General features: G+C 38.2%; 6 protein-coding genes, 1 long non-coding RNA gene and 3 pseudogenes across 9 annotated transcripts in view; all 10 read left to right on the top strand.

Annotated features, from left to right (window-relative positions):
- The window catches only part of fgfrl1b (fibroblast growth factor receptor like 1b), a 42001-nt gene extending 39038 nt beyond the window's left edge, over positions 1–2963 (top strand). The window contains exons 6-7 of the mRNA XM_053631899.1: positions 1–353; positions 1948–2963. The exon at positions 1–353 is cut by the window's left edge and continues 1 nt beyond it. Coding sequence (XP_053487874.1) covers positions 1–353; positions 1948–2339 — 745 coding nt within the window. The 3' untranslated portion in view covers positions 2340–2963. The remainder of the gene's footprint in view (positions 354–1947) is intronic.
- Positions 2964–13581: 10618 nt separating this feature from the next.
- Positions 13582–16805, top strand: LOC128612056 (uncharacterized; annotated as a pseudogene).
- Positions 16806–20455: 3650 nt separating this feature from the next.
- On the top strand, positions 20456–23605 carry LOC128612000 (uncharacterized). 2 transcript variants are annotated; one of them, XR_008386656.1, is made up of 4 exons: positions 20730–20768; positions 21021–21134; positions 21826–21866; positions 22243–23605. It is a non-coding gene; the product is annotated as an uncharacterized LOC128612000 (long non-coding RNA). The 2 variants fall into 2 exon arrangements; XR_008386655.1 differs by having other exon boundaries at positions 20456–21134.
- A 1741-nt stretch (positions 23606–25346) lies between these two features.
- On the top strand, positions 25347–28217 carry LOC128611997 (uncharacterized; annotated as a pseudogene).
- A 2822-nt stretch (positions 28218–31039) lies between these two features.
- On the top strand, positions 31040–34676 carry LOC128611996 (uncharacterized; annotated as a pseudogene).
- An 8487-nt stretch (positions 34677–43163) lies between these two features.
- LOC128611998 (uncharacterized) lies at positions 43164–60477 on the top strand. The gene is made up of 6 exons (XM_053631896.1): positions 43164–43311; positions 43515–43856; positions 44942–45277; positions 45531–45644; positions 55077–55120; positions 59218–60477. The coding sequence occupies exons 1-6, from the start codon at positions 43239–43241 to the stop codon at positions 59347–59349; spliced, it is 1041 nt and encodes a 346-aa protein (XP_053487871.1). The 5' UTR covers positions 43164–43238; the 3' UTR covers positions 59350–60477.
- On the top strand, positions 56870–72235 carry LOC128611994 (uncharacterized). The gene is made up of 6 exons (XM_053631895.1): positions 56870–57060; positions 57173–57517; positions 58268–58633; positions 58755–58856; positions 59092–59126; positions 71532–72235. The coding sequence occupies exons 1-6, from the start codon at positions 56931–56933 to the stop codon at positions 71661–71663; spliced, it is 1110 nt and encodes a 369-aa protein (XP_053487870.1). The 5' UTR covers positions 56870–56930; the 3' UTR covers positions 71664–72235.
- Positions 69082–70736, top strand: LOC128611999 (uncharacterized). The gene is made up of 3 exons (XM_053631898.1): positions 69082–69231; positions 69341–69688; positions 70201–70736. The coding sequence occupies exons 1-3, from the start codon at positions 69174–69176 to the stop codon at positions 70617–70619; spliced, it is 825 nt and encodes a 274-aa protein (XP_053487873.1). The 5' UTR covers positions 69082–69173; the 3' UTR covers positions 70620–70736.
- Positions 72236–91821: 19586 nt separating the features above from the next.
- Positions 91822–94513, top strand: LOC128611413 (uncharacterized). Its single transcript, XM_053630897.1, has 6 exons — positions 91822–91874; positions 92102–92458; positions 92579–92677; positions 92789–92878; positions 92961–92998; positions 93358–94513. The coding sequence occupies exons 1-6, from the start codon at positions 91832–91834 to the stop codon at positions 93502–93504; spliced, it is 774 nt and encodes a 257-aa protein (XP_053486872.1). The 5' UTR covers positions 91822–91831; the 3' UTR covers positions 93505–94513.
- A 17677-nt stretch (positions 94514–112190) lies between these two features.
- LOC128611992 (uncharacterized) lies at positions 112191–114462 on the top strand. Of its 2 annotated transcripts, none has more exons than XM_053631893.1 (6): positions 112191–112292; positions 112507–112848; positions 113257–113592; positions 113745–113867; positions 114036–114079; positions 114191–114462. In XM_053631893.1, exons 1-6 carry the CDS (start codon positions 112247–112249, stop codon positions 114323–114325), a joined length of 1026 nt encoding a protein of 341 aa, XP_053487868.1. In that variant the 5' UTR covers positions 112191–112246; the 3' UTR covers positions 114326–114462. The 2 variants fall into 2 exon arrangements, with proteins under 2 accessions (XP_053487868.1, XP_053487867.1); XM_053631892.1 differs by having other exon boundaries at positions 113257–113622.
- Positions 114463–129171: the final 14709 nt, after the last annotated feature.

The following is a 129171-nucleotide window of genomic DNA, read 5'->3' as shown; positions in this document are numbered from 1 at the left end:
GCGTACGAACTCCAAACCCATGCTGACGGGAAGCCATCCTCTGAACACCACAGTGGAGCTTGGTGGCACAGCCTTATTCCAGTGTAAAGTCCACAGCGATGTGAAGCCCGTGATCCAGTGGTTGAAGCGGCTCGAGCCGGGCACGGAGCGGCGCTACAACACCACGCTGGAGGTTGGAGGTCAGCACTTCATGGTGTTGCGCACCAAAGATGCGTGGCCTCGGCCTGACGGCTCATACCTCAACAAACTGGCCATCGTCAAAGCCCGAGACGAGGACGCTGGCATGTACATTTGCCTCGGAGCAAACTCGATGGGCTACAGTTTCCGCAGTGCCTACCTCACTGTTCTCTCAGGTATGTGTACATGACTTTATCAGAGATGGTTTATAGTGTTGGTAGCCAGGGACGGGAAGGACGACATGGGAGGTAAGCTTCAGAGAGAGCGATGGTTTTCATTTATTTTTATTTTTGAATGCGTTTCATTGCTTTGCTCAGAAAAAACACGGGAACATAATGTAGTGGAATTTGTCTCACACCACAAAGAAAACACCTACACCACTGTCTTTGGTGGACCATGTCTGCAGTTTATTAAAGTTTATGGGAAGTGGTAGCTCGTTCGACGTCTGATCAGAAGGTCGTGAGGTCAAATCCCAGCACTGCCAGGCTGCCCCTTGAGCCCTTGAGCAAGGCCCGTAACCCTCAATTGCCCAGTTGTATAAAAAATGAGGTAATTGTAAGTCGCTCTGATGCCGTCAATGTAAAATTAAAGACAGGTCAGGAATTACACATACACTCACCCTCAGTTTTTCAATCTGCAATGACGGATCTCCTTGATCTGGTTCATGGTGTAGTGGAATTCGTCTTATAGGTGGACCACTTGGACAAACGCATGCATTCCAGAAAGACATTATTCAAGAAGACAATCTCAATATAATGAAATGTTCAATATAAAATAATATAAAATATAATTTACTCAAAATACAAAAAAATTACATTCTGATTCGGATTGTTTATATCATGTGATCGTACAGCGGTAACATCTTGTTTGCTGTACGTTACGTGCCTGTAGTTTATTAAAGACATGACAATTACACATACACACACAATCAGAGTGTGAGAGAAGAGAAAAATGACGTGACTCGACATTTCAGATACGTATACGGATACAAATACATTCATTTGGCACAAAAACAAAAGATACCCATACAAAAGTCAACTGCAGGATGTTTTCGAACGTTATCCACCATTTTATGCTATATCTTGAAACCTATTAACAAAGAAACCCGCATATAAAATGGCGTGCGGGCGGGAATATATACCAAACTCATTAAGAGCTCATTAACACATTACTTGGAATATAACTAAAGCTACTGACGATCAAATACTTTCAGTGACTCGATCCACTCTTACATCACTTCAAGTATTAACAAGAAAACTAGCCCAATCTCTTATATTTTAACATGGAGCTCAATTACAACACACCTGTCTCATTCAAGTCCATAGGTGTTCTGAACTAGAGCAAGCTTTTTTGCTTATTTTTTCATATATACAAAATATATATCAAATAAAATATCATTTTAGAACAACTGCATCTGCATAGTCTTCCCATTCTCTTATAAAGATAATTGATACAGAACGACAGAAATACACGCGAAATCATTTTCACTTAAATCCACTTAACGTTTGTCGGAATGGTCACGAAACTCAGTACACTACAATAAAGCAAACCCAGTCATTCTATTTCGTAGTCAAGATCCCTGTCAGCTCTCCCAGTGTCAGCACAGGTAAAAGCTACTCTTAACCACCCACAAGTGGAACCACTCACTCATCACTTGCTCGTTCTCTGCAACTCCTCCTCCACTTTACCATGCCCTCACTGCCACATGGGTGCTGGATGAAAATTTGTCATCATTTGTGTAAACAAAACACGTATATTTTATGTATGCAGATCCCCAGGTGGAGAAGCCGATTCCCCCAGCCCACCTGAGTTCTGGTCTCCCATGGCCTCTGATCATCGGCATCCCAGCGGCAGCTCTGCTCATGGTTGGCACGATCGTGTTGTGGTTGTGCCATAGCCGCCTCCGTCACAGCCCCTTACCCCCACGCTCTGCACCCTACCGAGAGCGCCATGGCCCCGATAAAGATCTCAGCATCCCCAGCAGTGGCAGCCCTGACTTCCCCACCCACAGACTTATGGGAATAGGATCCCCGGGCTTTGGTGGGCCTGCAAAAACTTTCTCCAAGGTCTACACGGACATGCACACCCACACCCATACGCACACACACTCGCATGCTCATGTGGAGGGGAAAGTGCACCAGCATTTCCACTACCAGCGCTAACAGGCTAAGCTGTGCCTCAAACGTTAAGCTACAAAAAGCTAATGCTGCTATCCTGCTTTTACATGGACAGTGGGTCTTCTGTTTAGGTCAAGAAGCTGGATCTGAACTGCGTTACCCTTGAGCACTGATGGGAATGTTAATGGAAATAAAAAAACCAGCCAACCATGGAACAGTGTTCATGCCATAGATGTTCTGGTGGACCGCGTTCACCTTGAAAACTCCTCAGGGCAGGAAGAATCGTGTGTGTGTGTGTGTGTGTGTTTTAATGGACCCAAATCAGATTGTTTTTTTTTTATTATTAAAAGGGACAGAGCTATAATTCATTGCACACCTGAAACTGAACAAGGTCCTGAAGACAACATGCAAAACCAACACACTGACTGTACTGACTGTAGACCACCTCCGCCATCTGCTAGAACCCTCCTCTACCCTGCTCACCAATGGAAAGGGACCACAAGCTCATTGCTGACCAGACATTATTTGGGCGGTGGTTTATTCTCAGCAGTGACACTCACATGGTAGTCTGGGTGGTTATGTTATGGGTATATCAGATATCGCAGTATTTCTATAATTAAAAAAAAAAAAACTCACAACTGGAGGTGAGAACCAGTCCACCAACCAAAACTCTGCAGCCAACATCAGCATGCGGTCATTAACTGATGAAGCACTGATAAAGGGTACCCCCTAAAACGTTTAGCGTTCTCCAGTGGTTCCTCTGGTGGAACCAGGGTTCATGTCGAACCCTACAACAGTGTGTTTCCCCATAAGGAAGATTTTTAAGGAATGTTTTTTTTAAGCCTAGAATCCTATAAGAACTCAGTCTTTGTACTTGGTACACTCAGAAAAAAATGGTTCTTGAAGGGTTGTTTAGGGGTTCTTAACCTACAGAAACGGTTGTACTTGAAACCCTTTCTGATAGGGAGACACGGTGTTGTAGAACTCTACATAGAACTCCAAAAAGTTCTCCTAGAGGGACAAACAAAGAACCCTTACAGATACAACACACTTCCGGTAGAAAAATATGAGTTCAAGTCTCAAACAGTAAACCTACAAGGTGACCAAAGGTAGAACCTGACACACACACACACACACACACACACACAGTGTCACAGCTATACTGAGAATGAACCCATGATCAGAGATACTGGATCAGTGGTGGCTTCATGGTGGTTCCTTTCCCCTGATAGACGGTGTAGAGGGGAGCAAACCAATGCATAGCAAACAGATGGACTACATTCAGTATACAATAAGAATACACAGCACGGTACTGGAATATGTTAGTGTCTATGAAAAGCTGATGAGGATGAGCAGTTCTGTTTACAGTGTGTACTTTTATTCGAATGGGAGCATATCAGAAACCCAAACTGTGGATTTTTTTTTAAAAAAATTTTATTTGCGATTTCCTGATGTTTTGCTTTTTAAATGTGATTTCTTTTGTGATATCTGAATAGCTGTGTAAAGAAACACAAAACAAAACGGGAGATTTATTTTTTAAAGTGGCTTCTTCTTGTGTTTGTTTTTCTGTTCTGATCTATTTTTTTTTTCCAGTATGTATTCGTCTGATTATATGCAGTATGCAGTATTAATATTTTTTATCTTGTCTAGAATATGCAAAAAAAAATCAGAGAATAACCTTAAAGCCATACGATGCATTTACTTGCAATATTTGCAAAATTTCTTTTGTATCTAAGACAGTTTTTTTTTTGTTTTTTTTAAATAAATAAAATCACTCTGTTTGACAGTCTCGTGGTGAGATAATCGTGTATATGTATTACGATTCAGAGATAAATGAAATCTCCGGCCTTCTTTTCTCTATAAAATTCCCTTTAAAGAACGTAAATATTGCAAATTCTGCTGCATGGATGCTGCGACTTCACTGTGGTGCTGATGTAAGCATATTTTCATCGTATTTTTGTAATAAACAGATGATGTTGGTTTGTGTATTGCGTTCATTTGCTTTTTGTTGTTTTAAAACGAAAAAAAAAAATTCATATGATTTTTTTTTTTTTTTGGTTTTAAAACAATAAATATTACAAAAATGTCTCCTGTAGCTGCTTTTCTTCTTTGTTTTTCATCATTTCAGATTTATTTTGCAGCTCAATTGAATGACCGTATCGGCGATTACTGCGTACACTATTCCTTGATGTACCGTTAATAAGGATCGCTACGTTCTTTCTAAAAATCGCAAGATGGTGAATGTAAAAGAGGACAAAATGGTGGCTGAAAAAGAAATCTGCAGGACGTCATGTACGTACGTCATGTGCGTCCCATTTGTCTTTAGGTCTTCGCTAATATTTTTGTAATAAACAAATGATGTTCTAGTTCTCTTGGCTGTACCATATGACACGTTCGTGTATTTGTAGTGAGAAGTAGAATTTTGGCCACTGCTGGGGTATGTGTTGACTTTGTGCTCGGGGCTGTATCAGTTTAACAGAGGAATGCAGAAAATTAATATCTACAGTCCCAGACGTATCTGCTGGTTATTAATACTGAGTGGGATGTGATACACACTGGTTGGGATTCCAGTCCATTGCAGAACACACACTCACACACTTAGCAATTTAGAGTAAAAGCTGATAGCATTATGAAATAAAATGGTATTTTTATCCAAAAAAAAAACCCTTGTTGCCTCTGCCAGGAGGATAAACAAAAGCATAAATCCATGATTTTAGAGGCTTCACCAAATATTATTTTAGAGGTGTCAATAGTGTTTTGAAATGTTGTTGCAGAACCATAAGGCTATGCTGGAAGCATTGGGAATGAGCTGGATTTAAACACTCTACGAGACACCATTCCATCACAGGACACCATGAAGACACTCATCCACACCTACAGAAAGGTTTTTGGGAGGTGAGAGGAAACCGGTGAACCCGGAAGGAATCCGCATCTATTGCTTGCTGTAAGACAGTGGTCATCAACCCTGTTCCTGGAGATCTGCCTTCCTGAAGACTTTAGCTTCAACCATAATGGTGCCCACCTGACCATCTAATCCCAGCCTTAATAAGCTCTTGAGCAACTAAATCAGGTTGTAGGTGTAAGGTAGATCTCAGGGAAGAGATTGGGTTGGTGACCAGGACTTTCACTAAACGTGACCCTCTGAACATGGTCGGCTTTCTTTATTTGTAATGTAACGTGCAGTGAAACAGTTTTAGGAAATCTCACTAAACTGTCCTTTCTGAGCAAACTACACTGCCATCTACTGGTCATGTATAGTCTTAGAAATCGAAAATAAAATTAGATGTTTAGGTGAAAATTATGATTGGTCTTATTTATCTTAATTTAGAGATTTTTCTCGGCTTATGTTCTTTATTTTTTTCATATTTAATATTTCTTTAATGAATAGCATTAATATTAAATAATCGGGTTTCACAAAAGTTTCGTTCAAGTTGTGTGAACAAACAAATTTGTAAATGAGCAAAATGAGTAAAATGTGTGTGCGAGTAGATTAAATTTGTCCATGAGCAAAATATATATATATATATATATATATATATATATATATATATATATATATATATATTGTATGAGAATATATGATTGCTATTGGGATCTCAATATTTGGCAGGAAGTAATGTGATAGTAGCCACTAGATGGAGCCAGTGCTGTGTGACGTGATGTGACAGTGATGCTGAGTAAAACTCTGACATGCAAAGGGTTAATGAGTGTCAGAACTTCAGAGTAATGTTAGTGTGAATGGGTCTGGCTTGTGGTTGAGAGATGGTACTGTTCCTTTACGTTGTGTATATTTATATTTACAGTATTTTCAGACTATCAAAAAAAAAATCCTCATGTTCTCCCCATGCTTCGGGGTTTCCTCCAGGTACTCTGGTTTCCTCCCCCAGTCCAAAGATGTGTGTTGTAGGTTGATGTAGTGTGTGAGCACTTGTGCCCTGTGATGGGTTGGCACCCTATCCAGGGTGTCCCCTGCCACTGTCAAGGCAGGGTCACATGTTCTATGTATGTGTGTGTGTGTGTGTGTGTGTGTGTGTGTGTGTGTGTGTGTGTTTAACCACCTGACCTCAGATATTGCACCTGCAGATGTTTGATGAGATCAGGACAAATGACGAATGATCTCTGTGCCCTGCAGCGACTCGGCAACTGATAAGAGAAAAAAGTGAAAAGCTTTTGATCTGGTGGATTATAAGAAGCTCCGCCCACAAGCCTCTAATGAGGAAGTTCAACGCAGGTTGTTGAGCTGCTGCTGGATCTCGGCCTGACACTTGGAGGGGTGAGGACTTTTGGTGCATGTTTTTCATTTACACGTGAACAGACATGTTGGACATCAGTAATGTGTTTAATATCAACAAACCTTTCGGCACTACAGCTGATTAATATGAAAGATAGTGTAAGAGTGTACATCACACACACACACACACACACACACACACACACACACACACACACACACATTGTGTATCCAGTGCATATATATTTACTACAAGATTTTTTTATTTCTTTTCTCTGATCATGATTCATTAAAAATTATTTCCAGAAAATATTTGAAATCTGCGTTGCATAACAAATCACTTTAAAGGGGAAGAGCGGATAGAGAGAAAGTGAGAGAAAGACAGCAAGAGAGAGAGGGATGGAGACATAGAGAAAGAGAGAGTGAGAGCAGAGAGAGAGAAAGAGAGAGAGAGAGAGAGAGAGAGAAAGATGGGGACATACAGAAAGAGAGAGAGAGAGCAGAGAGAGAGGGAGAGGAGAGAGAGCGAGAGAGAGAGAGAGAGAGAGAGAGAGAGAGAGAGAAAGATGGGGACATACAGAAAGAGAGAGAGAGAGAGAGAGAGAGAGAGAGAGAAGAGAGAGAGAGAGGGAGGGAGATTGCCAGACATTGAGTGGGGAAGAGAGACAAAGAGAGAGACAGACAGACAGACAGATAGAGAGAGAGAGAGAGAGAGAGAGAGAGAGAGAGAGAGTGACAGCCTGAGAGTGACACACATAAATAGCACAACTGTTAAAGGATGTTTGTCAAAGCATATTCACACACACACACACACACACACACACACACACACACACACACATCACTCTTGGACATCTGAAATATTTATTAAAAGGTACATAATGAGTTTGAAGAAGCTGAGCTGGACTTCACAGTAGCGTGGTCTAAACCCAGTGCAGATGTTCTCCAGAGACCTGCAGCAGAGGGTGAAGGAGCCGAGACGTTCTCATCACGAGGAACTGAATTAACACGGGTGGAAATAACGTGTCTGACTCATGAAGCTGGCTGAGAGAATGTAAAGAGTTAAAAGAGTGTGTAAAGCTGCTCTAAAGGCAGAGTTCGGTTACTATAAAAAAGAGGAATGATAACAGAGTGATCGAGTATTCAATCATTTACTGCATATTTTACACTATTTTCCATATTTCATTAAAAAAATTTAAAAAAAAGTTTGCTCCAAGTATATAAAGTAGTCTATTTACACGGTAAAATTAATTTCTACACATTATTCCTCAGAGTGTTGTAATATTGTTTTTACTAACTGAGCCTGTGTCTTTTATTGACTTTGATTTTATTCAAGCCGTCCGTGTGAATTTACTATCACCTCACTGCAGCTTTTCACAGCTCGTGCTCTCATAAGAAGCTTGTTAACCATCACGGCTCCTCAGCAGACGCAGAATGCACACACAGGTCTGGCCTGGAAAGTTAAAGCTGAGAGTGGTGTGGAACATTCAGTGTGGTTTTCACTCGCTGTACCTTCCTGTTTACCCGAGCAGAGCGCTTTATACTAAATCATATTTTAAATATGAGTGGAAAATAAGCATCCACTGTGTCTGATCTATACGTTTTTTGCCCGTTCTCTTGGACTGTATGTAATTTTATCGGACAGTGAGCTGATGATAAGTTCATAAAACCATTGAATGTGATAAACAATGCAAAGTTACGACCCCGAAGTTGATTATTTTTGCTCTATGTGTTTTATTCCTCTTAAACCTCAGCAATTTGTGAACAACTGCAATTTAGATTTTTCTTCCTTTAATCGATGTGTATATAAATCGGGGACGTCTTTCCCCAGGTCAGAAAACTCCATTATCGTGAGCATCATCAGGAGGATCTACAGCTGAGTAACTGATTGTGTACATAACATTATATCTGACGGGTTACACAATAAGCGAACACGCTGTTGTGTGTATAGACCAGATTAAAGTGCAGGGTGAAATCTGGGGCTTTAAATGAGAGGTGTTATAATATTACACAACTATATGAAGTCTAGAGATGTTTCTAATTTTACAACGTGTTTGAAAAAGAAAGGGAAAAAAAAACAAACAAACTAAAAAACAACAACAATGTTGCCTGAGAGAAAGAAAAATAGCCACACATCCTGTGGAAAGTTTGAGAGGTGAGAAACTGATGGTGCTTCTGAGAAAAGCGGCTCGGCGGTCAGAGCGGCCTGCAGAGATGAAACTCTCAGAGCTGCAGCGTGTGAAGGGGCAAAGAGACAAACAGAGCTACAAAACCACACACACCTCACCTTAAAACCTTCCTCACACACACACACACACACACACACACACACACCGGAATGTAGACGGTATATAACTATGATTCATGCAAAGAAATGTAATCTTATCGCACTACGTTTTCTCTGTGTACGATTTAGAGTGGGCGGAATTCTAGATCTAATGACCCGTAAATAAATAACTAGCAAAAATTAACCGCTATTTTGATCTATTCAGTCAAATTTTGCACTGTGAACATCAATGACAGCTTTAACTTGTCAATGCTGGCAGGTGAACGTGGTGTAAACGGGAGTACAAAGAACAGTACAAACTTACACATTAAATGATTTGTTACAAGTGTGCTGCAAACGTTTTCTTGATTTCAGCTGTATACAGTCATGACCTTGACCAAGATCATTAACCATAACATAAACCATAACATAACATAACATAACAAAACGTGTAACATATGATTGTTTTTCCTACTCAGTATTATAAGTTGAATGAAATTATGGGATGTGTTTAAAGTATCATCTAATATATAGAGTATATACATTATATACAGTGTGTGTGTGTGTGTGTGTGTGTGTGTGTGTGTGTGTGTGTAAAGGATAATCCACGGTTAGCTGTGCGTTACACGATTTTAATGCACTCACGTCGGCTGGTTCTTTACCTCCACGTCATGCATTAAAATCGTATAACGCACATGTAGCAGTGGATTATCCTTTACACACACACACACACACAAACACACACACACTCACACACACACACACACACACACACACACACTGTATATAATGTATATACTGTATATACTTTATATATTAGATGAAACTTTACACACATCCCATAATTTCATTCAACTTATAATACTGAGTAGGAAAAACAATCATATGTTATATTATGTTATGTTATGGTTTATGTTATGGTTTATGGTATGGTTTATGATCTTGGTCAAGGTCAAGACTGTATACAACTGAAATAAAAAAAAAAACGTTTGAAGCACACTTGTGACAAATCATTTAATATGTACGTTTGTACTCTTCTTAGTCTGCAGTATCATAGTGTAGCTTTTTGCATGTGTGTGCGTGTGTGTGTGCGTGCGTGTGTGTGTGTGTGTGTGTGTGTGTGTGAGTGATGGGGTATCAGAGAGAGAGAGAGAGAGAGAGAGAGAGAGAGAGAGAGAGAGAAAGTAAGAGAGAGAGAGAGAGAGAGAGAGAGAGAGAGAGAGAGAGAGAGAGAGAAAGTAAGAGAGAGAGAGAGAGAGAATGTGATTGGTTAGCGTCACACAGTGGTGAAGGAGGAGCCACATTAAGGCCTGAATAAAACTCCTCCCATATCGACACAAACATCTTGTTCATGATGAAAAAACATTCATATTCAAGATATGATTCATTGCTTTTCTTTTTCTTTTTATTGAATCATTTTTAATAGATTTTCAGTGTGATCTCAGACTTTTGGACTCCGCTGTATGTAATGAAAAGTAATATATATATATATATATATATATATATATATATATATATATAAACCTAAGAGTAACTAATTGAAATCGGTGTTTACAAATCCGGTAATATAATATAATAATGAGAAGGCATAAATGTTAAATGTTGTGAGGTTACATGAATGAAACAAACATGAGATATACTGAATATTTTAAAATTGGACTGTTATAGAATCTAAAGAGTTGGCATGAGTGAGAAGGTTTTTCTTTCAATGTGTAATCAATGTGGAGATGAAGTTCCAGAAAGAAAATGAAAAACAGCATCAGCTTACATGTAAGCCTCTGTCTCTTATTGACTGTCATATCCGAATCCACGGTCAGTCCAGGAGACACCATGAATCCACAATCTGAATCCAGTGCGGATATTACCTCTCTCTCACCCACCTGCTTAATAAACCGCGTAATAAATCTGTTTCCTGTTAACCCTCATTCACTCCTGTGTATTTATCCAGTTTTCTACAAGACCGTCATTCCGCTGTGTGTTCCTGCAGTGATTTCTGTTTATTTGTGATGGATTGGCACTGTTCTTCATTTTGATTTCCATTAACTGCTCTGTTTCAGTAATAATTACAGCACATTTAGGCTATTTTGCCTTACATTGCTTTTGCAAAGCCATATTAGTGTTTACATTGTCCTGATAAAATAAATCTTAGAGAAACTTAATCTATATTGAAGATATATATATATATATATATATATATATATATATATATATATATATATATATATATATATATATATAGATATATCTCCAGCAGAGGACTGCAACACTAATCTTTTATCTTTCCGTACTGGGTTTATTCCTAACCTAATATCGCCGAGTTTTAACTTTACGAGAGAGTGCTCAGCACAGAGAATTTCACAATACAGCACAGCTTTGGCTCTCAGAAGCTTTTCAGACATCATCAGTGCCTCAGTGAAGAAACCAAGTGTAATATAGTGTGAGGAAAGATTCCATACGGAAGAAACATTAGGAGGAACCAGGCGTTAGGATGTAAATAGAGGTGGATCTATATTAAGTGAAATCCTGGGTAAGTCCAGGAATACTAATTAATATGAAGTTTATGGTTAGTGATAAAAATGTTAACGCATCACTGGAATATTTATACTGTTAGTGTAGGAGATGTCGGCTAGATGGAATCAGAAAGACGAGTGAGATTGTAGTGGTTTATAATCTCTAGGACAGAAGCAGGAGTTTACAGTGTGCTGGAGTGGAAGCGTGTAGGCCTCAGGATGACGTCGATGTCATAATTATGTGAAAGTGTATATTAATATACATATATTAATATGTGACATGTCCCATGTGACAAGAATCTTCATCTCCATTCACTGGCTTCCTGTAGCCGCCCGTGTCAAATTCAAGGCCTTGATGCTCACGTACAAGACCTTTTCTGGAACAGCACCCTCCTACCTCAACACTCTCCTCGAGGCTTACGTTCCCTCACGCAATCTGCGATCGGTTAACGATCGACGCTTAGTAGCGCCTACTCAGCGTGGCTTTACTCAAGGTCCCTTTCCAGAACTTTCACACTAACTGTTCCTCAGTGGTGGAATGAACTTCCAACCTCAATCCGGACCACAGAATCTCTCACTCTTCAAAAAACAGCTAAAGACCCACCTCTTCCGTGAACACCTAACTAACCCCTAAAATGCCAACCCCCACATGATCCATCCATCTTCTACCGCTTACTCCTTTTCAGCGTCACGGGGAACCTGGAGCCTATCCCAGGGAGCATCGGACAGGGTGCCAATCCATCACAGGGCACAATCACATACACACTCACACACCCATTCATACACTACGGACACTTTAGACACGCCAATCAGCCTACCATGCATGTCTTTGGACTGGGCGAGGAAACCGGAGTACCCGGAGGAAACCCCCGCAGCTCGGGGAGAACATGCAAACTCCACACACACAGGGCCCCGGCAGGACTCGGACCCCAGACCCTGGAGGTGTGAGGCGAACGTGCTAACCACTAAGCCACCGTGCACCCCCTCACAGGTTTTGTTCTCAGCTTGATATATCACTTTGCTTGTGTTTACTCATTTGGATAAAAGCATCTGCTAAGTGAATAAATGTAAATGTGATATGGAATAATATCAGCTTCTGGAAAAAGTCTGAAAAAAGAAGTAGCTCTTTAAAACGTTTTTTGTTGTTGTTGTTTTTTTTTTTTTTTTTTTTTTTTTTTTTTTTTTTACAGTTTAACAATTTGTGGTTGTGTTTAACTAAGTTGGGACTTAAGTACTGATCTAAAGCTCCATGGTGAGGACTTCAGCTACGAATACTCTTAAAATCCCTGGCCTAGTTCAAATGAAATGTTTAAAAAAAAAAAAAAAAGTATTGTTTCAGATTGCATTATTTCATTTGGGAGATGGAGCCCTAACTCATTTTATTCCTCAAAGAAATGATTGGTCTGAGAAGAATAAGATTGTTCAATATTAGTCATTAGATGGATAAACAGTACCGATACACTGCAATACGTGTAAGTAAACTGCAGCTGGCAGCTTATTTGGTGGACCAGTACAGGAAGTGATAAAAGGTAAACAAGTGTAATGTGTTAGGGGAGATTTCATCACTGCAAGATGAAGATGAAACACACACTCACACTAACACAGATAAAGACACACACCCACTCTCACACACACACACACACACACAGAAAGAGCCATAATACACACCCGCTCTCACACAGAGACACAGCTGGAGTGTGTTAGTACTTTACACTTCCACACACACTCTGTAACCATGTGACCCATTAAAGGGTTGTGGAGACATTAACCGGAACATTAACTTGAACATTTATGGAACATTTATTAACAAAACATTCCTATTAAAAATAACAATTCATCCTATGGACCAAAATGCACTTCTGCTTTACATTCTTACACACTTCACTGCTGGTTTATTAGGTCTGGTAAGTAATAAACTAGAAATTTGGTGCCTTTTATTTCTAGAAAATTACAGCTTTTTTTTTTTTTTAAAAAAAGGTGTTTAATGCAATTCCAGATAAATATTGGTAAATACAGCAAAAGCATAATTCATTTGTAAGTTTCCAGTCCTATTTCAAGAAACTGCCAGGGGTAAAAATAAATAAATAGTTTATTTAATTAATCAATAATTCAATTCAATTGTTAAAAATGTCTAGTGGTGCTACACGAAACTGGCAGGAACAGCATTAAGGTCCACAGTCAGTCAGCTCAGTCTGTGATGTCAGAGCTTCACACCATAAATCCTAGGCACAAAGTGCCATGTGCTCAGTTTGACCATCTGACAGTGTGGCAAGAGGAGACATGTTATACACAGACCTCAGACTGAAGATGATGATGCTGATGTGGATTACAGCGATGCTTTTTAATAAAATTGGTAAGTGTGGATGGTTATGTTTATCGTACACAGGATAAGGATTATTTATTGCAGTCTACGGATTGAAATACCAGGTTTTACTACATTTTATTAAAATGTGTTTTATTATTACACCAGTGATAATCTCCGTGAATTATCACTAGTATACAGTTTTGGTAAATTTGTTCATGTGGCATTCTTTAACTCTTGATAACAGATGCTGCACAGACAAACGATGTCAGTCAGGCGAACCCAATGATCACTGCTGGTGTGGGTGATAACGTGACTCTGCACTGCTTTAGACTGGGAGAAGATAAGTCTGGAGCCATCATTTGGTACAAACAAAAAGTCGGACACGAGCCTTGTGTAATGGTCACAGTTCAACATGAAACTAATTATGAGGATGAGTTCAAGTCACCAAGATTCAGCATCGAGAAAGAAAAAAACAAGCTGCCATTTGATGATTTCTAACGTGGAACCATCAGATGAAGCCGTGTATTACTGTGCGTATAGACAATTTTTAACAAGGTTTGGAAATGGAACATTTTTATCAGTGAAAGGTAAGAACTGTAAATGTACACGGCTAGTGTAATACATTTTAATAACAGGTTTTATTTTTTCCCCTTTCATTAAACACCTTATTTATTAACTGAATCGTTTCAGTAATATTTTATTAGTGTTGAAGTACTGTTTATTTATATGTGTCATGGTTGCGTTGAATATCTACGATTCCCATCAGCCACTGCATCTCACCTGATCGTGATACTAGTGTCACATGACTGTTTGCACCTGAATCACATTTTAGTTTAATGAGCACGGGTATTTAAGTTACGTTTGTGTAGCACTCTTTGTCTAGCATCTGTTTTACAACTGAAATAATGTCAGGTGTCATGGCCTTCATGGACTGTATGTATTAAACAAGGATAAAAAGAAACAAATCAAGTACTTATTCTGTGTATATTCCACTGAACAGGTGATGGAGATGTAAAAGTGTCAGTGTTCCAGAGCGGCGTGTCGGACTCGGTTCCTGCAGGAGCGTCAGTGACTCTGCAGTGCTCGGTTCTCTCTGAGAGCAGATCAGCAGAACTCCAAGTGCTCTGGTTCAGAGCTGCTCCACCACAATCCCATCCTCAAATCATTTACACTCATCACAACAGCAGCCGTCAGTGTGAGAGCGGCTCTTCTACACACACCTGTGTGTACAACTTCTCCAAGAACATCCTCAGCCTCAGTGATACTGGAACTTACTACTGCGCTGTGGCCGTGTGTGGGAAGATCATTTTTGGGAATGGGACACGAGTACAACTGGGTAAGAACACATTCATTGACTCAAAGTATGCATAATATATTAAAATTTAAAATTGGTTTATTTATTTATTTTTTTAATGTAGACATGTAGATTGCTAACATGATCATCAATATAATCACAGGGAGTTCTAGATATTATTTGCTATTCACATGAAATTATATGTGATAAAGTACATGTTCATTGTTATGACTTGTGTGTGTGTGTGTGTGTGTGTGTGTGTGTGTGTGTGTGTGTGTGTGTGTGCTACAGAAGAATCTGTGGATCCTGTAGTGATCTTTCTCGCTGTCTCTTTGGGAGTGTGTGTGGTTGTGATCTTTACTCATGCTGTAACGTGTAAAGGGAGAAACTGTGAATGTTGCACTGGTGAGTCTTCATTACGTATAGATGCATTATATACAATACAAATGATTTTTATATGTGTGGTGGCCTGAGAAAACTAATAACCATTCCTGAACTGAAAGATATTTCTATTTTGTATGTTTCTCAACCACAAGTAAAGTTCTAACATTTTAAATTCTCTTTACTGCCAAAAAAGATTTCCACTGAAATGCACATTGACTGTCTAAAATAAATAAATAAATAAATGTACATGTAATTTACATCTAATGTATAAAATATAAAAGTAATAAACATTATATATATATATATATATATATATATATATATATATATATATATATATATACACACACATATATGTCTAATCAAGTTCAGAAAGGTGATCAAACATCTCTGCATCATTTAATGTAGAATGCATAATGTACTGTATGCTAGGTTTTCTGAATTGTGTGGTGTCAAAGTACGCTATAGGCAGAAAAAAAAATCCTATCAACCTGATTTTTCTTAGTTTTCCAGAATTCAGCCACAGAAACATCTCATTGTTTTTTTTTGTTTTTGTTTTTTTTTGTTTCCCCCCCCCCCCCCCCCCAGACCTCCACACATTTACTCTCACAATGATTCCTCATTTAAACAAGAACATACAGTATATATTAAATCTGGATCTGAACATGAAAATATTTGTTCTCTTTACAGGGAAAACTCAAGATTCTACGGTAAAGAAAACACCAAATCAGGTAATTAACGCTGAGACTAATTATTATTATTATTATTATTATTATTATTATTATTATTATTATTATTATTATTAGGCCTTTGGTTTCACAATAATAAAAGCCGTATTTGAGTCGTACTTTACTTGGGTACTGAAATTCAAGTGATTATCAATAAGCTCCCTGAAAATGTCTGTAGTTATATCCTTCTGAAGTCAGTAATAGTAATCCTAGATTCAGATGAAAGCTGTGTCTTGATTTTATCCTGTCTGAATTATATTACTGTAAAAATTAATCCAGCTCAAATAAGGCTAAACGTTATAATATGCTGATATTCCTATAATTTACCTACATTGTGTATATATCATTTGAAACGAATCGTTCATATCCATTCCCACAGAGCCGTGATGCAGTGGAGCTGAATTTTGCTGCCTTACACGTCAATAAAAGAAGAGGAAAGAGAGAACGAGCTTGTGATAATGTGTATACTGAAGTGATTTACTCTTCTGTTTCTTAGATATTAGATGTCATTGATTTTCTCATGTTAATTACTCTCATGGTCATAATGTTCATTAACTGGTGATGAATGAATGAATGAATGAATGAATGAATGAATAAATAAATAAATAAATAAATGCATTTGTGGTCGAGTTCACCCAAGCGTTATGAGAATAAAAATGTGGGTTTTTAAAAATTATTTTTCCCCTTTTCTTTTCTTCTTTTCTGACACGCTGAAGCTGCTCCTACTGTACTGCAAACTGTATGTATTGCTTTGAGCTTCTTTGTGAGTGGTACATATTTGAATGCGGTGACATTATTCCTCTCCAAATATGTTTTCACAAATTGATATTTACATGCATAACCCAGACGTTCCCTTTCAAAGGGAACTCCACGTTACGTTTAGCATAACACTATGGGAACGAGAATACCCACTCCGTCATACTGAGGGTACGGCCTGTTCAAAAAGACCCAAACCCAAGGGTTACTGCAAGACACTCGAGCCCGGGGTGGAATGAATATCCAGGCTATAATATCAAATGAATGTGTGTGGTGTAGACCACCCTGCAGCAGCACACACATCCTGTAAGGATACCCCTTTGGACAAAGTCTTCGAGGAGGCGACCGTCCTAGTGAGCCCTTATGCCCAGAGGTGTAGTGAGACCGTGCGCCTCAAAAGCAATAGAGATTGCATCCACTATCCAATTAGAGATGTGCTGCTTTGACACAGCATCACCTCTACTGATGCAGACCAGCAGCTGCTCTGACTTACGCCACTGGCCGGAGCGGTGGACGTAAGTACAGAGAGTCCTTACTGGACACAGCAGGTGCATTCTCTCTTGTTCCGGTGTGGGGAACAGAGGAGGGCAGAAAGCCTGCAACACCACAGGGTGGGCAGCCGATGTAGGCACTTTAGGAATATAATCCGGACTAGGATACAGTAAGGCCTTGGTTAATCCAGGGGCAAAGTCAAGGCAGGAAGGGGCAACAGAGAGAGCTTGTAGATCTCCTACTCGCTTGAAAGATGTCAGGGCCAGCAGAAGAGCTACCTTTAGAGTCAGAAGCTACTCAGAGGCTGACTCTAAGGGCTCAGATGGGGCCCCTGACAGACCTTCCAGGACCACAGAAAGGTCCCAGGAAGGTATGCGCGGCCTGCAGCTGGGCCTCAGCCACACGACACCACGCATGAACCTCGAAGTTAGAGGATGTTGCCCCACAGAGGCTCCATCAACAGGGGCGTGGCTGGCCGAAATGGCGACTACGTAAACCCTGATTGTAGAAGGAGCTCACCCCGCTGAGAAACGTTCTTGTAAGAACTCCAGGACTGTAGCTATCGCGCAGTTCACTGGGTCTGGCTGACGTTCCTCATACCACAAGACAAAAAGCCGCCACTTGAGTGCATACAATTTCCTCATGGATGGTGCTCTAGCGTTTAACATAGTCTCTACAACCTCAGTTGTGAGACCAGAATCTACGAGCCGGTACCTCTCAGGGGCCATACCCCTTACACTGTTATTGTAGGAGATGTTGGCTAGAAGGAATCAGAAGGAAGAGAGAGTGTGTAGTGGTTTATAGTCTCTAGGACAGAAGCAGGAGTTTACAGCATGCAGGATTGCTGGAGTGGAAGCGTGTAGGCCTCAGGATGACCTTAATCTCATAAATATGTAAAAGTGTATGATTTAATATGAAACATTATCAGCTACTGGAAAAAGTCTGCAGAGAGAAAAAAAAAAAAGTTTAACAAATTTGTAGTTGCTATTACTGAAAGTGGGATTTAAGCTCTTATCAAATGAAAACAAAAAACAACATGTTTTAGATTGCAGTATTTCTGTAGAGAGACAGAGCCGCAACTCATTTTATTCCTCTGACTAATGACACAGTTAGTTTGAGAAGAATAAGAGTGTATAATGAGTTATTAGTCATTAGATGGATAAACAGTACCAATACATTATAATTTGAATAAATAAACTGTACTGTGGACCAGTACAGGAAGTGATAAAAGGTAAGCAAGTGTAATGTGTTAGGGGAGATTTCATGACTGCAAGATGAAGCTTCCTCCAATGGACATGACACAAGTGTGAAACACACACTCGCACTAACACACACAGAGACACACACACACTCACACACACACACACATAGAATGAACCACAACACACACCTACACTCACACAGAGATACAGCTACTAGAGTGTGTCTTTATACTCTACACTGCCACACACACACACACACACACAGGAAGAGCCACAACACACACACACACACTCTCTCACACAGAGTCACAAATCAGTCAAGCAATATTTATTATTATTCCCTCTTATATATATATATTGCTTGTATTTTCTCATTTGTAAGTCGCTTTGGATAAAAGCGTCTGCTAAATGAATAAATGTAAATGTAAATATATATATATATATATATATATATATATATATATATATATATATACAGCCGAACATCTATGCAACTGTTTTTATTGGAAAGTTATTAACAAAACATTCCTATTAAAAATGATAATTCATCCTATGGACCATGATGGTGGTTGTATTATAGCAAAATGTACTTCTGCTTCACATTCTACTTAATCACTGGTTTATGTGGTCTAGTAAATAATACACTATGAATTTGGGATGTATTCTTTTCTAGAATTTATTTCTTTTAATTAAATTGGTGTTTAATGTTATTCCAGGTAAATATTGGTACTGTTAACAGTTGCCAAAAAAAAACAAACAAAAAAACAAACAAACAAACAAACAAAAAAAAACAATAAAAGGTAAATAAATTGCTCATTTAATTCAAAAATTCATTTTATTTTGAAAAAAATGTCTAGTGGTACTCCACGAAAGTGGCAGGAACAGCGCTATGGGTCACAGTCAGTCAGCTCAGTCTGTGATGTCAGAGCTTCACACCATAAATCCTAGGCACAAAGTGACATGTGCTCAGTTTGACCATTTGACAGTGTGGCAAGAGGAGACATGTTATACACAGACCTCAGACTGAAGATGATGATGCTGATGTGGATTACAGCGATGCTTTTTAATAAAATTGGTAAGTGTGGACCATTTTGTAGTTTTCTGATAACATGCATGTTGCTGTAATAAGGATCATTGTGCAGGCTGAACGATTAAGTGTTCGAAAAGTTCAGCTATGATTATATAGCATTATACACTGAATGGCCAGTTTATTAGGTTGTTATTTCTTGCTAGGAAAAAAAAAAACAGATTTGCTTGAAACCTACTTTCAAACACTGTTGTATATCTCCATAAATACTGGTAGCAGGAATTTATTTAAAGACAAACAACATTTTATTTTTACACCAAAGGAAATCTATGTGTATTATAGGTGGAATAAATTTTGGGTGCATTTGTTGATGTTTTCTGCGTAAACTCCAAACAGCAGATTCTACACAGAGCGAGGGCGTCAATCAACCGAACACAATGATCACTGCTGATGTGGGTGAGAACGTGACTCTGCACTGCTTTCGACCGGGAGAGGAAAATACCGATTCCATCGTCTGGTACAAACAAAAAGTCGGACACGAACCTCGTGTAATGGTCTCAGTTCACCGTGAACCCAAATATGAGAAAGAATTCAATCCACCAAAATTCAGTATTGAGAAAGAAATAAAAGAAAAAGGCTTCCATTTGAAAATTGCCAACGTGGAACCATCAGATGAAGCCGTGTATTACTGTGGATATAGAAAATTTTTAATAAGGTTTGGAAAGGGAACATTTTTAGCAGTGAAAGGTGAGAACTTTTATATGCATAGATTCATTTTAATTAGTTTTATATGTCCTTTTCTTAAACATGGAATTTATTTTTAGGTGTTTGATGGTGTGTATATTCCACACATTATAATGCTGTAGGCATAATAAATAAATAAATAAATAAATAAATAAATAAATAAATAACTAGGACCTTACTAAGCTATTACACTGAACAGGTGATGGAGATGTAAAAGTGTCAGTGTTCCAGAGCGGCGTGTCGGACTCGGTTCCTGCAGGAGCGTCAGTGACTCTGCAGTGCTCGGTTCTCTCTGAGAGCAGATCAGCAGAACTCCAAGTGCTCTGGTTCAGAGCTGCTCCACCACAATCCCGTCCTCAAATCATTTACACTCATCACAACAGCAGCCGTCAGTGTGAGAGCGGCTCTTCTACACACACCTGTGTGTACAACTTCTCCAAGAACATCCTCAGCCTCAATGATACTGGAACTTACTACTGCGCTGTGGCCGTGTGTGGGAAGATCATTTTTGGGAACGGGACACGAGTACAGTTGGGTAAGAACACATTCATTGACTCAAAGTATGCATAATATATTAAAATTTAAAATTGGTTTAATTTTTTTTTTTTTTAAATGTAGACATGTAGATTGCTAACATGATCATCAATATAATCACAGGGAGTTCTAGATATTATTTGCTATTCACATGAAATTATATGTGATAAAGTACATGTTCATTGTTATGACTTGTGTGTGTGTGTGTGTGTGTGTGTGTGTGTGTGTGTGTGTGTGTGTGTGTGTGCTACAGAAGAATCTGTGGATCCTGTAGTGATCTTTCTCGCTGTCTCTTTGGGAGTGTGTGTGGTTGTGATCTTTACTCATGCTGTAACGTGTAAAGGGAGAAACTGTGAATGTTGCACTGGTTAGTCTTCATTACGTATAGATGCATTATATACAATACAAATGATTTTTATATGTGTGGTGGCCTGAGAAAACTAATAACCATTCCTGAACTGAAAGATATTTCTCTTCTGCATGTTTCTCAATCACAAGTAAAGTTCTAACATTTTAAATTCTCTTTACTGCCAAAAAAGATTTCCACTGAAATGCACATTGACTGTCTAAAATAAATAAATAAATAAATAAATAAATAAATAAATAAATCTACATGTAATTTACATCTAATGTATAAAATATAAAAATAATAAACACACACACACACACACACATATATATATATATATATATATATATATATATATATATATATATATATATATATATATACACATATATGTCTAATCAAGTTCAGAAAGGTGATCAAACATCTCTGCATCATTTAATGTAGAATGCATAATGTACTGTATGCTAGGTTTTCTGAATTGTGTGGTGTCAAAGTACGCTATAGGCAGAAAAAAAAAATCCTATCAACCTGATTTTTCTTAGTTTTCCAGAATTCAGCCACAGAAACATCTCATTGGTGTTGTTTTTTTGTCCCTCCCCCCCCCCAGACCTCCACACATTTACTCTCACAATGATTCCTCATTTAAACAAGAACATACAGTATATATTAAATCTGGATCTGAACATGAAAATATTTGTTCTCTTTACAGGGAAAACTCAAGATTCTACGGTAAAGAAAACACCAAATCAGGTAATTAACGCTGAGACTAATTATTATTATTATTATTATTATTATTATTATTATTATTATTATTATTATTATTAGGCCTTTGGTTTCACAATAATAAAAGCCGTATTTGAGTCGTACTTTACTTGGGTATTGAAATTCAAGTGATTATCAATAAGCTCCCTGAAAATGTCTGTAGTTATATCCTTCTGAAGTCAGTAATAGTAATCCTAGATTCAGATGAAAGCTGTGTCTTGATTTTATCCTGTCTGAATTATATTACTGTAAAAATTAATCCAGCTCAAATAAGGCTAAACGTTATAATATGCTGATATTCCTATAATTTACCTACATTGTGTATATATCATTTGAAACGAATCGTTCATATCCATTCCCACAGAGCCGTGATGCAGTGGAGCTGAATTTTGCTGCCTTACACGTCAATAAAAGAAGAGGAAAGAGAGAACGAGCTTGTGATAATGTGTATACTGAAGTCATTTACTCTTCTGTTTCTTAGATATTAGATGTCATTGATTTTCTCATGTTAATTACTCTCATGGTCATAATGTTCATTAACTGGTGATGAATGAATGAATGAATGAATAAATAAATAAATAAATAAATAAAGTAATTAATACATGCATTTGTGGTCGAGTTCACCCAAGCGTTATGAGAATAAAAATGTGGGTTTTTTAAAAATTATTTTTCCCCTTTTCTTTTCTTCTTTTCTGACACGCTGAAGCTGCTCCTACTGTACTGCAAACTGTATGTATTGCTTTGAGCTTCTTTGTGAGTGGTACATATTTGAATGCGGTGACATTATTCCTCTCCAAATATGTTTTCACAAATTGATATTTACATGCATAACCCAGACGTTCCCTTTCAAAGGGAACTCCACGTTGCGTTTAGCATAACACTATGGGAACGAGAATACCCACTCCGTCATACTGAGGGTACGGCCTGTTCAAAAAGACCCAAACCCAAGGGTTACTGCAAGACACTCGAGCCCGGGGTGGAATGAATATCCAGGCTGTAATATCAAATGAATGTGTGTGGTGTAGACCACCCTGCAGCAGCACACACATCCTGTAAGGATACCCCTTTGGACAAAGTCTTCGAGGAGGCGACCGTCCTAGTGAGCCCTTATGCCCAGAGGTGTAGTGAGACCGTGCGCCTCAAAAGCAATAGAGATTGCATCCACTATCCAATTAGAGATGTGCTGCTTTGACACAGCATCACCTCTACTGATGCAGACCAGCAGCTGCTCTGACTTACGCCACTGGCCGGAGCGGTGGACGTAAGTACAGAGAGTCCTTACTGGACACAGCAGGTGCATTCTCTCTTGTTCCGGTGTGGGGAACAGAGGAGGGCAGAAAGCCTGCAACACCACAGGGTGGGCAGCCGATGTAGGCACTTTAGGAATATAATCCGGACTAGGATACAGGAAGATGTTGGTTAATCCAGGGGCAAAGTCAAAGCAGGAATGGGCAACAGAGAGCTTGTAGATCTCCTACTCGCTTGAAAGATGTCAGGGCCAGCAGAAGAGCTACCTTTAGAGTCAGAAGCTTCTCAGAGGCTGACTCTAAGGGCTCAGATGGGGCCCCTGACAGACCTTCCAGGACCACAGAAAGGTCCCAGGAAGGTATGCGCGGCCTGCAGATGGGCCTCAGCCACACGACACCACGCATGAACCTCGAAGTTAGAGGATGTTGCCCCACAGAGGCTGCATCAACAGGGGCGTGGCTGGCCGAAATGGCGACTATGTAAACCCTGATTGTAGAAGGAGCTCACCCCGCTGAGAAACGTTCTTGTAAGAACTCCAGGACTGTAGCTATCGCGCAGTTCACTGGGTCTGGCTGACGTTCCTCATACCACAAGACAAAAAGCCGCCACTTGAGTGCATACAATTTCCTCATGGATGGTGCTCTAGCGTTTAACATAGTCTCTACAACCTCAGTTGTGAGACCAGAATCTACGAGCCAGTACCTCTCAAGGGCCATACCCCTTACACTGTTATTGTAGGAGATGTTGGCTAGAAGGAATCAGAAGGAAGAGAGAGTGTGTAGTGGTTTATAGTCTCTAGGACAGAAGCAGGAGTTTACAGCATGCAGGATTGCTGGAGTGGAAGCGTGTAGGCCTCAGGATGACCTTAATCTCATAAATATGTAAAAGTGTATGATTTCATATGAAACATTATCAGCTACTGGAAAAAGTCTGAAGAGAGAAAAAAAAAAAAGTTTGACAAATTTGTAGTTGCTATTACTGAAAGTGGGATTTAAGCTCTTATCAAATGAAAACAAAAAACAACATGTTTTAGATTGCAGTATTTCTGTAGAGAGACAGAGCCGCAACTCATTTTATTCCTCTGACTAATGACACAGTTAGTTTGAGAAGAATAAGAGTGTATAATGAGTTATTAGTCATTAGATGGATAAACAGTACCAATACATTATAATTTGAATAAATAAACTGTACTGTGGACCAGTACAGGAAGTGATAAAAGGTAAGCAAGTGTAATGTGTTAGGGGAGATTTCATGACTGCAAGATGAAGCTTCCTCCAATGGACATGACACAAGTGTGAAACACACACTCGCACTAACACACACAGAGACACACACACACTCACACACACACACATAGAATGAACCACAACACACACCCACACTCACACAGAGATACAGCTACTAGAGTGTGTCTTGGTACTCTACACTGCCACACACACACACACACACACACAGGAAGAGCCACAACACACACACACACACTCTCTCACACAGAGTCACAAATCAGTCAAGCAATATTTATTATTATTCCCTCTTATATATATATATATATATATATATATATATATATTGCTTGTATTTTCTCATTTGTAAGTCGCTTTGGATAAAAGCGTCTGCTAAATGAATAAATGTAAATGTAAAATGTAAAATATATATATATATATATATATATATATATATATATATATATATATATATATATATATATATATATATATACAGCCGAACATCTATGCAACTGTTTTTATTTGAAAGTTATTAACAAAACATTCCTATTAAAAATGATAATTCATCCTATGGACCATGATGGTGGTTGTATTATAGCAAAATGTACTTCTGCTTCACATTCTACTTAATCACTGGTTTATGGGGTCTAGTAAATAATACACTATGAATTTGGGATGTATTCTTTTCTAGAATTTATTTCTTTTAATTAATTGGTGTTTAATGCTATTCCAGGTAAATATTGGTATTGTTAACAGTTGCAAAAAAACCCCAAAACAACACACAATAAAAGGTAAATAAATTGCTTATTAAATTCAAAAATTCATTTTATTTTGAAAAAAATGTCTAATGGGACTCCACGAAAGTGGCAGGAACAGCGCTATGGGTCACAGTCAGTCAGCTCAGTCTGTGATGTCAGAGCTTCACACCATAAATATTTGGCACAAAGTGCCATGTGCTCAGTTTGACCATCTGACAGTGTGGCAAGAGGAGACATGTTATACACAGACCTCAGACTGAAGATGATGACGCTGATGTGGATTACAGCGATGCTTTTTAATAAAATTGGTAAGTGTGGACCATTTTGTAGTTTTCTGATAACATGCATGTTGCTGTAATAAGGATCATTGTGCAGGCTGAACGATTAAGTGTTCGAAAAGTTCAGCTATGATTATATAGCATTATACACTGAATGGCCAGTTTATTAGGCTGTTATTTCTTGCTAGGAAAAAAAAAAAAACAGATTTGCTTGAAACCTACTTTCAAACACTGTTGTATATCTCCATAAATACTGGTAGCAGGAATTTATTTAAAGACAAACAACATTTTATTTTTACACCAAAGGAAATCTATGTGTATTATAGGTGGAATAAATTTTGGGTGCATTTGTTGATGTTTTCTGCGTAAACTCCAAACAGCAGATTCTACACAGAGCGAGGGCGTCAATCAACCGAACACAATGATCACTGCTGATGTGGGTGAGAACGTGACTCTGCACTGCTTTCGACTGGGAGAGGAAAATACCCATTCCATCGTCTGGTACAAACACAAAGTCGGACACGAACCTCATGTAATGGTCTCAGTTCAGCATGAACCCAGTTATGAGAAAGAATTCAATCCACCAAAATTCAGTATTGAGAAAGAAATAAAAGAAAAAGGCTTCCATTTGAAAATTGCCAACGTGGAACCATCAGATGAAGCCGTGTATTACTGTGGATATAGAAAATTTTTTATAAGGTTTGGAAAGGGAACATTTTTTAGCAGTGAAAGGTGAGAATTTTTATATGCATAGATTCATTTTAATTAGTTTTATATGTCCTTTTCTTAAACATGGAATTTATTTTTAGGTGTATGATGGTGTGTATATTCCACACATTATAATGCTGTAGGCATAATAAATAAATAAATAAATAAATAAATAATAAATAAATAAATAAATAGGACCTTACTAAGCTATTACACTGAACAGGTGATGGAGATGTAAAAGTGTCAGTGTCCCAGAGCGGCGTGTCGGACTCGGTTCCTGCAGGAGCGTCGGTGACTCTGCAGTGCTCGGTTCTCTCTGAGAGCAGATCAGCAGAACTCCAAGTGCTCTGGTTCAGAGCTGCTCCACCACAATCCCATCCTCAAACCATTTACACTCATCACAACAGCAGCCATCAGTGTGAGAGCGGCTCTTCTACACACACCTGTGTGTACAACTTCTCCAAGAACATCCTCAGCCTCAATGATACTGGAACTTACTACTGCGCTGTGGCCGTGTGTGGGAAGATCATTTTTGGGAACGGGACACGAGTACAGTTGGGTAAGAACACATTCACCTACTCAAAGTGTGCATAGTATATTTTAATATTATTATTATTTTATTTTGAAATGTAGAAATGTAGATTGCTAACATGATCATCAATATAATCACAGGGAGTTCTAGATATTATTTGCTATTCACATGAAATTATATGTGATAAAGTACATGTTCATTGTTATGACTTGTGTGTGTGTGTGTGTGTGTGTGTGTGTGTGTGTGTGTGTGTGTGTGTGTGCTACAGAAGAATCTGTGGATCCTGTAGTGATCTTTCTCGCTGTCTCTTTGGGAGTGTGTGTGGTTGTGATCTTTACTCATGTTGTAACGTGTAAAGGGAGAAACTGTGAATGTTGCACTGGTGAGTCTTCATTACGTATAGATGCATTATATACAATACAAATGATTTTTATATGTGTGGTGGCCTGAGAAAACTAATAACCATTCCTGAACTGAAAGATATTTCTCTTCTGCATGTTTCTCAATCACAAGTAAAGTTCTAACATTTTAAATTCTCTTTACTGCCAAAAAAGATTTCCACTGAAATGCACATTGACTGTCTAAAATAAATAAATAAATAAATAAATAAATAAATAAATAAATCTACATGTAATTTACATCTAATGTATAAATATAAAAATAATAAACACACACACACACACACATATATATTATATATATATATATATATATATATATATATATATATATATACACATATATGTCTAATCAAGTTCAGAAAGGTGATCAAACATCTCTGCATCATTTAATGTAGAATGCATAATGTACTGTATGCTAGGTTTTCTGAATTGTGTGTGTCAAAGTACGCTATAGGCAGAAAAAAAAATCCCTATCAACCTGATTTTTCTTAGTTTTCCAGAATTCAGCCACAGAAACATCTCATTGGTGTTGTTTTTTGTCCCTCCCCCCCCCCAGACCTCCACACATTTACTCTCACAATGATTCCTCATTTAAACAAGAACATACAGTATATATTAAATCTGGATCTGAACATGAAAATATTTGTTCTCTTTACAGGGAAAACTCAAGATTCTACGGTAAAGAAAACACCAAATCAGGTAATTAACGCTGAGACTAATTATTATTATTATTATTATTATTATTATTATTATTATTATTATTATTATTAGGCCTTTGTTTCACAATAATAAAAGCCGTATTTGAGTCGTACTTTACTTGGGTACTGAAATTCAAGTGATTATCAATAAGCTCCCTGAAAATGTCTGTAGTTATATCCTTCTGAAGTCAGTAATAGTAATCCTAGATTCAGATGAAAGCTGTGTCTTGATTTTATCCTGTCTGAATTATATTACTGTAAAAATTAATCCAGCTCAAATAAGGCTAAACGTTATAATATGCTGATATTCCTATAATTTACCTACATTGTGTATATATCATTTGAAACGAATCGTTCATATCCATTCCCACAGAGCCGTGATGCAGTGGAGCTGAATTTTGCTGCCTTACACGTCAATAAAAGAAGAGGAAAGAGAGAACGAGCTTGTGATAATGTGTATACTGAAGTCATTTACTCTTCTGTTTCTTAGATATTAGATGTCATTGATTTCTCATGTTAATTACTCTCATGGTCATAATGTTCATTAACTGGTGATGAATGAATGAATGAATGAATGAATGAATGAATGAATAAATAAATAAATAAATAAATGCATTTGTGGTCGAGTTCACCCAAGTGTTATGAGAATAAAAATGTGGGTTTTTAAAAATTATTTTTCCCCTTTTCTTTTCTTCTTTTCTGACACGCTGAAGCCGCTCCTACTGTACTGCAAACTGTATGTATTGCTTTGAGCTTCTTTGTGAGTGGTACATATTTGAATGCGGTGACATTATTCCTGTCCAAATATGTTTTCACAAATTGATATTTACATGCATAACCCAGACGTTCCCTTTCAAAGGGAACTCCACGTTGCGTTTAGCATAACACTATGGGAACAAGAATACCCACTCCGTCATACTGAGGGTACGGCCTGTTCAAAAAGACCCAAACCCAAGGGTTACTGCAAGACACTCGAGCCCGGGGTGGAATGAATATCCAGGCTGTAATATCAAATGAATGTGTGTGGTGTAGACCACCTGCAGCAGCACACACATCCTGTAAGGATACCCCTTTGGACAAAGTCTTCGAGGAGGCGACCGTCCTAGTGAGCCCTTATGCCCAGAGGTGTAGTGAGACCGTGCGCCTCAAAAGCAATAGAGATTGCTTCCACTATCCAATTAGAGATGTGCTGCTTTGACACAGCATCACCTCTACTGATGCAGACCAGCAGCTGCTCTGACTTACGCCACTGGCCGGAGCAGTGGACGTAAGTACAGAGAACCCTTACTGGACACAGCAGGTGCATTCTCTCTTGTTCCGGTGTGGGGAACAGAGGAGGGCAGAAAGCCTGCAACACCACAGGGTGGGCAGCCGATGTAGGCACTTTAGGAATATAATCCGGACTAGGATACAGTAAGGCCTTGGTTAATCCAGGGGCAAAGTCAAGGCAGGAAGGGGCAACAGAGAGAGCTTGTAGATCTCCTACTCGGTGAAAGATGTCAGGGCCAGCAGAAGAGCTACCTTTAGAGTCAGAAGCTTCTCAGAGCCTGACTCTAAGGGCTCAGATGGGGCCCCTGACAGACCTTCCAGGACCACAGAAAGGTCCCAGGAAGGTATGCGCGGCCTGCAGCTGGGCCTCAGCCACACGACACCACGCATGAACCCTCGAAGTTAGAGGATGTTGCCCCACAGAGGCTGCATCAACAGGGGCGTGGCTGGCCGAAATGGCGACTATGTAAACCCTGATTGTAGAAGGAGCTCACCCCGCTGAGAAACGTTCTTGTAAGAACTCCAGGACTGTAGCTATCGCGCCGTTCACTGGGTCTGGCTGACGTTCCTCATACCACAAGACAAAAAGCCGCCACTTGAGTGCATACAATTTCCTCATGGATGTGCTCTAGCGTTTAACATAGTCTCTACAACCTCAGTTGTGAGACCAGAATCTACGAGCCGGTACCTCTCAGGGGCCATACCCCTTACACTGTTATTGTAGGAGATGTTGGCTAGAAGGAATCAGAAGGAAGAGAGAGTGTGTAGTGGTTTATAGTCTCTAGGACAGAAGCAGGAGTTTACAGCATGCAGGATTGCTGGAGTGGAAGCGTGTAGGCCTCAGGATGACCTTAATCTCATAAATATGTAAAAGTGTATGATTTAATATGAAACATTATCAGCTACTGGAAAAAGTCTGCAGAGAGAAAAAAAAAAAAGTTTAACAAATTTGTAGTTGCTATTACTGAAAGTGGGATTTAAGCTCTTATCAAATGAAAACAAAAAACAACATGTTTTAGATTGCAGTATTTCTGTAGAGAGACAGAGCCGCAACTCATTTTATTCCTCTGACTAATGACACAGTTAGTTTGAGAAGAATAAGAGTGTATAATGAGTTATTAGTCATTAGATGGATAAACAGTACCAATACATTATAATTTGAATAAATAAACTGTACTGTGGACCAGTACAGGAAGTGATAAAAGGTAAGCAAGTGTAATGTGTTAGGGAGATTTCATGACTGCAAGATGAAGCTTCCTCCAATGGACATGACACAAGTGTGAAACACACACTCGCAACTAACACACACAGAGACACACACACACTCACACACACACACATAGAATGAACCACAACACACACCCACACTCACACAGAGATACAGCTACTAGAGTGTGTCTTGGTACTCTACACTGCCACACACACACACACACACAACAGGAAGAGCCACAACACACACACACACACTCTCTCACACAGAGTCACAAATCAGTCAAGCAATATTTATTATTATTCCCTCTTATATATATATATATATATATATATATATATATATATATATTGCTTGTATTTTCTCATTTGTAAGTCGCTTTGGATAAAAGCATCTGCTAAATGAATAAATGTAAATGTATATATATATATATACAGCCGAACATCTATGCAACTGTTTTTATTTGAAAGTTATTAACAAAACATTCCTATTAAAAATAATAATTCATCCTATGGACCATGATGGTGGTTGTATTATAGCAAAATGTACTTCTGCTTCACATTCTACTTAATCACTGGTTTATGGGGTCTAGTAAATAATACACTATGAATTTGGGATGTATTCTTTTCTAGAATTTATTTCTTTTAATTAAATTGGTGTTTAATGCTATTCAGGTAAATATTGGTATTGTTAACAGTTGCAAAAAAAAAAATAAATAAAAAAATAAAAAACAATAAAAGGTAAATAAATTGCTTATTAAATTCAAAAATTCATTTTATTTTGAAAAAAAAAATGTCTAGTGGTACTCACGAAAGTGGCAGGAACAGCGCTATGGGTCACAGTCAGTCAGCTCAGTCTGTGATGTCAGAGCTTCACACCATAAATCCTAGGCACAAAGTGACATGTGCTCAGTTTGACCATTTGACAGTGTGGCAAGAGGAGACATGTTATACACAGACCTCAGACTGAAGATGATGACGCTGATGTGGATTACAGCGATGCTTTTTAATAAAATTGGTAAGTGTGGACCATTTTGTAGTTTTCTGATAACATGCATGTTGCTGTAATAAGGATCATTGTGCAGGCTGAACGATTAAGTGTTCGAAAAGTTCAGCTATGATTATATAGCATTATACACTGAATGGCCAGTTATTAGGTTGTTATTTCTTGCTAGGAAAAAAAAAAACAGATTTGCTTGAAACCTACTTTCAAACACTGTTGTATATCTCCATAAATACTGGTAGCAGGAATTTATTTAAAGACAAACAACATTTTATTTCTACACCAAAGGAAATCTATGTGTATTATAGGTGGAATAAATTTTGGGTGCATTTGTTGATGTTTTCTGCGTAAACTCCAAACAGCAGATTCTACACAGAGCGAGGGCGTCAATCAACCGAACACAATGATCACTGCTGATGTGGGTGAGAACGTGACTCTGCACTGCTTTCGACCGGGAGAGGAAAATACCTATTCCATCGTCTGGTACAAACAAAAAGTCGGACACGAACCTCGTGTAATGGTCTCAGTTCACCATGAACCCAAATATGAGAAAGAATTCAATCCACCAAAATTCAGTATTGAGAAAGAAATAAAAGAAAAAGGCTTCCATTTGAAAATTGCCAACGTGGAACCATCAGATGAAGCCGTGTATTACTGTGGATATAGAGACTTTTTAATAAGGTTGGAAAGGGAACATTTTTAGCAGTGAAAGGTGAGAATTTTTATATGCATAGATTCATTTTAATTAGTTTTATATGTCCTTTTCTTAAACATGGAATTTATTTTTAGGTGTTTGATGGTGTGTATATTCCACACATTATAATGCTGTAGCATAATAAATAAATAAATAAATAAATAAATAAATAAACAAATAAATAAATAACTAGGACCTTACTAAGCTATTACACTGAACAGGTGATGGAGATGTAAAAGTGTCAGTGTCCCAGAGCGGCGTGTCGGACTCGGTTCCTGCAGGAGCGTCAGTGACTCTGCAGTGCTCGGTTCTCTCTGAGAGCAGATCAGCAGAACTCCAAGTGCTCTGGTTCAGAGCTGCTCCGCCACAATCCCATCCTCAAATCATTTACACTCATCACAACAGCAGCCGTCAGTGTGAGAGCGGCTCTTCTACACACACCCGTGTGTACAACTTCTCCAAGAACATCCTCAGCCTCAATGATACTGGAACTTACTACTGCGCTGTGGCCGTGTGTGGGAAGATCATTTTTGGGAACGGGACACGAGTACAGTTGGGTAAGAACACATTCACCTACTCAAAGTGTGCATAGTATATTTTAATATTATTATTATTTTATTTTTTAATGTAGAAATGTAGATTGCTAACATGATCATCAATATAATCACAGGGAGTTCTAGATATTATTTGCTATTCACATGAAATTATATGTGATAAAGTACATGTTCATTGTTATGACTTGTGTGTGTGTGTGTGTGTGTGTGTGTGTGTGTGTGTGTGTGTGCGTGTGTGTGTGTGTGTGTGTGTGTGTGCTACAGAAGAATCTGTGGATCCTGTAGTGATCTTTCTCGCTGTCTCTTTGGGAGTGTGTGTGGTTGTGATCTTTACTCATGTTGTAACGTGTAAAGGGAGAAACTGTGAATGTTGCACTGGTGAGTCTTCATTACGTATAGATGCATTATATACAATACAAATCATTTTTATATGTGTGGTGGCCTGAGAAAACTAATAACCATTCCTGAACTGAAAGATATTTCTATTTTGTATGTTTCTCAACCACAAGTAAAGTTCTAACATTTTAAATTCTCTTTACTGCCAAAAAAGATTTCCACTGAAATGCACATTGACTGTCTAAAATAAATAAATAAATAAATCTACATGTAATTTACATCTAATGTATAAAATATAAAAGTAATAAACATTATATATATATATATATATATATATATATATATATATATATATATATATATACACACACATATATGTCTAATCAAGTTCAGAAAGGTGATCAAACATCTCTGCATCATTTAATGTAGAATGCATAATGTACTGTATGCTAGGTTTTCTGAATTGTGTGGTGTCAAAGTACGCTATAGGCAGAAAAAAAAATCCTATCAACCTGATTTTTCTTAGTTTTCCAGAATTCAGCCACAGAAACATCTCATTGGTTTTTTTTGTTTTTGTTTTTTTTTTGTTCCCCCCCCCCCCCAGACCCCAACACATTTACTCTCACAATGATTCCTCATTTAAACAAGAACATACAGTATATATTAAATCTGGATCTGAACATGAAAATATTTGTTCTCTTTACAGGGAAAACTCAAGATTCTACGGTAAAGAAAACACCAAATCAGGTAATTAACGCTGAGACTAATTATTATTATTATTATTATTATTATTATTATTATTATTATTATTATTAAGCCTTTGGTTTCACAATAATAAAAGCCGTATTTGAGTCGTACTTTACGTGGGTACTGAAATTCAAGTGATTATCAATAAGCTCCCTGAAAATGTCTGTAGTTATATCCTTCTGAAGTCAGTAATAGTAATCCTAGATTCAGATGAAAGCTGTGTCTTGATTTTATCCTGTCTGAATTATATTACTGTAAAAATTAATCCAGCTCAAATGAGGCTAAACGTTATAATATGCTGATATTCCTATAATTTACCTACATTGTGTATATATCATTTGAAACGAATCGTTCATATCCATTCCCACAGAGCCGTGATGCAGTGGAGCTGAATTTTGCTGCCTTACACGTCAATAAAAGAAGAGGAAAGAGAGAACGAGCTTGTGATAATGTGTATACTGAAGTCATTTACTCTTCTGTTTCTTAGATATTAGATGTCATTGATTTTCTCATGTTAATTACTCTCATGGTCATAATGTTCATTAACTGGTGATGAATGAATGAATGAATGAATAAATAAATAAATAAATTAATAAAGTAATTAATAAATGCATTTGTGGTCGAGTTCACCCAAGCGTTATGAGAATAAAAATGTGGGTTTTTTAAAAATTATTTTTCCCCTTTTCTTTTCTTCTTTTCTGACACGCTGAAGCCGCTCCTACTGTACTGCAAACTGTATGTATTGCTTTGAGCTTCTTTGTGAGTGGTACATATTTGAATGCGGTGACATTATTCCTGTCCAAATATGTTTTCACAAATTGATATTTACATGCATAACCCAGACGTTCCCTTTCAAAGGGAACTCCACGTTGTGTTTAGCATAACACTATGGGAACGAGAATACCCACTCCGTCATACTGAGGGTACGGCCTGTTCAAAAAGACCCAAACCCAAGGGTTACTGCAAGACACTCGAGCCCGGGGTGGAATGAATATCCAGGCTGTAATATCAAATGAATGTGTGTGGTGTAGACCACCCTGCAGCAGCACACACATCCTGTAAGGATACCCCTTTGGACAAAGTCTTCGAGGAGGCGACCGTCCTAGTGAGCCCTTATGCCCAGAGGTGTAGTGAGACCGTGCGCCTCAAAAGCAATAGAGATTGCATCCACTATCCAATTAGAGATGTGCTGCTTTGACAGAGCATCACCTCTACTGATGCAGACCAGCAGCTGCTCTGACTTACGCCACTGGCCGGAGCGGTGGACGTAAGTACAGTGAACCCTTACTGGACACAGCAGGTGCATTCTCTCTTGTTCCGGTGTGGGGAACAGAGGAGGGCAGAAAGCCTGCAACACCACAGGGTGGGCAGCCGATGTAGGCACTTTAGGAATATAATCCGGACTAGGATACAGTAAGGCCTTGGTTAATCCAGGGGCAAAGTCAAAGCAGGAATGGGCAACACAGAGAGCTTGTAGATCTCCTACTCGCTTGAAAGATGTCAGGGCCAGCAGAAGAGCTACCTTTAGAGTCAGAAGCTTCTCAGAGGCTGACTCTAAGGGCTCAGATTGGGCCCCTGACAGACCTTCCAGGACCACAGAAAGGTCCCAGGAAGGTATGCGCGGCCTGCAGCTGGGCCTCAGCCACACGACACCACGCATGAACCTCGAAGTTAGAGGATGTTGCCCCACAGAGGCTCCATCAACAGGGGCGTGGCTGGCCGAAATGGCGACTACGTAAACCCTGATTGTAGAAGGAGCTCACCCCGCTGAGAAACGTTCTTGTAAGAACTCCAGGACTGTAGCTATCGCGCAGTTCACTGGGTCTAGCTGACGTTCCTCATACCACAAGACAAAAAGCCGCCACTTGAGTGCATACAATTTCCTCATGGATGGTGCTCTAGCGTTTAACATAGTCTCTACAACCTCAGTTGTGAGACCAGAATCTACGAGCCGGTACCTCTCAGGGGCCATACCCCTTACACTGTTATTGTAGGAGATGTTGGCTAGAAGAATCAGAAGGAAGAGAGAGTGTGTAGTGGTTTATAGTCTCTAGGACAGAAGCAGGAGTTTACAGCGTGCAGGATTGCTGGAGTGGAAGCGTGTAGGCCTCAGGATGACCTTAATCTCATAAATATGTAAAAGTGTATGATTTAATATGAAACATTATCAGCTACTGGAAAAAGTCTGAAGAGAGAAAAAAAAAAGTTTAACAAATTTGTAGTTGCTATTACTGAAAGTGGGATTTAAGCTCTTATCAAATGAAAACAAAAAACAACATGTTTTAGATTGCAGTATTTCTGTAGAGAGACAGAGCCGCAACTCATTTTATTCCTCTGACTAATGACACAGTTAGTTTGAGAAGAATAAGAGTGTATAATGAGTTATTAGTCATTAGATGGATAAACATACCAACACATTATAATTTGAATAAATAAACTGTACTGTGGACCAGTACAGGAAGTGATAAAAGGTAAGCAAGTGTAATGTGTTAGGGGAGATTTCATGACTGCAAGATGAAGCTTCCTCCAATGGACATGACACAAGTGTGAAACACACACTCGCACTAACACACACAGAGACACACACACACTCACACACACACACATAGAATGAACCACAACACACACCCACACTCACACAGAGATACAGCTACTAGAGTGTGTCTTGGTACTCTACACTGCCACACACACACACACACACACAGGAAGAGCCACAACACACACACACACACACTCTCTCACACAGAGTCACAAATCAGTCAAGCAATATTTATTATTATTCCCTCTTATATATATATATATATATATATATATATATATATATATATATATATATATATATATATATATATATATATATATAAGAGGGAATAATAATAAAATAATTAAAAAAATATATTTTTTTCTCTTTACAGAGAAAACTCAAGATTCTACGGTAAAGAAAACACCAAATCAGGTAATTAACACTGAGACTAATTATTATTATTATTATTATTATTATTATTATTATTATTATTAGGCCGTTGGTTTCACAATAATAAAAGCCGTATTTGAGTCGTACTTTACTTGGGTACTGAAATTCAAGTGATTATCAATAAGCTCCCTGAAAATGTCTGTAGTTATATCCTTCTGAAGTCAGTAATAGTAATCCTAGATTCAGATGAAAGCTGTGTCTTGATTTTATCCTGTCTGAATTATATTACTGTAAAAATTAATCCAGCTCAAATGAGGCTAAACGTTATAATATGCTGATATTCCTATAATTTACCTACATTGTGTATATATCATTTGAAACGAATCGTTCATATCCATTCCCACAGAGCCGTGATGCAGTGGAGCTGAATTTTGCTGCCTTACACGTCAATAAAAGAAGAGGAAAGAGAGAACGAGCTTGTGATAATGTGTATACTGAAGTGATTTACTCTTCTGTTTCTTAGATATTAGATGCCATTGATTTTCTCATGTTAATTACTCTCATGGTCATAATGTTCAGCCTGATAGGAAAACATTAACTGGTGATAAATAAATAAATAAATAAATAAATAAATAAATGCATTTGTGGTTGAGTTCACCCAAGTTTTGAGAATGAAAATGTGGGTTTTTAAAAGTCTTTTTCTTCTTCTTTTATTCTCATTATTGGCTTTATCTGTCACATTTGCAGAGTACCAGGTGAAAGACCAAAACTGATTGTCTTTTGGATAGCGAGTTAATATTCGCCATTTAGTATACAGTAGGGGTGTAACACCATGTTATTATTTGTATTTTTATTTGTGTAGACTTCCTGTTAGACTTCACTATTTACTGTAGAGATTTGTTTTGTATTGTTTAGACCATATTCATTTCAAGTCAGTACTGTCTGACTACAAGCATGGCCGCCACAGGCTAAAACTCCCAACGCATACTCACTGTCATGCTCAAGCGTACCTGATTAATGCTCTAGCATGCCCGAGGCCTGTGGCACATAGCCGGCTTTGGTGACTACCCGGGTATGTTTGAATTTAGTTTAGTTTTTTAGCGGTTTTCATCACCATGCTAACTTGCAATACATGGATAACCTGCTCCAGAGCAGGATTTATTCTAGGTAAAAAAATCACAAACCCAAATTGGACCAATTAGCTGTTAGCAAAGTGAGATAAATCAGACGCACCAAAGTTAACACGTTAGTGTTTGTAGCAATGGCTTCACTGTATGTGGAGAATACTGTGGAGCTCAGACCGCAAATAATAATAAAGGCACTTTGAAGGGAAAGAACTTTTGAGGTACAGACACAACCCCCTGTCTTTTCCTGATGACCCTCTGTTTTCGATTTTCAGCAGATGGTATAGTTTATTAAAAAGCTGACACGCTGAAGCCACTCTTCCTGTACTGCAAACTGTATGTATTGCTTTGAGCTCCTTTGCGAGTGGTACATAATTGCATATGGTGACATTATACCTGTTCAAATATATTTTCACCAATTGATATTTATTTTATTAATATTTACATATTAAAAGAATTTATGTTTACATACAATTACATGAAATATTTTGGGTTTATAAGTTTTCAATCTCATTCACTCCTGTGTATTTATCCAGTTTTCTTCAAGACCGTCATTCCACTGTGTGTTCCTGCAGTGATTTCTGTTTATTTGTGATGGATTGGCACTGTTCTTCATTTTGATTTCCATTAAGTGCTCTGTTTCAGTAATAATTACAGCACATTTACAGTGAGGGAAAAAACTATTTGATCCCCTGCTGATTTTGGATGTTTGCCCACTGACAAAGAAATGATCATTCTATAATTTTAATGGTAGATTTATTTGAACAGTGAGAGACAGAATAACAACAAGAAAATCCAGAAAAACGCATGTCAAAAATGTTATAAATTGATTTGCATTTTAATGAGGGAAATAAGTATTTGACTCCTCTGCAAAACATGACTTAGTACTTGGTGGCAAAACCTTTGTTGGCAATCACAGAGGTCAGACGTTTCTTGTAGTTGGCCACCAGGTTTGCACACATCTCAGGAGGGATTTTGTCCCACTCCTCTTTGCAGATCTTCTCCAAGTCATTAAGGTTTCGAGGCTGACGTTTGGCAACTCGAACCTTCAGCTCCCTCCACAGATTTTGTATGGGATTAAGGTCTGGAGACTGGCTAGGCCACTCCAGGACCTTAATGTGCTTCTTCTTGAGCCACTCCTTTGTTGCCTTGGCAGTGTGTTTTGGGTCATTGTCGTGCTGGAATAACCATCCACGACCCACGCACCGTCAGCCTCTATTATCTGAAGTGAAGACAAAATTCACAGGCCTGCGCTGGTATGACAAAGCTACGCAACGTTTCGTTCCCTTCTCCGGGTACAGGGTTACATGCATAACCCAGATGTTCCCTTTCAAAGGGAACTTCGATATTGCGTTTAGCATAACACTATGGGAACGAGAATACCCACTCCGTCATACCGAGGGTACGGCCTGTTCAAAAAGACCCAAGAGCCCGGGGTGGAATGAATATCCAGGGAGGTGTCTGTCATTACCATCTTGCACTAAGGAGACACCCCTCGAGTGTGACCCAAGGCTGGAAACTGTGGACACTCAAATTCTCAGAGCACGTAGGCATTGCCGTGTGACCCTGATTACTCTCAGAGATTTAGTCCTTGTACGAAACCCCCAACTTCTCAGCCACCACTGAAATGGTCTCCTGTGCAATAGGCCCAATGGTATGAAGTTGGCTGCTGCTGCCATAAGCTCCAATAGTCTCCCATAGAGACTGGAGGGGATGCCAATATCCAGCTTTATCTTGCTCAATGTTAATAGGATTGACCCTAGGCATGTTGGGATGAGAAATGCCCTCATTGTAGTAGAATCCTTATAACCCCTAGAAAAGTTGTCCACTGCACCGGGGAAAGCATACTTTTCTGAGGTTCAACCTGAGCCCCAAGCTCTTCATGTGTGCGAGAACAACATCTTGATGTTGAACCACCAGTTCCCTTGATCATGCTAGAATTAATCAGTCATCCAGGTAGTTTAGTACACGGATGCCCTGGAGTCACAATGGAGCCAGAATGACATCCGTGCACTTTGTGAAGGTGCGAGGGGATAAAGCTAGCAATATTTCTATGTGGAAATATGCACCTTTTAGATCTATCGTCACAAACCAGTCCTCAAACTGAATCTGTGGAATGATAAGTTTGGGCGTCAGCATCTTGAACCTGTATATCTGAAGAGTACAGTTCAGATGACGCATATATAAAATTGGCCTCATACTCCTCTATTTTTTGCGGACCAGGAAATAACAGCTGTAAAAACCTCCCTCCCTCAGGGAACGGGGTACATGTTCTATGGCCCCTTTGTCCAATAGGCATCTTACTTCCTGCGCTAACGTCGGTCTCTGGTCTGTGCTGACTACTGTGTTGAGCATACCTCTGAACCGGGGGGGGTCAAGCTCTAAACTGGACCTGGTAACCCTTTTCTACGGTAGACAGAATCCATAGAGACACATGGCAGTAGTTTCCACGTTGCCAGACGGTCTTTTAGTGATGTTAACTATTCCACATTCTATTGGAGGGAAAGCATCAGATTTTCGTTGCCCTATGACAGCTCACTGACCAGAGAACACTGAAAACATGGGACAGCCTTGGTTAGGGGAGGCCCTACAACTGCACTGGGGGCTAACTGCCCTAACAACCTCATGTCCCCTGATACGTCCCTCCACGGCCCCTCAGGACTGCTCCGCTTTGTCTGCTTGGCCTTTATGACCATTCTCAGATCAGGCCTAGTAGCAGGCCGCGACTGTGGCTGCCCGGTTACCCTGGCTGTCTGCGGGGGTTTGCGGGCTGCCATACTCGCCTTCTGTGTCTCCCTCGCACTAGCGCTGGCTTGACACAACAGGGAAGGAACTGGCTAAATGCCGCCATATGTCGAGCTCACTCAGCAGGTCTGCTTGGTAGGCCTGCAACACTGTCATTCTCTGCAGTGACCCACAAGCAAAACTACTACTGCATAGGCCTTGCCCACCAATGCCAGGTTGGCCTTACACGGTGACTTGGATGGCAAAGCTGGCCCCCCAAAATTGCTTGCCGTCGATGGAGAGAGGTAGCTCGCAAGCGCCTCCTCCACCTTCAGCATAGCTAAATAGCCATGCCGTTCATTCCCCACAATGGCCGAATAATCCAACATCGTGGGGTTATAAATACAGCTTATGCATGGTTTTCCCCCAGAAGCCTGATAGTTTGTCATGCACTTGTGGAAAAAAGGGGAGTTTTCTGCAGTGTGAGGGATTTACTTTCACTGGGGAGAAAAAGGCTCATCCAGCCTTAGTAATCACTTCAAGCAGCTCTTTATATGCTGCTCTCAGTTTCTAGCACATCCTTCTGGCTCCTCGGAGTCAGAGAGGAATTATTACTATTATTTGTGTGTGTGTGTTTTTTTTTCTTTTTTTTTTGGCTTTTCATAGCAGAAGGAGGAATCGCGACACAAGCTCCAAAATCCAGCGGAGAGCCGAACCCGGAAGACAGAGCAAGAGATAGAGCAGCGCTCGTCTCCGGCTCCTCTTCCGGATCCATAAGAGATCCCCCTGACCTGAGACGGCTAGCTGCCTTTGCAGTGGCCGGCCCAAATCCGCGAGGCTCCGAAACCCAACTCGCTTCGGCTTCCGAGAAGAGAGCGAGTCGCGAGCAGAGCTGCTTCATGTAGGCATTACCATGTGCAGCCTCTCAGGGTTGCCGTGGCATGCTCCATCCCTACACACTTCACACAGAAAGTGTGCACTATTCCCCATGATGATACGGGAGCAAGGCGTAACACACTTCCTGAATTCTCTCACTCATATTTTTCTCTCTCGCTCATTCTTGTTTGTTCTTCTCTTTTTTTAAAGGGATAGAAAAGTACAGACATTTTGAGAAAAGATAGAGAGGAAATGAGCGCGCAAGGGCGCTCCCCATAGTGTTATGCTAAACGCAACATGGAGTTCCCTTTGAAAGGGAACTAATGTTTTATCTTTCTGTATTAGGTTTATTCCTAACGTAATATCACCGAGTTTTAACTTTACAAGAGCGTGCACAAAACAGAGAATTTCACAATACAGCACAGCTTTGTCTCACAGAAGCTTTTCAGAAGTCATCAGTGCCTCAGTGAAGAAACCGAGTGTAATATAGTGTGAGGAAAGACTCCGTATGCAAGAAACATTAGGGGGAGCCAGGCTTTAGGATGTAAAGGTCAGGCTTATCTATATTAAGTGAAACCTGGGTTATCAGGTTGTCCAAGAATTTTCAATTAATATTAAGTTTATGGCTAGGGATAATGTTTATGCTCTACTTATCACTGGACTATTCATACTGTTGGTGTAGGGGAGATGTTGCCTAGAAGGAATCAGAAGGAAGAGAGCGTGTGTAGTGGTTTATAGTCTCTAGGACAGAAGCAGGAGTTTACCGCATGCAGGATTGCTGGAGTGGAAGCGTGTAGGCCTCAGGATGACCTTAATCTCATAAATATGTAAAAGTGTATGATTTAATATGAAACATTATCAGCTACTGGAAAAAGTCTGAAGAGAGAAAAAAAAAAGTTTAACAAATTTGTAGTTGCTATTACTGAAAGTGGGATTTAAGCTCTTATCAAATGAAAACAAAAAACAACATGTTTTAGATTGCAGTATTTCTGTAGAGAGACAGAGCCGCAACTCATTTTATTCGTCTTATAGTTTATCATTTTATTCGTCTGACTAATGACACAGTTAGTTTGAGAAGAATAAGAGTGTATAATGAGTTATTAGTCATTAGATGGATAAACAGTACCAATACATTATAATTTGAATAAATAAACTGTACTGTGGACCAGTACAGGAAGTGATAAAAGGTAAGCAAGTGTAATGTGTTAGGGGAGATTTCATGACTGCAAGATGAAGCTTCCTCCAATGGACATGACACAAGCGTGAAACACACACTCGCACTAACACACACAGAGACACACACCCACTCTCACTCAAAAAGAACCACAACACACACCCACTCTCACACAGAGATACAGCTACTAGAGTGTGTCTTAGTACTTTACACTGCCACACACACACACACACAGGAAGAGCCACAACACACACGCACACACTCTCTCACACAGAGACACAAAGCAGTCAAGCAATATACATTATTATTCCCTTATATATATATATATATATATATATATATATATATATATATATATATATATATATATATATAATCTGAACATCTATGCAACTGTTTTTATTTGAAAGTTATTAACAAAACATTCCTATTAAAAATAATAATTCATCCTATGGACCATGATGGTGGTTGTATTATAGCAAAATGTACTTCTGCTTCACATTCTACTTAATCACTGGTTTATGTGGTCTAGTAAATAATACACTATGAATTTGGGATGTATTCTTTTCTAGAATTAATTTTGTTTTTTTAATTAAATTGGTGTTTAATGCTATTCCAGGTAAATATTGGTATTGTTAACAGTTGCAAAAAAAACAAACAAAAACAAAACAAAAAAAAAACAATAAAAGGTAAATAAAATGCTTATTAAATTCAAAAATTCATTTTATATTGAAAAAAATGTCTAGTGGTACTCCACGAAAGTGGCAGGAACAGAGCTATGGGTCACAGTCAGTCAGCTCAGTCTGTGATGTCAGAGTTTCACACCATAAATATTTGGCACAAAGTGCCATGTGCTCAGTTTGACCATCTGACAAGCAAGAGGAGACATGTTATACACAGACCTCAGACTGAAGATGATGACGCTGATGTGGATTACAGCGATGCTTTTTAATAAAATTGGTAAGTGTGGATGGTTATGTTTGTTCCTGATCATACACAAGATAAGGATTATTTATTGCAGTCTACGGATTGAAATACCAGGTTTTACTACATGTTCTTAAAATGTGTTTTATTATTACACCAGTGATAATCTCCGTGAATTATCACTAGTATACAGTTTTGGTAAATTTGTTGATGTGTCATTCTTTAACTCTTGATAACAGATGCTGCACAGACAAACGATGTCAGTCAGCCGAACCCAATGATCACTGCTGGTGTGGGTGATAACGTGACTCTGCACTGCTTTAGACTGGGAGAAGATCACTCTGGATCCGTCGTCTGGTACAAAGAAAAAGTTGGACACGAGCCTTGTGTAATTGTCACAGTTCTACAGGAAACCAGTTTCGAAGATGAGTTCAAGTCACCAAGATTCAGCATCGAGAAAGAAAAAAGGAACTACCATTTAAAAATTATTAACGTGGAACCATCAGATGAAGCCGTGTATTACTGTGGATTTAGAAAATTTTTAACAAGGTTTGGAAATGGAACATTTTTATCAGTGAAAGGTAAGAACTGTAAATGTACACGGCTAGTTTAATACATTTTAATAACAGGTTTTATTTTTTCCCCTTTTATTAAACACCTTATTTATTAACTGAATCGTTTCAGTAATATTTTATTAGTGTTGAAGTACTGTCCATTTACTGTATATGTGTCATGTTTGCGCCAAATAATTTATTGACGTTTTGGTTTACTGAGTATTTAAGTCGCGTTTGTATAGCACTCGTCTAGCGTCTGTTGTGAGTAGCGCCATTATCTTCTTGTATCCGTACCATCCATCCATCCATCCATCCATTTTCCATACCGCTTACCCTACACAGGGTTGCGAGGAGTCTGGAGTCTCTTCCATGGAACTCAGGGCACAAGGCAGGAAAAACCCTGCTCAGGGCACCAACCCATCTCAGGGCACAATCACACACACATTCACACAATACGAACGATTTGTAAATGCCAGTCAACCTACAAGGCATGTCTTTGGACTGGGGGAAGAAACCAGAGTATGCGGAGGAATCCCCCGAAGCACGGGGAGAACATGCAAACTCCTCACACAGGGTGGAGGCACAGTTTGTACCCCCAACCCCAGAGGTGTGAGGCAAACGTGCAAACCTCTAAGCCAGCGTGGCCCACATTTCCATGCCATGCTCATGAGTATTTCACGCTTGTCTAGTTTAAGTGTGTGTTGATGTTATGTATTCCTAGTCTTTGTTCACCTGTGTTTCACTTTATTTAAAATACACCACACTTGCATCAGTCTCTAACCAATCCGTGATATGATTTTACATTTACATACAGCACACATACAGTATTTGAGCACATGTATCTAATAGTCGCATTTTAAAAAATAGTGTATTTAATCCTTAGATAGGTTTTTTTTATACGCCTTATAAACTTTAAGTGTCGGTGCTGTAGAGTGTTGTGTTGAGGTCAGTTACTCCAGGAGAGTTGGTACTCTCTAATGTACACAAAATTATAATGTACAACCAAAATAATGTGCTCTGTCAGACTGCATGTGCTTTATGGACTGTATGTACTAAACATGTCTAAAAAGAAACATACTAAGTAGTTATTCTGTGTATATTACACTGAACAGGTGATGGAGATGTAAAAGTGTCAGTGTTCCAGAGCGGCGTGTCGGACTCGGTTCCTGCAGGAGCGTCAGTGACTCTGCAGTGCTCGGTTCTCTCTGAGAGCAGATCAGCAGAACTCCAAGTGCTCTGGTTCAGAGCTGCTCCACCACAATCCCATCCTCAAATCATTTACACTCATCACAACAGCAGCCATCAGTGTGAGAGCGGCTCTTCTACACACACCTGTGTGTACAACTTCTCCAAGAACATCCTCAGCCTCAATGATACTGGAACTTACTACTGCGCTGTGGCCGTGTGTGGGAAGATCATTTTTGGGAACGGGACACGAGTACAGTTGGGTAAGAACACATTCATTGACTCAAAGTATGCATAATATATTAAAATTTAAAATTGGTTTAATTTTTTTTTTTTTAAATGTAGACATGTAGATTGCTAACATGATCATCAATATAATCACATGGAGTTCTAGATATTATTTGCTATTCACATGAAATTATATGTGATAAAGTACATGTTCATTGTTATGACTTGTGTGTGTGTGTGTGTGTGTGTGCGTGTGTGTGTGTGTGTGTGTGTGTGTGTGTGCTACAGGAGAATCTGTGGATCCTGTAGTAATCTTTCTCGCTGTCTCTTTGGGAGTGTGTGTGGTTGTGATCTTTACTCATGTTGTAACGTGTAAAGGGAGAAACTGTGAATGTTGCACTGGTGAGTCTTCATTACGTATAGATGCATTATATACAATACAAATGATTTTTATATGTGTGGTGGCCTGAGAAAACTAATAACCATTCCTGAACTGAAAGATATTTCTATTTTGTATGTTTCTCAACCACAAGTAAAGTTCTAACATTTTAAATTCTCTTTACTGCCAAAAAGATTTCCACTGAAATGCACATTGACTGTCTAAAAAAAAACAACAACATAATTATTTAATCTGATTTAAACATACAGTATATATTAAATCTGGACCTAAACATGAAAATATATTTTTTCTCTTTACAGGGAAAACGCAAGATTCTACGATAAAGAAAACACCAAATCAGGTAATTAACACTGAGATTATTATTATTATTATTATTATTATTATTATTATTATTTATTTATTTTTGTTGTTGTTGTTGTTATTATTATTATTAGGAGTAGTAGTAGTAGTAGTAGTAGTAGTATTTTAGTTTCCCATTAACAGAAGCCTTATTTGAGTTGGATTATTTTACTTAGGTGCTAAAATTTAAGTGATTTCCAATAAGCTCCCTGAAAATGTCTGTATTCAGATGAAAGCTGTGTCTTGACTTTATCCTGTCTGAATTATATTACTGAAAAAAACTGATCCAGCTCAAATAAGGCTAAATGTTGCAATATGCTGATATTCCCATCATTCACTTGCATCGTATATCATTTGAAACGAATCGTTCATATCCATTCCCACAGAGCCGTGATGCTGTGGAGCTGAATTTTGCTGCTTTACACGTCAATAAAAGAAGAAGAAAGAGAGAACGAGCTTGTGATAATGTGTATACTGAAGTCATTTACTCTTCTGTTTCTTAGATATTAGATGTCACTGATTTTCTCCTGTTAAATACGTTCATGTTCATAATTTTCAGCCTGATAGGAAATCATTTACTGGTGATTAATTAATTAATTAATTGAGCTTGAGGTGCCCCAAGTGTTATAAGAATAAAAAAAAATATGTTTTTATGCTGTTACCAGGTAACAGACGAAAGACCAAAACAGATTGTCTTTTAGCTATAGCGAGTTAATATTAGATATTTAGTATACAGTAAGGGTCTAATGCTTTGCCACTATTTGTATTTTATTTGTTTAGTGGTACTATAAATGTATCTTTTTTATTGTATTTGGATTTAGATTTTTTTTTAATTATTATTATTAGTTTAAAACACATTATTTGTTCAGTCTGAATAATGCATTCATATTCATGCCGCATCAGCCATCAGACTACAAACATGACCGCCATGGACTATAACTCCCAACACACACTCACTGTCATGCTCAAGCTTACCTGATTACTGATCTAACACACCTGGACTCTCTCACATACATACACACACACACACACACACACACACACACACACAATATGAGCATACATAAAACACTCAATCAACGTGAACTCAGTGTTGACCTGTTCACCTGACATACCATGCCCCCCCCCCCCCCCCCCCCGCAAGTTCATCTGGTTATTGATCCTGTACCCTTGACACTATTTGTTGATCTCCTGACCTTCTGCATGTTTCTGACCGTCATATTGTTTACAATTTACAATTGTTAATTGCCTTTTATAAAAATAAAGCACTTCCTGAAACTGCAGCTGTCTCTACGTCTGACAGTTCGGTTGATTGAATTTATTCGTAGATCATTTGCACTAGAAATATGGTATTCATGAAAATAGTTTGTTTGGGGGAAAAACAAACAAAACATTTGTATTCAATTAAATTTAATTTGATTTGTATAGCACAGTTAACAATGGACATTGTCTCAAAGCAGCTTTACAGAAACATATAAAGACAGGATATAGATTTTAAGTGTGTGAATTTATCCCTATTGAGCGAGACAGTGGAGACGGTGGTGAGGAAAAACTCCCTAAGATGATATGAGGAAGAAACCTTGAGAGGAACCAGACTCAGAAGGGAACCCATCCTCATGTGGGTAACAACGGATAGTGTGAAAGTAAAAGAAAAATCATTATGGTGTTTATATGAAGTCTGTTTGTTGAACTAGTCCACTGTTCACTAAAGGAGACCTGAGTGTAAAACTGTGTGTGGTAAGTGCAGTCCCAAGGCCATCGCAGCAACCGTAATCCCAGCGACCACAGCGAGAACGTCCATGTGGAATTGAGGTCCAAAATCATTTCCATGGTACTTCAAGCGGTACCGTCCTCAGCAATCTCCAGGCTGTAGCCTCCAGTTGATGAGAGCTCCATCCAGAGGTAGGGCATCAGGATGGATCAGGCAGGTCCAGAGAGAAGAAAGGGTCAGGATCACTGGCATCTCCAGTGTGTAAATTTACATACTCAATGAAAAGTCTCACTAAAGCATTTTGAGCAATTTCAAAATGTATAATTGGCGATGAGTTACGGTGATTCTATATACAGCTTATGCTGTCAAGTTGAAATCAAATATTTTCATGTGCCTTAGATTAATATGTTCAAGTTCAGCTTTTTTCCAATTCCACATTTTATGTTACCTTGCCAAAAGAAATGTAAGTCAATTAGGGAGTCTACTTTGTTCACATCAGAGGTCATTTTAAAACAATCAATTATACAGATTTAATTCACTATATCAGAATTCCAGTGGGACAAATGATTACCTACACCAAGTTCACTGTCTCTTTAAACATTCTGGAAGATTTCATGAACAATGTAATGACTTTAAATGCTTCTGATTGCCCAAGTGTCATAATTAGGAGTTGATTGGGAGTGCCCCTGTGGCTGAACTTAAGGGCCTACCTTTAAAGCCAGTGCTTTTTGCCCTGGATACCATAGGAAACTCCAAACTACTCAACCAAGACCTCAGAAAAAAAAGATCTTCCACAGGTCCAATTCCTCCTTAGGAGCAAACCCAACCACTGAAGGCATCTCAAGCATCTGTAAAAAACAATTATATGCTAATGAAAAAAAAAAATTGGGACCACTCAGACATTACATTATTCAGGAAGGAGGCACAAATTAACCCCCAGGAATCAGTTAACTTTGATCCAGAAGGTTCAACTGAACCCTCAGATGACGCCAACAAAAGAACTGGTTAGGAGTTGGAGGCATCAAGTATCAAAGTTCCTACATGCACCATTAAGGGGGTCCTACCTCACCTTGGCCTGAAAGGCTGTCATGTAAGGAAGATGCCCCTACTTCAACACCAGTATATATATAATAAAAAAAACTGACCGAAGTTTTCAGGTGATCACCAGCTTTTGGAGGACGGTTCTCCGGTCAAACAATATTGAACTGTTTGGCCATAATCATCAGCACTATGTATGGAGGAATAAAGGATGAGGCTTTTAATCCAAAGAAAACCACCCTGACTTTGAAGCATGGGAGTGGCAGCATCATGTTGTGAGGGTGTTTTGCTGGAAAAAGGACTGGTGCACTTCAGAAGCCTGTTTCAGGCTGCTACCCAGGTAAGTTTGAGTTTAGTTTGAGCAAGCTCTGGCTTTTCAGTCTCAACAAGGTGGACTGATTTTTAGCGGGTTTAATCGCCATGGTAACTTACGCTAGACAGCTAAAATGCTCTGGAGCAGGTTTTATTCTAGGTAAGAAAACTCCGTCAACTTGGACCAATCAGCTGCGAGCAAAGTGATATAAATCTGACGCATCAAAGTTAACCCTTTAGTGGTTGTAGATGTATCTTCACGCTTTGTGTAGCTCGGAGTGCAACAGAGGGACAGACACAATCCCTTGGCTTTTCCCGATGACCATCTCTGTGAAAGATATGGAGTTCATCTCTGTTTATATTAAATGAAGTGACGTGAAATATGTTTGGGTTATACAGAGAGGGAAAGAAGTATTTGATCCCCTGCTGATTTTGTACGTTTGCCCACTGACAAAGAAATGATCAGTCTATAATTTTAATGGTAGATTTATTTGAACAGTGAGAGACAGAATAACAACAAAAAAATCCAGAAAAACGCATGTCAAAAATGTTATAAATTGATTTGCATGTTAATGAGGGAAATATGTATTTGACCCCTCTGCAAAACATGACTTAGTACTTGGTGGCAAAACCCTTGTTGACAATCACAGAGGTCAGACGTTTCTTGTAGTTGGCCACCAGGTTTGCACACATCTCAGGAGGGATTTTGTCCCACTCCAATGCTTTTTCATTAAAGTCTAGTTATACTGTACATTCATCAATATTAAATGAAGAGTACACATTGCGTGTGCTGTTGTCTTCTTTCCTTCTGTACTGTAAGTGGAAGACGTCTGTGGTTTGAGGGTGAGAAGAAGGGTTAGAGGGTAAGAACAGTCCTCATGTAAACAACCTACTATCAAATCCTTTAACAAAGGTTGCATTAGCATTTAAGAATTTTAACTCCTCTCTCTGGCGATACAGGAGACACCTCAAAACTCCGCCTTCCTGCTTTTTCAGCTAAAGCAGCAGTCAGACCAAACACGAATATGATTCACCCAGAGGAAATGACAATTCAGTGACCGTTCAGAGACAGACGCATTTGATGTTCACGTTGCACCAAACTGATGCAGGTGAATCTCGAAACGAGAAACACTTGTGTACTGTAAAAGACTAACAGAAGGCTTCCGTCAATATTTTCTTGTACATGCTGTTTGTATGATTTGTATCCATTTCATGTCACAAATTCTAGCTTCTAAATGTTTGATCATCTAGCTTTAGCAAGAAGATTTCGTGATGTAAGCTAATACGATCTGACAAACTCAATATATAGCTTCTGGTCAAGCTGCAGGTCTTCATCAGAAACCAGTGTGAACTCCATGCAGACCTGGAACAAAGGCATGTTGGTGAAACCCAATGGCATGACATGGTACTCATAGTTCCCTTATGTCATGTGCTGTGTGAAGGTACTTTACTGAGTCAGTCATACAAATTACTCAGCTATGATTTAATACTCTCAAGATTTAAGCAGTGCTTTAGACATTTTCAAGTCAGGAACCCAGGCATTTGGTGTAAATTATATATGCATCTCAGACAGGACTGTGTGCATTAACTGTTGAAAGATAAACTACAGACTTTTTGTTGTCCAATAAAATACTCAGCTATGTTTGTTTGTTTGTTTTAGTAATTTAAATGAAACTCTGAAAGTCTAAAGTATGTGAATAAGTTTCTTAGTGAGTTTTTCACCACTGACTTCTGCAGGCCAAATTTAGCTACAAACACACAAGTAGGTGGAATGGAAATTTAAAGTGATCATGTGACTTGTAGCAGCCAATGAGATGAAAGTCTCCAGTACAAACTTCTCAGTGATTTGGTTTCTAAATTCTTTCAAACACCTCGTCCCAAGTGTGATATCATTTATGAGAATGGCTCCACTCTGGATTCTTAGTTTATTTCTCAACATATGTAAGTCTTATATACATTTTTTTAATGTATTTAAAATATTATAGATGCTCATTCATATTTCTTTTGTTGCACTGGATCTGATTCGAATTGATTTTCTAGTTCCAGCCCAAGCTGCGGATTTTAACCGACCCTCGTTTGTCTCAGTGAAGTCTGGAGAACGTGTTACTCTAAACTGCACGTTTCAAGTTGGATACAGTAAAGAACTTACTGTTTGGTATAAACAACAATTTGGAGAGATGCCTCGGGAAGTGGGGAAAATGATAGCCCATACAGACACGCAGACTTCACCTGAGTTCAGCTCAGGATTTAAAGTGGAGGAGATTATGAATGGCATTTCTTTAACAATCCTACAGACGAAAAAAAACGATGAAGGATTGTATTTCTGTGGAATATTTACCTGGGGCAAATTTCAATTTTCCAATGGAATATTTGTAGCTGTGACCGGTAAATCACTCACACACACACAAACACACACAAATACAATATACATTTATATACAGGGTGTCCAAAAGTATCTTTACAAGTTTAATCCAATATAGACTGTCGGCCAGGACTGTAGAAATACTGGAATTGTTCCATTTTACAGAGAAACACATTACGTTTGTGTATATAGCAAGTTTTGACAAGTCTTCTCATCATCATTATATCATTTGAAGGCAAGAATCACTGCCGCGTTTGAAAGCATTGTTGTGGATATGTTGCATGTATAAGACGGAATTTGGATTATTGCCTGGATGTTTTGCGCATCACCAGTGGTGCCCATATTAACATTCATAACGTCACTGCTTTAAGAAGAAGAAAAAAAAAAAGTTTGGGTTTTTACTGTATCTAAATTTCCTTGATGCCTGATTCTGTGTGCGTTTAGTAATGTTTTAAGTTGTGATGATCGTTTTCGGGCACCCTGTATATTTATTTACCTAGATATTTTGTAAAATTGCAACTATACTCCCCGTCCCACAAGAAGTGTAGTGGATATAAAAAGTCTACACACCCCTGTTAAAATGGCAGGTTTTTGTAATGTGAAAATAATGAAACCAAGATAAATCATGTCAGATTTTTTTTTTCCACCCTCAATGTGAATTTACAACGTATAAAAATTAACTGAAAAACAATCAGAAACTTTGTAGGGTGAAAAAAAGAAAAATATTTAAAAAAAAAAAAAAAAAAAAACTTACAATAATCTAGTTGTGTAAATGTGCCCCTAAACTAAATTATTGTTAAAACACCTTTTGGATTTTTTTTTTTTACACCACTCGGAGTCTATCCGTGTAGATCTATTAAATTGTAAGGGCATCTCCTGTGAACAGCCCACTTCAGGTTTTTAGTTAGATTCAGGTCTGGCTCTGGCTAGACCATTCAAAAACACTGATCTTCTTTTGGTTCAGCGATTCCTTAGTTGATTTAGATGTATGCTTTGGGTCATTGCCGTGCTTAAAAAGGTGACATTCTTTTTCATCTTTAGCTTACTAGAAGACACCTGAAGGTTTTACACTAAATTCAGCTGGCATTTGAAGCTATTCATGATTCCCTCCAGCCTGATAAAAGCCCCAGTTCTCTCTGAAGAAAAGCAGACCTAAAACATGATGCTGCCACCACCATGCTTCACCGTGGGTATGGTGTTCTTTTGGTGGTGTGCTTTTTTTTGCACCAAACAAACCTTTTGGAATTATGGAATGATTATACCTTTATAATTGATCTCATCAGACCATAACACATTTTGCCAAATAGTTTGAGTTGATTTAGTTGAGCTTGGATGTTTCATTGTGGGAAAGGGTTTCCGTCTAGCCGTCCTACCCCATATCCCAGACATGTGAAGAATATGACAGATTGCTGTCACATGCAGAGAGTAATCAGTACTTCTCAGATATTCCTGCAGCTCCTTTAATCTTGCCGTAGGTGTTTTGGAAGACTCCCGGGTAAGTTTTTGTCTTGTCCTTTTATACATTTTGGAGGGATGTCCTGTTCTTGGTAATGTCACTGTGGTGCTCCATTATCTCCACTTGTTGATGATGGCATTCCCGGTGTTCCATGGTACATCTATTGTTCTGGAAATGTTTTATACCCCTCTCCTGATCAATACCTTTCAACAAGTGAGATACCATACATGCTTTGGAATCTCTTTGAGGACGACGGCTTCAGCAGTTAGATGAAACGAAGAAAAAGTGAAGAAAATCCTACAGAAACAGCTGATCTTTATTTGTGGTTAATCAGAATAATTTCATTGATGACAGCTGTATGATAAATACTTTTGAACATGAGATTTAATGTGATTGGCTCACTTTGAACACAGCTATGTCCACAATTATAAAATGTTGTTGTGCAAATATATGGAACAGGTTATTGTATTTTTTTTTTTCTGATTTTTCCCTAAAATGTTTCTAATTGTTTTTTTTGTTTTGTTTTGTTTTTTTTTTTTACTTAAGTTTTATATGTTGTAATTTCACGGTGAGGGTGGGAAAAGTTCTAAAAAATATTTATCATGGTTTTCACTTTTTATATCCACTGTACAGCTAGCATCTTCAATTAGCAATATTTTAAATGATTTAAAACTTATCTTATTTTCACTGGCTAGGTTTTTTTTTTGTTATATCTTATAAATTTATAAATTTCATGAATAATTATTTAATTATCTTTTCTTTGAATTGATACTAAATAATTAATTCAAGTTTTAATGTTTAATTTCTGACCTCCAATTACCTGTTTTACTTAATTCCGTCTTAAAATTTTATTTTAATAGATTATTTTAAGGTTCCGTCAGGAATAGTAGTAGTAATAGTAGTAGTAATAGCAGAAATTTAAATATATTATTTATTCATAGATATTCATTGTTGCTAATGGATTTTTATGGGGGTGGCTGTGGATCAGGTGGTAGAGCGGGTTGTCCACTAATCGTAGCGTTGGCGGTTCGATTCCTGACCCACATGACTCCACATACCGAAATGTCGTTGGGCAAGACACTGAACCCCAAGTTGCTCCCGATGGCAAATTAGCGCCTTGCATGGCAGCTCTGCTACCATTGGTGTGTGAGTGAGTGTGTGTGTGTGTGTGAATGAGTGAATAAGACACAGTGTAAAGCGCTTTGGATAAAAGCACTATATAAGTGCGCCATTTACCACTTATCTTTGTAAAGCACTGTAAGTAGCAAATATAGACTAAAGCATAGGAAAGACAGTTTGTGTCGATTTTCCATATGACTTTCCTAAGTTTATTAAGTATCTAGTGGACATTTAGCAAGTAAAATGTTAGCTCAGTGTGTACATAAATGCAAACCAAATTTACACTGTCTATATTACACTGAACAGGTGAGAAAGATGTAAAAGTGTCAGTGTTCCAGAGAGGTGTGTGGGACTCGGTTCCTGCAGGAGCGTCAGTGACTCTGCAGTGCTCGGTTCTCTCTGAGAGCAGATCAGCAGAACTCCAAGTGCTCTGGTTCAGAGCTGCTCCACCACAATCCCATCCTCAAATCATTTACACTCATCACAACAGCAGCCATCAGTGTGAGAGCGGCTCTTCTACACACACCTGTGTGTACAACTTCTCCAAGAACATCCTCAGCCTCAATGATACTGGAACTTACTACTGCGCTGTGGCCGTGTGTGGGAAGATCATTTTCGGGAACGGGACACGAGTACAATTGGCTATGAATACATTCACCGACCAACGTTGCAGTAAGTATGTAATTGTAGATCGTATCTGTTTGCTTTGTTTTAGTTGTAAATATTTAACATATTGGCACAGTTCTACAATGTGTACATATTCATCATGTGACATTTATTTTCCTACAGAGGGATCTGATTCTGTAGTGGTATACCTTGCTGTAATGGTAGCGGTGTGTGTAGTAGTGATTTGTGCTCAAGCTATTTTATACTGTAAAAAACAACACTCTGGACAATGCACAGGTAAGATTCCATTATACTGTGCAGTAAAAATTGACCTGAAGCATAATATGACTAAGCGAATATAAACATCCATTTTGTTGTACATAAGCTAGTGCTAGCTAAAAAAAAAACAAAAAAAAAAACACAAAAATAAATACAAATGGAAGTAAATCTTCACATGGATCCAATCATAAAAGCTACTCTTTGTCCTACAGCGAGACTTCCACAAGGTTCACTGATGGAAAAAGCACACAGTCAGGTAACTAATCCTGCACTGTATACACAGCATCAAATGTAGTCCTAAAAAAATGCATCTCTTATTTGTGAACTCTTTATATCCGTTCATGTAGAACCGTGATACTGTGGAGCTGAATTATGCTGCCCTAAATATCAAAGAAAAGAAAACCAAAAGTGGAAGAGCAAAAAGAGGACAACCGCAAGATACTGTTTATTCTGAAGTGCTAATGTTCCCTAGTACATAGATTTTCTAAAAATGATTACTTTTATAAAAAAAAAAAAAAAAAAAAAAGATATCTATCTGTGCATTGTAATTGTTAACCCTAATCATGAACATGAGTGGTCTGTTTATTTATTAACTCAGATAACACTTTTATTGTTTTCGACTGTGTAATATATGGCAGATCTCAATTCACAATTCTGGTCAAAGCGCAGCTCTGCATAAGCATGGTGTAATAGGAAATGCAAATGGTGGGTTTGATTGTCTCTATGTAACTTGTATACAGTGGAATGAAATGTCATTTCTTCAGAACCATGGTGTGACATGCCACAGTAGCACAATACACATAAAGTGTAATTACATAACGTTATATAAAATAAATACACAGTGCATTGTAACTACACAGGGCAACAGAACGATACGTGATGGATTATTGTATATGGCATGACTGAGAAGAGCTGAACATAGCTTTGTAGTTGTATAGTCACAGCACTAACCAGTTTAAGTTTGTCCAAGTTTAACTGTCAAATAAAAAAAAAAAAAAGAAGCTGTCCAAGAAGCAGAAAGATAAGAAAAGCAAGATCAGTAGTAAAAAGGAGCCATTAATATCTTCATTGCAGACGTGGAACCAAGGTGTGTTGGTAAAACCCAATGGCATGACATAGAACTCATGCTACCCTTAAGTACCCTTATGTTGTGTAGAAGCCAGTTTTCCACACATTTCCTTCCCAGACTTTAAGTTGGTTCATATCTCAGGTCTAACGTTCTGTATGTCCATGTGCACAGCTGCTTCAACACTGCATACAAGGCCGGGGATATCCACACTTCTGTCAAAACCTGTCAGTTAAATTTAATTACAAGGAATAAAACCACTTTCTTTATTTATCCATCCATCCATTAATTTTTAGTAACAGTGGACATGGAGTGGGAACACAACCTGGATTTATAATATCCAACTAGCGTGATTTAAGGAGGTCTGAGGAAACCACAGAACCTGGAAGAAACCCTCATGGACTCAGGGAAGACAAGTAAAACTCCTCACATAAAATATCCCAAGCTGAATGAGTGGATGGATGGATGGATGGATGAATTAATGATTATTATTTTGTTGATTTCATTAATACACCCACCAATTTTTGAAATGTTCCAGATAACATTAAATGCTAAGAGTGTCAGTACTGCTGCATAGAACAAAATGTGTACATCTGCGCTAATAAATATTACAGTGAAGACCTTACATTTGGTTAATTCCTTAACTTTTATGTTCTGTTCAGGTTTATTTATGTATTTATTTATTTATTTATTTTAAGTTGGACTTACTAGGATATAATATGTCCAATAAAAACTCCATTATGTGTTTTTAAGTTATTTAAAAATAAATAATAAAAAAAAAAAATAATAATAATAATAATAATAAAAACCTTTTTACTCATAGTTAAGGATTATATAAAGTTAACACTTCTTTGTGAATATCTTTCTTAGTGTTAGGGTTAGGGTTAGGTTAGTAGTGTACTTTTCACCACTGACTTCTGCTGGCCAAACTGAGTTACAAACAAACATGTAGGTGGAATGGAAATTTAAAATGAACTTGTGACTTGAAGCAGCCAATGAGATGAAAGTCCCCAGTAGAAAGTTCTCAGTGGTTTGGTTTCTAAATTCTTTCAAACACCTCGACCCAAGTACCATGTCATTTATGAGGATGGCTCTACGCTGGATTCTTATTTTATCTTTCAAAATAATATGTAAGTTTTCAAGTGTTTTCATTTAAAATGTAACAGATGTTCACAAATGCAAGTACAAATTCATTCATTTTTTTCTTTGGTGTACTGGATCTGACTTGAATTTATTTTCTAGTTTCAGCCCAAGCTGCGGATTTTAACCGACCATCGTTTGTCTCAGTGAAGTCTGGAGAACGTGTTACTCTGAACTGCACATTTCAGGATGAATACAGTAAAGAACTTATGATTTGGTACAAGCAAACATTTGGAGAGTTGCCACAGGAAGTGGGGAAAATTACAGCAAATATAGACATCGAAATGTCAGCCGAGTTTAGGTCAGGATTTAAAATAGAGAAAAGTGTGAATGGTATTTCTTTGACAATTGTACGAGTGAAAAAATCCGATGAAGGACTGTATTTCTGTGGAATATATACCTGGGGCAATTCTGCAATTTCCAGTGGAACATTCATAGCTGTGACAGGTAAATCATTGACACACACACACACACACACACACACACACTAGTTTTTACTGAATTTATTTAATCCAGGAAGCAACTGCAGTGTACTTTAGTACAGATCGTGTATGGGTTAAAACTTAAGTGCATGTTTTCAGAGGAGCAGCACATTTCAGATGAATGACCTTCATCAACTGTTCAAGCGAAAAGTAAAATGCTTCTGCGGCTACAGCTGGTCAATAATCTAGTAGACATTAAAAATGGAATGTGTTAGTAGTGTTGGTCAATCTACTGGATATTCTTTGCTTTGCTGGATACATTTTGATGAAGACAATTTCTTCCCCACACTTCACCCCACAAGGCATACATCAAGAATCATCAGTTTAGAAGCTAAAATATATCACAAATGTTATATTTGTTCTATCACTTTGTATCACTTGACATTTTATGTGCAATGACATATTCATTCTCTAATTTTAATTGGTCTAAAATATTCCATTTTATTATTATTTTTTTCTCAGCGCTCATACCCTCCCAACTTTAAAAATGTATTTTTAGAATTAATATTATTATTTATAGTATATATATATATATATATATATATATATATATATATATATATATATATATATATATATATATATAATATAAACTGTCCATCTAATTAGTACCTTTGGGGATGTAGATGCAAATCTGTTTATAATCAAATGTCTATATTCTATAATCAACAGCAAATAAATATGTCTGTAATTGAATGTCTGTTACACTGAACAGGTAAACCAGATTTAAACGTCTCAGTGTTCCAGAGCGGCATGTCGGACTCGGTTCCTGCAGGAGCGTCAGTGACTCTGCAGTGCTCGGTTCTCTCTGAGAGCAGATCAGCAGAACTCCAAGTGCTCTGGTTCAGAGCTGCTCCACCACAATCCTATCCTCAAATCATTTACACTCATCACAACAGCAGCCATCAGTGTGAGAGCGGCTCTTCTACACACACTTGTGTGTACAACTTGTCCAAGAACATCCTCAGCCTCAATGATACTGGAACTTACTACTGCGCTGTGGCCATGTGTGGGAAGATCATTTTTGGGAACGGGACACGAGTACAATTGGCTATGAATACATTCACTGACCAACATCACAGTAAGTATGTAATTGTAGTTTGTATGTGTTTTTGCTTGGTTTTAGTTGTAAGTAATTAGAATATTGATATGGGTCTACAGTGTGTGTAAACATATTTGTCATTATATTTATTTTTCTACAGAGGGATCTGATTCTGTAGTGATCTCCCTTGCTGTAGCATTGGCAGTGTGTGTGGTCGTGATTTTTGCTCAAGCTATTTTAAACTGTAAAAAACAAAACTCAGGTAATTTTTCATTAAATTCTGAAGTTCTAATTGTTCATAAACTTGTAAATATTAATAAATTCAACCAAACACATAGAAGTCTGTCAGTAAATTCAGATGAATTCAGAACAAAATCCTTAATTCAGCGCATTTTTGTTGTAGATAAGCTAGTGCAAGATAAAAGTGGTGAAAATAACTGCAAATACATGTACATCTTAGTATAGTTGCAGTCATAAAAGTTATTTTTCTTCTACAGTGAAACTTCCACAAGGTGCTCTGAAAGTAAATCAGGTAACTAATCAGGAACTGTGTATACACATAGCTACAAAAATGTAAGCTAATTGTCTTATTTGTGATTAATTCCTCATATCCGTTCCTGCAGGACCGTGATGCCGTGGAGATGAATTATGCTGCCCTAAATTTCAGTGAGAGGAAAACTAAAAGCGGAAGAGCCAAAAAAAGACAACCTCAAGATACTGTTTATTCCGAAGTGATACACACTCCTGTTACTTAGATGACTGTTAATTTATCACTAATTGTTATAACAGATGTTTGTCTGCTCAAAAGCAATGTTTGAGCCAAATCAGTGAAAAAGCATTCATTGTCACATGAAACCAAGTGACAGTGAAAAATCATAAACTTTGTCATGTGAAAAGTGGCCATTGTGTACGGTGATGCTATAATGATAATCACACCTGAATGTACTTTTTTAACCTGATTTTTTCAAGCTGTGCACACTTTTATAAAGTTGATAAAGTGGTGTGGCCTGTTTATTTGTGAACTTGTATAAATATTGTTTTCTACAATGTAACGTCTCCGAAACCATGTCGTAATAGTCCAATCTAGAAGTTATACATCTAGCATGTGCTAGTCTCATTATCATGATGGGGTTGAATAGGACTCGAAAAGGAGTTTTAAATACATTATTTATGCAGCAATCCAGTTTTGCTGGGATACAGCGACCTTTTATTTCACACAGTGGTTAATAATGTAAAATTTAATTGCTGCGTCTATTAATTAAACTTAACAGTGAAGGATTTATGGACTATATATAAAGGATAAATAATAAGGGGCCTAACACAGAGCCTTGGGTGACACTTTATTTTTTGGCTTCTGAAGAATTTCCATTTATACTAACAAACAATAGCATTGTAAATACGATCCATACCATTGTGCTCCTAAAACCATTTCAGCTGCGAATAATCCTTGGGATTAACAGCAGACCAAAGTGCTCAGAATTTGTTATACTGCAACAGGAGATCACCAAGATACACTGAAACTAAACCATTTAGAGCTTTAGACATCATGAGCAGGACTTTGTAATGAAAGTGGAACTTAGTGGGTAGATACTGTAGCTTGAATATGACTGGGATAATGTGCGCTGAATTTCTTTTCCTGGTAAGGTTGCATTATATTGTAGACAACCTCTAAGGGCCTCATTGTGGCCAGAGGGCCCCAGTTTGGTGTCTTTTTGTTCCCCTTTAATGTATTGTGTTACAAATTAAACATATTGTGTTTTAATTAGAGATGCACTGATTATTGGCCTTCGGCCATTAGCGGCCATCGGCCGTTAGTTTAAAAACATCTGATGATCAGGGCCAATTATATCCTGTCAATAAAAAGTGAGCGGGAAAACACATTGATTTCCTGCTGTGTGTCAAGAAGATGTCTCCTGTGTAGAATGAGGACAAAACTGCAGTTTGTAATCTCTGTAAGCTAAAATTTTACACCGGAATTGAGCAGCAGTGAAGCAGGAGTTTCAGTGTCGAGTCTATTGCTCTATTTTGTTTTTTGTCATGCTGCTCGAGCTGAATTAAAGGGTCAGTACACCATTGAAAGATTTAAATGATGATGAGTTGACAAAAAAGTATATATTGAACAAAAAAATATATTTGTAGAGTAGTATATTTCATATCTAGGTAATGTTAATATATATATAAAAGTTGGTTTTATATATTACCAGTTTGATGTTCAGTGATGGAGTAGAAATGCGTGTGGTGAGTGAATGTGAGACTAACAGAATTCAGAATTAAAGAATTTAGAATTCAGTCAATGTTAATATGAATTAATGACATTAACTAATTTAAGAAATCTTACTTTAATCTTCAGAATTTAGTTCATGTGTTCATGTTAATTAGAGTAATGTGTTTTCTGTTTATGAGACCAGTTACTGTGGAACAACTTGAAATGAAGAGAATAAAGTTTTTATTTGCATTTCCTTCAGGATTGTGGAATTAATTATTATTAATTTAAAAGAAGGCATAAGAGGTAGAACGATCGGTATCGGTTATCGGTATCGGCCGATATCACTCTGAATAATCGCTTATCGGTATCGGCTGAGAAATTTTGTATCGGTGCACATCTAGTTTAAATACATATTGCAGAATTCAGAAACGATTATAAAAAATCATGATATCACTTACTTTCTAGGTATCTTAATAACTGATGCACATAATGTTAATTTGTTACTCATTGTAACTTTAATGAGTCATTGAATACGTCACATAATTGTGATGATGTTGGTTATTATTTTATTATTGCTGCTCTTTCTGTGAAAGCTTGTTAGTTAGATAAGGCTAAACCAGTCATTGGAGTAAACAAGGACCTAATTGCCTATAGTGTCACGTATCAAGAAACTCTGGACTCCATTTCCCATCAGCCACTGCACTGCACTAGTTGTCACATGACCACCTGCACCTGATTGACGTTTTGGTTAATGAGCACTCATGTGTATATATAGTCCTGGTCTGCACTATGTGCTTGTCTTTTGTTGTCTTAGACCGCTGTTTTCCATGTTTCTTGATCTTGTTATTTTATGTTTAGGTTTGCCACAGCATTATGCCAAGTTGTCTTAGACTCATGTTGTTTATGTCTCAGTGTTTTGTTTCATGCCACAGTGTTGTTTCAAGTTGTCTTAGTGTCTTTGCTTCTTAGCACGTTGTTTCAATAAATGTTATTATCTTCACCTGCTTCTGGCTCAACCTCGACTCGTGACAGAATGAAAGACCAGCTATCAAAAGCAGCAGATCCCCACGATGGATGCCTGGTTTGAAGCATGTGGTATTTAGGACTGCTGGAGCAGGGAAGAAGGACAGATGAACTGCTCGCGCAGAATAACCGCATGCTAGGCCTGCCGCAGCTGGACAGACCATGCACCAGGCCACACCCGGCATTCGTAATGGATTACGCCAGGACACGCCGACGGGAGGGGGAATTTTTGGTCGGGGCTGAGACCAACTCCCACCCTCCCTCCCCTAGTATGGATCTCACTCAGCCATCATGCCCCGCCGAGGACGTCGCTCCGCTTTCATGCCCCGCCGAGGACGTCGCTCCGCTTTCATGCCCCGCCGAGGACGTCGCTCCGCTTTCATGCCCCGCCGAGGACGTCGCTCCGCTTTCATGCCCCGCCGAGGACGTCGCTCCGCTTTCATGCCCCGCCGAGGACGTCGCTCCGCCTCCCTGTTCAGCTGAGGTCGTCGCTCCGCCTCCCTGTTCAGCTGAGGTCGTCGCTCCGCCTTCCTGTTCAGATGTGGACGTCGCTCTGCCTTCCTTCTGCTCGGCTGAGGTCGTCGCTCTGCCTTCCTTCTGCTCGGCTGAGGTCGTCGCTCTGCCTTCCTGCTCGGCTAAAGACGTCGCTCTGCCTTCCTGCTCGGCTAAAGACGTCGTTCCTTTTCTTTGCTTCTCTCAGTATGTCGCTCCCCCTTCCTGCTCCACGGAGGACATCGTTCCCCCCTCATGCTCCGCGGAGAGCATCGTTCCTCCCTTGGGCCTCGCGGAGAACCTCGCTCTTCTTCCTGGCCTCGCGGAGAACCTCACTCCCCCCCTGAGTCTCGCGGAGAACCTCGCTCCTCTTCCTGGCCTCGCGGAGAACCTCGCTCCCTCCTTGAGTCTCATGGAGAACATCGCTCCCCTCTCCTGTCCCGTGGAGGATGTCGCCCCGCTTTCATGTTCAGCTGAGGAAGTATCTCAGCCTCCCTGTGCCATTGTGGAAGCCACCCGGCCTCCTGGTTTTGCTGGGGACATTTTCTCCAGGGGGCCAGGACCACCAGATGAAGGACGTATGATTTTGGGCGCTCCAGGAGTAGCGCCCTTGGGGGAGGGTTCTGTCACGTATCAAGAAACTCTGGACTCCATTTCCCATCAGCCACTGCACTGCACTAGTTGTCACATGACCACCTGCACCTGATTCACGTTTTGGTTAATGAGCACTCGTGTATATATATAGTCCTGGTCTGCACTATGTGCTTGTCTTTCGTTGTCTTAGACTGCTGTGTTCCATGTTTCTTGATCTTGTTAGTTTATGTTTAGTTTTGCCACAGTATTATGCCAAGTTGTCTTAGACTCATGTTGTTTATGTCTCAGTGTTTTGTTTCATGCCACAGTGTTGTTTCAAGTTGTCTTAGTGTCTTTGTTTCTTAGTACGTTGTTTCAATAAATGTTATTATCTGCACCTGCTTCTGGCTCAACCTCGACTCGTGACATATAGCTTGTTCCCATGTTAATAGCTGGGAATTCTTGCCTTTTTATCAAGTTCCCGTTATCAAGCTAGCTATACAGCAGGGGGTATGAACTTGCCACCACTGTTCTGTCCAGTGGGATGGGTAATAAAGTGGAACAATGAGTGGTCTGAAACAGAACATTGTGGCACAAGATGTTGTACTTTGCAGACTCTGAAGAATCAGTTGGGGCATAGAGGAACACTGGTGATGAATCAGGATTACTCAGATGTCAGATTTTCCAGAAAGTCCCAGTCCAGAAGCTCTATGGGATGTTTTATGTAGTCATTTCAATTCAACAATGACTGCACTGAATTAAATCATGACATGGCTTGGGGTGGTAACCACCTCAAAGATGCACTATATAGCCAAAAGTTAGTGGAATAACAAAGTTGGAACCACAGAACTGTATAGAATGTATTTTTCTTTTACAATTTCCCTTCACTAGAACGAATAGACCCAAACCGGTTCCAGCATGACAATGCCCCTATGCACAAAGCAAGCTACATGAACATATGGCTTGCCAAGTTTGGGGTGAAAGAACTCGAGTGGCCTGCACAGAGCCCAGACCTGAACCCCACTGAACACTTTTGGGATAAATTTGACTGCTGATTGAATCCCAGGCTTCCCCACACAACAATGCTCTTGTAGCTGAATGACCATAAATCCCCACTGGCATGCTCCAAAATCTAGTGGAATCCAAATTGGCATGTTTAAAAATCACATATGTGTGATTGTCAGGTGTTCTCAAATATTGTCAAAGGTGTTCTCAACCAGCAGCTCCATTTCCCAGGAGGCACCGCTAACTAGAAACATGGCCACTGATGACTACACTTCCCACACATGCACATGCTTGCCTTCGCCGGAGTACTAACTACACACACCTGCAAGCAGTCTCACACACAGCACATATGCAGCATTTAAAGACTTTGTCAAGCAATCAGACTTTGTGAAGTAAACATTCAGTTGAGTAGTTCTCTGCCGTTATCCAAGCCTTAGTTCTCGTGTTTTGCCAAAGTGACTTTGACCATTGTTTTTGTTCTCCACCTCAATTCTCTGCCTTGCCTAGTTTGTCTGTTTGTCTGATCACCCGACCCCTGCCTGTTTATCGAGCTCGGATTTTGCCTTACCCCTTTGAAATATTATCATATCTGCCTACCTGCACTTGCTTTTGTCTCCGCCTACAAAGCGTGACAGATTACTTCGCCTGACTTATGGAAGCAGCGGGTAACCTGGAGTGGCGTCAAGCTGTTGACGGCCACGGGAAGCTGATGAGCGAACATCACTAGCAGATAGCCTACTTGACTGCGCAGGTCAATCGCCTTGCTCAGTCGCTATGCCCACGCATTCTCAGTTTACCGGCACCGGAGAAGTATGCCGGGGATCCGGCGCGCTGTAAAGGTTTTCTCCTACAATGCTCCCTGTTCTTCACTAGCTACCCAAACATGCCAGAGGCATGGAAAATCATCCACTTTATGGAGCTTTTAACCGGGAAGGCTCTCCTCTGGGCTACGGCTGTATGGGGACAGGGATTCCATCTCGTCCTTGGAGCAGTTGACAGGGCGTTTCCGGCAAGTCTTTGATTACTCTCCGGATGGCAGGGAGACAGGAGAGGAGCTGCTAACCATGAAGAAAGGTTCACATTGTGTTGCTGAGTATGCCCTCGAGTTTCACACCATTGCAGCAAGGAGTGAGTGGAACGAGTCAGCTCTAAAGACTGTGTTTCACAAGGGACTGAACCCAGATGTGGTGACAGAGCTGGCCTGTCGCGACGAGCAATTCACCCTTGACGTGCTCAGTGACCTCGCTATCTGCCTGGATCGCCTTCTATAGAGCCGCGCACAGTATGCAGCGAGGTAAATGTCGAAGTGCAAGGTGCCATCGCTGAGCCCAAGCAGCTGGGGTGTGTGCAGCTCAACGAGGAAGAGAGAGAGAGGTGGCATTGAGAGTTTCACTGTTTTTACTGCGGAGAGGAGAAGCATCTCATCAGACAGTTCCCTCTGAAGTCTTGTCACAACACAGGAGATAGCGGGGATGCTAAACCCCATCAGCAAGGGGTGAGTTCGTTTCAGTTACCCCAGATCGTATTTTAGCCTGCATTCGTGCTACCTGTTATAGCTGAATACTCAGGGATGTCTTGTGTTTTAGAAACATTGATTGACTCAAGAGCAGCGGGGAATTTCATCAATCAGAGCACTGTTCACCAGTACAACATCCCCGTTTGTCCACTAATACAACCACGCAAGACCCAGGCCATTGAAGGAGCCTCTATTGGAAAGGGGTACATCTTCCATTGCACAGAGCCGCTCACTCTTCAAACCAGCACAATCCATCAAGAACGCATTGTTTTCTACGTCACAGTGTCCACCAGACATCCCATTATCCTAGGTTTCCCCTGGCTGGAACAGCAAAAACCAAGCATTTCATGGACAAACAAACAAATAACACACTGGTCTACCTACTGCCTTGCACACTGCCTACAGACACCAGTAGTTCCACTGGCGGCCACCTCCATTGACAGCTCTGATCAACCCGCTCCAGTTCACATTCCACCGGAATATCAAGACCTCATGGAGGTTTTTAGCAAGCAGAAGGCTAGCGGACTACCTCCACATCGACCATACGATTGTGCCATCGATCTGCTCCCTGGAACCATGCCACCTCGAGGGCGGGTGTATCCATTATCACAGAGTGAACAAAGAGCTATGGAGGAGTATATTCAAGAGGCACTCCAGCAGGGCTACATCCGATCCTCTACATCCCCTGCATCAGCAGGGTTTGTCTTTGTGGATAAGAAGGGAGGTGGTGGTTTAAGACCATGCATCGAATACCGGGGTCTCAATCAGTGTTGCGTAAATTATTGTTACCCTCTTCCGCTGTTCCCAGTAGCCCTAGAACAACTCCGAGCAGCCACCACCTTCACTAAACTGGACCTCCGCAGTGCATACAACTTGGTTTGTATCAGAGAGGGAGATGAGTGGAAGACGGGTTTCAATACCACCTCAGGCCACTATGGATACTTGATAATGCTGTATGGACTCTCCAGCACCTCCTCAGTATTTCCGTATCTGATTAATGGCGTCCTAAGGGACATGCTGGGTCGCAATTTCATCACGTACATCGATGACATCCTGATATATTCCAGTTCCCCGGGAGAACATGTCCGCCATGTCCGGCAAGTCCTGCAAAGACTGCTCAAGCACCAGCTCTATGTCAAAGCAGAGAAATGTGAATTTCACCAGCACACTATCTGGTTCCTGGGCTACATCATCAGCCCTGACGGGGTCACCATGGACCATGGTAAAGTGCAGGCAGTTGTGGAATGGCCCACTCCAGGAACAGTTAAGGAGTTACAGCGATTCCTGGACTTTTCCAACTTCTACCGGCGTTTCATTAGGGGTTTTAGTTCCATCGCACACCCTTTAACGTCCCTGTTGAGAGTAAAGCCCAAACGCCTGTCCTGGAATCCAGCCGCCCAAGCAGCACTAGAGCAACTCAAGCCTTCATTGTTGAAGTCGACGCATCTGAGCGAGGTGTAGGAGCTATCCTGTCTCAGTGGTTCGGAGAAAGGTCCAAGCTTCATCCCATGGCCTTCTTTTCATGGAAGTTGTCACCGGCAGAGTATAACTATGACGTGGGAAACAGAGAACTCTTGGCTGTAAAATTAGCCCTGGAGGAATGAAGGCATTGGCTAGAGGGTGCAACACACCCCTTCATCATCTTCACTGACCACAAGACCCTAGAGTACCTACGTACTGCCAAGCGTTTGTCACCTCGTCAAGCCCGCTGGTCATTATTCTTCTCATGTTTTCAGTTCACCCTGTCGTACAGGCCAGGGTCCAAGAATACTAAGGCCAATGCTCTCTTCCGTCTAGACAGCACTGAGGTTCGAGAGAGCCAAGAAGAATTCACTCTCCCACCTTCTTGTATTGTCAGCTCCCTGGAGTGGGAGTTGGACCAAATCTTAGCACGCATACCAAGGTCACAGGTTCCAGCAGCATGGAGAAGATGGGGACCACCGTCAATCTCACCTCTGGCTACCACCCACAAGCAAATGGTCAAGTGGAACGAGCTAACCAGGAGATTGGCCGGTTCCTCTGGACATTCTGTGTGTCCAACCCTGAAGACTGGTGCAGATTCCCCCCCTGGGCAGAATACGCCCAAAATTCTCTATGTCACTCAGCCACAGGCCTCACACCGTTCCAGTGTGTTCTAGGCTACTAGCCTCCACTGTTCCCGTGGAATGCCAACCGTATCGAATCACCGGCAGTTGACCAATGGTTCCAGAGAAGCGAACAGGTTTGGGCAAGTACACACCAGCGTCTTGTGCAGACCTCACGCACCTACAAGCGTAAGGTGGACGTCGTCGCAGTGAACACCCGCAGTAACAGCCAGGTGATAGAGTCTGGCTTTCCACAAGGGAGCTGAAACAACCACATGCTTGCAAGAAATTCACCCCAAGTACACCAGACCTTTCAAGGTCAACAAGCATATTAATGAGGTCACCAACAGATTGGAGTTACCTCGTCACAGCCACATACCACCATCATTCCACGTTTCACGACTCAAGCCTGTCATCCCTGGACCTCTAGCCACGGATGTGCCCCTCAACACCCCTCCTGTCCCACTAGAGATCGACGGTCAACCCACCTCATAAAGAACATCCTAAACCCGCGGCGCAGGAGGGGTAAGCTTTAGTACCTGATCAAATGGGAGGGATATGGGCCAAAGGAACAGTGATGGGTACCCGCGCAAGACATCTTGGACCCACAGCTACTTAGAGACTTTCATGCACTATGCCCTGAACGTCCAGGACCCTGACCCCGGGGAAGACCCAGACAGGACTCTGCTCCAGGAGTGAGCCCTTTCGGGGGGGTGGGGGGGGGTGGGGGCTCTGTCTTATCACAGCCAACCAGCAACTCCGTTTCCCAGGAGGCACCACTACCTACAAACATGGCCACTGAGAACTACACTTCGCGCACACGCACACGCTCACCTTCGCCAGGGTACTAACTACACACACCTGCAAGCAATCTCACACACAGCACATATGCAGCATTTAAGGATTTTGTCAAACAATCAGACTTTGCAAAGTAAACGTTCAGTTGACTAGTTCTCTGCCGTTATCCAAGCCTTAGTTCTCGTGTTTTGCCAAAGTGACTTTGACCATTGTTTTTGTTTTCAACCTTGATTCTCTGCCTTGCCTAGTTTTTCTGTTTGCCTGATCGCCCGACCCCTGCCTGTTTATCGACCACGGATTTTGCCTTACCCCTTTTGATTATTATCATATTTACCTACCTGCACTTGCTTTCTCTGACTACAAAGTGTGACAGTACCAATGAAAGAGTGTGAACAACCTGCTAAAACCAACTAAAACCCTTTTATCAAACCTGCTCAGGAGCAGGGTTTTCACTGTAAATAAGATTAGGTTGCATATTTATATATTAAAAATATTGTACAACTACTAAATCTTTGTCATGTAAAAAAAAAAAAAAAAAAAAAAAAAAACAACACAAAAAAAAACCTTTTAATCTACACCCTGTCTTCAAACTTTAAATTCTAGCTGTGTTTTAAGCTAATTCCCAGTAATATTTCTTTTTGCACAAGCTTGTGAATGTAAAGTTCATACTCTGTCAAAATACTTCTTTGTGAATAGATTTCTATTTTGTACTGACTTCTGGTGGTCAAAGTGTGTTACAAACATCTGAACCTGAAGGTGGAATGGAAATCATGATATGTAGGGCGGGATGGAAATTTAACTCATGATCTGTAGCAGCCTATGAGGTAGACGTCTTCAACATAATATACTTGTGCTTTTGTCGGAGAGCTTGCATCAAGCATCATGTTGTCTATAAGGATGTCTCCAGCCTTGATTCTTCTTTTATCTCTCTACATGATATGTAAGTTTCACAAGCTTTATGTTAAAAAAAAAAAAAAATTGTTTTTTTTTAGATAATTGTTATCTTCGCATGTCTCATTTATTTATTTATTTTAAAATTTATTTTCTAGCTCCAGCCCAAGCTGTGGATTTTGACAAACCATCATTTGTCTCTGTGAAGTCTGGAGAACGTGTTACTCTTAACTGCACATTTCTAAACAGCAGCAGATCACTTCGTGTTGTTTGGTACAAACAAAGATCTGGAGAGCTACCTCAGAAACTCGGAGAAAGGCTTTCATACCTGGATGCAAAAATTTCACCTCAGTTCAACAGCTCAGGAGTGAAAGTGGAGAGAATTAATAATGGGATTTCTATGACGATAACACATGCAAAAAAAGATGATGAAGGACTTTACTTCTGTGGACTGCCTAAATGGGAGAATGTACATTTTTTCAACGGAACAATCTTGGCTGTAACAGGTAAATATCTACCCAAAGCTGTACAAAGACATGCACATAATTACAATATGTTTATGCTGAAAAGTGATTTATTATTATTGTGCATATTAATAGCCATGAACTGTTTGGGGAAAAGTTAGAAATAGGGAGATTCAGTTATATAGTCTTCTTGAATGCAATATAATATATTTTCTAGAATAATATCGTTCACAGGGATTGGTGTAAATTGGTGGATGCTCCAGATTAAAAAATGTGTGATATTGTTAATATGGTGAGGATTTCTGTAAGGAGAAATACTATTTAACACATATGGAAGGGGTGTCCAGGGTCAGCGGTTTGTAGCCCTCAGAGGTAAAGCTGTAACTTTGAGTTTTTTAACACAGGAAGTCTTTAGGACAGAGGGCGTTGTTTTTTGTATTTTTCTAGGTTACATGTAAATGTCCAAGTTGGTTATTAATCAACTTGAGAACCACATGAAATTTATGGGGGGAAACGGATTTTATTTCTAACATTGTCTATATTACACTGAACAGGTAAACCAGATTTAAACGTCTCAGTGTTCCAGAGCGGTGTGTCGGACTCGGTTCCTGCAGGAGCGTCAGTGACTCTGCAGTGCTCGGTTCTCTCTGAGAGCAGATCAGCAGAACTCCAAGTGCTGTGGTTCAGAGCTGCTACACCACAATCCCATCCTCAAATCATTTACACTCATCACAACAGCAGCCATCAATGTGAGAGCGGCTCTTCTACACACACCTGTGTGTACAACTTCTCCAAGAACATCCTCAGCCTCAGTGATACTGGAACTTACTACTGCGCTGTGGCCATGTGTGGGAAGATCATTTTTGGAAACGGGACACGAGTACAGTTGGGTAAGAATACATTCACTGACCAACATCACAGTAAGTATGTAATTGTAGTTTGTATCTGTTTGCTTGGTTTTAGTTGTAAATAATTAGAATATTGATATGGGTCTACAGTGTGTGTAAACATATTTGTCATTATATGTATTTTCAAACAGAGGGATCTGATTCTGTAGTGATCTCCTTTGCTGTAGCATTGGCAGTGTGTGTGGTCGTGATTTTTGCTCAAGCTGTTTTATACTGTAAAAAACAAAACTCAGGTAAGTTTTCATTAAGTTCTGGAGTACAAAGTGACCTGAAGAATTTATATATATATATATATATATATATATATATATATATATATATATATATATATATATATATAATACAACCACCATCATGGTCCATAGGATGAATTATTATTTTTAATAGGAATGTTTTGTTAATAACTTTCAAATAAAAACAGTTGCATAGATGTTCGGCTATATATATATATATATATATATATATATATATATATATATATATATATATATATATATATATATATATATATATATATATATATATAATATCAACATTCCTTTTATATGATATATTTATAAATGTGTAAATATGTATAAATATTGATACTTATTAGCACATGCACACATGCAGTTAAATAATAAATAATAATCCCATCAGTGAAATTAATTCAGGACAAGCTCAGTGCACAAATTCAGTGTGTTTTTTGTAGATAAGCTAGTGTAAGATGAATGTGGTGAAAATAATTACAATATAAGTATGGATCCAATCGTAAAAAAATATATATTTTTCTTCTACAGTGAAACTACCACAAGGTGCTTTGATAGAGAAAACACACAATCAGGTAACTAGCCAGGCACTGTGTATACACATAATAATAATAACAATAATAATAATAATACGTTTATTTTTTATAGCGCCTATCTCAGACCCAAGGCCATTAAAAATGTAAGCTAATTGTCTTATTTGTGATTAATTCTTTATATCCGTTCCTGCAGGCCCGTGATGCCGTGGAGATGAATTATGCTGCCCTAAATTTCAGTGAGAGGAAAACTAAAAGCGAAAGAGCCAAAAAAAGACAACCTCAAGATACTGTTTATTCTGAAGTGATACACACTCCTGTTACTTAGATTACTGTTAATTTATCACTAATTTTTATAACAGATGTTTGTCTGCTCAAAAGCAATGTTTGAGCCAAATCGATGTAAAAGCATTCATTGTCACATAAAATCGAGTGAGAGAGAGAAATCATAAACTTCGTCATATGTTACAGGACTTGCCTAAAAAGGTTTGAGGGAAATGTTGAGTAGCAATTGTAATTAGAAAATTCGGCATTGTGAATCATGCTGCTATAATGACATAATTTTGCCAAAAAGTGCTTTTTAACCTATGCGTAGTTTTATATAACTGATAAAGTGGTGTGGCCTGTTTATTTATCAACTTGTATAACTATTTTATTGTTTTCTACTGTGCAACATCTCCAAAGTCATGGTGTAATAGTCCAGTCTAGAGGTGATAATTTGTGCTTGAGGAGATCAGCAAGATTCACCGGAGCTAAACCATTTAGAACTTTAAACATCATGAGCAGAACGTTGTCAAGAAAGTGGAACTTATTGGACAGACATATGACAAGGATAGTGTGCACTGAATTACTTTCCCTGCACTGTAAAACCGGATAAGTTCATTTAACTCAAAAAATTTGAGGAAACTAATTACCTCAAAATTTTTAAGTTGATAAATCAATTTCTTTAAGCCGAATACACTTAAATATTACACGTTTGAGTTAAATTTTTGTTATATTTAAGTGTATTCGGCTTAAAGAAATTGATTTATCAACTTAAAAATTTTGAGGTAATTAGTTTCCTCAAATTTTTTGAGTTAAATGAACTTATCCGGTTTTACAGTGAAGTGATAGGGAGTTTTAGAGATTTTACAAAGGAGCCATATGTTAAACCACCATCAAGTGTTATGTCATGGTTTTACTGTCAAGCGCTAAAGTGAAATCAGCAACCTTACTGTGAGCAGTCTTAGAACTCAATAATGTTATGTTTTGCAAGTTTTCCAGTATTTAATAAAGTTTGCTGGGGTTTTTTGTTTTGTTTTGTTTTGTTTTTCGCATAGTCAGGGCTGGCCTGTCCATTAGATCATGTCACCTGAAATCATTCATTGTTGGTAAATCCCCTGTAAACCTTGCACTGTATATTGTCTTCTTTGTGGCAGTAAGTAGAAGCATCCTGTGGTTTGAGGCTGAGGGCAGATGTAGATCTTTCTGAATTACGAGAATGGAGTGGTTGAGATGAAAGCCTCTCGCACACAGCTCTACCATTTAACCAGAAACTATTCAAATTGTTCAGTCTCGCAACAAAACACTCGCATGCAAGCCATACTAACACCCAGAGTCATAGCACTCAACATGGTGGAGCGAGCTAGTTAATACACACGGCTTTAAACCTGCAATGTTAAAAAAGCACATTTAAAAAGATTACAGTAAAAATGTATTTTTGAGTGAACATAATTAGCAGTAGCTCTTGAGTGGTGTAAAGGTAATGGGTTTGCCTTGAAGTCCGGAGAATTCGAATCCTCACACGACCTTTGTGTTTGATAACTGAGTTTGTTCATCTTAACAAACTTAGATGGATAAACAGTACCAATACATTATAATTTGAATAAATAAACTGTACTGTGGACCAGTACAGGAAGTGATAAAAGGTAAGCAAGTGTAATGTGTTAGGGGAGATTTCATGACTGCAAGATGAAGCTTCCGCCAATGGACATGACACAAGCGTGAAACACACACTCGCACTAACACACACAGAGACACACACCCACTCTCACACACACATAGAACCACAACACACCCACTCTCACTGAGAGACACAGAAAGAGCCACAACACACACCTACTCTCACACAGACACAGCTGGAGTGTATGTTAGTACTTTACACTGCCACACACACACACACACACACACACACACACACACACACACACCAGTCAAACTGCATATGCGACCAGTTGAAAGAGGTTAAACAGTTTTCATGCCTATTTTCTTATATACATTACCGGTCAAAAGTTTAGACACACACTCTATTAATTTTTTTCCGCCACATTTTAGAATAATAATAAAGTCATCAAAACTCTGGAGTAACACAAAAGGAACTATGGGAATTATGTTGTAATAAAAAAAAAATCCAAATAAATAAAAATATTTAGTATTTTAGCGTCTTCAAAGTAGATGCCCTCTTCGCCTAGAATTTCCAGAAATGTATTCTTGGCGTTTTCTCGACCGATTTCTTGAGGAATTCCCCTGAGATGTTTTTTAAACAGTATTAAAGGAGTTCGCACCGACGCCGGACTCTTATCGCCTGCTTTTTGGAATATTTCGCTCCGAGTCGTCCGTTTAAAAATATATTTTTATGTATTTAAAATATTAGTTTTCTAATGAAAGAAATGAATACGTCGGCACGATTATATTTTTGTCTACGACACCGATTACAAACATTTAATCACACACCTTCAGATGTGTTAGATAAGCTGAGACTTGCAATCTATAAGTCCTTACAGAAGCCCTAAGCAGCCATGAATTATTATGTTTTTTTGTTTGTTATTTTGTTGTTTTCTTTGATGTTGACTTAATTTTCTCATGATCTCGACATAACAAAAGTATTTTTACTAATGATATATATTTGTATATATAATATTCTAAGCATTAGTATGTAGGCAGGTATAATCTCCAAACAACATGTACACTACTGTCATAAAAAAGAGGCAATTGGACACAACACACAAATGTGCACAGTACACTGTAAGCTGCCATTAAGGAGTACAGTTTATTTTTCCATATGTATTACATCTTCATATAGACAAGGCCACAAACTATGTACAAGAGACGTTGCATGTATTTTCTCTAATGAGGAAATAAAAGTAAAGGAATAAGAGGAATTATTTTAAACATGTCATGTGTTTGAATCATTTATGTTATGTATTACAGTTATTTTTCACATCAGAGTACACACACTCATCTGATGAGCCAGCTTTCCATTTTTCATCTTTGGCTTTCCTCTTGGAAAATTGCAAAGCCGCGTAATTCAGTGTTTCAGCATCAGATTCCTGGGGATCAATTCCGGGGGATAAATAAAAAATATACTATACTACTACTATACTATACTATACTACTACTACTACTACTAATAATAATAATAATAATAATAATAATAATAATAATGACAATATAAATATTAATACTACTACTAATACGACTACTACTACTACTACTACTAATGATAATACTAATAATAATAATACTACTACTACTACTACTACTACTACTACTACTAATAATAATAATAATAATAATAATATTAAGGACAATATAAATATTAATACTACTACTAATACGACTACTACTACTACTACTACTACTACTACTACTAATAATAATAATAATGACAATATAAATATTAATACTACTACTACTACTACTAATGATAATACTACTACTACTACTACTACTACTACTACTACTAATAATAATAATAATAATAATAATATTAAGGACAATATAAATATTAATACTACTACTACTACTACTACTACTACTACTACTACTACTACTAATAATAATAATAATTATTATTATTATTATTATTATTAGTAGTAGTAGTAGTAGTAGTAATAATAATAACTATTATTATTTTATAATTTATATCAATGTGCAAAGCTGAGCAAACAGACTGCATAAATAAAATGTAAATAAATAATAGCTGTATCTGTATATAAACATAACAGAGTGTAAAGTATGGTATGTAGTGCATACTTTACTGAATTTATACAATCTACAGCACAAAGTGTTTACTGATCTGTACACGTACCTGCCTCGTTCCTGGAGAATCTTCTAGAGAAGCTTTCACTATTAATACAGAAACACAATTATTAGACTTTTTGATAACTGTATTAAAGTAATTACTTTCTGATCACAAAAGCACTTACTTTTATCACATTTTCTTCTCCTCAGTATGAAAAAAGTGAGAGATAAAATCAGAAGTGCGCACAAACCCAAAGCCGTTCCCAAACCGAGCACTGTCGAATGTAGAGATCTGATCATTTCTGCTGCTGTTCATTCATATTACACACATTTATATTAGTACAAATGATTTTCATGTGTAATTATTCTTAATTCAAGATAATTAACAATGACGTATATAACATCTTACCTGTTTTCTCGTGTGTGTTCATGTTAGTGTTGTTTCCATGCAGTGTTGGTTCACACACCACTGAATTATCACACAGAGCTGGTTTAGATGTTTCTGATGAAATAGTAACATGATCACCTATAAACATTTATCATGATTCACTAAAAGTCTGTAACTCAGTGTTGTTGAATCCATTTTAATGCAAATTCTACCTTTAAGTTTTAAATAAGTCCCATTTCCAAACACAGCGTATGGAGCTGTGGTGGCGCAGTAGTACACGGCTTCGTCAGACTGAATGATGTTAGAAATGGTCATATTGAAGCAGTTTGAAGATCTTTTCACTTGAAAACGAAGATTTTGGAATTCATTGAAAAACGTTTCTTCAGAAGATTTATGCACTCTGCTCATAATCCGAGGATGTTGTCTGTTTGGCTGCTTATACCAGATAACTACCCCAGCATCTGTTCCAAAAATACAGCACTGTAGAGTAGCCGAGTCACCGATATCCACACAGAGTACTTTATCAGGCTGATGAACTTCTGGCACTGTGGAGGAATATGAAAAATTCCTACGAGGTTGGACTGTATCTAGAAATGCAAATGCATTAATTAGTTGAATTTAATCCATATCCATCAATAGTTTATAAAAAACATATTATTATTATCATAAAAGTATACCTGTACCACTTAATAAATATTTATTTTAAGGCTTAAGGTGAATTTGTTTTTTTTGTTTTTTTTTTTATGTCTGGTAATTAGAAATCATCTCAAAAAAGCAAGATATTAAACATGATTAAAAAATTTGGCAATGTTACTTACACATAGTGCAGAAGATCGAAATGAAAACCCAGATACCCGTCATCTTATGTATTCACACTGAACAGAGTGCACATCGCACACGGTTTGCATTTATCTTATAGGCAGTCTTTACTGAGCATGCTCCAAAATAAGACATGTGATTGGTTCTAATAAATGAAGGAAGAAAAAGACATGACACCCCATGCAGTATTCTCATCCACCCACATGTCACCCACATTTCCACATTTCTGTTGTGCTGTACTGTCAGTTCAAACTGTCATGACATCTCTGTTGTGATGGGAAAAATGTAGAGTATACATACCATCGGTTATAGTCCAATTAACCATGATTAAACAAAATAAATCAAACTGAAGTAGGGTATTAAATGTGCAGAGGAGAATCTAATCCACTTGCGCTTAAGAACAGAGCTGTTAAAGAAATGAGAGAAGTGACGGATGTGTGTAGGACAAAAAAAAAAAAATCTACATCAAAGACTCAGAGTATTAGCGCTATTACACTGGAGAGACTGACACACACTAGTCACAGTGATGTCATTGACCAGTGAAAGACAAATGGACGGAGGAGTTTGTGGATCATGAAGGCAAGAATGATCACACACTCTGGATGGGTCAGTGTTATATGAAGACAGTGTTATACTAAGTATAATGGAGCTTAAATATAGGCCTGTAAATGTTAAACCTGCACTGAATTGCCGCTTATATGGTACTTTATATTTTAATTGATGTATAAGTATTTATTAAGTATAACAGTTTATACCTGAGAACCCAACTTCACCATACATTTAATGTACTTATGACTTGTATTGATTTTTTATTTTTTTTATCACATTAAATGAGATTCGATTGATTTCAGATCTCACTGGTCGAGAAATTCTTGCCACCTAGTGGTTAAAACTGGTGTGTGCTTGGAGCATCATTTTCATTTGAAGGTTGTGAGTTTAAATCCTAGCGCTGCCATCTGTAGGGTCCTGAAGTGTGACCCTTTAATATTTACTAGATCATGTAGATCACTATATATTCAATGTAAATACAGTATGGAAGGATCAATTGGCTATAGATTGGAATTCAGTAGATTTTTGGCCTAATATCGGCTGATATTTATTCGAATGCCTGTACGGTGAATAGAACAATGACGTAATCAGTGACGCCAAAGTGAAGGAATGTATTGTGGTGTATAATAAGAAATGCTCAATTGTTCCTGAGCTCTAGCAAACACTTTACACTCACATAGACAACATGAAAAATTAAGATACCTCATTATGACTCCAGACATACAGTACATATATGGGGTCCTGAGATCAGTCCCATATTCCATGTTAAGTGTAACAGCTCAGTGGATCAATCTGAAATTCATGATTAATACAGTAGTGCTGAAAAGTGCTGAAACAGTAACACAGTCATGTGATTGGCACTTTGTTCTGTAGGTCTTTGTTAAAAATAGGATCATGCTTTATGTTTAATTACTGTAATGATTTTAAGTGATTTGGGGATGATTTACATATTTACTTATATTTTACTACAAACAGCGTTAAACTGACTATACTGTAAGTGTGAACACTATATATTAAAAGGGTCAATCCACATATGGTCTCGCTGCCTGAGAAGAGATGTGTTGTGGTATCCGGCCCGCACGCCAGATTGGTAAGTAATAAACATGCAACTCACTGTATGGTACTACAACTCATCCATCCATCCATCCATTTCCCTTATTGCTTATTCTACACAGGGTCACGGGGAAGCATGGAGTCTATACCAGGGGACTCAGGACACAAGGCAGGGGACACCCTGGAGGGGGTGCAAACCCATCACAGGGCATAATTACACACACATTCACACACCATGGACAATTTGGAAATTCCAATCAGCCTACAATGCATGTATTTGGACTGGGGGAGGAAACACTATACACACAGGGTGGGGGCAGGGGTAGAACCCCAAACCCCAGAGGTGCGAGGCAAATATGATAACCACTTACCACTTAAAACTTTTATTATTTTTTTTCGCATAGCCATGGATAAAATGTGTCAACTGATTTCAGTTATTTATAACCTTTGATATTTTCCCCCCAAAATACTACATAATGAACAAAATATCTAAAATACATGTGGTGTCTGTTTTATGTTATTAAGATAGACAGCACACGTGAAATTGTGAAATTATTAGATTGTAAAACTCAAACACAAAACTTTGTTGTTACACGTTTATTATTCTGTAACACAACTTAAAAAACAAAAAAAAACAACAAAAAAAAACCCCACAAAGTCAGTTGAGACGATTGTTAAATATTTGTTGTCTTCATAAATACAAAGGGATATTCATTGCACATCAGAACACTTTCACACTGAGAGGATGAACATCACTCCCAGCCGAAGTTTGCCACATCAGTGTACAGAGTGTCTCCTCTCTCTCTCTCTGTCTCCTCCATTCCTCTTTCTTCTATCCAGATAGAGAAATCCATCACAGCGTAATGTTTATCATCTTCAGCCTCAGTGTGGAAATAAACACATCTGTTTTATTTATTTATTTATTGATTGATTGATTGATTGATTGATTGATTGTTTATTTATTTATTCATTTATGTAGATTTCATTATTAAATATTTGAATGCGTTCAGTGCATATATGTACAATATCAGGCACTCACATGCTCCACTGGGAGTCGTACAAGTTGTAAAAGGAGTTGTGTTGTTCGCGGAAGTATTCATATCCCTGCCAAAATATTTTCTATTACTTTATTTGTAAACTTCATAAACAAACCTTTTCAAAAAATCTTTTATGTTTTGCTTTAATGGAATATCTGTTATTTGCACGCACAGCTATAGAAGTTTCCTTTCACGCCAGTCATCGTCGTTGTCTTTATCGGTGATATTACAATCAATCATTATTGTAATGTATATGTGACCAATAAAGACTCATTTATTCAAGACTAAATATTCAATAAAGACTATAAATTAATATAAATATATTAAACATTTTATTTTTGTGAAAAAATACAACAAAAAAAAAATCACAAAATTTGTACAAAGTGCAACAAACAAGTTTCACTGCGTTTATTTTCTTTAATCAGGTACGTCATAATAAAATATTTTTTTAAATCACTTATCTTAATGTAAGATTTCAAACATGAAGGTATGGGGAGTGATGTAGATATAGCTTTACACATTTCTACTGGAGTAAAAATTGTTATGGATAATTAATGTTACATATTAGAGATTGACTTCACATATTGTCACACAATACATTTGTATGTCACATCAGAGTACACGGAATCCTCTAATGAGCCAGTTCTCCTCTCGCAGAACTGGAAAGCTGCGTAGTCCAATATATCAGCCTGAGACCCCTGAAAGAAGTATTAATAATAATAATAATAATAATAATATTAATAATAATAATAATAATAATAGAAAAGAAGTGCAGCTAAAGTAATACACATACCAGCAAACTGACTATAAATTACATATAGACCAAATATATAAGATAAGATAAGATAAGATATGATAATACTTTATTAATCCCCAGATGGAGAAATTAGGGTATGTGTAGTGTATGAACGTAATAGTAAATAAAGAATTTACATATTTAGGAAATTATGCATAGCAAAAGTGAACATATTGTTATGTGTAGGTGATTCTGTATAGTAGTATCACATCTACAGTATATAATACATACTTTATTAACTTCATACAATCTATAGCAAAATGTGTTCACTATTCTACACACATACCTGTCTCATTCCTGGAGAATCTGCTAGAGAACTGTTCACTACAGAGACAGAGAAAAAAACAAACACTTATTAGTCTTTCTGGTTGTACTAAGGTATTTCATTTTTAATTAATCTGATACAAAGTCACTTACTTCTTGAGTTTTCACATTTTCTTCTCTTCAGTAATAAATAAGTGAGAGATAAAATCAGAAGTGCGCACAAACCCAAAGCCGTTCCCAAACCGAGCACTGTCGAATGTAGAGATCTGATCATTTCTGCTGCTGATCATTCGTATTACACACATTTATATTAGTACAAATGATTTTCATGTGTAATTAATCCTAATTAAAGATAATTAACAATGACGTATATGACATCTTACCTGTTTTCTCGTGTGTGTTCATGTTAGTGTTGTTTCCATGCAGTGTTGGTTCACACACCACTGAATTATCACACAGAGCTGGTTTAGATGTTTCTGATACAATAGTAACATGATCACCTATAAACATTTATCATAATTCACTAAAAGTCTGTAACTCAGTGTTGTTGAATCAATTTTAATGCAAATTCTACCTTTAAGTTTTAAATAAGTCCCATTTCCAAACACAGCGTATGGAGCTGTGGTGGCGCAGTAGTACATGGCTTCGTCAGACTGAATGATGTTAGAAATGGTCATATTGGAGCAGTTTGAAGATCTTTTCACTTGAAAACGAAGATTTTGGAATTCATTGTAAAACGTTTCTTCAGAAGATTTATACACTCTGCTCATAATCCGAGGATGTTGTCTGTTTGGCTGCTTATACCAGATAACTACCCCATCATTTGTTCCAAAAATACAGCACTGTAGAGTAGCCGAGTCACCGATATCCACACAGAGTACTTTATCAGGCTGATGAACTTCTGGCACTGTGGAGGAATATGAAAAATTCCTACGAGGTTGGACTGTATCTAGAAATGCAAATGCATTAATTAGTTGAATTTAATCCATATCCATCAATAGTTTATAAAAACATATTATTATTCTCATAAAAGTATACCTGTACCACTTAATAAATATTTATTTTAAGGCTTAAGGTGAATTTGTTTTTTTTGTTTTTTTTTTATGTCTGGTAATTAGAAATCATCTCAAAAAAGCAAGATATTAAACATGATTAAAAAATTTGGCAATGTTACTTACACATAGTGCAGAAGATCGAAATGAAAACCCAGATACCCGTCATCTTATGTATTCACACTGAACAGAGTGCACATCGCACACGGTTTGCATTTATCTTATAGGCAGTCTTTACTGAGCATGCTCCAAAATAAGACATGTGATTGGTTCTAATAAATGAAGGAAGAAAAAGACATGACACCCCATGCAGTATTCTCATCCACCCACATGTCACCCACATTTCCACATTTCTGTTGTGCTGTACTGTCAGTTCAAACTGTCATGACATCTCTGTTGTGATGGGAAAAATGTAGAGTATACATACCATCGGTTATAGTCCAATTAACCATGATTAAACAAAATAAATCAAACTGAAGTAGGGTATTAAATGTGCAGAGGAGAATCTAATCCACTTGCGCTTAAGAACAGAGCTGTTAAAGAAATGAGAGAAGTGACGGATGTGTGTAGGACAAAAAAAAAAATCTACATCAAAGACTCAGAGTATTAGCGCTATTACACTGGAGAGACTGACACACACTAGTCACAGTGATGTCATTGACCAGTGAAAGACAAATGGACGGAGGAGTTTGTGGATCATGAAGGCAAGAATGATCACACACTCTGGATGGGTCAGTGTTATATGAAGACAGTGTTATACTAAGTATAATGGAGCTTAAATATAGGCCTGTAAATGTTAAACCTGCACTGAATTGCCGCTTATATGGTACTTTATATTTTAATTGATGTATAAGTATTTATTAAGTATAACAGTTTATACCTGAGAACCCAACTTCACCATACATTTAATGTACTTATGACTTGTATTGATTTTTTTTTTTTTTTATCACATTAAATGAGATTCGATTGATTTCAGATCTCACTGGTTGAGAAATTCTTGCCACCTAGTGGTTAAAACTGGTGTGTGCTTGGAGCATCATTTTCATTTGAAGGTTGTGAGTTTAAATCCTAGCGCTGCCATGTGTAGGGTCCTGAAGTGTGACCCTTTAATATTTACTAGATCATGTAGATCACTATATATTCAATGTAAATACAGTATGGAAGGATCAATTGGCTATAGATTGGAATTCAGTAGATTTTTGGCCTAATATCGGCTGATATTTATTCGAATGCCTGTACGGTGAATAGAACAATGACGTAATCAGTGACGCCAAAGTGAAGGAATGTATTGTGGTGTATAATAAGAAATGTTCAATTGTTCCTGAGCTCTAGCAAACACTTTACACTCACATAGACAACATGAAAAATTAAGATACCTCATTATGACTCCAGACATACAGTACATATATGGGGTCCTGAGATCAGTCCCATATTCCATGTTAAGTGTAACAGCTCAGTGGATCAATCTGAAATTCATGATTAATACAGTAGTGCTGAAAAGTGCTGAAACAGTAACACAGACATGTGATTGACACTTTGTCCTGTAGGTCTTTGTTAAAAATAGGATCATGCTTTATGTTTAATTACTGTAATGATTTTAAGTGCTTGGGGATGGTTTACATATTTACTTATATTTTACTACAAACAGCGTTAAACTGACTATAAGTGTGAACACTATATATTAAAAGGGTTAATCCACATATGGTGTCACTGCCTGAGAAGAGATGTGTTGTGGTATCCGGCCCGCACGCCAGATTGGTAAGTAATAAACATGCAACTCACTGTATGGTACTACAACTCATCCATCCATCCATCCATTTCCCTTATTGCTTATTCTACACAGGGTCACGGGGAAGCATGGAGTCTATACCAGGGGACTTAGGACACAAGGCAGGGGACACCCTGGAGGGGGTGCAAACACATTACAGGGCATAATTACACACACATTCACACACCATGGACAATTTGGAAATTCCAATCAGCCTACAATGCATGTATTTGGACTGGGGGAGGAAACTCTGTGCACACAGGGTAGGGGCAGGGGTAGAACCCCAAACCCCAGAGGTGCGAGGCAAATATGATAACCACTTACCACTTAAAACTTTTTTTTTTTTTTTTTTTCGCATAGCCATGGATAAAATGTGTCAACTGATTTCAGTTATTTATAACCTTTGATATTTTCCCCCCAAAATACTACATAATGAACAAAATATCTAAAATACATGTGGTGTCTGTTTTATGTTATTATGATAGACAGCACATGTGAAATTGTGAAATTGTTAGATTGTAAAACTCAAACACAAAACTTTGTTGTTACACGTTTATTATTCTGTAACACAACTTAAAAAAAAAACCACAAAGTCAGTTGAGACGATATATATTGATTTGGGGATAATTTACATATTTACTTATATTTTACTACAAACAGCATTAAACTAACTATAAGTGTGAACACTATATATTAAAAGGGTTAATCCACATATGGTGTCACTGCCTGAGAAGAGATGTGTTGTGGTATCCGGCCCACACGCCAGATTGGTAGGTAATAAACATGCAACTCATTGTATGGCACTACAACTCATCCATCCATCCATCCATCATTTCCCTTATTGCTTATTCTACACAGGGTCACGGGGAAGCATGGAATTTATCCCAGGGGACTCAGGACACAAGGCAGGGGACACCCTGGAGGGGGTGCAAACCCATCACAGGGCATAATTACACACACATTCACACACCATGGACAATTTGGAAATTCCAATCAGCCTACAATGCATGTATTTGGACTGGGGGAGGAAACTCTGTGCACACAGGGTGGGGGCAGGGGTAGAACCCCAAACCCCAGAGATGCGAGGCAAACATGATAACCACCTACCACTTATAACATTTTCCGCATAGCCCTGGATAATTTTTAGATTGTAAAACTCAAACACAAAACTTTGTTGTTACACGTTTATTCTTCTGTAACACAACTTAAACCCCCCCCCCCCCAAAGTCAGTTGAGACGATTGTTATATATTTGTTGTCTTCGTAAATACAAAGGGATATTCATTGCACATCAGAACACTTTCACAATGAGAGGATGGACATCACTCCCAGCCGAAGTTTGCCACCTCACTGTACAGAGTGTCTCCTCTCTCTCTCTTTGTCTCCTCCATTCCTCTTTCTTCTATCCAGACAGAGAAATCCATCACAGCGTAATGTATATCATCTTCAGCCTCAGTCTGGAAATAAACACATCTGATTTATTTATTTATTTATTTATTTATTTATTTATTTATTTATTTATTTATTTATTGTTTTGTGTATTTATTTATTTATCCATTTATTGTTTATTAATTAGTTTATTTATTTATTTATTTAACAACGATGGAAACATATTCATTTACAAGAATGTGCAAATTTTTACATTACATGATCAATTATCAATTGCCTTGCAATATAATTTAAGCCAATTTTTCCGTCTGTTTAAATTGACACGAGTTAAAGACTACAGATGTGTTCATGGTGCTTCCCCGTGATGGAAAATGTATTGCTTTCTCTCGGACTGTTACAATGCGATGACCCTGGAGACTCCTTTCATAAACATTAAATAAACGTCTCCTCGCAGAAAACTTCACCAAATCAAAAACTACCTATTTTTTAAACCAATATACAGTATACTACATCTAACGCCTGCAATACAAATCCTTGTGTAAATTGTTACTATAGAAACAATAGCATATTAGAACTGTCAGAGCTGTTCTTATAGAAAATTAACTATATAGATTGTATAACAGATATCATATAACAATATTGTTCTTTTAACATAACCGGAGCCAGAAAAGTGTTTTTTTTTTTTTTTTCGACAAGTGCAGAAAGCTGACAGACCTCAGGTTTTTACCTGCTCGTGTGTTCGTCCATCCCGCTGTGTGGCTTGTCGTGTGTGACAACAATGCCCTGAAGTCACCAAATCTGGATTAAATATAGAAATAAAATGGAGGTGTAATATTCAATGAAGTACCAAATCTGACAGAAATGAACATGCATATTGCTGTCATTAAATGAAATGCAATAAAGCTGATTCATTCCACAGTGGTTTTGAGTCTGAGTTCTTGATTCTGATTGGTCAGAAGTGTCGTTTAGTTTACTATAACAGCAGCCCTGACAAATAATGGGTTTATATTATTGTGCTCATTCTAATAGGTTTTTGTTTCTATAGTAACAGCTAACTTGTGGGAATTTTCTGTATATGTTAGACACGCCACGTAATATATAAGACTTACAATAAAAAAAAAATATTTTTTTTTTTAAATGTGTTGTTTAACAAAGAAAATCATTAACATTTATATGATGAAGGCTTCCTAAAAGAGGTGTTTATCAAACATTTATGGAAGGAGTCTCCAGTGTCAAAGCTTTGTAACAGTCAGCGGTAAAGCTGTAACTTTAAGTTTTCCGACTTTGGAAAGTCTTCACGGCCGAGAAATTTAAACTCTGCAACTTAAAATGAGAAAAAAGAGAGACTGGTAAGACAACCGTTTCCTCTAGCAGCACCAGAAGTAGGTGGAATAACAAGAATTAATAATCAGTGATATTGACGTTAAATGTAATTTGTTGGGAAATTGCTGTAGTATAAGAGGAACAATACACTCTAAGACATGCTGTTAATTTCCTATTTATAATTTACAAAATACATAATGAAATATTGTCTAAACTATATCTCCATTGACCGAACAGTAAAATGAATGGAACGTACTTACTGTAAAAACGTTGACCAACCTCTCTGTGCGTCTTCATACAAATCATGTAGATGTTAATGATTATGGAAATGCATAAAGCTTCAGAAAGACAGGTGGCGATGGGAATGCACATGTTAGAGCTAGGTTCAGTGTTGTCTGTTGAAAAATAAGTTTTAGAAAAAACGTGATGCTAGATATATTTTGTGATTAATGACGATGTAGATTTCATTATTAAATATTTGAATGCGTTCAGTGCATATATGTACAATATCAGGCACTCACATGCTCCACTGGGAGTTGTTGTAAAAGGAGTTGTGTTGTTCTCGGAACTATTCATATCCCTGCCAAAATAATTTTCCATTACTTTATTTGTAAACGTGATAAACAAACCCTTTTGTTAACCCACAGTTATAGAAGTTTCCTTTCACGCCAGTCATCGTTGTTGTCCTTATCGGTGATATTACAATCAATCATTATTGTAATGTATATGTGACCAATAAAGACTCATTATTATTATCATTACATATATTTTGCCATTTAGATTTTAAGAAATGTTTTAAATATGTTGCACAGAGTTCTACAGGGAACTACAAGCACATCAGAGATGCAAATCACCGTCAGTGATTACTGATCATCTGTAACATCTGTAATTCCAGTTATTACAAATCATCGGTTAACATGAAGTATATAATGCAATATAACTCCGGAGGAAATGATACTCACAGTTGTAGCTGACCGGTGGAGGAACAGGACGGAACTGTGCCACCGTGCAAATGCTGTGCTGAGTGTCTGGCTCATATAGCTGTAACCACAGCGTGACCACATCCTTTTATATTAATACACTCTGTGTAAAGGGTCAGTGTGAACAACACAACTGTTTAAAATCATGTACACATTCTACTCAATACATTTTATTAAATTCAGTACACATGCATTCATTATTATTATTATTATCAGTAGTAGTAGCAGTAGTAGTAGTAGTAGTAGTATGCAACCTATTTAAATATTAATTTAAATATATTAGCATAGGTTAATAGATAATATGAACATTTTACTCAATATACAACAATTGCTTTTTCATTGTCGTATTCTTCTTCTTTGTCTTCTCCCTCTTATTATTATTATTATTATTATTATTATTATTATTATTATTATTAATAATAATAATAATAATAATAATAATAATAATAATATTGTATGCAATATTATGCAATAGTGTATTTTTTTAATCATATGTACAGGATAATAGTGGTTCATTAAGCAAATATATATTGCTATAGACATATTGTTAAAATATATTCCAAGTATAAATGTTAGCATGTAGGATGTTAGGATATAAATGTCAGATAGGAGTGTGAGAACAACTTTATCTACTAAAGGTTAAACACGTTGATGTGTATTATTACATCATGTTCATTGTGGTTGCATCATTTTGCGCAAGTACCTGTTCCCACACATTGCTGCGCTTATACAGGAAGACTAACAATAGCTCATAAGTAAAGTCTGACCACACCGACTACACCCAACATCAGCTCTGACCAACGGTGAAGTGCGTTCAGCCTCTCCAGCCTCTAATTTAACCCTTTTGTTTCAGTGAAAATAAATAACCAGCCCTTGTGATTGATGCGTGTGAAGCTGTGATCGGACATTTTAGACTGTCAGTCTTTAGGACCTGATTCTTAAACATCTCTGTCTGTAAACCCTTTTTACCCCCTGAGCAGGTGCACTGAGACCCAATCATAACAATGAAATCAGTCAAAACATCAGCTGACATCAAATACATGTTTATTTTGGGTCTGTGCGACTCTCTTTGTACTTGAACGTACAGTAGGCTGACCAAAATGACCCACAGCATCATCTGTATACACAAGCTGTGCACAGATATTCTAAAAATACATAGTTTGTTGGCATTTCACATGACATTTTGCACGTTCATGACGCTAAATGAGGAAATGTCATACAATTTCTTGTAGAAATAGAGAAGTTAAACAATATTTCAGATAACTATTATATCAGGGATTGTATAATCTGTTATAATAACACATGTACAAATGATTTATCATAATTGCACTGGTGCTTTGCTTGTTGGTCTGTGGTTCTGCATCCTGTAGATTCAGTGTGTGTGTATGTGTGTGTGTGTGTGTGTGTGTGTGTGTGTGACTCAACTTAGGCCTTTTCCTCATATCAATGACCTCTAATGCTGAGATTATTATTCTCTCATTTCACATAATACATACACTCCCCAGCTCAGAAAACACCTGAGACAGCATCACTAAGTCATTGTTTAGCTTCAGCATTTTGGCACTTATTTGATGGTGATGTTGCGCATCCAGCTCAAAATACCTGCCTATTTTTCTCCACAATGAAGGGCCTGGCCGGATAGCTGACCTGATAGCCAATGTATGCGTATGAGACGTTAAGGTACAGATGTGGCCATTGAAAATGCACGTCAAAGGAAAAGGGATCATGCGGTATCATGCGGTATCGAGGGGAATCACGTACATGCTGTGGACACATGCAAGACAAGACCAGTAGGGGGCAGTCATGTTTCATTTGAACAAACACGGCTTGCTAGTATATAGAGTAGTTCTGCCAGGACATGTACTGTATACAGCATGTATTCTTTTACCAAGCAAACGGTGTTGTTTCTTGTACTTAAGCCCATGATCTGCTTGTGTTTGGCCCGCGTATCTGTGAACCTCTCTCAGAGCCATTTTGCAACAAGCAGCAGAGCACAATAAACATTGTCGGGCCTGAAAAAAAATGGTGTGTGTGGTCGGTTAGATTTAAGAACAAATATTACGTATGGCTTACATAAAAAATATTACGTTTCTCATCAACACTTATGATAAACCTAAGTTCAAAAAGTTTCTAATTACAAGATTGAATTATATAAAGTCTTGTAATTAGAAACTTCTTTAAATGATGTTTATCAATATTTTTTTCAGAACCAATCGGTCACACATTCCATTTTTTATTGTACCGTGTTCAGCTACAGTATGTTGTTCCATGCGCCACCTGGTGGTTATTGTGTGAAGCACAACAAATTAATTTAAATTCTAAGAAGTTTGCCTGCACGGTACCTCGTGATCACATGTGATGAATCGCATGCATTCTTAATCTGTAGCAGGCAAGTTCCTGGCACAAGGAAGTTTTGCCGCTGATACTGTGACAGGGTCAGGTAGCAGTCAATATCAAAGATCCACAACATTGGCCTAAATAGTGTTAGATGTTGATGGTGAAGGGAACGCCGGCAGCCAGGAGCAAATACCACAATGCAGATGCCACATCGTCAGTTTTTGGAGTGGGTATTGAACTCAAGACTGGTTCTTGTGAGGTGGAAGGAAGGTTCCCTTGTAAGCTGTTTACAGAAATGACCTTCATGACCTTCTGCACTGGATACTGCTGGGAAAAGAGCTGTTACTTATTCTGTGGCTTTTCTTTCTGTATGCTGTATTCCAATAGATCCGGTGGTGTCAGCTCAGGGTTCTGACTGGACAACGTCTTGAAGAACAGAGGAATGCAAAACGTTTAATATGTTTAATAAAACAAACAAAAAAAAAAACATTAATATGCAAGACTAAAAAATTGTTTAATTCTCCTTAAAAATTCTAACGTGCCTTATGTAATGCCACAAATTCTCTTTTGTGTATTATTCCATGCATCCAACATAATAATATACCCACAGAGAGATAGATAGATAGATGGATGGATAGATAGATAGATAGATAGATAGATAGATAGATAGATAGATAGATAGATAGATAGATAGATAGATAGAAATACAGGATTTATATAAAGTAACATTGTGTTTGTTTGTTTGTTTGTTGTTCATGTTTATGTCTCATGCTTATGTTTCTTGGACTCACTTCTAAACCACATACTAAATAGAAAGTCAAAACTTCTGCTACCATAGAGGATGTATTTTTATTTTTTTTACCACACTACTTACTACACTATTTACCATGGGGTTTGGGACACAGCCTTTATCTAGCCTATATCTTTTTTTTAGTCCTTGATCAGGATTTTTGCCGCTGTCCAAGGTGTTGAAACTCGAGTGAAGTAACAACGCAAGTTAATTGTCTTGAACATGTCACATAAAATACACCATCGAACGCCACTCAAAAGTAAACATTATTTTTTCAGGCTGTAATACTAAGATTTTCTGTGTTTATGTTCACCCCACACATTTCAAACATGTGAAACTAAACATCAGTGATGGAGATGATCTAGTAATTGATGAGCTTGGTGTGTAAAAGTGTTCAAAGCACAGATGATATCAAAGACATCAGTGTTCCCATTTACTACAAGTATTGTTCTAATGTCAGAGAGTCTTTTTAATGCTTTAACTTACATCTACCAAACAACTGTTTAAAACAACTGTTTTTTTACCAGTAGGTGGCAGCATCCAACTCTGATGCTGAAATTTTGTTAAATTATATAACTGAAGAAATTAAAATTTTCTTATAGTTTTCTTTTAAAGAATCTTAAATTAAATTTGTAATTTAGTGTACATATATTTAGTGACAATTATACATTTCTGTGTGTTTGACATTATTTTTTATATATTTTTGACATATTCACACCTCAATTATTGACTTTATAACAGATCATCAGTCTTTAGCGAATTTAATCTGTTTCAGGCCTTGACTTTACTGCATATATATATATATATATATATATATATATATATATATATATATATATATATATATATATATATATATATATATATATATATATTTATCTTTATTTACAACTTAGTGGAAGGTTCATTGAGTTCAGCTGCCCAGTTTATTGTTTATTATAATTAAAAAAGATAAAAATAAATAAATAGATTTTCAATGTGGTCTCAGACTTCTGCACTCCTCTGTACAAGATTTATTATTAATAGAACAAACGAAGACCAGCGATATTCAGTGGGGGAAATAAGTATTGAATGCATCAATATTATTTTCAGTAAATATATCTCCAATGAGGCTTTTCACATTAAATTTTCACCAGACTTTGGTATTAACTCAAGAAATCCGGAAATATAAAGAATTCACATTAAAGTCCATAAATAAAGTTATGTGTAATAAAGTGGAATGATACGGGAAGCAAGTATTGAGCACACTAAAAAAGCAGTTCTCCAAGGCCAGGTAAGGCAAGGAACCAGCTGAAATTCATAAGTAATTATACCCCCTATCTGTGCAAATTAATATCAGCTGGGTTAGTAAATTGATGGTCTATGAAAAGGCTTTTTGTTACCAAGGTGTCACACAAGAAACATTTCATGATGCGTAAAATTAAAGAGCTCTCTCAAGACCTCTGGAACCTTACTGTTGTGAAACATATTGATGGAATCGGATACAGACGTATTTCAAAACTTCTGAATCCTCCAGTAAACACCATTGGGGCCATTATCCACAAGTGCAAGCAACATCACTCCATCATCAACCAGCCACGCACAGGAGCTCCTCGCAAGTTTTCTGACCAGGGAGTCATAAGAATAGTCAGAAGTATACACTGTATATATACATATACCACTCTTCTGACATGTCAAACAATACTGATCTAACTGTTCAAGCAATAACTAGGTTATTAGTAGGGCCTTAAAATAAACTGCAATGAACTTTCCATTAGACATGAGAGTACACATAAACCACACTGAATTGGGTGAGATGTGGTTGGTTGAGACACAGTGTCATATTTTTTTCCATTTAAAAAAACCACTCACATGATATATTTTGGGGCGTGTTCAATCCAGACCAGCTATAGTATAAGTGAGCTGTGCTTCAGGCACATTCATAATCTGTTGATAAATGAGTCATTTAGAATGACCAGATTATGGATTTCAGTTTTGGTCTTTAGCACCATGTGTAAGTATTTATATATATATATATATATATATATTTTTTTTTTAAATATTCCCATTCTGTTTACTGGTTCCTTAGGATGATTACTAATGGATGATTAAGTGCCAAACTATATATCTAAGAAAAAAAAAACCTGGAGCTAATTTGTCTTCTGCAAATAATCTTAATTGTATTTATTGCATTCTTCACCTAATTAATGCATTTGTTGTTTTTTTTTTTTCCATATACAGGCCAGTCTGGTAGACTCTGGGTTACTGCACAATGCCCAGCTCTAGATGTTTATCAGTCTGATGAAAAGCTCAGTGTGGATATCGGTAACTCGGCTACTCTCCAGTGTTGTGTTTTCGGGATAGACGACGAAGAAATGATCTGGTTTAAGCAACAAAACAGAAAACAGCCTCAGATTATAGTCAGATTCTTTAAAACTGCTCGGGAAACGTTTTACAATGAATTCCAAAATCCTCGTTTCCGAATAAAAAAACACGGAAACTGCTTCAATATGACCATTTCAAACACCACGATGTCTGATGAAGCCACGTACTACTGTGCACTCGTGTTTGCAGACGGGACTCATTTAAAAATTAAAGGTAGGAGTTCTACTAAAATGAATGATGTGACTGGTTAAATGCAGTAAAATTTCATTCTTAATTACTGTTAGCATGTGAAGTAGTGAAGTGTTAACTGTTCTAGGTCACCTATATTTGTAGGTGAGCATGTTACCACTGCATCAGAAACATCTAAACCAGCTCTGTGTGATAAAACACTGCATGGTAAAGTCACGAACATGAACACACAAGAGAAAATGGGTAAGATGTTTTATCATCTGTATTTATGAATTGCTCATAATAAATAATTGTGTTTGACTGTGTTCATAACTGTATCAGAACTGACTATGATCAGATCTCTACATTCGACAGTGATCGGTTTGGGAACGGCTTTGGGTTTGTGTGCACTTTTGATTTTCTGCCTCATTTATTTCACACTGAGGAGAAGAAAACGTGATAAAAGTAAGTGCTTTTGTCATCAGATAATAATTATTTCATTATTTATTTAAAAAAAACACTAATAGGTATGTTTCTGTATTTATAGTAAATGCTTCTGTAGAAGATTCTCCAGGAATGAGACAGGTATGTATGCAAGAAATTATATTATAATTTTTTATACTGTATACTGTAAGAATAATTCTGTTTTTTTTCTTTAGATATCATTTTATTCACGCACGAGTCTCACTACTAATTGTCCTTCTTTTTATGTGAAATGTTGCTATATTCATACAGTATGCTGCTCTTTATATGTTCAAGATATAATTTATACAATCCGTTTAATGAGATTTGCACAACAATCCCAAGCTTTTAATTCTGATGCTAAAGTTGTTCTGTGTAGTTAGTGCGTAGAGTTCAGTTACCCGTGTTGTATGTTTATTACCGTAAGCTGGATTTCTCATTATCTTTTTGCATTATTATTATTATTTATTTATTTTTTTCAGGAATCTGAAGCTGAAACACTGAATTACGCAGCTTTGCAGTTCTCTAAGAGGAAAGCCAAAGCTGAAAAAAAGAAATCTGGCTCATCAGATGAGTGTGTTTACTCTGATGTGAATAGAACTGTAAGATGTAACATCAATTATTCATAACACATGGCACTATAACACTGCAAAATCAGTAAAAAAAATATTTCAGCAATTGAAAATATCTTGACTATATGCTATATTTTCCTATATTTTCATTGTGAGATTATAATATAACAACTACAGTAAAAGATTGTTAAACAAACATGTTTGCTAATTTAATTTAAAGCTTGGCAGATAATGTATCTGCTAACACATAAATTCTCAAAGCAAAATTGCTGTACAGAATAGTCCAAACAACAAAACAAACAAACAAACAAAAAACAGAGAAGCCTAGAAAGAAATGTTTATAATAATCTCATAGTAAGAAATATTATACAGATTTGCCTGTATTCAAGGTATTGTTTTTTTTTTCCACTTTCAGTGTGTAGCTCAACGTTTTTCTTCTGTTTACTTCTGTTCTGTTAAGATAATTGTCCTTTTTTCTTTTTCTTTTTTTTTCATCCGTCCTATTATAACAAAAATGAACATGAAAAATGCTTTTTTTTATGACTACAGTGTTGCACTTTGTGGAGATTCTGTGTATAAATTGTATGATTTAAACTTTTACAACAAATTTACAAATGATTTCATTAAAAAAAATATATATGCTCTTAAACATTTTTCCCTGAAAATTTTTGAGCAAAAGTAATGTTCCAATTTATTTCAAAAAGCATGTGTGTTGGACTTAAATCTTGTAAATGTGGTGCCCAGAACTTGGAATTAGTATTGTTCAGCATTAAGTATAGTACTTACTGAAACACATTTTACATTAACCAAAGTGAATCATCAAACACAAAGACAAAACCTTCCAGAAATTCAACCATAATAATATATGCAATTTATGTGCAGTCCAGGATTTTCACGTCACACTGCCCACAACTTAAAACCACTGTTCATTTATTAAGCATGGAGTTTTTTTGCACTATGTGGACCAGAATTGTATAATCGTAGTGGCACGTATGTCACCACCTTTGCTCTTACTGGATAAAGCAGTCTTGTCCCTGTGGAATAAAAATGAAGCCATCTACCGAAACAACTATTTATCCCTCAACCAGCTGATTCCCCTCTTGATCATACTAAACAATCTCCTAAGAGAGTGAGCATCATGATCGTTCAGTTCAATGGCCAAGAAATAAATAAATTCAACCACCCCAGAGTCCATGGAAGTGGACCAAACCAGTCTGCCTCCAGATGGTCCCAGGATGTGCCCTGATAATAAATAATGTAATAAACTGTATGTTCAGAGCTTTACATAATAACATGGTGTTTTGTGTTTTAAAGTGTACAGTTGGAATAAGAATAAACATTTAATTGTAAGCTTCTGAAGAGGCATTCAGCATGTCCAACAATGGCAGCATGGGCAGCTACAGATATACTGTTTAGTTTACTGCAGGCATTAAAACTGTTATATATTACACCATAATATTACAATATACTATCTCTGTGTCAGACAGATTCTCATACTGGAGGTATCTTATACAGCTGCTCACTACACCTCAGATAATGAGTCTACTCAAAGTAGAGATAAACATAAATAAACAACAATGAAATGTTATTGTTGGCATATGGGAGTATACAAGTAAACCACATTTTCCATTCATTCATAGAGTATTTGGTGCAAAACCAAACCACAAATATAGAGAATAAAATGTGGGGTAGATTAGAATACCATGTGCTACTTTATGATGTCTTTTTTTTTTTTTTTTAAACAACCAATCACATCATATTCTGGGGCGTGGTCAATACAGACCGCCTATGGTATGAATATAAATTCAAACTATGCTTCAAGCGCATTCATATTCTTCTGATAAATGAGATACAAACAGTGTGGAATTTCTGTGAAATGAACAATGACCAGTACCTGGATTTTAATTTTGATCTTCAGCACCATGTGTAAGTAATATGAGCAAATTATTCCCATCTAGTTTGATGTGTTTTGAAAATTAAAAATATCATGGAGACTATTACTCTAAATCACTTTGTGTACGCTGTATGTAGTAGTAACTCCAATATTAATCCTTTAAGGTGATCTCATAACTCTGTATATAATAATATCTGAAATAAGTTATTTACTTCATTAATGCATTTACTTTTGTAGATACAGTCCAACCTGGTAGACACTGGGTTACTGCACAATCCCTCACAGAGTCACCAGTTTATCAGCCTGATAAAGAGCTCAGTGTGGATATCGGAGACTCGGCTACTGTACGGTGTTGTATTTCTGAAAAAGAAGTTGGGATAATTACCTGGTTTAAGCAACCAAACAGAAAAAAACCTCAGAGTATAGTCACAGTATATAAAAGTGGTGGAGAAACATTTTACAATGAATCCCAAAAGTCTCATTTTCAAATAGAAAGATCTTCAAACTGCTTCAATATGATCATTTTAAACATCACTCAGTCTGATGAAGCCATGTACTACTGTGCACTGACAACACCCAACATTGTGTTTGCAGATGGAACTTATTTAAAAATTAAAGGTAGGATTTCCACTAAAATTGATGAAGCAAATGTTGTAATGTAGTTTTATTCTTTCCCTTATTACTATTAACATGTTCAACCTGGAAGACAAATATACAAATAATGAAATAGTGAAATTCTTTTGAAATGTTTTCTTCAACAACACTGAGTTACAGACTTTTAGTGAATTATGATACATGTTTATAGGTGATCATGTTACTACTGCATCAGAAACATCTACACCAGCTCTGTGTGATAATTCAGTGGTGTGTGAACCAACGGCGCATGGAAAAACAGGTAAGGTGTAATTCATAATGCATAATTCATCTTGAAAATTATTTGCACTAATGTAAATGTAATGTGGTGAAATAACAGATTCAGAAATGATCAGATCTCTACATTTGACAGTGCTCGGTTTGGGAACGGCTTTGGGTTTGTGCGCACTTTTGATTTTCTGTCTCATTTATTTCATACTGAGGAGAAGAAAACGTGATAAAAGTAAGTGCTTTTGTCATCAGATAATAAAGTTACTTTGACTTCTTTCACAATGATTAATGTGTGTTTCTCTATTATTAGTGGACAGTTCGATAGAAAAATCTCCAGGAATAAGGCAGGTATGTGAGCAGATATGTAAACACTTTGTACTGAAGAATATACGTTATAGAAGAAATAAAAAGATGTATTCATATGTTGCACAGTTTTTTTTTATGGATAGGATTTTTTTTTTACTGATTTATTTTCTGTATGTGATGTTTCATTCATGTACTGCTTTTAATGATCTATATTTAATTACTTGTTGATTGATGGAGCATTTCTCAATCCAACACTGAGTGTCACACTCTGTTGTGCTGTGAACCATCTGCTCGGTGCTGGATCTATATTTTATTCAATTCAACATAACTCAATCATTACATTATTGTTTTTTCAGAAACTTCATGTCAACAGCTTGGCTTATGAAGCTTTGGAATTGTTCAAGTGGAAAGTCCAACCTGGAGGAATGGATCATTTGGCGTACACTGATGTGACATATCTGAAACTGTAATATACAGTAGAACATAAAATGACCAAAAACACATCATTAATAGCTAAACTGCTGCCATGCTACATGTATTACTGCTATACCACATTCACATGTGCATAATAATAATAATAATAATAATAATAATAATAACAATAATAATAATAATAATCATCATCATCATTATTATTATTATTATTATTATTATTATTATTATTATTATTATTATTATTATTATTGTTATTGTTATTATTATTATTATTATTGTTATTATAAAAAGCCAACTTAAATCTTTCTCTAATATGTAAATGAAATAAAAGTGATACACCTCTTTTGTACTTTGTACAGGTTTTTGCCGTATGGTCCTGTTTTGCAAAAAAAAAAAATCCACAATAAATGTGAAAAATAAAATGTCGAACATCTCACACACTTGTGCAAGAAGTGTAATGTATTTTCAAAAAGGATGTGTGTTGGACTTAAACTTAAGGCCACGCAAAATCATGCCTTGTGAATATGGTGTGAAGAATCCGGGCATATTGACCTCAGAAATATTGAACTCAGAAGAATTGTTCAGTAATAAGTGTTGAGTAAAACTTCTTCAAACACATTTTGCATTAAAAGTGAATCATCACTCAACAAAGACAAAGCCTTCCAGATATGCTGTCATAATAATTTTTTTTTGTGCAGTCCAGGATTTTCACTTCACACTTCCCACAACATGCAACCATCATTCATTTATTGAGCATGGAGTGTTTTGTTGCTTTTTTACCTCTTATAAGTTTAATGGTATAAAACGAGCATTTTTTAAAAGGTTATGCAGGTCATAAAAATGTTTACTTCTTTACCTCATTACATTGATCTATAGCCTTAAATATAAACATGTCAAGTGAACATAAAGGCAAAAGCGGGAGCAGGCTGTGTTACACAGCTAAAATCCCAAGACTTTGCTGCTGTTAAGTTTTGAAGAGGGAGCAAACACAATGGGTAGAGCTGCTCATTAAATGAAAAAAAAAGAAAAGAAAAGAAATTGTTGGTGAATCCAAATATGTATTGTTGTTTCTCTCCTAAACTAAAATGGAAGCAAAATATGGTAGTTCTGGTTAGTAAAGGAAAACAGAAAAATTGCAAAAATTGTTCAAAAATAACTGATAGAAATAACGTGACCGCATCAGTGCAATAATAACTGTAAGTACAGTAAATAATGTAAAGTGATTTAGTTCTATTAGCCGCTTTTGACTCCTGAAGGCCTATCAGTTATGAATTTTACATCCTTGACAAAGAAGCTGTTAGAGAGTCTGCTGGTTGTGGCTCAGATGCTGCAGTACCTCTTACCAGATGCTAGTAGGCAGAAGAAACTGTGGTTAGGATGGATAGAAACTTAAGATATTCTGCATGCTCTTGATTTGTGGGGATGAACCAACAACACTATAGACAGATTTGTTTGTGGTGTTTTGTGTTTTAAAGCATGCAGTTGGATTAAGAACTCAAATTTTGTTGCTGCTGTTTAAGCTCTGGAAAACACATTCAGATTTTCCAGAAATGGCCAGCATGGGCCGCTACAGATGTGCTGTTTAGTTTAGAGATCCATTCAGAGCTCAAACAAACAATACAGTACAAGTAGAAATACATTAAAACGTTGATGTCCCCTGTAATTTGAACACCACCGTCAGGATTTTAATAATAAAACGACCTGTCAAAATGCCAAAATTCTATTGTATTGCACACTTCTTTGGCCCAGATGACCATTACTCTGTAGGGAAGATTAAAATAAGTGAGCAATTAAAATAAACAGGAATGAGATGTTAGTGTACACAAGAGTGTACAAGGAAACCACATTTTCCATTCAGTCATAACAACTTTGTTTGTTATAAAACCAAAATGCAAATGTGGAAAATAAAGAAAAAATGTAAAGAAAAAAAAAACGTCTTTTTTCAGGAGAATGTATTTTAAAGATAATTTTGTAAAATCCAAATGAGCTTTACTGGTCTTTATTGGAAAGGTTTTAAACGATGTTTCAATGAACAATAAACAATTATTGCATATGCACCTGTGGAACAGTCCTACAGACACTACCAGTTTACAGGCGGTAGGCAATTAAGGTAGGTAAAATATGAGTGCTGCTTCAGAGACTGTGAGCTGGACAGTCGTCTAAGACCATGAGGGAGGCATCTGTTATTACCGTCTTCTGATAAGGAGACACCCCTAGATTGTGACCTGAGGCTAGAAACCAGGGACACCTCCAAATTCTCAGAGCACGTAGGCATCACACTGTGACACTGATTACTCTCAAAGGTTTCGTCCTAGGACGAAAACCCCTGAATTTTCAGCCACCACTGAAATGGTCTCATTTGGAATAGGCCCAATGGTATGACGTTGGATGTTACTGCCATAAGCCCCAACAGTGTCTCGTAGAGAGTGGAGGGGATGCTCAGATCCAGCATTATGTTGCTCAATGTTGATAGGATTGACCCTACGCATGTTGGGGATAGAAATGTAGTAGAATCCCATATAAGCCCTAGAAAATGTGTCCTCTGAACTGGAGAAAGCCTACTTTTTTGAGGTTTAACCTGAGCCCCAAGCTCTTCATGTGGGAAAGAACAATATCTCGATGTTGAATCGCCAGTTCCCTGCATCATGCTAGAATTAACCAGTCATCCAGGAAGTTTGATACCCTGGAGTCATAAGGAAGGCAGAATGGCATCCATGCACTTTGTGAAGGTGCAATGGATAAAGCTAGCCCGTTTCCTCCAAACGCAAATCTCAGGAATTTCCTGTGACTGGGTGATATGTCTATATGGAAATATACGTCTTTTAGATCTATCGTCACAAACCAGTCCTCGAAATGAAATTGTGGAACTATGAGTTTGAGGGTCAGCATCTTGAACCTGTATGTCTGAAGAGTACAGTTCAGATGATGCAAACCTAAAATTGGCCACATACTCCCATATTTTTTGTGGATCAGGAAATAATGGCTGTAAAAACCTCCCTTCCTCAGGGAACAGGGTACATGTTCTATGGCTCCTTGTCCAAGAGGGATCTTACTTCCTGCGCTAGCATCGAGCTCTGCTCTGTGCTGACTGCTGTGGTGAGCACTTTTCTATGGTAACCATTTTTTTTACCAGATGGTCGTTTAGTGACGTTAACTCTTCCACATTCTGTTGGAGGGAAAGCATCAGATTTCCATTGCCCATGACAGCTTGCTGACCAGAAGAGACTGAACACTTGGGACAGTCTTGGCTAGGGTAGTACAGTAGCACTGGGGGCTAACTGCCCTAAACCTCACGTCCCCTGATACGTCCCTCCACGGCCCCTCAGGACCGCTCCTTCTTTGTCTGCCTTTTTCTTTGTCTGCCTTTATTATCATTCTCAGATCAGGCCTATTAGCAGGCTGTGACTGTGGCTGCCTGGTCCCTCTGGCTCTCCGCTGAGGGAGGCGGGCTGCCACACCTTCTGTGCCTCCCTCACACTAACACTGGCCTGGGCTCCACTCTGGGATTCCCGGGTGAACTCGACACAACAGGGAAGGCACTGGCTGAATGCCGCCATATGTCTAACTTTGTCTGCTTGGTAGGCTGCAACACTGCCATTGTATGCAGTGACCCACAAGCGAGACCCGCTGCTGCATAGGCCTTGCCCACCAACGCCGAGGTGGCCTTGCATGGCTTGGATGGCAAAGCCGGCCCCCCTAAATTACCTGCCATGAATGGAGAGACGTAGTTTGCAAGCACCTCCTCCACCTTCAGCATAGCTAAATAGCCGTGCCGTTCATTTCCCACAAAGGCCGAATAATCTGACATGATGGGGTTATAAATACGGCTAGTGTATGGTTTTCCCCAGAAGCGTAATATTTCATCTTGTACTTCTGGAAAAAAGGGGAGTTTTCTGTGGTGTGAGGGAGATTTATTTTCACTGGAAAGAAAGCACTCATCCAGCCTGCTTCGAGCCACTTCCTCTTCCCCAGGCCAGCCTAGATTTAGTTTTTCAACTGCCTTAGTTATCACTTCAAGCAGCTCTTTATATGCTTGAGAACTGCTCTCCATTTTTGGTGCAATGGCACCCCCTTCTGGCTCCTCAGAGTCCGAGGGGGTATTTATTTTTACATTTTATGTTTACATTTTATGGCATTTGGCAGACGCCCTTATCCAGAGCAACTTACATTTATCTAATTTATACATCTGAGCAGTTGAGGGTTAAGGGCCTTTCTCAAGGGCCCAACAGTGGCAGTTTGACAGTGCTAGGGTTTGAAGTCATGGCGTTCTGATCAGTAGCTCAATGTTTTAACCACTGAGCTACCACTGCCCTACCACTGCACTACTATTATTATTATTTTGGCTTTCCATAGTGGAAGGAGTCAAGACAACACAAGCTCCAAAATCCGGGGGAGAGCCAGACCCGAAAGACAGAGCGAGAGATAGGGCAGCACTCTATCTTCCAGATCCATACGAGATCCCCAGGACCTGAGCCGGCTGGGATCCCTGGGAATCCCTTCAGCTGAGAAGTGAGTGAGCCGCAAGCGGAGCTGCCTAATTGTAAGGTGTGCACAATGCACACAGTCAGACCTCTCGAGGGCTGCCCTGGTGTGCTCCACCCCTATACACGTCACACAGAAAGTGTGTCCGTCCCCCCATGATGAAACGTGAGCAAGGCGTAACACACTTCCTGAATTCTCTCTCACTCATACTTTTATCTCTTTTTTTAAAGGGACAGAAAAGGAAAGAGAGTTTTCTTTCTTTTTTGAAAAGAAAAATTGAAGTAAATATTGTAACACATAGATACATTTTTTTTTTAATAGTAACGAAGGGGGATGCAAACTTTTACAGTACATTCAGCTGTATGTACTAGTCAGTTGTGTGATTTTTCTATCACCTCACTGCAGCTTTTCACAGTTTTTGGTCTCATAAGAAAAAGCTTGTTAACCATCACTGCTCCTCAGCAACTGCAGAATGCACGCACAGGTCTAACTAAGTTAAAGCTGAGAGTGGTGTGGAACATTCAGTGTGGGTTTTTTGCTCACTGTACCATCTTGTATACCTGATCAGAGCAAACTAATAAAATCAGGAGTAAAGTAAACAAATGTTGCTGCCTAACACAACCCCCCCCCCCCCACACACACACACACAGCTACATTACGTGTAAATACACACGAGTGGTGGACAAAACTCCATTTTCATGAGCATCATCAGGGTGAACTAAAGCTGAGTGACAGACTGAGTAAATGACAGCGAACAAGCAAACTTACTGCTGTGAGTTTAGACCAGATTCAAGTGAAGATTAAAAAGAGCTTTAGAAGAGAGGAGTTAAAATATTATACATCTATATGAAGTCTAGAGATGCCAACAATAACAACAACAGTGTGGCCTGAAACAAACAAAAATAGCCACACATCCTGTGGAAAGTTTGAGAGGTGAGAAACTGATGGTGTTTCTGAGAAAAGCGACTCGGCGGTCAGAGCGGCCTGCAGAGATGAAACTCTCAGAGCTGCAGTGTGTGAAGGGGCAAAGAGACAAACAGAGCTACAAAACCACACACACACACACACACCTTAACCGCTCTTGCTCTCTCTCTCTCGCTCTCTCTCTCACACACACACACACACACATACACACATACACATTATGCAAACTCATTTTTAACAAAATTACATATTAGTTCAATGTGTATATTTAATAACTACACAATAAATGTAAGCATAATTGTAATCAGCATATACTATATGGTAGACCTTGGTCATGTTCATGATAGTGTTCAAATAAAATCAAGAAAACATTTGGGCCACACTCGTATCTTATGACAAATCATTTAATGTCAGTTGGTGCTGTTTTTAGTCATCAGTATCACATTGTAGCTTTGTGTTAGTGTGTGTGTGTGTGTGTGTGTGTGTGTGTGTGTGGTGTGGGTGGGTGGGTGGGGTATCAGAGTCAGAGAGAGAGAGAGAGAGAGAGAGAGAGAGAGAGAGAGAGAAAGAGAGATTGGTTGGTGTTACACAGTGGTGAGGTACTTTAGAGACACATTAGGGCCTGAATAAAACTCCACCCATATCAGCACAAACATGTTGAATATGTTCATGATCATAATTCAGAAAAAGTGGAATTAGATATTCCTAAAGGTTAAATCATTCACGTATTTTACATGGGGAAATACAAAATACAAATTATGTATGTATTTTAACTATAAATATATTTTACTTAAATATAATAAGTAATTTAACACTGGCATAAAATGCAGAATGAAAAATGTATTTTGTTCTATAATCTGTAACGACACACTGAATTATGAACCTTACCTGGTTTGGTCTGAACACTGTTACACTACTTCTGTTCACATCAAAATGACCCATTTTATTTTTATTTTGTTTTAATAAAATGGAACAAAGGTACTTTACTTCTACAACGACACTTTATTTGATTGTTTCAATTCCTCAGCTAAATATTAACAACAACATTAGATTGGTATAGAGTGAAGTATAGATTTCAGATTGCCTTAATAATTCTTTTGCTTTAATAACTATGTACACTCAAGCTGGGATGGCCTCTACAAGTTTGTATAAAACCTGACAGTCCATGTTACATCAAATCTGAACATGTTTTTCAATGGAAGTGATATGTCTCAAGGGGGAAAAAAGTGTTAACATGGTCAATATCACTAATTTGCTTAAATTTAAAAAGTAATTTCTAAAAAAGTGACATTGCGTAACATCCAGCCCAGACAATGCTCTGCCAGACCACCAGAGGGCACCCTCCCCTGCATCATCTTCACTTTTTATTTACCGTTTGTTAGCTATATAAAGCACACAGACCTTAGCTTCAGGTCAAAACCTTACAGTGTTCCCTGTCACCTGTCAGGAAGTTCTGAGCCATTGATTCTGGATAGTTATTCGTGTATGACCCTGCCTTGTTTTGCCTGTCTTTGCCTTTGTTTAACCCTCTGGATTGCTGCTGCCTTTGATTATCTGGACTATTGACCTTGCCTGCCTTTTTGTCTATGTCTATTGAATTGTGTTTTGATTGTGTTTGCTCTGTGTTTGCTGTTGTGTTCCTCTCAAAGGCCCTGTGAATGTGAATGTCAAGGCCTTTGAGGGTACTCAATTGGAAAGATTTCTGTACACACCATTCCCCACGAAATGCCGGTCTCCTAATCTCCTAATTAACCCATTGTCCTAGGTTTGTGTTATCAACCTCCTGGCTGGTATCATGCCCCCTAGAGCCTATCCGTTGTCACTTCCAGAAACAAAAGCCCTGGAGGAATACATCTCTGAGATGCTAGCACAAGGCTATATTTACCATTCAAATTGACCCACTGCAGCTGGACTGGACTATAGAGATTTGAATGCAGTCACTGTGAAAGAATATTTTACAATTTCTCTTGTCTCATCAGCCATAGAGCAGGTAATGTGAGACATTCTCAAATGAAATTTGCTTTGCAAAGTGCTTATAACCTCATTCGCATCAGAAAGAGTGATGAGTGAAAGACAGTTTTCATCATGAACATGGGTCACTATGAATGTTTGGTAATGCTATATGGGCTTGTAAATGCTAATCCTTCAAGAGTTCCTGAATCAATGTACCAGTGTCTATATTGATTACATCTTAAATCAGTTAAGGTCTGAAGATGAACATGTAGAGCAGGTATGTGTCATGCTTAAAAGGCTACAAAAATAAACTGTATGCTAAACTAAAAAAAAAATGTGAGTTTCACCAAAGGTCAATCCAGTTCCTGGGGTACTGTACATCCTGGATGCGAGTGGTGTTGAGCTGGATCAGAGAAAAGTGGAGGCAGTAACAACTTAGCCAGAACCCAAAATCACAAAAGATGTGAAATACTTTCATGGGTTCACTAATTTCTACTGATGATTCTTTCAAGGGTTCAGCACCATAGAAGCTCCACTGACCTCTCTCCTACAAAGAAAATCAAAGACTTGCAGCTGGAACCTGGAAACTGAACTAGTCTTCAACACTGTAAAACAAATCTTCATGACAGCCCCCATTCTTCATCATCCCAACCTAGAGCTCCAACTCATAGTGGAGGTTTATGCTTTGGAGAGTGGGGTGGGGGCAGTGTTATCCCAGCATCAAGGTAACCCAGCAAAGTTCTACCCATGTATTTTTTCCAGGTAACTAACCCCATCTGAAAGAAACTGTGATGTAGACAACCAAAAACTCCTAGCTGTCAAAGCCACCACGGAAAAAATGGAGGCATTCGCTGGAAGTCTCCATTCCTCTTCCTCACAGATCATGAAAACCTGTAATATTTGAAGTCATTCAGAAGACTGAACCCCTGCCAAGACAGGTGGGCTTTACTTTTCACCAGGTTTAAGTTTATAATAAGTTTATGTAATCCACTGCCATTTGCAAGTGTGCATATGTCATTGACGCAATGATGCAAAGGGTGCCATGAGAAGTAATGTTGACAGCCTAGTGTGTGTTTGTTTTCCTCTTGTATGGTGAATTTGATTGAAGGTTTGGTTGGCATTGTTGAGCTATTTATTCTGGATAGTTAATCTGTGTATGGCCCTGCCTTGTCTGGTCTTGTCCTTCCCTTTGTTTAAACATCTGAATTCATCCATTTGTCTGATTATCCACATTACTGACCTTGCCTGAATTTATGACTATGTCTTTTGGATTTGGTTATAGATTTAGGTCGCCCTGTGCCTTTCGTTCTTTATGGGTTACTTTTTAGCAAGCCCTATCAGCATTTAACCTTGATTCCCTGACTATCCTTGATTATTTTTTATAGAGAATTTCACAAGGGTAACAGTGTGATTAATGACTCACTAAAAAAAAAAAAAAAACATGCAGGATTGCAAGAGAGAAAATGTGTTGGCTTTAGGGTGATCTCAATGTCATGACTATATGAATTTGTATAAATAATATTGTCACGAAATGGAGGCTGAGATGGAATCAAGTGCAGGTTTGGCAGTTTAATCAAACAAAGTACAAGGATTAGGCAGAAAACAATAATAATAAGACAGGCAGAGGTCAGGCAATCAGGCAAACTGGCAAAACTAGGCAGGGCAGAGGATCGAGGTCAACAGAGTAAACAAAGGTCAAAGATCAGATAAGCAAACACGATATAAGGCTTGGACATATGACAGAGACTAGGCAGCTGAATGTAATACTTCATAAATTCTAAATGTTCACAAAGTCTCTTTTATACTGTGTTTTGTTAGTGTGTGTGAGACTGGATGCAGGTGTGTGTGATTAGTACTCCGGAGAAGGTGAGTGTGCGGGAAGTGTAGTCCTCTTCAGCCATGTTTGTAGTTCATGGTGTGTTGTGGATAAAAATGACATGAAATAAGCATGAGGGAGACTTAGTATGAGTAAAATGTAATTTTATTGGTAATTCACAGGACTGGTGGGTGCGTAGTCTGGAGGAGAGTGGGAGGGGGAAGAAAATGGGGTGCATCCTGGGGACATGGGAAAGTCGGCAAAGGTGAAGTGGGAGGACCACTGAGAGTGGGGCGGACTGGTAGGTGAGAAGAGGGACGAAGGGTTGGGGCCCGGATCAGAGAAGAGGACATCTCCCTCGGACTGAAAGCCGGAGGGGGGTTCTGGCTGTGTAGAGGCATCAACACACACGTTCACGGGGCAGATTCTGTATCGGAGGGGGGAGGGAACCCCGCATTTCCATCTCCATTTCTGGAGGGGGTGCTGCGAAGATAGTTAAGTAGCACCATGATATCAGCAGTGAGATGCATAAGCTGATAATGAGTGTCCAGATCGAGATCCAGATCCAGATCCAGTAACGGGAAGGACTGACGACGGGCACCTAGACACATAGAAGCGGGATTAGGCGGACATTGACAAATTGGAATTATACTTTAAAGATCTTTAAGAGCACTACACTGTGGTGTAGTAGTCAAAAAAGTCAAAAAGAGGTATACGAGCTGAGCTGAGGAGTGCTAATACACACACACACACACACACACACACACACGCTCGTACAGTCAAGGGCGGGCAAGTAGACACAACATACACACACATGAATAACTCTATAAGAATAATGAAAAAGGAGTAATAAGATATTATAATATCTTATAGTAATAGAGAAACTCTCTATAAAAAACAGAATAGTAGGATATGCAGGACAGTAGAACTGTAATGATATTAAGAAGTAGGAAGTACAGTAAACCGCTTTTCAAGTAGTATAAATATATATAAAATAAGAAATATAGAGCAAACATGAAAATAAATTATAAGCTAGAAATACAGAGAAATGTAACTTACTCATAATTCAGATGGTGAAGATTCTTGTCTCGCAAGGAGGGCCTTAATTTTAAGAGAGAACCATGAGGAGCCATTTATAAAGGTGGCTGAGTCAAGCTGCCCCCCCCCGGCAAGATAATAGTAAGACCGAGGTCACTCTAGATTGTTTTGTCTCTCCACTTTTGATTTTACGGGTTATTCAAATCCCTTGGTTTCGATTCTCTGGGTTACTGAAATCCCTTGGTTTTGATTCTCTGGGTTATTGAAATCCCTTGGTTTTGATTCTCTGGGTTATTAGAAATTCCTTGGTTTTGATTTTCTGGGTTATTAGAAATCCCTTGGTTCTGATTTTATGTGTAATTTGAAACCCCTGGTTTTGATTCTATGTGTAAGTGGAATAGCCCTTTTTCAGAACATAAGAGTAAGGTAGATGAGCTCTTTTTAACCCTATTGGTAGTGATATCATAGTCTTCTTGAAACATATGGGTTATTTACTGTGTAAGTACAGTATAAATACCGGAGCTTAAGCTCAGGGTATCAGATCACTTCTGAGAATTCTCATCGGTGTGGATCTCGTGTGGTGGAACGGAACAATAAAGCTGGACCCTTGCTTCTTCTCACTCACGGCTGGTGTTTTTTTCTATCTCCAACTGGGCTCAGAGGTAGATGTGAGTATTGGCTTCTAAGTTGAATTTTAAATGTTTTTGGGTAATAGGCTAAATTTGAGCCAACAGGTACTTCCTGGGAAATGGAGTTGTTGGTTTGCTGTGATATGAGAGAGCCCCCCCAAAGGGCTCATTCCGGGAGCACAGTTCTTTCTGGGTCTGCCTCAGGGTCGGGGTCCTGGACATTCTGGGTGTAGTGCATGAAAATCTTTACATAGCTGTGGGTCTAAGATTGTTAGCATCGTTCCTCTGGCCCATATCCCTCCTATTGAATTAAGTATTCAAGCTTACCCCTCCTGCGCCATGAGTTTAGGATGTTCTTTATGAATGCAGTTCGACCGTCGATTTCCAGTGGGACAGGGGGGGTGTCGAGGGGCACATCTGTGGCTAGTGGTCCAAGGATAACAGGCTTGAGTCGTGAGACGTGGAATGATGGTGCGATGCAACTATGTCGAGGTAACTCCAACTTGTAGATGACTTCATTGATTTGTTTGATGATTTTGAAAGGTCCGATGTATCTTGGGGTGAGGTTTCTGAAAGAATGTGGCTGTTTGAGGTCCTTTGTAGAAAGCCAGACTCTGTCACCTGGCTGGTACTTGGGAGGCTCACTGTGATGACAATCAGCCTTTTGCTTGTAGGTGTGTGAGGTTTGCACAAAACAATGGTGTGTACTTGCCCAAACTTGTTCACTCTTCTGGAACCATTGGTATTTGGCTGGGGATTCAGTGTGGTTGGCATTCCATGGGAACAGAGGTGGCTGGTAGCCTAAAACTCACTGGAATGGGCTGAGGCCTGTGGCTGAGTGACGTAGGAAATTCTGGGCTTATTTGGCCCAGGGGAGGAATCTGCAACAGTCCTATGGGTTAGACACACAGAATGTATGGAGAAACCGTCCAATCTCCTGGTTAGCTCGTTCCACTTGACCATTCACTTGTGGTTGGTAGCCTGAGGTGAGATTCACGGTGGTCCCCATCTTCTCCATGAAACTGGACCTGACCTGTGATGTGAAGTTTGGTCCAACTCCCACTCCACTCTTGGTCCATGGTGACCTCCTCAGGGCTGATGATGTAGCCCAAGAACAAGTGTGCTGGTGAAAATTACACTTCTCTGCTTTTATGTAGAGCTGGTGCTTAAGGAGTCTTTGCAGGACTTGACGGACATGGAGGACATGTTCTCCAGGGGAACTTCAATATATCAAAATGTCGTCGATGTAGGTGATTATGTTGCGACTGAGCATGTCCCTTAGGACGTCATTGATCAAACAATGGAACACTGAGGGGGTGCTAGAGAGCCCATACGGTATGACCAAGTCTCATCTCCCTCTCGGATACGAACCAGGTTGTATACACTGCGAAGGTCAAGTTTTGTGAAGATAGGAGCGGATCGGAGTTGTTCTAGGGCTACTGGGACCAGTGGCATAGAGTAGCAATACTTAACAGAACATTGGTTGAGGCCCCGCTAATCTATGCACGGCCTGAGACCACCTCCCCTTTTCTCCGCAAAGAAGAAAGCTGCTGACACAGGGTATGTAGAGAGCCTGATCTAGCCTTGCTGGAGTGCCTCTTGAATGTATTCCTCCATAGCTCGTTGTTCTATCTGTGATAAGGGACACACCCGCCCTCCTGGTGGATTGGCTCCGGGGAGCAACACGATAGCACAGTCATATGGTCAATGCGGAGGTAGTCTGCTGGCCTTCTCTTTGCTGAAAACTTCCAAGAGGTCCTGATATTCTGGTGGAACTTGAACAGGAGTGGGTTGGGCAGAGCTTTCGATGGATGTGGCTGCCAGCGGAACTACTGGGATAGGTAGATAGTGTGCAAGGCAGTGAGTAGACCATGTGATTTGTTTGTTAGTCCATGACATGTGTGGGTTATGATGTTTCAACCAGGGGAGACTTAAGATGATGGGATGTCTGGCAGATACTGTGAGGTAGAAAATGATGGTTTCTCTGTGGAGTGTGCTGCCCTGAAGGGTGAACAGTTCTGTGCAATGTGATATGTACCCCTTCCCAATTGGGGCTCCATCAATGGCTCCAATAATGGATGAATGGGGAGTATTCAACCATGACTGGTAGAATGAATGCAGGCTGAGAGATTATCTGGGATAACTGAAATGAACTCACCCTTTTATGGTGGGGTTTAGCATCCCCGCTATCCCCGGTGTACCAATAAGATCTGTGAGGGCACTGTCGGATGAGATGGTTCTCTTTTCCACAGTAAAAGCAGCGAAACTCTCGACGACGCCTCTCTCTCTCCTCCTCGATGAGCCTCGCAAGCCCCAGCTACGGCACCTTGCGCTGCGACATTTTCCTCGTTACACACTTGATTTTGGCTCTGCAGAAGTCGATCCAGTCAGATGGAGAGGTCAGTGAGAGAATCGAGGGTGAGTTGCTCATCATGACAGGCCAGCTTCGTCATTACTTCTGGGTTAAGTCCCTGGCGAAACACCGTCTTAGAGCTGGTTCGTTTCACACACTCCTTGCTTGGATGGTCCGGAATGGTTCGAGGGCATATTCAGCAACACAATGTGAGCCTTGAGTCATGGTAAGAAGTTTCTCTGCTGTCTCCCTGCAATCGGGAGAGTGTTCAAAGATGCGCCGGAAACGCCCCAAAGAAAACTAAACTGGTCCAAAGAAGAGATGGACTCGCCGCCTTACTCGCATACGGCTGTAGCCCAGAGGACAGCCTTCTCAGTTAAGAGCTCCATAAAATGGCCGACCTTACGTGTTTCCGGCATGCCTGGATAGCTTGTGAAGAACAAGGAGCATTATAGAAGGAAACCTTTACATTGTGCCGCATCCCCGGCATACTTCTCCAAGGAGAAAAGGAGGAAATTGAGCATGAGTTGGCATGACGAGCGGCATGGGCTAAGAAAGACGAGTGACCTGCTCAGTCAAATAGGCTAGCTGTTGGTGCTGTTCACTCATCAGCCATCTGTGGGCGTCGACTGTACATCATACTTCGCAAAGTCTAAATGTTCATAAAGTCTCATTAATACTGTGTGTGTGTGTGTGTGTGTGTGTGTGTGTGAGAGAGAGAGAGAGAGAGAGAGAGAGATTGGATGCAGGTGTGTGTGATTAGTACTCTGGAGAAGGCGAACATGTGCGTGTGCGGGAAGTGTAGTCCTCTTTGGCCATGTTGTTAGTTCATGGTGCTTCTTGCTGGTTTGCTGTGATATGACAAATATCAAGTAATATCAGCTACTGGAAAAAATCTGAAATGGAATAGTAACAAAAATTAAACTGCTGAAAAATTTGAAGCTGCTATTAATGAAGTTGGGACATAAGTACTGATCTAAAGCTCAACAGTGAGGCCTTGAGCTATTACATTTCTGGCCTAGATCAATCAAACAGTTCAGTCAAATGAAATAAAAAGATTGTTGTAGCTTGCAATATTTTACTCCTCAACATAATGACAGAATTGTTTTGGAGAAGAATAAGCGTGTATAATATGTTTCTTAATCATTATTTGAATTTATTTATACACTGTATAATACATGTATACACCGAGATGGCAAATTATTGTCTATACCAGTACAGGAACCAATAAAAGGTAACTTTGCAGCAGTGCAAGATCAATCTTCCCACAACGGACCAGACACAGGCATTAAGATAAAAAACATGCATACACACACACACACACACACCCACACACACACACAAAAACACTTTAATTCACACCCACAAACAGAAAGAACCACAACGCACACACACACACACACACACACTCGTGCACAGCTGGAGTGTGTTCTAGTACTTTGCACTGCTAAACACTCTGGACATAAATCAGTGAATCACTGAGAACTGCAAATGCTATTAAAAAAGGTTAAAAAAAAATTGTTGTTATTCCCATTCTTGCATAATACTTTTTAGATAAGCTGGGACATGTCATCTATAATCTACAAATATGTTATTCAGCCTATTTGTTACAGAGAATTGATCAGAATCAGTAAAGAAATGAAAAATATTTTAAGTAATGGCTGTTTTTTTCCCCTGTAATCTCATTACCAAAATGAATTAATTAATTCATTCATTCATTCAGAGTCACTGCGGATCTGGAGCCACTCCCTGCAACACTGGACACAAAGCGGGAGAAAGCACCTGGAATGGGACACCAGTCCATTGCACACACAATAATGCACGCACATACCACACACATAATAAAACATAAATAAATTATAGATTATACTAAGTTGTTTATAAATTACAATTAAAGTATAATTATAAATTATACTTGGAAAAGCTTCAAGTGCTATTCTACTAAACTGCCACGAGCAGCACAAAGTGCCACAGTTAGTTAGTTAGCTCAGTCTGTGATGTCAGAGTTTCATTTCATAACACCTTGCCACAAAGTAAGATGTGCTCAGTTTTCCCATCTGACAGTTTAGCAAGAGGACGTGCTATAGACCCAAAACAGACTGAAGATGCTGATTCTGATGTGGATTACAGTGTTGTCTTTTAATTACACAGGTAAGTTGGATGATCATTTATGTTTCTGATAATACACAGGTTGTCATGGTAATGATCATTTATTGCAATCAGTGTCAGGTTTTAGCATATTTTAACAACTTTTAGTACATTTTATCAAAAGGTGGTTTTATTACATCAGTGATTATCATTGTGTATTATAGGTAGAATAAAGTTTTCGTTCATTTGAGTGTAACATTTCATTTTTTTAACTCAGGTTCCGCACAGAGAAGTGATATAAATCAGCTGACATCAGTAATCACTGCTGATGTTGGTGAGAACGTGACTCTGCACTGCTTTCGACTGGGAGAGGATAACTCTGGTTCCATTGTTTGGTACAAGCAAAAAGTGGGACACGAGCCTCGTGCAGTGGTCACATTTGAACATGTTCCCTTTTATGAAAATCAGTTCAAGTCAGGAAGATTCAGCATCAAGAAAGAAACAAGGGGTGTCCATTTAAATATTGCTAATGTGGAACCGTCAGATGAAGCCATGTATTACTGTGGTGTACTAAGATTTTTACCAGTCTTTGGAAAAGGAACATTTTTATCAGTAAAAGGTAGGAATATTAGCATATACAATCAGTAGTATTAACTCCGAACAGTGACATGTTGCAATATGAATTGTATTGTGATATACTGTCTGTTTGTATGACTACATTTGCTTACCTGTGAAAAACAGCAGATGTTTTTGTATTACAGTACAAACTGTGTATGTATTACAGTACAAACTTTAAATGTCAATGGTCTAAACTGCCATGATGGACTCACTTCCTCTAGTCAGTGTTTCTCAGTAGGCTACATGCAGTTATTTCATTGTGCTTGTGATTCTTATTAAATTATGTTCATAATGATTGAAGTAATGTGATATAACTGACTGCATGCGCTTTAATTCCATTTATTATACAGGTCTGAATATTAAAACAAAATAAAGTAAGATCTTCCACTGTGTATATTCCACTGAACAGGTGATGGAGATGTAAAAGTCTCAGTGTTCCAGAGCGGCGTATCGGACTCGGTTCCTGCAGGAGCGTCAGTGACTCTGCAGTGCTCGGTTGTCTCTGAGAGCAGATCAGCAGAACTCCAAGTGCTCTGGTTCAGAGCTGCTCCACCACAATCCCATCCTCAAATCATTTACACTCATCACAACAGCAGCCGTCAGTGTGAGAGCGGCTCTTCTACACACACCTGTGTGTACAACTTCTCCAAGAACATCCTCAGCCTCAGTGATACTGGAACTTACTACTGCGCTGTGGCCGTGTGTGGGAAGATCATTTTTGGGAACGGGACACGAGTACAGTTGGGTAAGAACACATTCACTGACCAACATTTCGGTAAGTATCAGTTTGTAAGCGATTTGTTTCTGTTTTCTTGGTTTTAATTATAATTATTTAGAATATTGGTATGGTTCTACTGTGTGTATATATTTGTCCTTATGGTATTTATTTTCCTACAGGGGAATTAATTCCTACTTATTCTATAGTGATCTGCCTTGCTGTAGCTTTGGCACTGTGTGTGGTGGTGATCTATTTTCAAATTATTTTAAGCTGTAAAAAACAAAAATTGGACCAAAACAGAGGTAAATATATATACTGTATATATATATATATATATATATATATATATATATATATATATATATATATATATATATATATATATAATTTTTTTAAGGAGAACAATGAACTTAAATGCAATTAGGATCTTAGCACACATCTCATTTTGAAATCTTTTCTTTCCTCTACAGTGGAAATTTCACAAGGTTCAATTATAGAGAAAACACAAAATCAGGTAACTAATCAGGCAGTGTGTATACACATATTTATGAAAAAATTTACAAAAAATGTACAGCTGTCATCCTTTTAGTAATGAACACTTTATACTTTATATGCATTCCTTTAGGACCCCGATGCTGTGGAGCTGACTTATACGGCGATAAATTTCAATGAAAGGAAAACTAGAAGTGGAAGAGCAAAAAGAGAACAGAATTCTCAAAATTCTGTTTATTCTGAAGTGATACACACTCCTGTTACTTAGATCACTGTTAATTTTTCATTATTAATTCATGTAACAGATACCTACTGTATGTCTGCTCATAGTAAATATTTAAGTAAATATTTATTTGAGCCAAATCATTGTAAACACATTCAGTATCTTGTAAAATTGACATAATGGTTTGTGAATGTACTTTTTTAAATGATTTTATAACCAATGCCTAGTTTTATAGACTCTATCAAGTGTTGTGGTCTGTTAATTGATCTTTTATTGTTTTGTACACTGTATTCTGGTTATGTTTTAGCGCTCCATAAGAATGTTGTAATAGTCCAGTCTAGACGTATGTTATAAAGCATGTGATAGTCTCTCAGGGTGATGGTAATGTGTGACATATGACAAAAAATATTGGAGGTCCAATGAACCAACAATTTGGATTGATGCATCAATTTAAAAGGCACAGATTTAAATTATTCAAGGCAACAATCACAGTCCTAAACATTATTATTATTATTATTATTATTATTATTATTATTATTATTATTATTATTATTATTATTTAATATTATTATTATGGTTATTTTGAAGTTCTAGAAAGGCTTAAAAAGTGTGTGAAGATGACAGAGAGAGAGGGAGAGATCGGTTTGAGATCAGACAGAAGCACAATTAGGAGTGAAACTTTGTCTCTATCCGTGGTTTCAAATCTCTTGTCACAGCAACTTTAACCGAAGAACATCAGTCAACTACAAATACATCATTAATGGCCCTGAGTAACCTTTCTGATGAGTGAATTAATCAAGCAATTAATGCTTCAATAGGTAGTATAGGTTATCATTTAAAGACAAAAGTAACATAAATCAGTTGTGCAAAACATAGATATCAAGATTAACCCAGGTACAGGCCTCATTAGCAATTACTAGGGAAATATCATGTGTTTGTTTATTAGATCGCATTTACATGAAATCACAAGGATAGAAATAAACTCCATACCCTTTGCCATTTAATTTTCATAAACATATATAATATAATTATTTACTTCGCTATTTGCACTAATCAAGCTGTCGAACACAAGTGTTAGTGTAAAATACATAATATTCTCTCATACACTTAGGTACTAAGGCTTGATGAACTGTAGTAACACTGAACTCTGTAAGTTTACATTATATTATATTATATTTCTTAATTACCTACACAGTCATGCTACCTGTAAATTAACATCTGTAATGTTTTTAACAACAGTTACAGAAATCCAAAGTCAATGAAAGGCTAATCCAAATATAAAGATGAGCAGTTTAGGGTTTAGGGTCTGGTTCAAGCATCCAGTAGGGGAAGTTCTGAGATTTAAGCTCATAACCTTCTTATCACTAGACTACAACCGCCACCAATCAACTGTTTAGAGATGATCATGAATTAAATATAGGCTGGTTTTAACCACTAGGTGGCAGTAAATTCTCCACCATCCAGCTCTGATTTAAAAAAAAAAAATATATATATATATATATATATATATATATATATATATATATATATATATATATATATATATATATATATAATAAAAACCACAGGTGTACAAGAAATAAATTAAAGAAGGCTGAGGGAAATGCAGATAAGGAGAGTACATAGGAACTTGGAGAACCTGTCTATAATGATGAGAATAACTGTGAGAAACTTTTGAGACAGTGGAAGTTTGGTGATGAAATCCAGTGCAATATGTGACACGGGTTGCTGTGGAGTACTTAACAGGAGTAGTTTTCCAGCTCACAAGGTTCTGGGGACTTTCACTTTGGTGCAACTGTAATATGTAAAAATGAATTTCTGCATATTAGTGTTACGCCTGGGACATGATTCACTGTTTGGTGTGGGTAGAGTGTCATATTGTTAGTCGGTCAGTTTTCCTTTATTACTTTCATGCACCATGTGGTATGTCCATGCTGCCATTTTGTTTCCTGTAGCATGCCGTATAGTTGGTGTGCTCTCTCTCTCTCGCTCCTTCTCCCTCTATTTTCATTTTTAGATGAAATTTAGATACTTTTAGATACTAATGAGCAGGCTGCTAATTGGACCCATGTAGATGATGTATGGGATAAAAGGCGAAACACTGACATGCTTCAGGGCTAATCCTCCTTGTTTCCTCACTACCAACCAGACTCACATGAAACACCATGTGGGTCTTGTCTGTAGTGAGGTGATGATGAGGAGGAGCCCTGAAGCATGTCTCCTTACATCGTTCAACACCTTTACATTGTTCAGGAACCATGATGTTTCACCAAAACTTGGTGTGCAGCATCTGGATAGTTTTGTGAAGCTCAGCATGTCCCATGGCAACTGAATCATGGACCCAGGTAATCAGTTTGTCCTGTAGATTGGGAGGGACATACATTTTCCATGGGGGGCATTCTGATAGGTCAACTCATGGCAGTGAATCAGCCTTAGTGTTTTTACAGTCCAGGGTGATATAAAAATGTAAACAGGGCCCTTCTTACAACCATGCAGACCCAGCATTACAGAAAACCTACAGTTATTACATCACTTCCTGTGTGCTAGTTTTTTTACCCTCCCCTGCACAATATTAAAACATTTTCCTTAAATATACAGGTTCCTTATTTTAAACTTGATAGCAAATTTAAAAATTATAAAATAAAAACTGATTTTTTTTCCATTGTGCCTAAACGCAGTAATCTAATTATTTTATTTTATTGTCTGCTATAATAGTATGTGTAAACATTATTTATCATAGTTAATCAACATATTTAATATTGACTATGCAGGTATATTCTAATCCTGTAGATACAGAGTGTGATTGGTTTACTTTCCCACACTGAAGAAGAATGACGGAACAGAGGGGTTTTCGTGGTTGAAATGTAAAAAAAAAAACCTCAACTCTGTGTGAATGTGTGTGTATGTGTGCAGTTTTACAAACAAGAAAGGAATGAGAAAAGAGTTTGGGGGATAAAAACAGACACAAACACATGAAGAAGGTTTTAGCCTGGCCAGAAGTGTGTCGCTGTCCATGGTGTTATAACTGTGAGTAAAGTGACAAAGTCAGATATATGCATTGATTGTGTCAAAAATTGTATTTTGCAGCATCTAATACTAATATTTTCTGTGTTTATCTTCATCTTAAACATCAAGCAACAGAAACTAAACATCAGCGATGGAAATGATCTGGTAAATGATGAACTTACTGTGTAAAAAGTGTTTAAAGTGCAGGCGTGAACGTTTGTCGCTGTCCATGGTGTTGAAACACTTGTGCAATTTGCTTACCATAGCAACACCAACCACATAACACCCATCAACTACAAATACAGTGTTAATGGACATCAATAACCTTTCTGATAAATTACTGAATGAATGAATGATATGCAAATATATACAATATAAATACAATATAAATAAATAAAAGGTAAGTAAGTTAGTAAGTAAGTAAGTAAGCTAGAAAGTAAGTACATAAGTGCATAAACACTTGAATACATAAATAAACCAGCAGTGTGTTCCAATCAGAATACAGAATCTTATGTAAGCATCACTGAGTGATGTTGACATGCTTGTGAGAAAAGGTGAGATTTGAAGGCAGCATGGCACGTATCGTTCTCGGACAAGCAATCCCAAAGTTCAGTATCTGAGGTGTAGTCAGCAGCTGTATAAGATACCTCCAGTATGAGAATCTGTCTGACACAGAGATAGTTTATTGTAATATTATGGTGTAATATACAACAGTTTTATTACAGACAGTTGCCCATGCCGTCATTGTTGGATGTGCTGAATGCCTCTTCAGAAGCTAATACTTAAAAGCAGTAACATTTTTTTTTTTCCAACTGTACACTTTAAAACACAGAACACCATGTTATTATTTAAAGTTCTGAACATACAGTTTATTACATTATATATTATCAGGGCACATCCTGGGACCATCTGAGGGCAGACTTGTTTGGTCCACTTCCATGGACTCTGGGGTGGTTGAATTTATTTATTTCTTGGCCATTGAACTGAATGATCATGATGCTCACTCTCTTAGGAGATTGTTTAGTATGATCAAGAGGGAAATCAGCTGGTTGAGGGATAAGTAGTTGTTTTGGTGGATGGCTTCATTTTATCCCTCGGACCTTTCGGAGAGCGGCACTCCCCCTCCAGCGTAATGGGGAATGTCGATTCCCCCTCAGGCTCCGCTCAGACTACTACTCCTACTCTACTTCTAATAATAATAATAATAATAATAATAATAATAATAATAATAATAATAATGCTCAATGTTAGAGCAAAGGCAGACTAAATCTGTGTTGATGCCCATTTGGAATGGGCACATATGAGTGTGATGGTCAGGTGTCTACATACTATTGGCCATATAGTGTGTGTGTGTGTGTGTGAGTGAGAGGGGCAGTTAGGATTTGCAAGAGGTTTGTAATCCAGTGAGCAACATTAAACAGTCCAATATCATATACAAAATACACTTTGCTTCAGATCCAGAGTATGATCCACAAACATAGTCAGAAAAGCAGGCAAAGGTCAGAACAAAGAACAGGAACAGGGTAAAGAGGGCCAGAGGATAATCCAATTAACCAGAAAAGCAGGAACAAGAGCAATGGGCCATACATGAAATATCTAACAGAGTTCTCAACAGCTCAGTATTCACACAGCTCACAAGTAGTGTGCTTGTCCATGTGATTTATATACATACTGAACAGGAAGTTCAAGTGACATTTAAAGAGGAGCATATCATTTGGGGGAGGTTGCCCTCAGGTGATGGTGAATTTTCCTGGAGGTGACATCTACAAAGATTTAGGGCTCCCTATTTACTCAAACAGACCTGGCTACTGCCTGCAAAATGGGGTGGGGCCGCACTTTTTTTGTGGGAGTACATGCGTTGCTCCGCCAATAAGAGTGTTATGGGTGGAGCGACAAATGTAGCCCCACCCACATTTTTCAAACTTTAGCCAGGTCCTTTTCTTTTTACTCTGGTAAAGGTCTGTGGTTTATATATATATATATATATATATATATATATATATATATATATATATATATATATATATATATATATATATTTTATATATATATATATATATATATATATATATATATATATATATATATATATATATATATATATATATATATATATAAAATCAAAACTGAAAGAGGTCTCTGGCTGCAAATACCGTGTCACTAGGTGGAGCCAGTGTGGTATGTCAGTGCTCATAAAGTAAAAATCTGACATACAAAAAGTTTAAAGGGTGTGAGAACTGAAGTGTTACAGTAACAGAAGAGAATTAGAGATGAAGAAGAAGAATGCACTTACAGAAAACTCTTACAGAACCGTTACCTCATATAAGAAAAAAACAGTAAGAGTGTATTTCACCCACATAAACCTCGTGATGATGGAGATAAATTAGGGGATTGTTTAGGGTTACTCTGGGTTTGGTTTGTGGTTACAGGGCGGTGCTGTGGCTTTAAGTCATGTCAAGACAACTTCTTTGTTACTGCTATATAAAACTGTGTTTTCAGTATTTCAGTAAGATGAACTGTCATTACTTCAGGACTAGAGTATGTGATAATACGTGTGTTCTGTACATATGGATAACGTTATGAAAACAACTGTTAGACAGGAAGAAATCCACCTCAGTACAGTACACAGTGATGAAGCAGAGTTACTGTTACCACCGTTAAGTTGATTCTTTTCCTATAACATCATGTCCCAAAGTGTTTAATGAAATCAGAAAGAATCATCTTTGTGCCCTGAAGTGACTCAGCAACTGATGAGTGAAAAAGTGAACAGTTTTTGATCTGGTGGATTATAAGAAGCTCCGCCCACAAGCCTCTAATCAGGAAGTTCATTGCAAGTTGTTGGGTGCTGCTGGATCTCGGCCTCTCGGCCTGACACGTGGAGGGGGTGAAGACCTTTACACATACAAAGACATGTTGGGCATCAGCAGTGGGTTTAATATTAACACCACCTCTCGGCACTACAGCTGATTATGGCTGAGGGCTGGTGGGTGAGAATTGATCAAATTGGGGGGGGGGGGGGGGGGGGGTTGGTAAAAAAAACCTCTGAATATTCTTCGGTCTGTATTTCCCCTTGTTCTGGATTGTTTAGTGTACAGTAGGAAAAACCCACACTTTTACATTTAAACTTTTGGAATATGTTTGTATTTTATTTTGAACAGTGTAATATTAAAGCACAGACACATTTGTTCTTTTTGTTCTATTCAAAACCAGGTAACACAAACATTTGCACTCAGCTGTATACAAACTCCGGCCGTTTGATTTTACTATCACCTCACTGCAGCTTTTCACAGCTCTTGGTGTCATAAGAAGCTTGTTAACCATCACGGCTCCTCAGCAGACGCAGAATGCACACACAGGTCTGGTCTGGAAGGTTAAAGCTGAGAGCGGTGTGGAACATTCAGTGTGGTTTTCACTCGCTGTACCTTCCTGTTTACCTGAGCAGAGAGCTTTGTACTGCAGAGAGGACCAATCGAATTATAAAAAAATAACGTAAAAATAGGTCACTGCCTGCCACAAACCACAAACCACACACACACTTTTATTGTATATATCTATATATATATGTACAGTTCTAAATTATTTAAGTGTAAATGCATTTTACAAATTATGCACCGAATAAACTTCACATCTTTTAAAATATGCTAAATAAACAACCCCTTAACATATCAATGATTATACAGTCTTATAAAACCTACTTATGTCGAGTAACCACCATGCAAGATCCTGTATAAATGATGACTATACAGTAGAAACCAGAACAAGCACATTACTATAAACATTAGCAGCTGTACTACTGTGAGAAATGCAGTTATAGAAAATTTATCAACATCTTCTGACCAATCAGATCAAGAATTCAGTAGTGCTTTGGTATAAATGTACAATGTATAATGATTCGTACTTAATTATTCACACACACACACACACACACACACACACACACACACACACACACACACACACACTACAAGAGTGATGTACACAACTCCACTTTTATGAGCATGCTCAGGATTAACTGATGTAAACTATAAACGGTGTAAATAACATTACGTCTGACAGCTGTTGTGTGTTTAGACCAGATTAAAGTGCAGGGTGAAATCTGGTGCTTTAAATGAGAGGTGTTATAATATTACACAATATGTATGAAGTCTAGAGATGTTTCTAATTTTACATCCTGTCTGAAAAAGAAAAAAAGAATAACAATGGTGTGGCCTGAGAGAAAGAAAAATAGCCACACATCCTGTGGAAAGTTTGAGAGGTGAGAAACTGATGGTGTTTCTGAGAAAAGCGACTCGGCGGTCAGAGCGGCCTGCAGAGATGAAACTCTCAGAGCTGCAGTGTGTGAAGGGGCAAAGAGATAAACAGAGATACAAAACCATACACACACACCTCAACACCTTACACACACACACACACACACACACACGAATACACACACGAATACACACTCTACTTACTAATCTAAAGGCCAGTTTGTTAATAACTGAAAGAAAACTGAATGTAAAACAACCTGAAAGCATTTAGATTGATTAGCGTAATTTTATTCCACTAAAATATTAGGAAATAATACATTTGTGTATGAAAATTTGTCAAATTCTCTTGAGTGATATTTTTTCCTTAAATAATTTTTTCATAATTCTTTAAAGCTCATTTCCAGAAAAAGTATGAAACCTGTACCATGTGACAGCATATGATGAATCATTTTGACTTTTTTTTTATTTTTATATCATAATGTGGCTTGGATGGGAGTGGATAGAGCAAGAGAGCAAGAGCACACGTGTGGGAGAGCAAGAGAGAGAGAGGGAGAGAGAGAGAGCGGGGGGAGGGGAGGGAGAAAGAGAGAGAGAGAGAGAGAGAGAGAGATAGAGAGAGAGCGTGAGAGAATGAATATGATTGGTTAGTTGTGCACAGTGGTGAAGGTGGAGCCGCATTGAGGCCTGAATAAACTCCGCCCATATCGACACATGAATCTTGCATATGTTCATGATCATAATTCAGAAAAACGAGTATTAGACGTGCCTAAAGCTTACTTACTCGATTCATGTTTAATAATAATTACTTGAGTATGCAAGTTATGAGTATATTAAATTAGATTATTATAATTTACAGTTTAGTTTAAATTCAAAGATCAACATCTATACTTAAGTCTGTATACAGATGATGATATTCCTTTTAACATATTTATCACTGGCAGGAAAACACAGAATCAGGTCTGTTCTGTAATCTGTGACTACATACTGAATTATGAAATATCACTTGATTCAGATTGATGCTGTAAGCCTTTTGTTTGGTGCAAGTCTTTTTTTTTATTGTAGTTTAGAAAATCTGAAGAATAATACTTTTAAGACATTACAATATATCCAGGGAGAATTACACTGCTGGTGAGGGAGAGAGGTTGGTCACGTTCAGCAATCACTCAAGGAAGTGGAAGCTTGTAGGGGGTTGAAGTGAAAAGGGTTTTTTTTTTGGAGATATTAATAGCTCTTATGTTCATAAAAGGGGTGCTAGTAGGAAATCTTTTCTGATAGAGAAACACCCAGTTGTACATGTACCCAATGTACACTCTATGGCCAAAAGTATGTGGACACCTGACCATTACACCCACATGTGGGTTTCTCTAAACTGTTGCCATAAGGTTGTGCACACACAATTAATAGAATGCTGTATAGAATGTATAGAATGCTGTACACTGTAACATAAAAATTTCCCTTCACTGGAACTAAGAGGCCCAAACCTGTTCCAGCATGACAATGCTCCTGTGCATGAAGCGAGGTCAGTTAAGGCCAAGGTTAATGTGGAACTCAAGTGACCTGCACAGAGCCCATTGAACACCTTTAGGACTGAAGTCCAGGCCATCTCACTCAACATCACTGCCCGACCTCACAGATTCTCTATACGATGAATGAGCATAAATCCCCACAGCCACACTCCGAAATCTAGTGGAAAGCCTTCCCAGAAGACTGGAGACTGTTATAGCATAAAGGGGAACCAACTCCATATTAGTGCCCATGGCTTTGTAGTACATATGGGCATCATAGTCAGGTGTCCACATACTTTTGGCCATATCATATAGAAACGCTTAAAGGTTGTATATTAAATCCTTTTTCTAAGATTTTAGGATAGGAGCAGGAGTTAATTACTCTTGAATTCCAAAAATTTGTACCTGCGACTGAATTTGAAATAGTAAATTATAAATACTGCACAAGTGCACTTTATACATTACATTAATTATTAAAGTGTTACATGATCCAACTTCCCTGAACCTTCATAATCAGTATATTAATTTACATTTAATTGAACTTTTATACAAGACTGCTTACAGGAGAATGCAGCGAGACCAAACTGAAAGACCAAACTTCCATCAATGAACCAGAAACAAGTCTAAGACGTCTACTGGGGAAAAAAAGTCATAAAAATTTACAAATACACCCACACACACACTTACTGTACACACATGTACATACACCTACACACTCCAACACACACAGCCCCAAGTAAACATGATGGTTGGAATAACTGTTGGTACTCATCAGTGCTCAGTGATTTGTTATGGAGAATGGACCAGAATCACAAAAATATTTTATTTCTACCAAATTCTACCAGTTTTCTATCAATATTATTGGAACAACTTTTAGAATAAAATAATGAAAACTTAAGCATGAATGCTTGATTTAAACCTCTAATCTCAGTTTTGAATGAGAAAATCTATACGATTTTACATTAATGCGAGAAAAACCATTTCTGTTACAATTAAAATGTTCATATCGGAAATCTGCGTTTAATAACTTCCTCCCCTCTTTTATATTTTACACTGAGTACACAGTTTATTTGGTAAACTGACCTACTAATGACCCAGGTTTGAATCTGATTATTAAAATTATTTCATTCTCATCATCAAAAATTACGCAAACGAATGAATAAAAATTAAATTCTTACAAATTTCAAGCCATTTGTTCAACCTTATTATTCAAATTTTGGAAATATTGTTTAAATGAATAAAATATTTGATCTTGTTAAAGTAATGTTAATATAATGATTAGAATAACTCATTACAATTAAGATCAATTAGAAAATCTGAGAAAACATAGAAATGTCGGATAAAACATGTCCGATATTAATTTGCTCAAAAACCTGACACACAAAAAAAAAATATCCAAAAATATAAAATTCCCTGTTATTCTTTTTCTGATGTCATTTTGAATAAAGGTTTAGAAAAAATGTGAGGAGGGGCCACAGTCTGTTTCCTACTGCTAGCATGCTAGCTAGCGTGTATGTAAAAATAAAATACACTGGAAGTCTGTGAAGTCAGAGTTTCACATCATAAATCTGCTATAATGTGGCATGTGCTCAGTTCGACCATCTGACAGTGTAGCAAGAGGAGACATGTTATACACAGACCTCAGACTGAAGATTCTGATGCTGATGTGGATTACAGTGATGCTTTTTAATAAAACTGGTAAGTGAAGATTTTTTTGATTTATAGTGATGTATTACAGTGAGGGAAAAAAGTATTTGATCCCCTGCTGATTTTGTACGTTTGCCCACTGACAAAGAAATGATCAGTCTATAATTTTAATGGTAGATTTATTTGAACAGTGAGAGACAGAATAACTACAAAAAAAAATCCAGAAAAACGCATGTCAAAAATGCTATAAATTGATTTGCGTTTTAATGAGGGAAATAAGTATTTGACCCCTCTGCAAAACATGACTTAGTACTTGGTGGCAAAACCCTTGTTGGCAATCACAGAGGTCAGACGTTTCTTGTAGTTGGCCACCAGGTTTGCACACATCTCAGGAGGGATTTTGTCCCACTCCTCTTTGCAGATCTTCTCCAAGTCATTAAGGTTTCGAGGCTGACGTTTGGCAACTCGAACCTTCAGCTCCCTCCACAGATTTTGTATGGGATTAAGGTCTGGAGACTGGCTAGGCCACTCCAGGACCTTAATGTGCTTCTTCTTGAGCCACTCCTTTGTTGCCTTGGCCGTGTGTTTTGGGTCATTGTCATGCTGGAATACCCATCCACGACCCATTTTCAATGCCCTGGCTGAGGGAAGGAGGTTCTCACCCAAGATTTGATGGTACATGGCCCCGTCCATCGTCCCTTTGATGTGGTGAAGTTGTCCTGTCCCCTTAGCAGAAAAACACCCCCAAAGCATAATGTTCCCACCTCCATGTTTGACGGTGTTGATGGTGTTCTTGGGGTCATAGGCAGCATTCCTCCTCCTCCAAACACGGCGAGTTGAGTTGATGCCAAAGAGCTCCATTTTGGTCTCATCTGACCACAACACTTTCACCCAGTTGTCCTCTGAATCATTCAGATGTTCATTGGCAAACTTCAGACGGGCATGTATATGTGCTTTCTTGAGCAGGGGGACCTTGAGGGCGCTGCAGGATTTCAGTCCTTCACGGCGTAGTGTGTTACCAATTGTTTTCTTGGTGACTATGGTCCCAGCTGCCTTGAGATCATCGACAAGATCGTCCCGTGTAGTTCTGGGCTGATTCCTCACTGTTCTCATGATCATTGCAACTCCACGAGGTGAGATCTTGCATGGAGCCCCAGGCCGAGGGAGATTGACAGTTCTTTTGTGTTTCTTCCATTTGCGAATAATCGCACCAACTGTTGTCACCTTCTCACCAAGCTGCTTGGCAATGGTCTTGTAGCCCATTCCAGACTTGTGTAGGTCTACAATCTTGTCCCTGACATCCCTGGAGAACTCTTTGGTCTTGGCCATGGTGGAGAGTTTGGAATCTGATTGATTGATTGCTTCTGTGGACAGGAGTCTTTTATACAGGTAACAAGCTGAGATTAAGAGCACTCCCTTTAAGAGTGTGCTCCTAATCTCAGCTCGTTACCTGTATAAAAGACACCTGGGAGCCAGAAATCTTTCTGATTGAGAGCGGGTCAAATACTTATTTCCCTCATTAAAATGCAAATCAATTTATAACATTTTTGACATGCGTTTTTCTGGATTTTCTTGTTGTTATTCTGTCTCTCACTGTTCAAATAAATCTACCATTAAAATTATAGACTGATCATTTCTTTGTCAGTGGGCAAACGTACAAAATCAGCAGGGGATCAAATACTTTTTTCCCTCACTGTATATAGTAATGACACAAATACAAGAACATTGTTAATACTGTCATCATTCTGTATATTGAAAAAAAGTGTATGAAAAGTTTTATACACACTGAACTGCCATTATTTCTTTATTTCTATTATTCCCTAAATATTGGTACCAGGGAATTATTTGGAGTCGTACAACATTTTATCAATACCCCAATGGAAATCTCTGTGTATTACAGACAGAATAAAGCTTTGATACAGTTGCTCATGTTTCATTCTTTGGATTTTGATATTAGATTCTGCACAGACAATTGATGTCAATCAGCCAGATCGAGTGATCACTGCTGATGTTGGTGAGAACGTGACTCTGCACTGCTTTCGACTGGGAGAGAATAACAATGAACCTAACATTTGGTACAAGCAAAAAGTCGGATACGAGCCTTGTTTAATGGTCACAGTTCTAACTGAACCTGATTACGAAGATGAGTTCAAGTCACCAAGATTCAGCATTGAGAAAGAAAAAGGGAGCGTCCATTTAAAAATTGCAAATGTGGAACCGTCAGATGAAGCCATGTATTACTGTGGCGTTATAAAATTTATGAAAGTGTTTGGAAAAGGAACATTTTTATCTGTGAAAGGTGAGTTTTTATTTACACAGCCATATAAATGATATATTTATATGAGTATATATATATATACCACAAACCGATGAAAAAAACAACTTTATTTACCTGCTCTTTTTCTCTGTTTCATTGGAGATCTCAAGTAATTAAATGTTGCACTAGGTGATGTTAATCTCCATTTGTAAGGAGTAAGAAGTGAAAAACAGCATACATATATGAACATATGTGCAGCTAATGATGTCTATGTATTTTATTCTTAGCAGATTTAAAATAAATAAACAAATAAATAAACTTTAAAGGTTCAGCGTTCTAGAGTGCCATATTGAGTCCGTTTCTCCAGCAGAGTTAGTCTCTTCATTTATTCATTTGTGCCTGTGTTATTGATTAATTAACCTCATAACGGTTGGATTTAATGTACTAGAACTGACAGTATGCACTTTATGGACCATATGTATTATAAAGACCTAAGTATAAACAACTAAGACATTACAAAGTTCTTCCACTGTGTATATTACACTGAATAGGTAATGGAGATGTAAAAGTGTCAGTGTTCCAGAGCGGCGTGTCGGACTCGGTTCCTGCAGGAGCGTCAGTGACTCTGCAGTGCTCGGTTCTCTCTGAGAGCAGATCAGCAGAACTCCAAGTGCTCTGGTTCAGAGCTGCTCCACCACAATCCCATCCTCAAATCATTTACACTCATCACAACAGCAGCCATCAGTGTGAGAGCGGCTCTTCTACACACACCTGTGTGTACAACTTCTCCAAGAACATCCTCAGCCTCAATGATACTGGAACTTACTACTGCGCTGTGGCCGTGTGTGGGAAGATCATTTTTGGAAACGGGACACCAGTACAGTTGGGTAAGAACACATTCTCTTATTCAGAGTAAACATATAATACATTAATATTCAACACATTTTAAATACAATATGTTAATTGCTAAAATGATCATCATTATGATCACAGGGAGGTGTAGTTATTAATTTACATCTACATTATTTTTTGTGATATAAGGTATAAAATGCAGTATATATACTTTTTTTATTATTAATTCTGAAAATCTAGCTACAGGAGAATCTGTGGATCCTGTAGTGATCTGCCTCGCTGTAGCTTTGGGAGTGTGTGTGGTTGTGATCGTTGCTCATATCGTAACCTGTAAATGGAGGAACTGTGAATGTTGCACTGGTGAGTCTTCAGTAAATCTGTGTGTACTTATGAACACTAATAGACTTTTTCTGTACTGAAATTTGTCAAAAACTACATCAAATGACTTTCAATGCAATTCCAATACAATACCATACTGATTTGTCTAAAATCCACTGGTATATATTTATTTAATTTAACAAGTAATAAATAAAAAAGTAATAAACATGAACGGGACAATTGTTTATCATTTTATCTGCCTTTATTCATGTATCAATTTTTGCAGAAAGTCTAGGTCACTTCAGAAAGTCAATAAAAACATTTCCACATCATTTGGGTAAATATAATGTATGTTATGTTTTCTTAATGTGTCTTAATGATGTAAATGTACAGTATGCTATAGGCAGAAAAACCCAGGATGTTTTTAATCAAACTCCTGTTTTCCCATCACCTTTATCTGTTCCCTTTCAAAGGGAACGCCACATTGCGTTTAGCATAACAGTACGGGGAGTGCCCTCGCGTGCGACCAGCATCTGAAGCTTGTGTAAAATCTTGCCTATTTATAGGCCTGCCGTGATCAGGTGATGTGGCAATTAAGCGCTATATATCATGTGATATATATATATATATATATATATATATAAATGGCACCTGTGAACTGCGTCGTCAGCCTTATTATCTTCAGCGAGACTGCATGTCGGTCGCTTGTGTAATGAAACAAAAAAGACGCTTCATTTCAACATTTCTACTCTATCTTTTCTCAAAATCTCTGGAATTTTCTATCCCTTTTTAAAAAAAAGAGAAAGAAAGAATGAGCAAGAGAGAATCCAGAAAGTGTGTTACACCTTGCTCCCATTTCATCACAGGGGAGACGGACGCACTTTCTGTGTGAAGTGTCTAGGGATGGATCACACCACAGCAGCCCTCCAGTGGTCTGACTGTGAGCATTGTGAACGTTTTACATTTATGCAGCTCCGCTCGTGACTTGCTTTCTTCTTGGCTGAAGGTTGATGGGTTTCAGCACCTTGTGGATCTGGGCCAGCCACTGCCGAGGTA

The sequence above is a fragment of the Ictalurus furcatus genome, chromosome 8 (genome assembly GCF_023375685.1).
Source record: "Ictalurus furcatus strain D&B chromosome 8, Billie_1.0, whole genome shotgun sequence".
In the NCBI taxonomy this organism is placed as follows: domain Eukaryota; kingdom Metazoa; phylum Chordata; class Actinopteri; order Siluriformes; family Ictaluridae; genus Ictalurus; species Ictalurus furcatus.
The sequence above is the reverse complement of the archived record's forward strand: the minus strand, read 5'-3'. Positions and strand labels throughout refer to the sequence as shown.

What these genes read in the sequence shown, in the direction of transcription:
- LOC128611998 (XM_053631896.1), top strand. Translation starts at nt 43,239, where the DNA reads ATGTTATACACAGACCTCAGACTGAAGATGATGACGCTGATGTGGATT. An exon ending in AACATTTTTATCAGTGAAAG is followed by an intron (nt 43,857 to 44,941) that starts GTAAGAACTGTA and finishes TACACTGAACAG; the next exon opens with GTGATGGAGATGTAAAAGTG. An exon ending in CGGGACACGAGTACAGTTGG is followed by an intron (nt 45,278 to 45,530) that starts GTAAGAACACAT and finishes TGTGTGCTACAG; the next exon opens with GAGAATCTGTGGATCCTGTA.
- LOC128611994 (XM_053631895.1), top strand. Translation starts at nt 56,931, where the DNA reads ATGAAAGTCCCCAGTAGAAAGTTCTCAGTGGTTTGGTTTCTAAATTCT. An exon ending in TTTATCTTTCAAAATAATAT is followed by an intron (nt 57,061 to 57,172) that starts GTAAGTTTTCAA and finishes TTTATTTTCTAG; the next exon opens with TTTCAGCCCAAGCTGCGGAT. An exon ending in ATTCACTGACCAACATCACA is followed by an intron (nt 58,634 to 58,754) that starts GTAAGTATGTAA and finishes ATTTTTCTACAG; the next exon opens with AGGGATCTGATTCTGTAGTG.
- LOC128611999 (XM_053631898.1), top strand. Translation starts at nt 69,174, where the DNA reads ATGTTGTCTATAAGGATGTCTCCAGCCTTGATTCTTCTTTTATCTCTC. An exon ending in TTTATCTCTCTACATGATAT is followed by an intron (nt 69,232 to 69,340) that starts GTAAGTTTCACA and finishes TTTATTTTCTAG; the next exon opens with CTCCAGCCCAAGCTGTGGAT. An exon ending in AACAATCTTGGCTGTAACAG is followed by an intron (nt 69,689 to 70,200) that starts GTAAATATCTAC and finishes TACACTGAACAG; the next exon opens with GTAAACCAGATTTAAACGTC.
- LOC128611413 (XM_053630897.1), top strand. Translation starts at nt 91,832, where the DNA reads ATGACCAGATTATGGATTTCAGTTTTGGTCTTTAGCACCATGT. An exon ending in GACTCATTTAAAAATTAAAG is followed by an intron (nt 92,459 to 92,578) that starts GTAGGAGTTCTA and finishes CTATATTTGTAG; the next exon opens with GTGAGCATGTTACCACTGCA. An exon ending in GAACACACAAGAGAAAATGG is followed by an intron (nt 92,678 to 92,788) that starts GTAAGATGTTTT and finishes TACATTCGACAG; the next exon opens with TGATCGGTTTGGGAACGGCT.
- LOC128611992 (XM_053631892.1), top strand. Translation starts at nt 112,247, where the DNA reads ATGCTGATTCTGATGTGGATTACAGTGTTGTCTTTTAATTACACAG. An exon ending in AAAATTGGACCAAAACAGAG is followed by an intron (nt 113,868 to 114,035) that starts GTAAATATATAT and finishes TTTCCTCTACAG; the next exon opens with TGGAAATTTCACAAGGTTCA. An exon ending in TAGAGAAAACACAAAATCAG is followed by an intron (nt 114,080 to 114,190) that starts GTAACTAATCAG and finishes GCATTCCTTTAG; the next exon opens with GACCCCGATGCTGTGGAGCT.